This window comes from Amblyraja radiata, chromosome 17, assembly GCF_010909765.2.
Source record: "Amblyraja radiata isolate CabotCenter1 chromosome 17, sAmbRad1.1.pri, whole genome shotgun sequence".
Taxonomy (NCBI): domain Eukaryota; kingdom Metazoa; phylum Chordata; class Chondrichthyes; order Rajiformes; family Rajidae; genus Amblyraja; species Amblyraja radiata.
Window position 1 is genome coordinate 34,241,490 of NC_045972.1, and position 116,190 is coordinate 34,357,679.

General features: G+C 42.0%; 3 protein-coding genes across 9 annotated transcripts; 2 read left to right on the top strand and 1 right to left on the bottom strand.

Moving 5' to 3' along the window:
- The first annotated feature begins 12,812 nt into the window (after positions 1-12,812).
- On the top strand, positions 12,813-26,348 carry LOC116982713 (olfactomedin-4-like). 2 transcript variants are annotated; one of them, XM_033036092.1, is made up of 5 exons: positions 12,813-12,926; positions 16,144-16,308; positions 21,427-21,645; positions 24,166-24,298; positions 24,899-26,348. In XM_033036092.1, the coding sequence occupies exons 1-5, from the start codon at positions 12,864-12,866 to the stop codon at positions 25,711-25,713; spliced, it is 1,395 nt and encodes a 464-aa protein (XP_032891983.1). In that variant the 5' UTR covers positions 12,813-12,863; the 3' UTR covers positions 25,714-26,348. The 2 variants fall into 2 exon arrangements, with proteins under 2 accessions (XP_032891983.1, XP_032891984.1); XM_033036093.1 differs by lacking the exon at positions 21,427-21,645 and having other exon boundaries at positions 24,899-25,855.
- A 5,558-nt stretch (positions 26,349-31,906) lies between these two features.
- Positions 31,907-71,509, top strand: katnb1 (katanin regulatory subunit B1). 3 transcript variants are annotated; one of them, XM_033036100.1, is made up of 19 exons: positions 31,907-32,390; positions 41,142-41,272; positions 43,335-43,452; positions 44,259-44,359; positions 45,031-45,072; positions 46,663-46,746; positions 48,832-48,947; positions 50,142-50,213; positions 52,594-52,744; positions 54,097-54,284; positions 55,566-55,699; positions 56,234-56,284; positions 57,023-57,099; positions 59,679-59,798; positions 61,160-61,300; positions 65,636-65,712; positions 67,719-67,793; positions 68,877-68,993; positions 69,865-71,509. In XM_033036100.1, the coding sequence occupies exons 1-19, from the start codon at positions 32,351-32,353 to the stop codon at positions 69,995-69,997; spliced, it is 1,968 nt and encodes a 655-aa protein (XP_032891991.1). In that variant the 5' UTR covers positions 31,907-32,350; the 3' UTR covers positions 69,998-71,509. The 3 variants fall into 3 exon arrangements, with proteins under 3 accessions (XP_032891991.1, XP_032891992.1, XP_032891993.1); XM_033036101.1 differs by lacking the exon at positions 31,907-32,390 and having other exon boundaries at positions 41,161-41,272; positions 43,405-43,452; XM_033036102.1 differs by lacking the exons at positions 31,907-32,390; positions 43,335-43,452 and having other exon boundaries at positions 41,168-41,272.
- Positions 71,510-71,636: 127 nt separating this feature from the next.
- kifc3 (kinesin family member C3) lies at positions 71,637-115,232 on the bottom strand. 4 transcript variants are annotated; one of them, XM_033036094.1, is made up of 19 exons: positions 115,133-115,232; positions 103,173-103,488; positions 95,689-95,852; positions 94,857-94,997; positions 92,907-93,098; positions 89,501-89,674; positions 89,019-89,166; positions 88,589-88,719; positions 88,305-88,416; positions 87,919-88,100; positions 85,537-85,641; positions 84,561-84,691; positions 84,405-84,452; positions 80,918-81,041; positions 79,906-80,035; positions 78,804-79,033; positions 77,427-77,561; positions 74,653-74,755; positions 71,637-73,294 (listed from the first exon to the last, which is right to left on the bottom strand). In XM_033036094.1, exons 3-19 carry the CDS (start codon positions 95,785-95,787, stop codon positions 73,278-73,280), a joined length of 2,202 nt encoding a protein of 733 aa, XP_032891985.1. In that variant the 5' UTR covers positions 95,788-95,852; positions 103,173-103,488; positions 115,133-115,232; the 3' UTR covers positions 71,637-73,277. The 4 variants fall into 4 exon arrangements, with proteins under 4 accessions (XP_032891985.1, XP_032891986.1, XP_032891989.1 ...); XM_033036095.1 differs by having other exon boundaries at positions 103,159-103,488; XM_033036098.1 differs by lacking the exon at positions 84,405-84,452.
- Positions 115,233-116,190: the final 958 nt, after the last annotated feature.

A 116,190-nucleotide genomic window follows, 5' to 3' on the forward strand; every position in this document is an offset into this window, starting at 1 on the left:
TAAAATCTTCCTGAAATTATTGAGTATCGTTAACAAGTTTTTCTCTATCCAAGAATCCCCCTTAAGTAATTTTGCAGGTAATAAAATTATATAACTGTGGATTTAAAATTAAGAAACTAGTATTTGGAAACTGAGGTTATAGCTGACGTGCACAAAGCAAAACATTGCAGAATCGAAGGTTATTAAAAAAACTTAACATTTTGGGGAAATAAAATTTGCAAGTCAATAGTTTGTGTTTCCTGTGGAATGCAAAAATGTATTTTTAGTCTTTGTTCCTTTTATGGTGGTATATCTGGTCTTTGTCTGAGCAACAAGATGTCCACTCTGATATTTGTCATTGCATGGCATTTGCAGGATAATTAGGTTGATGTTAGATATCAAAAGTTATTTCCCTGAATATATTGAATCCTGAACACCCTGTATTTGGTGGAGTTATAAATTGCATCGGTTCAACATTCCCAAATTACAATTACCCATGTTATAAATAGGCTTTTGGACTTTGTTCCAGCAACATCGCTAAAGTAAAACTCAACAGGGAACCCCATTCTACAGAGTGAAGTAACAAGGAACTGCAGATACTGGTTTACCAAATATAAACACAAAATGCTGGAGTAACTGAATAGGTCAGGCCCATTCTGGAGAACATGGATAGGTAAAGTTTTGGGTCGGGACCCAGAAGAACACATACCAACAGTACATTTGGCTTTGTTGGGTGTAATTGCCAGATTAATGCTGAATGGTGGGTATCTCACGTGTGGTGCAATATTGCAGCTGTGCAGAAAAAAAATATTGTTCTAACTTACTATAAACTGAAGAAAAGAAGAAAATATTGATGAGGGGCAGATTTAACACAATCAATCAATTAGTTGGGCAAATAATAAGATAGAAAGCACAAATCTTTATGTGTATGATCATACTAAAAGCAGTAGAAGATCTAAATTGACTGTGGTGGGAAATGTTGGGATGATTATGAGCAATTATTGCTTTCCCATTTTAAAACATAGAAAATAGGTGCCGGAGGAGGCCATTCGGCCCTTCAAGCCAGCACCGCCATTCATTGTGATCATGGCTGATCGTCCCCAATCAATAACCCGTGCCTGCCTTCTCCCCATATCCCTTATTTCCACTTGCCCCTAGAGCTCTATCTAACTCTCTCTTAAATCCATCCAGCGATTTGGCCTTCACTGCCCTCTGTGAAAGAGAATTGCATAAATTCACAACTCTCGGGGTGAAAAGGTTTTTTCTCAACTCAGTCTTAAATGGCCTCCCCTTTATTCTAAGACTGTGACCCCTGGTTCTGGACTCGCCCAACATTGGGAACATTTTTCCTGCATCTAGCTTGTCCAGTCCTTTTATAATTTTATATATTTCTATAAGATCCCCCTCATCCTTCTAAACTCCAGTGAATACAAGCCTAGTCTTTTCAATCTTTCCTCATATGACAGTCCCGCCATCCCAGGGATCAATCTCGTGAACCTACACTGCACTGCCTCCATCACAAGGATGTCCTTCATCAAATTAGGAGACCAAAACTGTACACAATACTCCAGATGTGGTCTTACCAGAGCCCTATACAACTGCCGAAGAACCTCTTTACTCCTATACTGAAATCCTCTTGTTATGAAGGCCAACATTCCATTAGCTTTCTTCACTGCCTGCTGTACCTGCACGCCAACTTTCAGTGACTGGTGTACAAGGACACCCAGGTCTCGCTGCACCTTCCCCTTACCTAACCTAACCCCATTGAGATAATAACCTGCCCCCTTATTTTTGCCGCCAAAGTGGATAACCTCACATTTATCTCTATTATACTGCATCTGCCATGCATTTGCCCACTCACCCAACCTGTCCAGGTCACCCTGCAACCTCCTTACATCCTCTTCACAGTTCACACTGCCACCCAGCTTTGTGTCATCCGCAAACTTGCTAGTGTTGCTCCTAATTCCCTCTTCCAAATCATTAATATATATGCGTCCACTATTTCTAGAGCCACCTCCCTGAGGACCCTGGGGTGCAGACCATCAGGTCCAGGGGATTTATCATCCTTCAGTCCCATTATCCGACCCAATACTATTTCTCGCCTAATGAAAATTTCTTTCAGTTCCTCTACCCCCTTAGATCCTCTGTCCTCCAGTGCTTCTGGGAGATTGTTTGTGTCTTCCTTAGTGAAGACAGATCCGAAGTACCTGTTCAACTCTTCAGCCATTTCCTTGTTCCCCATAATAATTTCACCCGTGTCTGCCTTCAAGGGACCCACATTTGACTTAGAAACATAGAAAATAGGTGCAGGAGGAGGCCATTCGGACCTTCGAGCCAGCACCGCCATTCATGCCATCCAGTCATGCCATCCACCGCCATCCAGGACTTTGCTATTCTTTTCCCCTTAACATATCTAAATAAGCTTTTACTGTCCTTCTTTATATTCCTGGCCAGCTTCCCCTCGTACTTCATCTTTTTAGCCCGTATTGCCCGTTTTGTTTCCTTCTGTTGTCCTATGAAAGTTTCCCAATCCTCTGGCTTCCGGCTACTCTTTGCTGTGTTATACATATTTTCTTTTAGTTTTATTCTATCCCTAACTTCTCTTGTCAGCCACAGTTGCCTCCCACTCCCCTTAGAATCTTTCTTCCTTTTTGGAATGAAATGATCCTGCGTCTTCCTGATTATGCCCAGAAATTCCTGCCATTGCTGTTCTACCGTCATTCCTGCTAGGATCTCTTTCCAGCCTCCCTCATGCCTTCATAGTCCCCTTTGTTCAACTGCATCACTGACACTTCCGAATTAATCTTCTCCTTCACAAATTGCAGAATAAAACTAATCATATTATGATCACTACCTCCAAGCAGTTCCTTTACCTCTAGTTCTCTTATCAAATCTGGTTCATTGGACAACACTAAATCCAGAATTGCCTTTTCTCTGGTCGGCTCCATTACAAGCTGCTCTAAGAATCCATCTCAGAGGCACTCTACAAACTCTCTTTCTTGGGGTCCTGAACCAACCTGATTTTCCCAGTCTACCCGCATATTGAAATCCCCCATCACCAGAGTGGCATTACCTTTGTTACATGCCAGTTTTAACATTTGATATGGTTAGGAGTTCAAAATTCATGCTCCTGCCACAATATCACAAATATCTACCTAGGCCTTGGAACTAAAGGGGTTCTAACATGAGGGATGTTAGCAGTAAACAGAACATGATAATCTTGGTTTCTTGGTCCTCCAAAATATTCCAAGTGGAATTTAAACTGGAGATGGTGAAGGGAGGGATTAAGCCAGAAAGGGTTAATGCCAGGTTATTCTTCAGACTGGAGGGATGTGCAAATTGGAGTCATATTTTGGAGAAAGAAATTTGAAGACTTTGGGGAGGTACAAACAACAATTACCAAGCCTGAGTTTGTTTTGGAAAAGATAAGATCTTCCAGAGATATTTACAATCGTGAAAGATACCCAGAGCGTAGAAGGAGAGCAAGGTTTCTCATTGGAGACATAGAATGAAAATATGGCAAAAGGACCATAAAGAATACGTGGGTAATTTTCCACACCGAGAGTGGTTAGAGTCTGGAATATTTTGCCAGAGGTACAGGCATGAGCATCATAGAATCATACAGCACTGAAACTTGCCCTTCACCCCACTGGGTCCATGCCAACTACCAAGCACCCATTACATAGTAGCAGAAGTAAATTCAAATGTAGCATTCAAAGGTGAACTGGAGAAGTATGTGAAAGGAAAGCATTTGCAGTGTTATGGGTAGGGTTGTAGGACAAGCTGGATTGAACTTTCTAGTATAGACAACAGGCCAGATGGCCCCATTCTGTGGTGCATCCATTCTGTGATTCCACATTGTCTATTGCAAGGTAGCTGATTACACCATATCTCTTCAATCTGAATTCCTCCAACCTCTTCGACTTCTACAATAATGACCTCATGTGCATGGTCAAAGTCATTACATACGTCCTTGGTACCCACCTTTTAAAATGGTGTTCTAAAAGCATCATGAAATATTTCAAATATCATAAATACATTTTGTCATCATGCAACAAGCATTATCAATCACAGTACTGCATCATATTACCCTCCAGGGGATAACCAGGGTTGCTGAGGTGTTCCCATGGCATGCCAATGGTTTTATGGAACATAGTCAATCTGTCAACACTCAGATTTCAGCAAGATACTACTGTCACCTGCTGAAGCTTTTATTATTGCCACTTGGCCAATTAACTCATTTTGCTGCTACTATCAAGATGGTGTGGTGTGAAGCCAAAACCAGAGGTCTTCAGTTATCCTCCAGAACATAATAGAAGCAGTGTAAGCCATTTCACTCCCTCACCCCCATCTCCCCTCCCGCATCTAGACCACCACATGGTTTATCTTTAGTTTCAGTGCCACTTTTGCAATTTTCTGGGTGACGAAATATCTTTCCAGAATGACCAATCCTTTATTCTAAGACTGATCCTTGGTTTTAGATCATCCCTTATTCCGCCTTATTCTTATCCCTTATTCTATCCTGTCAAACTCCACTAAAATTAACGTGGAATCATAGGGCACCTCCCGTTCTTCTAAAATCCAGAGGGTAGAAGGCCAGTTTGATTAATTTCTCCTCACAAGTCAAGACCACATCCCCGGTATAAATCTCGACCCAGCATTATACTCCCTCCTTGTCAAGTGTATTCTTCCTTATGTAAGGAGACTAGACCTGTATATAATATTCCAGGTGAGTCTCACCAAAGGCCCTTAAATATTACAGTGATATGTCTTTATTTCTGTACTCATACCCTCTTGTTATTAAGGGGCAGAGGATAGTTTTCAACCAGCTGGTCAGCAGCCACTGAAGGAATAGTGCATGGATGGGCAAAAGGCAACAACTGTGGATTAGCATACGGTGATTAATTCAGAGTTTTATGCCTTTGGTCTTGGTTGAATGTTTAAATATTATATGAAATAATGATTTGTTAATCCACTGTGGTCAAGTGCTTGATGAGGGGATCAGATAAAAGGAGTGTCAGGAAAAAGGCAAAGGAGGAAGTGCGGTCGAAAAATGATTTTTAAATGATCAATAGACTTTGGGTGTGGCTGGATGGTCAACATTTGGTTATCATCCATACTTATTTTACTTAGTTCCTCCCACACTGTTGAGTGCATTGGGCAGCAAGCTTTCACCATTCGACATCTTCCACCCTCGATAGGTTAGCGTCCCGTGCTTCCAAATCCTTCTGGAATGTTTGCCTCCATGTGAGTTTTGGTCGGCCTCTTTTCCTTCTTCCGTTGCCATGTCATTGCTATCTGAGGTGCACGTTCTGGTGACATTATGAGTTTATGTCCTGCAAATTTGATCCTGCGTACCTCTATGTCCTGGCTGAGAGGCTTTGTTGCAGTTTCCCGGTGGATCATCTCGTTTGTGATGTGGTTTCTGTAGCTAGTCTTCAGGATCTTCCTCAAGCAGCGTTGTTAGAATGCATCCAATTTATTTTTCATCTTCACATTGATTTTCCATGTCTCACTGGCATAGAGCGCTGTAGGGAGGACTACGGACCGGAAGAGCTTGACTTTTAGCATCTTGGATATTTCGCCACTAGACCATATTGGCTGCATTCTTCTGAAGACTGATGCAGCTTGACCAATTCGGGAGTTGATGTCGACCTCTACATCTACATCTGCTGTGAACATGCTGCCAAGATAGGTAAATCTTATGACGTTTTCCACAGGTTCCCCATTGTTATCAGCTGGTCTATTGGCTGCTGGTCTCTAGTCTACATGGTCTTAATCTTCTGGCAGCTGATCTTTAATCCAATCTCCAGAGCGGTTGTCATCTCTTGAAGGGTGTGTCTCAACTCTGCAAGTAGTGCAATGTCATTGGCAAAATCTAGGTCTGTGAGGCGTCTTCCTGTTTTCCACGGTATTCAGAAGTCATGTTTGTTCATTGTCTTCCGCATGATATAGTCGATCATGACAATAAACAATAAGGGGGCTAGAAGGCAACCTTGTCTTACCCCTGTGACAATGTCAAAGTATTCTGTGTTTCCTGAATCAACCTTGACCCAACAACTGGATCCGTCGTAAAGGTTCTTGAAGATGTTGACGAAATCCTCTGGGATGCCATATACTATCATCCATCAGCACCCTGGAAAAGCCGGAGGAAATTTTCTTGAAACATTCCTCTGCCGGGTAAAGCTATTGCCACAAACATATTACTTCCATAATTTTGAGTGTCAGAGAAAGAATATTGTAGATTTATTTGCAGGTCAGAATAGAGTGTGATTTGGAACCAAATGTTAGTTTCTGGGGGTTCCCATGCAAATTTTCCCTCTGTTCTTCCAAGTTTGAAAATTAATGATTTTGCCAGCAACATTTTGAAGAAACGGTAGCACCTTGTAGCAGTGCAATGTGTGGGTGGCCCTCAGTACAGTTTTTGTGTGTCAATAATAGGAGAAAAAGTCCAGGAAGTTAATAACAGCCATAATTGTGGTTGACCACAGCAGTTTTGTATTTCCCTGGATAATGTAAAACAGCTTTCAGGCTGTTTCCAGGTAGGTGAAGAATATTTCACCACACACTTGAAATGTCTTGCAGGTGATGGAAGGCTATGGGAAGGCAAAAGACAACGCCACTCACAAACTGGAGGAATAACACCTTATATTTTGCTTGCATAGCTCACAACAGTATGAAGATTGTATTGTTCAATATTCAGGTTTATCTGTTTTTATTTCCACAGATGATCCTTGCACTCTTAATATATCCTGATTCTATTTGCTTGAGCACATTATAATATAGGTTGCTAAATCACTATTGTCTGCTTTAATGCTATTGCTTAATACTAATTTTGTCATGTGTGTCTGATTTATTTAACTATACCTCTAAATTCAAAATGTTCTAAAGTTCTAAAACCATTGAGACTGCATTCATTGAATATTTAAGCACATTGCACATGCAATATGCAAACATGCACTTAAAATATAAGACAAACAATGCGTTTTCATGGAATTTATGTCATTTGTTTTTTCAAATTACATTTATTGACACATGCCCAGATGATGTAGCTTTGTGTTATGGAAAATCATGATACAAACTTTGTCTAGGAACGCAACCCCCCTTTCCTCCCCGTAACACGAGTGTTGCCTGTACAGATCTGCTGTCTATGTGATTCCAGACTCAGTACAATGTGGAAAAATCTTAACTGCACACTGAAAAGGATGAGTAAGTCACTCAGTTGTATCAAACTGCTAACAGCTTTATGTATGAATAAAACAATAAGGACCAGGAGACATTCCATTTTGACTCCAGTTGTATTCCACTCGATCATCTAAAGTGCCAATGTGGTGAAGTTGTAATATGTGTGTGCTAAACCGAGGGAACATCATTCTGCAGTTGGAATCAAGAAATGCGGTCTCGACATATCCTGCTATGATCAGTTGTACAATTAAGCTACCAAAGTGAGTAGAATCACATTTTATTCTTCAATGAATGCAAAATGCAATATGTGAGTACACAATAGAAAGCCTTCAGAGTTAGCTGCAGCCAAAATGATCCAATCTAGGTCTCCACCATCACTGATGCCAGTACAAATCTGATGTGACTCATCTGACATAATGTTCCTAAATGCTTGAGCAGAACATTCGAGCTAAGACTGGGAGGTTTGGGAACATAATGCAGAAGGTTAGTGTTCCAATGCGGGCTGTTCCTTTAGCCAAGCTGCTCTAGTACAGCCTCACAAAGTAGAATATTTCTTAGGTACATATTGACCACAAAGAGCAACCAAGTCAACCCAGCCAAACACTGCTCTGTCAACCTATTGTCAATGATCAGCAAAGAGGTGCAATTCTTGTTGCTGGTACTTTGAAATTGCATGTACTTGCTAATTTATGCCCTGTCTCTTTTCTAGCAAGGTCATTTACTTTTGAAGCATATCAACTGGGACAAAAGAGTGAAATTCCACCAGTGAAGTGTTAGTGGCTACAGCTGGTCTGCAAATGGCTTCTCAGTAAATGGGTCGAGGGGAAGGAGAAGCCAACACATTCCCAGTCTTCCCAGTTAAGTGAACTCACATCTGCAAAATCAATGTATAGACCAGCAGAACCAGACGACCGCTGAATGACATAGCTGGCAAGTTGGGCGAGATGCCGCATGGGAACAAATCTTGCTTTCACCTTTAGGTAGACAGCCAAACCTTTCAACCCCAACCTAATTAAGGCTTTGATTTTTCATCATGTATAGCATTTAGGCCTAGTAAATTTATTGTAAATTCTGAATAAATGGAAAATTCTCACAGGCTGGAGTTATACCTAAAGCAAGTATAGATAGAAGCCTGCATTTCAACCCAAGCAGGTGTTCCATAGTGCAATGACCTTCGCATAGAATCGGTCACTAAATCTTGAAATGAGGATGTTTGCTGATAACAGCACAACGCTCAGTTCCGTTTTCAATTCCTCACAAAATTTTGCAATCTGAGTCGGTAAACAGCAGTTCAGTTTTTGAATGATAAGTGACAAGGAACAGTTGCACAACATGTGCCAGACAAATGGCTACATCTTACAAGAGAATGTCTTACCATTACCTATTGCAACAGTGCTATGTTTCTCAACATCATGGCTCCAGTATATTCCTCCCTATGGTTGTATACCTGCAGTTCATTTGCTTTGTCATTTATAAACCTTAGCCTTTACTGTAGAAGATTAAGGCAATAAGTGCATCACAAAACCATACTATCCATGAAGATGTTTGCTGATAACAGCACAATGCTCAGTTCCGTTTTCAATTCCTCACAAAATCCTGCATCCTGATTTAAAAATGTATGACCAGTTCTTTGTCAGCAATGATTCTAAATGTTGTATCCACTGCTTAATATAAGGACTAGAGCTGTTCAAGGGGACAGTTCAATATTATTTCCTCAAAGCAGAAATGGACAGAAACGGTGTGGTATGTCCTTTAGGACTTGGCAGGACCAGACTTTAGACAATGATTGAAGTGGCATGACATGACATGTTTCAACAACTTGATTTTACAAAGCAGTTTTAGTTAAAAATGTCCAAAGCCATTTCAGGAGAGTATTTATGAACAAACATCGACACAAGTTCAGGTAAGAAGATGCAAAGGCAAATGAACAAAATGGTGGGAATTAAGGTGCACTTACAGTGAGGAAAGCAGCATTAAGTGAGAAATTTGGGGAGGAAATTCCAGAGTTTATGGTCCTGCTGAAAATATATATATTGTTACTCTTTTTGCATATCTTTCATACATTTGTTCTATATCTCTCTACATCAGTCTATATCTCTCACTTTCCTTTTCCCCTGACTCTGTCTCCACCCAGAAACATCAACTATTATTTTTCTCCAAAGATGCTGTCTGACCTGCTGAATTACTCCAGCTTTTTGTGCCTATCTATGGTTTAAACCCGCATCTGCAGTTCCTTCCTACACATTGGCATCAATCATATGTGATTAAAAATCAGTGATGCTCAATGAACTTTATTACGAGATGTGTGAATACAGGGAAGGTCATAGAGTTGAAGCAGATTACAATGATAGAAGGGAGCAAAAGTCATGGATTAAAAAATAAAAATTCAAGCCATTGCTTAACTAGGAGTAAACATAAGTCAAAGAGCACAGGAGTAATGGGTGAACAATAGCAGAATGTGGCTTGACATTAAGACTTCTACTTTCTTACTTAACAAACAAGGACAAAATGCTTACAATATAGACAAAATTAAATTGCACTCCTTGAGTCAGTCTGATAAATCTCATCTGAAGGAATACAAACCTTTGTATACGGCAAATCCATAGGTATCTGCGCTTCTCATCTATTTGATGGTCCAAATAAAGAGAAAAATCCAATTAGCATTCACCAGTACATAGCAGTAGAAATAACTTTATAAACTAAATGTTATAAGCTAAGGCATATCCATGATGGCTTTATTAAACTCCAATCCAGAGAAAACCATGTTCTTTGAAAACTCACATGGAATAAATGAACTCCTGTTGAGATTGCAGAATTATCCTTTGCAGACGTGACATCTGACCACATGACCACATTAAGACACAACAGAGGAACATTTCAGCATTAAAAAGACTTGGAATTTAGAAATCAGGAGCCGCCCAAGAGTTTTACAGCTGATAAAAGTACATTTGAGATTTACTCACTCATATCTCACCCAGTGAGATAATGTTAGTGATATATTAAAGGCAACGCCTGTGCAAATAGTTGTGATTGTGATTACCCGCATTTTCTGAAATTTGATTTCTTCTCCATCAACTCCCTTCTATACCTCTTCATCTATTGTAAAATTTTCATCTTTTGATGTTACATACCACTCCTTGTCTTGAACAATTCTTCCCATGGAGCTTCTACTGATTCTGCTTCCTCTCCCACTTCTTCCCTCTTTTAACCTGCATTCCTTATATTAATTTATCTATGACATTTCTCACCATCTTAATCTTTCTTCTGTATCTTTTGTATGCCTTTGCCAAAAAATCTTCGTTAATTTCTCATCAATATATTGGTCTCGTACATTTTCTCACCATTAACAGTGTTTTTGTTTTTTTTTGCCTTAATCTTAATAAACCTAAACTTTTCAGCTTATCTTATGCTTATATTGACATGGAGGAAGCTATTTGGACCATTGGATCCACACCAGGTCCTGGGAACAGTCCCATTTTGCCCCTCTTTTCCCTCCCCTCTTGCAAATAATTCTCTCTCATGTCCAGCAATTCCTCTTTTATCATTTTGCCATTTATCTGCACAATATGGCCAATTAACCCACCAGCAAAGCTGGAGAAAACTCAATGATCACGCGAATGTGCAAACTCTGCACTGGTAGTACTCAAGGTGAGGAACAAATCCAGGTTCTTGGTCCTCCATTTGAAACAGTAATACTGACTGCTGGGCCAGTGTCACTGGCCACTCATTTTCAGTAAGTGATGAAGATAAGTAGATTTGAAAAAGCTCATGAAGACATGAGGCATATAAAGATTTGCAAAAAGACAATGGGCAATAGGTGTAGGAGTAGGTCATTTGGCCCTTCGAGCCAGCACCGCCATTCAATGCGATCATGGCTGATCATCCACAATCAGCACCCGGTTCCTGCCTTCTCCCCATATCCCTTGACTCCGCTACCTTTAAGAGCTCTATCTAACTCTCTCTTGAAAGCATCCAGGGAACCGGTCTCCACCGCCCTCTGAGGCAAAGAATTCCGTAGACTCACAACTTTCTGTGTGAAAATATTTTCTCATCTCCGTTCTAAATGGCTTGCCCCTTATTCTTAAACTGTGGCCCCTGGTTGTCGACTCCCCCAACATCGGGAACATGTTTCCTGCCTTTAGCATGTCCAAATCCTTAATAATCTTATATGTTTCAATAAGATACCCGCTCATCCTTCTAAACTCCAGAGTATTTGTCCAACCGCTCCATTCTCTCAGCATATGGCAGTCCCGCTTTCTTCACTGCCTGCTGTACCTGCATGCTTACTTTCAGTGACTGATGAACAAGGACCCACAGATCCTTTTGTACTTCCCCTTTTCCCAACTTGACACCATTTAGATAATAATCTGCCTTCCTGTTTTTGCCACCAAAGTGGATAACCTCTCATTTATCCACATTAAACTGCATCTGCCATGCATCTGCCCACTCACTCAATCTGTCCAAGTCACCCTGCATCCTCAAAGCATCCTCCTCACAGTTCACACTGCTGCCCAGCTTTGTGTCATCTGCAAATGTGCTAATGTTACTTTTAATCCCTTCATCTAAATCATTAATATATATTGTAAATAGCTGCGGTCCCAGCACTGAGCTTTGCGGTATCCCACTAGTCACTGCCTGCCATTCTGAAAGGGACCCATTAATCCCTACTCTTTGTAAGAGTAATCTATGCATTACTCTTTGTAAGATTGAAATGCAAAGGCAATATGACTGCTATTCCTGGTGGAAATGAATGAATGAATGAAGCAAGGAATGAATGGGACTGAGCATGCAATAAATCAGAATTAGAAGAGAATGTGAGATGGTAAACATGGCAGAAAGATTATTGTAGGGGTGTGTGAAATCAGAATGCATCTTTAATTGAAGGTGACATGTTACATTAGGAAATTAGAGTGAATTGCACTGCAGGAAATGAATGGAAAATATGAATGAATACCCATTCAAAATGGATTAGAGGCTATAGAAGCATTGGAATTGTCAAGCATGGGTCTGAAGGAGATGCAAATGCCATTTGATGTTTCCAGCAACAGTGTGGGTGCTCATTAGGTTGGTGGTAAATGGGCTTGTGAATGTGTCATGTGCAAGTTTAAAGCTGACCTCAAGATCAAATGGAATAATAATGCTGGATATTGTCAGCGTTACACTGAGATGTTGGGAAAACTCTATTGCTCGTCATCTCATCTATTTCCTGCAATTTTCTTCACACATCCTTACTCCCCAACATTGTTTTAGATCTTCCTGTATCCTCACTGAATGTTTCGTCGTCCTCTTCCCTTCCAACTCCACCACACTTCCCTGTCCCTTTTACGATTATCCTCATCGCCCCTCCGGATTTCTTCATGCTACAGCTTCTATACTTATTTTCCACTCTGCCATCCTATGGTTTAGTCGCCTCCTCTGGTGCCCCTCCCCTATCTCTGCCACCTTACACCTCCCTTTATTCCACATGCACGTTGTAACCATGTCTCCTCCGAAATACCATATCTCTAAAGTTACCCAAGTATTTTCGGTTCGAATGCTCCTGTTTATATGGAATTGCTTATCTCTTCCTCGTCACAATTTCCTTTCTATCTCTCCGCGCTATAGTTCCTCCCTTATTCATCTCCCCTCCCCTTTGTCCACACCCCTTTGACACTTTGTATAAAGGAATATTTCCCGTGCAGGCTGCGTAAAGTTTCAGAATGACTGTCATTTATCTGGTGATTGCGGCGCTCCTTGTGCCTATCATGGCCTCGTCTTCTGCTGTGAGTATCAGTCCGTAAGTACATACCCTGATGTACTCTTCTTAAAACCGCAATAACAAACGATGATAGACACCAAAAGCTGGAGTAACTCAGCGGGACAGGCAGCATCTCTGGAGAGAAGGAATGGGTGATGTTTCGGGGCACCCATTCCTTCTCTCCAGAGATGCTGCCTGTCCTACTGAGTTATTCCAGCTTTTTGGGTCTATCTTCGGTTTAAACCAGCATCTGCTGTTCCTTCTAACACATAACAAACCATGATAGACACAAAAAGCTGGAGTAACTCAGCGGGAAGGGCAGCATCTCTGGAGAGAAGGAATGGGTGACGTTTCGGGTCGAGACCCTTCTTCGAACTGGTTTTACCTTTTCGACCCATTTTCAGTCTGCTTTTCACATCCATTCTTCATTCTCATCTCCTCCACCCTCACCTCCTCAGGCATCCTTCTGTTGTCTTCTCGCAATTCCACTCCTTCCCTCCCCTCGCATCATCCCCTCTCCCATTTACCAACTGTTGCGCCGTTTGCTTTGGTTCGCGTCCCCTGCCTTGAGCGGGGGAAACCCACATCAAATATGTTATGTGGAATGTAAAGATCCCGTTCCAGAGCCACCAAGACTTCACGGATGGGGCTTGGGAAGAGGCGATGGATGTCCTACCACTGGAGACATGATAAACAGTGCGATCCGGACAGCGTGTCTGACCCAGGGTCGGCCCCACACATGTAACATGTTGAGGGGTGGGTTCCACATTTTAAAAAAATGCACTTCGACAGCAGAATTTGTAAAGAACTTTTGTCAAAACGGAAAGATATTTTACCTCGTTATGAGTGTCATTTGGTGAATATGGGGATTTCCTCTCATGGTTGCACCAACCGAATATTTGGCGGGGTCATTTATGAAAGTTCAGTTTCCCATTTTCTAAATGTTCAGAGGGAGACTCCTTCCTTCTGCTTGTTAAGACGCGAGGCGAGAGAATGGCCGCCAGGAAATTGCACACAAGAGTGGATTCCCGCGGGCTTGGTCACACCGGCGACCATTTCCAATGTATCGAGGAATGGGGTCTAGTCGAGCGCCATTGCGGGGGGTGTTCCCTCAGCACCGTGAACCCCAGCCCGGCGCCAGCGGCTTCATCACCCGCACGGCTGTCGTTTCCCACCAGCAACCTGAGCGGGAGAATGAAGGTGCGTCCGTGACCTTCCTTTATTCGGCACACAAAGAAACAAGATCGACCGTGCAGCAGATTGGCAGAATAATGGATTCATCGATATAAAATAAGTAGAAGCAGGAATAGGGAGGTTTCACGGCAGTCGGGTCACGACCCATGACCCGTACGCTACTCCAAATGGATTACACGCGATGAACTGCAGGTAGGCACTTACCATTGTTTCCAGCGTAGCGGGCCCGTTAAACCCCGCTGAAATTGTCAATTTTTGCGCTGTAAATAATTATGGAAATCGGGATAAGCGTGTGAGACATTTAGCTTACTTCACAATTCCAAAAGTGAGGAGAAATGACGGTAGAAAAAAACGAGAGCTGAAGGGACAACAACAGCCAGAGTGCTTGGCGAACATTGACCGTTTTCTCACTGCATTTCATCAACAGTAAGGCATTATTTGTGTTTTTTCTTGATTCCTTTGGCATCTAAAAAGTTTCAGAAGTGATAAATCTGGTTGTAATTTTTTTAAATCGCCCATGGTTCTCGTGGGTTTTTACATACAAAATGAAAACGCATCTGAAGAAAAATTTACAGCCAGATTTATCACTTCTGAGAATTTTTAGATACCAAAGGAATCAAGAAAAAACACAAATAATGCCTTACTGTTGATGAAATGCAGTGAGCAAACGCGATAATTCTCAATATTTTCAATGTTTACCAAGCACTTTAGCGGCTGTAGTCCCTTCAGTTCTCGCTTCTCTATACCTTCATTTCGCTTCACGTTTGGAATTCTAAAGTTGGGTACATGTCTCTCACACTTACCCCGACTCCCACAATTTTTTTCAGCGCAAAAATTCAACATTTTGGCGGTTTTTAACAGGTAGGAAAGTACGTGTTTCTAGCATTAATAACATATACCGGAAGTGACGGATGTCTTCCAGTTGGATTTTGCGGCTCCGTGCGTCGAGCTCTATGACCCAGTGACCTTTCGTGCAACCTCCCTATAGGCCATTTAACCCCTGGAACCGCATTGATAGTTTACGATTATTTAAATGGTAAATGGAGCTTCAGAAGCGTTTTCATTTTGCATGTTAAAACCCACCTGAGAACCATGAGCGATTTTGCAATTTTACTGACGGATTTTTCACTTTTAATACTTTTCATATAACAAATTAATAAAGATAAAAAGTCAATATTGCCTTATTGATGAAATGCAGCGAGCAAACGCGATAATTCCCGATATTTTCGATCTTTAAATCTCCGCGGCAAATGTCCGCTAAGCAATTCCGCTGTTTTTGCACCTTCAGCTCCCTCTTGAATTTACCGTAGTTTCTATCTTTTTTTTGGACTGTAAATTTAGGTAGCTGTGCCTCACGGTCACCCCGACTGGCACAGTTAATTGCAGCTCAAAAACGGGCCGTTTTTGATGTTTTTAACGGGTGTGAAAGTGCGTGTTTTCCCATTCACTAACATGTACTCCATGACGCATGTACTCCAGTTAAATTTTGCGGTCACGTGGGTGCGGATCTACGCTCCAGTGACCTTTAGTGAAATCACCCTATTCCCTTAATGTCCAAAAATTCACGAGTCTCTTTTTTAACTTGTTGACTGGACATTCACAGTTCTCTGGGGTGGAGAATTCTAAAGATTTGACATCCTCTAAAGGTGGTGAGATGAAGGTTTACCTCGCAACCTGACCCAAGCTCATTTTCAATGGTTCTTTCAATGATTAGGCAACGTTTGTGCCTAATCATTGAGTATCATGCCCATTTCCTCCAAAGTCCGGCTAATTCCCAAGGATATCCAGGGAGAATTTAGTTTACAAATATTTTAAATGTTCCATTTGTTAGCAATACAATTATATTATTTCATTAAATTGTTACCTAAAGAATGGGTGGTTAGTCCAAGGGAATTGATAATGATCTTTAATCTTTAGTTTATGAATTTGCCCCTTTGGTTTTCATGAGTGTTGGGACGAAATTAGTTTCTGGGTGATAATATCACTTTAGGGGTGTACTGCCATACAGTGGGAGGCAATATTAAGAGACTAGATATATTGTTTTACAGGAGACAGAACACCAAAAGCGGCGCTTTCATGGAGTGCAGAAGAATGGGAATCAATGTGCCTGCACAGTGCGTTTTGCTGAATGGGAGTTTCCAGTTGAAAGATTTAAAGAGGTGCAAGATCTGTCACAGAACTGTTCGAGTTCACTGAATGAAAGATTATCAGAGGTGAGCAAGTAACATGTACATTTTTGCATACTCCAACAGGACCTTTATTTTGGGAGTGGTTACCATTCGTTGAATCTATCACCTACTATACTGCTTAAAACCAGACATCACTTCTCAAAGGAAGTGGGGTTTATGAATTGGGGACATAAGAGACCGTAGATGCTAAAATCTTGAACAAAATAATTTGCTGGAGGAACTCAGTGGGTCATATAACCATATAACAATTACAGCACGGAAACAGGCCATCTCGACCCTTCTAGTCCGTGCCGATCACATATTCTCCCCTAGTCCCATATACCTGCGCTCAGACCATAACCCTCCATTCCTTTCCCGTCCATATAACTATCCAATTTATTTTTAAATGATAAAAACGAACCTGCCTCCACCACCTTCACTGGAAGCTCATTCCACACAGCCACCACTCTCTGAGTAAAGAAGTTCCCCCTCATGTTACCCCTAAACTTCTGTCCCTTAATTCTCAAGTCATGTCCCTTTGTTTGAATCTTCCCTACTCTCAGTGGGAAAAGCTTATCCACGTCAACCCTGTCTATCCCTCTCATCATTTTAAAGACCTCTATCAAGTCCCCCCTTAACCTTCTGCGCTCCAAAGAATAAAGCCGTAACTTGTTCAACCTTTCTCTGTAACTTAGTTGCTGAAACCCAGGCAACATTCTAGTAAATCTCCTCTGTACTCTCTCTATTTTGTTGACATCCTTCCTATAATTAGGCGACCAAAATTGTACCCCATACTCCAGAATTGTCCTCACCAATGCCTTGTACAATTTTAACATTACATCCCAACTTCTATACTCAATGCTCTGATTTATAAAGGCCAGCACACCAAAAGCTTTCTTTACCACCCTATCTACATGAGATTCCACTTTCAGGGAACTGTGCACAGTTATTCCCAGATCCCTCTGTTCACCTGCATTCTTCAATTCCCTACCATTTACCATGTACGTCCTATTTTGATTTGTCCTGCCAAGATGTAGCACCTCACACTTATCAGCATTAAACTCCATCTGCCATCTTTCAGTCCACTCTTCCAACTGGCATAAATCTCTCTGTAGACTTTGAAAATCTACTTCATTATCCACAACCCCACCTATCTTAGTATCATCTGCATACTTACTAATCCAATTTACCACACCATCATCCAGATCATTGATGTACATGACAAACAACAGTGGACCCAACACAGATCCCTGTGGCACCCCACTAGCCACTGGCCTCCAACCTGACAAACAACCATCCACCATTACTCTCTGGCATCTCCCATTCAGCCACTGTTGAATCCATCTTGCTACTCCACCATTAATACCCAACCATTGAACCTCCTTAACCAACCTTCCATGAGGAACCTTGTCAAAGGCCTTACTGAAGTCCATATATACAACATCCACTGCTTTGCCCTCATCAATTTCCCGAGTAACCTCTTCAAAAAATTCAAGAAGATTAGTCAAACATGACCTTCCAGGCACAAATCCATGTTGACTGTTCCTAATCAGACCCTGTTTATCCAGATGCTTATATATATTATCTCTAAGTATCCTTTCCATTAATTTGCCCACCACTGACGTCAAACTAACAGGTCTATAATTGCTAGGTTTACTCTTAGACCCCTTTTTAAACAATGGAACAACATGCGCAGTACGCCAATCCTCCGGCACTATTCCCGTTTCTAATGACATTTGAAATATTTCTGTCATAGCCCCTGCTATTTCTACACTAACTTCCCTCAATGTCCTAGGGAATATCCTGTCCAGACCTGGAGACTTATCCACTTTTATATTTCTCAAAAGTGTCAGTACTTCCTCTTCTTTGAATCTCATAGTTTCCATACCTACTCTACTTGTTTCCCTTACCTCATATAATTCAATATCCTTCTCCTTGGTGAATACCGAAGAAAAGAAATTGTTCAATATCTCCCCCATCTCTTTTGGCTCTGCATATAGCTGTCCACTCTGACTCTCTAATGGACCAATTTTATCCCTCGTTATCCTTTTGCTATTAATATAGCTGTAGAAACCCTTTGGGTTTACTTTCACCTTACTTGCCAAAGCAACCTCATATCTTCTTTTAGCTTTTCTAATTTATTTCTTAAGATTCTTTTTACATTCTTTATACTCCTCAAGCACCTCATTTACTCCATGCTGCCTATAATTATTGTAGATCTCCCTCTTTTTCCAAACCAAGTGTCCAATTTCCCTTGAAAACCATCGCTCTTTCCGATTTTTACTTTCCTTTCAACCGAACAGGGACATAAAGATTCTGTATTCTTAAAATTTCACCTTTAAATGTACTCCATTTCTCTTCCACATCTTTCCCATAAAACAAAATGTCCCAATTTACTCCTTTTAAATCCTTTCGCATCTCCTCAAAGTTAGCCTTTCTCCAATCAAAAATCTCAACCCTAGGTCCAGTTCTGACCCTCTCCATAATTATATTGAAACTAATGGTATTGTGATCACTGGTCCCGAACTGTTCCCCAACGCATACCTCTGCCACCTGACCCGTCTCATTTCCTAACAGGAGGTCCAGCACCGCCCCTTCTCTAGTAGGTACTTCTATGTATTGCTGCAAAAAACTATCCTGCACACATTTTACAAACTCCAACCCATCCAGCCCATTTACAGAATGTGTTTCCCAGTCTATGTGTGGAAAATTGAAATCTCCCACAATCACTACCTTGTGCTTACTACTAATATCTGCAGATGACTGTCCATTTTATCCCACAGATGCTGCCTGACCCGCTGACTTCCTCCAGCAGGTTGATGATTGTGGTTTATGAATTTTTGAGTCAGTACAGTGGTGCATGTAACTTATTCAAGCATGTATGGCTCAACATGGGCAACTCTACGCTCTTCCTATTTTCCATTGTTGCCATTAATTGAGGCGCTGGTAAAGAGTTGTCCATGACTGAGAGACTGCCGTCTGTTAGCAGCCTTCCACCCGTCAGGGAGAGGGAAGGAATGGAAGAGCAGGGGCAGGCAAAGGAAGACAGGCATTCAAGAAATACACCAGGATAGTTGGGTGAAAATTGTATGATTCGCTTTGATATGTCAAATAGTCATGGTTTGTAATGTTTATTATGTGGTGGCTTTAACTCTTGCACTGGTGTCAAAAGGTATTGTGATAGCTAGTAACAGAATGAAGGGAACAGAAAGCAGGAACATGGGAATGTTGCCAATGAAGATTTATCGATTATGCTCATTGTAAGCACAATTGGATATTAGGTCACACAGCCCATACGGTGAGCATCTGTCACAACTCTTCCTCTTCTGCATCTGCTCACTGATTAGTTGGTATCAGTTGTGATCTCATTAACGTAAGAGGCACACCATAGAATTTTTCTCAATCCCCTGAGCTTACGACTGCAGAGTTCCTCCACAGAGGTCCAGGCAGCAGAAGCTCTGAGCAGAGCCATTGTCTATATGTTGACATTTCTGTACGCAGTGTCATTTTGTGGCCACGTATGCATTGGTTGTACACAGGAAGCAGATCAAGATAATGGCCCAGGTATGAAGTGGTCTCTCCAGTTTCACATTGGAAATCAGGTGTCACTGTCATGGTGGATTCCACAGGAACGGTGCATGGACATTCAGAGACAGGAAACCCTTTCAACTATTTCTTTGAGGTGATGTGCAGCATTTTCAAACTACCTGTGGAGCAACACTGGCATCGTTCGTCACCCTGGTGAAGCCATGTTCAGTCATAAGGTTGTCCAGCACAGAAAAGGGCCTTTTAGCCCATTGAGAGAATGCTGACCACGAAGCATCCTTTTACACTAATCCCATATTCTCACCAAGTTCTCATCAACTCCTCCCAGATTCTACTATTCACCTACATACCAGGGGAAATTCACTATGGCCAGTATCAATGTACTAACCTGCATGGCTTTGTGATGCTGGAGGAAACCAGGGCACCTGGGGGAAATCCATGCAGTGACAGGAAGAATGGGCAAAGTTCACAATAGCACCAGAGGTCAGGGTCGCACCCTGGTCACCATAGTTGTGAGGCAGCTGCACTGCTAGCTGTGCTGTTGTGCTCATTCTATCTGCTCACACATCCTGACACTGAGATATTAAGACCTATCGCTCATTTACCAGGAAAACAAGAATCAGGAATGAAGATCCCCTCATCCAGTCAGAAAGACACCAAATCTAGTTGTCTGGAATGTGCTATTCAAACTGCAAAGTTCATTTGTCCATTTACCAGGAAAATCAATAAAACTGCAGAAGATGGAAATCTGAAATAAAAATGGGAAATGTAGGAAACACTCAGCAGGTCAAGCAACATCATGGGAATAGAGATACAGTTCACATTTCAACTAAAAGGTAGTTCATTAGAATAGAACAAAACATAAGCACCGTTACTCAATCATCCAATATGCAAGATGCAAACACAAACAACTGAAAATTTGAGTCAGGCCTATGGCTTAAAATACAGAAAGAACTTGCTAGGCAGGGATGAGGTAAAATAGCTGGTTTTGTGTTCTCCCTTGATTCCATGTAGGAAATGAGTGAGAATAAGAGTACAAGTAGTTGGTTTAGATGAAAAAGTAAACCAGGGTGTTGGAAAGGGATTTGATGTCACTAGCTTTTTTGAAAAGTGGGACAGAGCTCACTCACAATGAAATTCCTGGAGCAAAGAGCTCTATGAGGCACTGGGAAGAAGGCAACGGGGCACCAACTTAAAGTAACCCTAGGACAGGGCAACGAGGTTCCATATCAGTGAGACCCCAGAAAGAGGTTCAGGAGGCTCTGTAAGCAAGAGGAATAAAGTCCCCCTTGCAATGATGTCTGACTGGCTTTTTGGATGGCTTATCAGTCATTACATAGATATACTAAATATATCTGATGTAACACTATTTATTATTCAATTGGTGTTTTTTATCAACTTACTTAACCTCTTCAGCTACGTCTAAACTAAACGGTTGAACCCTGGCATATTATCTAAATGAACTCTGTGTCAGAACATTTTTCTCTTGACAAGACAATGACAAGAGACATTGTATTTTCAATCCATCTCTCTTCACATGCGTTCCCTATAACCTGGCGACTGGGGTCTTCCTTGTGCCTTCTGCTACTTTCTTTAAACTGTGTTGTCAATTTCAAGATAACAGCGATTAACTTCAAGATCCAAGTGTTCCTTGAAGAAATGCAGAATGAGACTGCTCGACTTAAACAGTTTGAGGCAATGCAGAAACAGAAGCTGTACCATCCACTTAACTTCTGGCCGCTTCGTTGGGACCTGAAACGACTACAGTCAGAGATTGCAAAGGTGCAGAATGTTTCCTTGCCAAATACTAAGGCACTTCAAACGATCTCCTCTGAGGTGAGATTAATTAGATTTATTTATATACTTAAAATTGCCACATTTTCTGCCTGTGATCAAGCCGCGTAGATGCAAGAAGTAAGGCGAAACAAGAGACTGCAGATTTAGTTTTTAATTTTAGAGATACAGCACAGAAACAGGCCCTTCGGCCCACTGAGTCGGTGCCGATCCCCGTACACTAACACTATCTTACACCCACTAGCAACAATTTACAATTTTATCAAGCCAATTAGCCTACAAACCTGTATGTCTTAGGAGTGTGGGAGGAAACCAGTGTTCCTGGACATAACCCACGTAGGTTATGGGGAGAATGTACAAACGCCATACAGAACCTCTGGTCAGGATCAAATCAGTATTTAAGTATCAGAGTGGGTTCCAGACCACACCTTGTTCGTTCAACTATTCGCACTTTGAACACGTCACATTTCATTGGTAAGCCTGGGAAATCAGATGAACCGTTACCTCTAATTTAAAAAAACAGGCTATTCTTTAATCCATGAAACAAAAAGGTGAACTATCAGCTTTCCTAATAAACAGAACAGTTAATATCCTTAATAATGGAACATGCTTATTGTCATAAATAATACAGCAGCTTAAAATAATAATTCCAATAGCCAAATAATAAACAAGCTGCTTATTATCCCAAATACCTTACACATCATCTCTAATCACAAATAAACTGTCCATTAACCCCAAGAAAATATGAACAATTTATCTATCTATATGCTTATAAAACTCTGATCTTGGATATGTATGTGTGTGTATAATCATATTGCTCGAAAACACGACGCACTAACGGTGACATTTTTACATATTCCAACAGAGATTTACACTGTGAAGTCAAAAATCGCCTTATCTGAACATTTCATGCATTATTTATCAAGTTATTTATGAAAATTTTCACAAATTTCAAATAACTTAGAAATTGAAAACTGCTGATGACGTGATGATGTCACAATGGCTGCATGTTGTGTTTATGCGCTGCGAGTGGCGTCACTGGACTGTGCAAGACCTTTGATAAAACACCCGCTGTATTCTTACTCGCGCTGCGAGTCATTTGGTCACCGTCCGCCCCGCTCGCCGAGTTCAAGTCTGCCCTCTCCCTCTTTCTCCCGCCCTCTCCTCTCTCTCCCCCTCTCTCTCTCTCTCTCCTGCCTGCCGCTCGCAAGCCCGGTTGCTGCCGACCACTCCCCCGTATTCAGGTCCCGGAGCTTGAAGCCACCAGCGGAAGCGTTCGGGAACCAGCCCTCTTCTGTGACGATCCCCCCCCCCTCCCGCTTTGGATTGAAGGCGCTGAACACGCAGTCCAATGGTTGACACGTGCCCGCTGCCCCCCTTCCCCCCTCCCTGTCACTGCCCTCTCTCTCTTTCTGCCTCTGCCCTCTCTCTCTCTCACCCTCCCTCTGCCCCCTCTCTCCGTCCCTGCCCCCCCTCTCTCTCCGTCTCTGCCACCTCTCTGTCTCTGCCCTCTCTCACCCTGCCTCTGCCCCCTCTCTCTCTCCCCCTGCCTCTGCCTCCCCTCTCTCTCACCCTGCCTCTGCCCCCTCTCTCTCTCCCCCCTCTCTCTCCCTGTCTCTGCCCTCTCTCCCTGTCTCTGCCCCCTCTCTTTCCTTGTCTCTGCCCCCTCTCTTTCCCTGTCTCTGCCCGCTCTCTTTCCCTGTCTCTGCCCTCTCTCTCTCCCTCTCTGACCTCTCTCTCCCTGTGTCTGCCCTCCCTCTCTACCTCCACCCCCCCTCTCTAGCCATGCCTGCGCAGTTGGGATTATGCGTGAGTGAATAGGGAGGGTGATGGGGTAAAAGGAGCGAGTGAATAATATTAATATAATATCAAGAGAGGAGGGGGGTAGCGTGTGTGTGTGTGTGTGTGTGTGTGTGTGGGTTTAGTGTGTGTGACACCGCAGGCAACAGCGCGTTGATGGGACGGGACCCAACGGGTCCCACCTGGTCTAGTTATTGCTAATAATAAACAGGCAGACAACATCCAGTACATCACACATAATTGGACATGCACTTCATTAATAATAAATCTGTTTATTGCACATTAATAAAACAGACAATTCGCTATCCAAAAAATTAACAGCCCACCCATCATCACTAATAATGAATTACCTGCATTAAGGAATAAGGAGACTGTTTACTACTTCTAATAATGGTGTTAATAATAACTACATTCACCATCCCTCAAGTAATCATACAATTCATTAACCCTAATAATACTTTGTTCATCACACTAAAATCGGCGTGGGCAAGTTGGGCCGAAGGGTCTGTTTCCACACTGTATGACTATCACATATAAATAGTTAATTCATTAATACTAATAATAAATGGACAGGTTAATAACTCTGATAATAAGCAGTTTATCACACTAAATAGAACTACTCATAATCCCTAATAATAAATTAACAATACATTATGAACAGTGAATGCATCAACAGTAAGTCCATTACTGGTATTACTAATGCAAACTACTTTTACCCTTTATAATGAATTCACAGTCTAATTAATATAATTTTTCATCTAGCTGGACAATTCCTATGTCAGTGTGCTAAACTTGCAGCTGTATGATAAACATAACTTACTGAACATGAAAAACCGCTTGAAGAAAATAAAGAACCGACTGGAAAGCTTTTCTGTCTATGGCAATGTGAAGATTGGTGAGATTTCATTTATCAAATTCACTTACTACCACACCTTTTTGTTACTCAAGGTGTTTTATTTCTGAACCTGGTAATCTGAAATGCATAGAGCTGCTAGCACATGGTTAATTCAGCTGCTCTGTGCTGTGTGCATGTATGCACACATTACATATGTGTCTACGTTCCATTTAAACCAGCATCTGCAGTTCTTTCCTGCACTCTTAAATATATGTCATACGTTTACATATACGGCAACAGAAATAGATGGTACTGAATCTAATAAAAATGAAACGGACCACGAGTTGCTTCTGATAGGAAGGGGAAGGAATCACTTGTGAGTGATAAGGGAGATGAAGTGGGTTTGAATCTGGAGAAATACTATGATTGCAAGGTAAGTCTAATGACTGCAAGTAAGTGTAATTAAAAGTTCATGGGCAGTGATTAATAAGAATAATGTAAGGTATATTTAGGTTAAGGACATCAATTGGTTTAATTGTATTGATAGGGTGAGATCAGTAGGTCAAGAAGACGAGCTTATTTTCTTTGTTGACCGATTAAAGAAAACATTTTCAAAATAATTTTGAGAAAATGAAGTATGAATAATTATCTTTCTTACAGGAAATTGTTCTGGAGGAATGCTACGTAACGTCACTAGGCCTTTAATAGCACAACTCAACCCCTATGGTTCATCATACGCTTACGGAGCCTGGGGCATGGATTCAATGCCCGGAAGCCCGGAATTGTACTGGGTTATGGCACTAATGTCTTCTAACATCTATGGAAATTCAATACGAACTTACTCCTCTTACAAAACCTTTCTCATGTCAAACACTCACGTAGATTTTATAGTGAGATCATCGTACACCACGCCCAATGCGATCCAGGGTCCTGGTGTTGTGCTTTATAATGGTTCTTTGTATTATAACTGTTATAAGTCTGGAGAAATGTGCAAATTTAATTTAAACACAAAGAATATTATTCATGTGAACCTACCCAATGCTGGCCATTCAAACAAATTCCCTTACTGTTACTATGATTGTTATGGTTACACAGATATAGATTTCTCAGTGGACGAAAATGGAATCTGGGTTATTTATGCCACTGAAGAGAATTACGGTAATATTGTACTGAGTAAAATAAACAGCAATAATTTGGCTGTATTACAGACCTGGAAAACAAAGCTCTTTAAGAAAGCAACATCCAATGCTTTTATGGTTTGTGGGGTGCTTTATGCCACTCGATTTGTTAGCAAAAATGAGGAGGAGATATTTTATATGTTTGACACCGTCACTAATCAAGAGGCTAAAAATCTTAATATCCGCCTCATCAAATTCTCTCCAAATGTGGCAAGCCTTCATTACAACCCAGTCGATAGGAAGCTCTATCTTTTTAATGGTGGCTACATGTTATCCTATGGTGTCTTGTTTTCCTAAGAAATGCAGGCTAATAATTTTTTACAGCATATTTACTAAAACAATGATTTTATGCAATTAAAATATATTTAGTTGAAATTCACCTAACAATCTAAGAATGCCCAAGGTCAAATGAAAATTCAAATAATGGTTTGTTACGGTCCAAGAGATGATAGACAATAGATGGAGGAGTAGGCCATTCGGTCCTTCGAGCCAGCACCGCCATTCAATGTGATCATGTCTGATCATCCCCAAATCAGTACCCCATTCCTGCCTTCTCCCCATATCACAGTTCACACTGCCACCCAGCTTTGTGTCATCTGCAAATTTGCTAATTTTGCAGATAGCCAGAACCTTGTGGAAAAAAGCATTTAAAACATAAATTGTTGTCAGTAATCAGCATGTCAAGCAGCAACTCTAGAGAGAAAATTTGAACTGGCTTTTCAGGTCAATCATCTTTCATCAATCAGTTAACTCTGCTTCTGTCTGCTTTGATGCTGCCTGACCTCCTGAGTATTCATCGCATTTTCTGATTTGGTTTAGAGTTATCACATCTACTGCTTTATTTGTTTTTCATTACTGTAATGACCATTTTCTCTGTATAAGGTACACAACTGTTGTAAAAGGGAGAGAAGAAAATAAATCAGGGCTTTTAAATTGAAGTCTGAAGAAGGGTCTCGACCTAAATCACATTAATTCCTTCTCTCCAGAGATGTTGCCTGTCCTGCTGAATTACTCCAGCTTTTTGTGTCTATCTTCGGTTTAAACCAGCATCTGCAGTTCCTTCCTACACTGTTAAATTGATTACCTCACATTTGGATCTAACATATTTTACAGTTAATGAATTCTGAAATTCTTTGCACCTAAACCAATCAGTGCCTCAAGACAAAAAGAGCATTTTATAGCTAACTAGACCAAGTGGGACCCGTCCCTTCAATGCACAGCTGTGGGGGGAGGGGGCGGCTTGCGGCGTCACACACACACTAACCAACCCCACACACACACTAACCACCCCCATTGATATTATATTAATATTATTCATTCACTTCTTTTACCCCAGCCCCCGCCCTATCCACTCATGCATAGGCCCCAACTCGCAGGCATGGCTAGAGAGGGAGGGGGTAGAGGGAGAGGGTATTTTGCAAATAATTTTGGAAAGTAGCCATTGTTGCAATTAAACAGATAAAGCAGTATTCCTTTACTTTGAAACTCAGGTGTTAAAAGTACTCAAGCAGACACTCAGAAATATTTTAAACTGGAATCTCTGCAGTGGGAATGAATCCATGATGTTCAGTGGTAAGAACACTACTATTCAGCTTTAACACATTGGATATGCAGGAGACCCTGGACTGGATATTTGAGAGAAAAGATTTGAATAGCTGACAGTAGGGCAGGCAAGAGCAAGGACGAAGCATAATAATATAGTTCTACAGAATGTTTCCCTTGGCCTCAATTTAGCTAATATCTGTATAAAATAAAGAATATAATAGTTTGGCCTATAGATTCGCACACATGATGTGATTTGATGTTGTGTCAGCAATGTGAATGAATAAGTTTATTGGCCAAGTATTCACATACAAGGAATTTGCCTTGGTGCATTCCGCAAATTCGTCATGCACGTAAGTGACAACGCAAGTGACAACATGACAAACAGTGACAGTTAAGAATGATACATAACACATTAAATATTAATAAAACATTATTGATTTACACCACATAAATCAGAAACTTTCAAGCTGCAGCATGTTCCAAAAAAATACCTGGCTCAATCTTGCACATCTGTATCTAGAACAAAGACTTTTGAAGCTTGCATGCATGTATAGATGGTAATGAGGTGATTCACATGGTGCATCAGAATGTCTGTACTGTTTCATGTGAATTGGGCTGCGGATATTTGAATAACTTGCTTTTTAATGTCTAAATAAAATCTTTTGTTATATCCAATTGTATCTGCCAAATTCATTTAAGTAAAATAGAGATCCAACCTTAAAGTAAATGCAAGTAATGAGAAAGAATAAAGGAGATGCAGGTAAAGAATAAAGAATAAAGCAAGTAATGAGAACGAATAAAGGACATGTAGCTCTTGGAGCAACATAATTCAGCAGCATATTTCCATACAATAAGATCCCTTAAAATAATGCAGTGCTGTTGGTGCAGGATGAATACCATCAAGGACAACTCCTATGCTCTTTGAAATGATTATAGATTCATACAAGTCCTACTGAGTGGGGTTTCATTTGAAAAGCAAAGCAAGTAATTTACCTTGATTTTAAACTTATGTTTCTGACATGGGGCTAAAAACCATAACCTTTTGATGCAAGATGTAGAGGTGCTATAACTAAGAGTAGAATAATTTCTTGGAAAGTATTATGTATTGGCTCAATTAACTTCCTGCAAACTTAGGGGGAAATTGTCTGTAGGACGATAGTCTGAAATTCCTTCCTCTTATATTCTTCCTCCTATATTTTTTCATCTAGCCTCACATTTCTCACCACTTCTATCCTTATCTCACACATTTTGTCTTTTCACCTCTGTCCTATGTCAAACGATTTACCAATCAAAACCCTCACCCATCACTTGTAGGCTTTGTTCCCCCTCCCCACTGTAATAGGTCTGAAGGTTCCCAATCCAAAAAAACTAGTTTTTCCAGGGATGCTGCCTGACCCTGCATTTTTTATGATGAGTTTAATTTGATCTTAACCAAGTGATAGCAGAGTATTCAGCCCATTGAATCCATGCTAGCCCCTTGCAAAGCTATGGCATTAATCCTATTCCACTTCTTATTTGCATGTAACCTTGCAGTAAATTGCGTCTGAACAAAGTAGCTATTAGAGATGAGAGCCTATATAGGCACTGAAAGCTAAAGTCCTGGTGGCAAAATAATTTGGAAGTGAAGTGAATGTGTAATTGACACTGCTATCAAGCAGCGTCTAATTTAACAGGACTACGCTGTCAGATGTTGCCGCAGCTTTGGTCTACACTCGGAACAAACAGCTGAATTCCAAAGACGAGGTAAGAATGACTGCCTTTGACAATAAGATTGGTCAAATTTGGTACCAAAGGATCCCGGTAAAACTGAAAGCAACAGGCAAAATGAAAACACTTTATTGTCTTGGATTACACTTTGCACAAAGGGAATACGTGTTTGTTGGTGATCAATCATTCCAGATATCAGAGATTAATGCAGTAGTTATGCTGGGTAGTACCTTTAGCACAATGCCTTCAGCTGCAGCATGAATGATTCCCTCTATCACAAAAATATCAGAGGATAGGGTGAGCACTGCTAATTTGACAACATACAATTACATTTGACAACATACAATGAACTTTAAAGTAACCCCGGCATTTCCTCTTTCTCTATCCTTCACCCACCCAAATCGCACTAGCTTCTCGTTTTCACCCAACAGCTAACAATGGACTGTTTTCTTTATCATCGTTACTTTTTTGCATTTCTTTCATTCATTGTTCTTTATCTCTCTACATCATAGTCTATATCACTCATTTCCCTTATCCCTAATCAGTCTGAAGAAGGGTCTTGACCCGAAAAGTCAACCATTCCTTCTCTCCAGAGATGCTGCCTGTCCCGCTGTTACTCCAGCTTTTTGTGTCTATCTTCAGTTTAAACCAGCATCTGCAGTTCCTTCCTACACAATAACATTCATAGTTCCTTAGCAAATGAATTACTGCAGGCTGCAAGCCGTATCACAGTAGTGCCAGACCATCAGCATCGCCAGAGACACAAAGAAATGCAGATGCTGACATTTTTAAGTAACAAAACAAAGTTGTAGAAAAATAAGTGAGTTCGGTATTCTGACTGCTTAGGCCCAGGTCAAATGGTCATTATGCATAAACAGCCCTGGAAAGCAAAGATCTTAGAGCATAAGATCTTTGCTGGAAAGCAGTGGACCTTCATTTCTTCCATTTTTTCCAGCTTTGATTCTTCTAGGTAAGAAAATATTGCTTTCAAACTATGAAATAGTTGTATTTATTGTTCCTTTGTTAAAAGCTAAGATTATTTTGTCATTTTTTATTGCTTTATTATACTTTGGTGATTGAGCAAGATCGTCCGTGTTCGGTGTTGGGCCTGGGTCTGTTGTGTTACTGCATGTCCGGCCCCGTCCCCTCCTGGGTGTCTCGTCCCTGTCCGTGGGCGGCAGGTGTTGCGCTGGGCTCGCAGCCGGTGCAGGCAGGAGGCCGAGTTGCTGCAGCACTTTGTGTGTATAGGGTGATTGCACGAAAGGTCACTGGGTCATAGGGCTCGACGCACGGAGCCGCTAAATCCAACTGGAAGATATCCGTCACTTCCGGTATATGTTATTAATGCTATAAACGCGTACTTTCCTACCTGTTAAAAACCGCCAACATGTTGAATTTCTGCGCTGAAAAAAATTGTGGGAGTCGGGGTAAGTGTGAGAGACATGTACCCAACTTCAGAATTCCAAACGTGAAGCGAAATGAAGGTATAGAGAAGCGAGAACTGAAGGGACTACAGCAGCTAAAGTGCTTGGTAAACATTGAAAAGATTGGGAATTATCGCGTTTGCTCACTGCATTTCATCAAGTAAGGCATTATTTGTGTTGATTCCTTTGGTATCTAAAAATTCTCAGAAGTGATCAATCTGGCTGTAAATTTTTCTTCAGATGCGTTTTCATTTTGTATGTAAAAACCCACTGGAGAACCATGGGCGATTTAAAAAAATTACAGCCAGATTTATCACTTCTGAAACTTTTTAGATGCCAAAGGAATCAAGAAAAAACACAAATAATGCCTTAGTTGATGAAATACAGTGAGCAAACGGCCAATGTTCGCCAAGCACTCTGGCTGTTGTTGTCCCTTCAGCTCTTGTTTCTATCTACTGTAATTTCTCCTCACTTTTGGAATTCTGAAGTAGGCTAAATGTCTCACACGCTTATCCCGATTTCCATAATTATTTACAGCGCAAAAATTGACAATTTCAGCGGGTTTTAACGGGCCCGCTACGCTGGAAACAATGGTAAGTGCCTACCTGCAGTTCATCGCGTGTAATCCATTTGGAGTAGCGTAGCAACAGTACGGGTCATGGGTCGTGACCCGACTGCCGTGAAACCTCCCTATGGCTGGTTCTCGGATTTCGGCTGCGCCGGGAGGGTTGGTTGCTGGCGGTCCCCGGCCTGTCGGGAAGCGGGGCTGGGCGGGAGTTGGTGCTTCTTCTCCGCGCTGGCTGTGACCGACGACACCAGCGGCTCCAGGCCCACAGCCATCAACGGGGATACACACAAAGCGCTGCAGCAACTCGGCCTCCTTGCCACGCCGGCTGCAAGCCGGGCCCAACATCTCCAGCCGCCCCCGGACAGGACTAGACACCTGGGAGGTGACGGGGATGGCCCTGCAGTAACTCAGCAGACCCGGGTCCGACACCGACCAACACGATCACGCTCACTCACCAAAGCATAATAAAGTTATAAAAATGACAAAATAATCTTAGCATTTAACAAAGGAACAATAAATACAACAATTTCATAGTTTGAAAGCAGTATTTTCTTACTTAGAAGAGTCAGCTGAAAGAAATGAAGATCCACTGCTTTCCGGGCTGTTTATGCATTGTGACCTTTGACCTGGGCGTGCGCAGTCGGAATATCGAACTCGCTTATTCAGCTTGTCAGACTGCATCTGCCCTTGTAGATAATAATAATAATGGATGGGATTTATATAGCGCTTTTCTAATACTCAAGGCACTTTACATCGCATTATTCATTCACTCCTCAGTCACACTCGGTGGTGGTAAGCTACTTCTGTAGCCACAGCTGCCCTGGGGCAGACTGACGGAAGCGTGGCTGCCAATCTGCGCCTACGCCCCTCCGACCACCACCAATCACTCACACATTCACACCCAGATTCCGAGGAAAATTAGCTAATGCAATTAAAAATTATTTTGTAAGGGGTAATGTTTGCAGTGGAGCTCAGTGGTTTAAAACTCCACGGACGCGCCAACCGTCGACACCAAAGATCATGACGTATGACGGCTTTTTAGCCGAGTGGAGCATCTTGCTCCGCTCTGTGGTAGACAAAAATGTTGGAGAAACTCAGCGGGTGAGACAGCAACTAAGGAGCGACAAAAATGTTGGAGAAACTCAGCTCCGCTCTATGATCTTTGGTCGACACCTCCCCGCGCCAGAGTGCCAACCAGCAGCGCGCATGCGCAACGCTCCCGCCCACGCATCCAGGGCCTTTGAACTTTCCGTGACGTAGATTCTGATTGGTTGCCTTGTTACCCTGAGAACGTCAACTGTGCAAAGAAACTCTTTACTTCATCCTTGCGATGCAGCAAATTACTTTCATTCCTAATTATGATCAGTACAGAACATAAATGAAACCGATCCAGTGTTACAGTAGCAGAGGGACGTTTTGAGCTGGTGTTTATATGACAGTTTAGTGGCACGAGGCATCGTCACTGTCCAATCAACGGAAGGTTAACGGAAGAGGTTCGCCGCTCTCCGCCGGGGATGCGCGTGCGCGATGGCTGCTGGGCGTCCTGGCTCTGCGTGCACATGCGCAGTGCGAGCTGCGAGCGCAGCAGCCGCTAGGCTTGTGAGGATTTCGGGCCTGGCGCTGTAACCCGGGCAACTGTCTCGCCGTGAACTGGACGCCTGACCCCTGCACACACTTCCCGCTTCAGAGGATGGCGGCTTCGGGCCCAACCAAAATCGCATGGAAGCTACGTGAGTAGAAAAGACAGCGGGAGCGAACAAGCCAAATATATAGAGGGGGAGTGGGGTGAAGAAAACAGTCCGCTGGGGGAGAGAGATTGGGGCACGCCAATAATGGGAGCAAAAATAAAATATGGGGAATTGTAGTCAGCCCCGAGAATGAATGTAATAGATTTCGAGAGTATATTAAAAACTACCAGAAAACTCAGTGGATCAGGCAGCATCGTAGGAGGGGTGAAGGCTGGTGAAAAGATGATCGACGTTTCAGGTCGGGGCTTTATATCAGGATTGAATCCGCTGAGTTCTTCCATTGGGTTTTTTATTGGCTCTAGATTCTAGCATTTGCAGTCTCTTGTGTTTCGAGAGGTTGAATCGGCAGTGAATTGGGGCTGCCTCAACAGCGGTGCAAAGCACGTTGTTTTCATAATAAAAAACCTTTAACTTCCATCCTGCCCTTATTCATTTGGATTATATCTGACCCCTCTTTCTTCTTGATCTCTCTCTGTCTCCATCACAGGGGAGACAATTGTAAGATTACTGCAAATCCACTGACTCTCACAGCTACTCTTACTACACCTCCACCCTGCCTCCTGCAAGTATACCACCCATATTCAAAATTTTACTGTCTCTGCCACATCTCCTAAGGTCAGGCTTTCCAATCTATGACATCTTGGATATCCTCTTCAGTAAATGTGGTTTCCCCTCTACTGATGTGGATGGAGTCCTTACTTTTGTCTCGTAGTACAACTCTCAACCTTTTTTCCCCTAGCCTCCATTGACAGAGTGACTCCACATACAAAATGGTAGAACAACACATTGTAATCTGCCGGGATGGTGCACAACCCAACTGTACGAACATTGAATTCTCTCAAATAATATCTCCTCCTACCACCTTTCTCTTACCCCTGCACCACAGTGGTGCACGCATGTATTCAAAAACACAGAATTTCACTGTACCTAGGGTACATGTGATAATAAAGTATCATTGGATATCTCCCACCTCAGTCATCTCCAATCCCTGTCCCATATTTCGCTATTCACGACTCCCTCTTCTGACTCTACCAATCTTTGCCGATTGCCCCCCTCTCCTCGACTGCATCCACTTATCATGTGCCAGGCGTTGGCCCACTTCCATCTCCCTTTTCCAGTCCCCCACCCCCCCCCCCCCTCCATAACTCCATCTTTGAAATAGGGTCCTGACTGGAAACATTGTCTGACCATTCCTTCCACATTTGCTGCCTCTAGCACATTATTTTTTGGTTGAATAGGTAGATAGGTTGCAGGTAAAATGTAATACTTATAAACATTAAATATGTTGCTTTATTTTTGGAGGAATGATGAGGTAAAATAAACTAAAGGGCACAATTCTTAAAGGGGTACATGAACTTGGAGAATACATGTACAGTTCATTAAGTAAGGCAGGGCAGATTGGAAAAAATGGTTTAAGCCATAAGATCTGCATTATAAATGAAGACAAAGTGAATAAAAGTAAAAAAGTCTACAGGAGTTGGAAATCTGAAAAAATAAGGTGTTGCAAATATTCAATAAATTGGGCAGAATCTGTGGAAAAGAAAACAAAGTTTTAGGTTTGCAAACTCTTGTCGAAACAGCAAAAAGAGATACAAGTAGATTTTCATTGGGGAGATGAGTAGGTGCGGGAGGGTTGATCCCACGTTATGAGACTTTATAAAACAATGTTTAGTTATAACTGAGGGTTTCTCTTTGGGTATGATGTGAAGGATTTTCTTGGTGGCACAGAAGAGATTGTGAAATTGATTTCCAGGTTGAGTAATTGTGGTTATATGGATAGACTGGGGAAGCTGGAGTTGTTCTCATTGGAATAGATGAAGCCACAAGGAATCTGATTGATGGAGTTATGTAAAATTGTGACAGGTAAAGAATGAAGTTGAGTGTCTGCAATGCACTGCCAAGGATGGCTGGAAGTACCATCAATGTGTTCAAAGACAATCTGAGTAAATTTCTAAGGAAATTAATTGCAGAACTGTAGGGCGAGGATAGAGGTATAGACAATGTTGAACTACACTGGTCCCGATACTGACTCTACAGTATGCCACTTTCTGGTATCTTCTAGTCTAAAATAAATCGTTGTTTACCTCTACTATGTTCCTTTGTGGTTGCTACCAATACGTGAGTTATTAAGGTCATTTTTCGGAGGTGCCATTAAAGGTTGTGCCAGTTCCTGCAGTACATGTTGTAGATGATATACATAGCAGTGACTGTGCAGTAGTGAGATATGAAATAAATGCCTAGATAATGAGGATGGTGACTGGGTAACCGATTATAACCTGAATACTATAGGGTGATTTCACGAAAGGTCACTGGAGCGTAGATCCGCACCCACGTGACCGAAAATTTTAACTGGGGGACAAGCGTCACTTAGTGTTAGTGAATGGGAAAACACGCACTTTCACACCCGTTAAAAACATCGAAAACGGCCAGGTTTTGAGCTGCAATTTACTGAGCCAGTCGGGGTGACCGTGAGGCACAGCTACCTAAATTTACAGTAAAAAAAAAGATAGAAACTAAGGTAAATACAAGAGGGGGCTGAAGGGGCAAAAAAAGCGGAAGTTGTTAGCGGACATTTTTCGTGGAGATTTAAAGATCCAAAATATCGGGAATTATCGCGTTTGCTCGCTGCATTTCATCAAAAGTAAGGCATTATTGGCTTTGTTATCTTTATTCATTTGTTAGATGAAAAGTATTAAAAAGTTAGAAATCCTTCAGTAAAATTGCAAAATCGCCCATGGTTCTCGGGTAGGTTTTAACATGCAGAATGAAAACGCTTCTGAAGCTCCATTTACCATTTAAATTATCTGTGCCTCTGCCCCCCCATGCTGCAGATAAAAATGAGATAGCACCACATGGTGTAATACCTATCAAGAATTTGATGGTGTTATGGTGCTTATAGTTAGACCAAGTCTGTGCGCGCGCCTCTAAACTCGTAGTTCTATCACAAAATAATTCAAAGCAATGTATGATCACTGCCACACGCTTTCCAAATGTCCGCCGAAATTGCATGGGCATGGTTTTCCACAGAACATCTCTTTCAGGCCAAATAATTAACTTGGATATGCCGTAAAGGGCATCAATCCCACTAGTGAATACACGCGATACTGTGGCATTACTAACGAGGAATCGATATGCAAGATCTTCATGAGGCACTGCAAGTCGCAGCTTCATCAAGACGATCAGCAACTGCTGAAAATGTGTTAGTGATTGTCTTTTGGTGAGCTCGTCCTTAACATAATAGAAGACTAGCATCAAAACTGCAAATGTTGGTAAACGTGTGTAGAACCTAACCTTTTTGTCATCCTTGGAAAGGCTTTCTTGTGTTAACTTAATTTGGGCTGCTTCTTGTCTAGCTTTAGTGAGCTCTTTATTTTTATTGTCTAGTTGTGCTTCCAGTACTGTAATGTCTACTCCACACATGTCTGTTTGTGTTGATGTGTCCATTGTCTCTTTGACTGGTGTTTGTGTTTGCATGTCAAGTTGACGGTGTACTTCCAGCACCGGTTCAAAGTTCTCATGATCATCAACCTGCTCAGCATCAACTTGCAGAGCTACAGATGCTTGAGCTGCGACAAAATCTGCTTTAATACTCTCTTCTTGTTGCACGTGCGTGGCATTCTTGTGCACGTTGTTTATCCTGCTCATTGTCATCGCCGCGTCCCATATTCACAGTGGGTGCCCAATCAGGATTGTTGACATCATTCCATGCTGCAGGCTTGTCTGTTATTAGATGATAAATAAATAAGTGGTTTGGGTGATTGTGCAGGCTTTAAACAAGAAACATTGAGAAATATTTTTTGGCTAATAATAAAATGTCCTGATTTTGTCAAATCAACAGCTGACAATTATAGAAACATAGAAACATAGAAATTAGGTGCAGGAGTAGGCCATTCGGCCCTTCGAGCCTGCACCGCCATTCAATATGATCATCCAACTCAGTATCCCGTACCTGCCTTCTCTCCATACCCTCTGATCCCCTTAGCCACAAGGGCCACATCTAACTCCCTCTTAAATATAGCCAATGAACTGGCCTCGACTACCCTCTGTGGCAGAATTCCTTATACCATTCCTTAGCTTGCATCTGAGTAAAATTTATTTCAAGACGCATTTATGATTCACGGATATTTAAATGGTGAATGTAGCGTCAGAAGCGTGTTCATTTTGCATGTTAAAACCCACCCGAGAACCATGGGCGATTTTGCAATTTTACTGAAGGATTTCTAACTTTTAATACTTTTCATCTAACAAATGAATAAAGATAACAAAGCCAATAATGCCTTACTTTTGATGAAATGCAGCGAGCAAACGCGATAATTCCCGATATTTTGGATCTTTAAATCTCCACGAAAAATGTCCGCTAACAACTTCCGCTTTTTTTGCCCCTTCAGCTCCCTCTTGTATTTACCTTAGTTTCTATCTTTTTTTTTGACTGTAAATTTAGGTAGCTGTGCCTCACGGTCACCCCGACTGGCTCAGTAAATTGCAGCTCAAAACCAGGCCGTTTTCGATGTTTTTAACGGGTGTGAAAGTGCGTGTTTTCCCATTCACTAACATGTACCGGAAGTGACGCTTGTCCCCCAGTTAAAATTTTCGGTCACGTGGGTGCGGATCTACGCTCCAGTGACCTTTCGTGAAATCACCCTATAGTGCTGCTTGTGATCATAGTTGTGCAGCACAGAAATGGGCCCTTTGATCAATCTATGCTAATCCCACTTACCTGCATTAGGTTCATATCCCCTTGTTCCTTTCCTATCCAAGTGCCTGTCTAAATGCCTTTTAAGTGCAGTGATTGTATCTGCCTCTACCACTTCCTCCAGAAGCTTGGTCCATATAACCATCATTCTCTGTTGAGGGGAAAAACTGTTTGTAAGATTGACTTTTAAATTTCTCTCCTCTTGCCTTATAGGAAACCATTGTAAGAGTAGTAAAAGTGGTTTAAATGGACATTAGCAAGGCATTTTCACATAGTCCCATACAGTTGACTTGTCCTGAAGGCTCACTACTTTTAAACACTCACCCCTTGAAAAAAAAAACTATGACTACCTGTCCTATCTATGCCTCTCAATTTTATAAATCTCAAAATGTTCATACCGTGACCTTTTGCAAAAATAAACCCGATCTTTCCAGACAAGTAAAGCCCTCCATTCCAGGCAACATGCTGGTTAATCTGTTCCGCAATCTTTTTATTGTTACCACATCCTGTACTGTGGCGACCAAAACTGTACGCAATACTCTGTGTGGCCTGACCAATGTTTTATATAGTTGTAACATGTCATCCTAGCATTTATACGCAAGGCCTTCGTCTATGAAGGCAAGAATGCGGAATGCCATCTTTACTGCCCTATTCACTTGGACGCTGCTTTCAGGGAACTATGCACTTTCACTTCAATGTCCTTCTATCTGATAGCACTCATAGAAAATGAAACGTAAAAACATTGAAAGTAGATGAAGGAGGAGGCCATTTGCCCCTTCGAGCCAACACCTCCATTCATTATGATCATGGCTGATCATCCACAATCTAACTCGTACCTGCCTTCTCCCCATATCTCTTGATTCCGCTAACCCCTAGAGCTCTATCTAACTCTCTTTTAAATTCATCCAGTGAATTGGTCGCTACTGCCTTCTGTGGCAGAGAATTCCACAAATTCTCAATTCTCTGAGTGAAAAAGTTTTTTCTCATCTCAGTTTTGAATGATCTCCCCTTTATTCTTAGACTGTGGCCCCTGGTTCGGTACTCCCCCAACATTGGGAACATCTTTCCTGCTTCTAGCTTGTCCAGTCCTTTTATAATTTTATACATTTCTATAAGATTCCCTCTCATCCTTTGAAATTCCAGTGAATACAAGCCCAGCCACTCCAATTTTTCCTCATATGACAGTCCCACCATCCCGGGGATTAACCTCATGAACCTACGCCACACTGCCTCAATAGCAAGGATGTCCTTCCTCAAATTAGGAGACCAAAACTGCACACAATACTCCAGATGTGATCTCACCAGGGCCCTATACAACTGTAGAAGGACCTATACTCAAATCCTCTCATTATGAAGGCCAACATGCCATTAGCTTTCTTCACTGCCTGATGTACCTGCATGTTTACTTTCAGTGACTGGTGTACAAGGACACCCAGATCTCGTAGCACTTCCCTTTTTCATAATCTGACACCATTGAGATAATCTGCCTCCTTGTTCTTGCCGCCAAAGTGGATAACCTTACATTTATCTACATCAGGGGCCGGCAACCTATGGCTCCTGGGCCGTATACGGGGTTCAGGGGTTCAGATCAGGGGTTCCCAACCTTTTTTGTCCCGTTTACCCCTGGCAACTTCAATAGCACATAACAATGTAATTTCACTTATTTATGAACAACTAATGATCAACAGAACCAAACACAATCAGTCAATAAGAAAAAATATCTACAAATTCAGAATCAATAAATTTATCCCCTGGGTAAATTTACCCCAGGTTGGGAACCCTTGCCCTAGATCGTCTGTCCTCTAATACATCTGGGAGATTGTTTGTGTCTTCCTTAGTGAAGACAGAACCAAAGTACCTGTTCAACTCTTCTGCCATTTTGTTCCTCATAATAATTTCACCTTTTTCTGCCTAAAAGAGACCCTCATTGTCTTTACTAATCTTTTTCTCTTAACATACCTAAAGAAGCGTCTACTATCCTTCTTTATATTCTTGGTCAGCTTACCCTCGTACTTCATCTTTTCACCCAGTATTGCCCTTTTTGCTACCTTCTGTGGTCCTTTGAAAGTTTTCAATCTTTGGGCATCCCGCTGCTCTTTGCTATGTTATACACCTTTTCTATTTATTCCAACCCTAACTTCCCTTGTCAGCCCCTTAGAATCTTTCTTCCTCTTTGGAATGAAATGATCCTGCATCTTCTGGATTATGCCCAGAAATTCCTGCCATTGCTGTTCCACCGGCATTCCTGCTAGGATCCTTTTCCAATCGACCTTGGCCAGCACCTCTCTCATGCCTTCACAGTCCCCTTTGTTCACTGCAACACTGACACTTCTGATTTAACCTTCTCCCTCTCAAATTGCAAATTAAAACTTATCATATTATGGTCATTACCTCCTAACGGTTTCTTTACCTCCCTTAATCCTGAGGTCCCTGTATTGATTGTATATATCCTGTAAGTATTTAATGTCACAAAATGGATTGCCTCACATTCACAATAAATTTCGCCCGCCATTGTTTGGTCTTACTTTATAACTGTTGTATATCCCCAACTGTCTTCACTATCTTTTATTCCACCATTAAAAAAAACAAACTTAATAATTGATTCACCAAGATTCCCATCCAAATAAATTACATATGTCAATATGCCAGCTCTGGTCCCTGTGGTATGTTACTGGTTATAAATTTTCAGGATCAAAAATCCCCATCACTACTGCCCTCTGCCTCCTATCATCAGGCCAATTTTGAATCCAGTTTGCCGACGCACCTTAAACCCTGTGTCCCCAAGCCTTCAGGACAAGTCAACTGTTTGGGACTATGTAAAAATGCCTCGCTAATGTCCATTTAAACCACTTTTACTATTCTTACATTGGTTTTCTTAATTAACCCTACAAAAAAACTCATCAGATTTATGAGATTGGATTTCCCCTGCACAAAACCATGCTAACTCATAATCAGTCCCTACCTTTCCAAGTGAATATAGATCCTGTACCTTAGAATGTAAGCTCTCCAGTCTGTAGTTTCCTGGATTATCCCTATTGTTAGTGAATAGAGGAACCGCTTGAGCTATCTTCCGGTCGTCTTGGTACCTTGCATGTGTCTACTGAAGATGCAAAAATCCCTGCTAGAGCCCCAGCGATCTCCTTACTTGCTTCTCATGGTATCCTATGTATTGGTGGGGCTATACTCCATTACATCTGGCTGTGGATAGTGGTCAGTAATGTTTGCTAGAATATTTATGTTTGTCAGTTGGCATTTTCCTTTGAACGACAAGGGGAGGTAATTAGGCATTTGTCTGAGATGATTATTGTTTGACATGTGTGAATACATTCATACCACTGTCAAAATTACCCTAATAATAATCATAAGGTCATAAAGGATTGGAGCAGAATTAGGCCATTCGACCCATCAAGTCTACTCCACCATTCAATCATGGCTGATCTATCTCTCCCTCCTAACCCCATTCTCCTGCCTTCTTCTCGTAATCTCTGACACCCTAATCAAGAAGATTAGAAACATAATATTTCTGTTGAAACAGAATTTTTGCATTAAGTGGCTTTGTTTATATGTTATTTTGATTGCATTAGCAAAACCTGGGACCAAAGCCTTGTGGAGGGGAACAAAGGGACGAGTGAGCAAGGAAATAAAATGTGAGAAAGATAGAAAAGAGAAATAGCATTTTCAGGAAAGCGATAATGAGTGAATTTACAGGAAGATATATTTGTCAAAAATTAGAGATTTTATTGCTTTTATGTTTCGATGTATGGAGTAGCTTAGTAATGGATGTTTTAGGATTTGTAACGCCTGATGTTCGTAATAGAGAACATCTGTGGTTGATCTGTTTATGAATTAAAGATTATAATATTGAATATGTGAATTAAATGTTCAGGAAATGCATACCTTTTTGCATCTTAACTTTGGCTTGGTTTTGTTTTTCTTTCTGCCTTAAGCTTTTTGAATTTTATTTTTCCGGTCATATTAAAGTGATTAGATAACCAAGTTGTCAAATTGATCACTGAAATTCTTTTGCATCCTGCGTATAGAAGAGTTTGTTGCTCATGCTGGAAATGTAACATGCCTGGTGCTGGGGAAGAATTCAGGCAGACTGTTGGCCACAGGTGGTGAAGACTGTCGGGTCAACTTATGGTCAGTCAGCAAACCTAACTGTGTTATGGTAAGTTAATAGATGTTCAAATAGTAGTAACATTTATCCCTCCTTTAAGGTTTATGTGAAATTGTGCGGTTTTGCCTCACAAGGTCAGCACACGACTTTGCCCTCAAATTAGAATTACACATTCTCACAAACTTTACAAATAGCTGGCTAAGATTTATAAATATTTCTTCTGGAGAATAGAGAATGCTCCTGACTTTGTAGCTATGGTGTGCTACTGTTTAAAAATCAGGTTGTACTTTCATCTAACCTATTCCAAGTGACCCATCGTATATTTTCTTGATTGATTTAAAGGCCCCATTTTGAAAAAAAAAACAGATCATGTATATTTTTCTACTTTTTGTGGTATTGTACAGGATCTGGTAAAACTGTGTTTATCTGTATTTTTCATTCCTTTTATTGGCAAAACCATTTAACAATTCTCACTCAATGTTGATTTTTTGAGAGTTAAAACCATGCCAACGTTACAGGCAGATTGATTTTACACCACTTTATCAGCAAAGATTGGATGACCAAGGTAAATTCATTAATTTTTTTCAATAGCATTTGTATTCCAGCCATATTTTTTCCTCAAATCTGGCCTTGAGTTCTAGGGAGTCCATGGGTGAGCCCAGGTAGCTTATATTACTGAATGTATTATTTACTGAACTGCTGTCTTGCTTGTGTGCTGCAGAGAACCCTTTGCAGAATCTATCAGGTGCTCTCTGTGCTGCTGTGCAAGGTGCACGTGTGGTCCATACCCCACTCTACAGTAACGGACATCCAAGCCATCTTTTGTTTCATCTCTGGATTCAAGATGGGGTGTGCACAAGGAGTTGCAATGCCCAGATCTTTGGAAAACAGAGTGGGGAACGAGTGGGGGAGAAGAAAGAGTATCCAGCATTGACCCCATTCTGATCACCACCAATCAGGCTGTGCATTGAACCAAAGTACACGAGCAATAAATGTCACATTGTGCTAAAGTTGTATCTGTTCACAGGGTTGTAAAATATTGGTCCTCTTTGCTGAGGGCACTCTGCTGTGTTACTTGTCCTCTGTGGAAAAATTATTTCAGGAAAATGTCCTTTAACCATGTCTTATCAGACAGTGCCCAGTGCAGAACAAACAGTAGGAAAAAGAATCTGTGGATTGGTTCCCCAACCAAATCCTCAAAACTATTTGGCAGAATTTCTAATTACCGGAACATGCCAACAAGCACCAACACCTTACTTGGCTGGCAGTGAGCAGGGCCCTCTCTGTCAGATCCTTCTTGCAAAGACAACATCTTGCCCTCAGTGCACAATGTCCTCCAGACAGCTATGATGAGTATAAGGCAATTGTCCACCTCTTCATGGACTGTGCGTTTGCAAAGAAGATCTGGAAAAGAATGCAAAGGTCTTGGTCAGGATTCAGCCCAAGCAACTGTATAACAGAGGACCGCCGGACTGATTTACAGGCTGTACCCGGATGCACCGAGACAAACATGAGTTGCTGTTTGGAAGTTCGTCTACTCTGTGTAAAATGCACTTTGGTCTGCATGTCGGTCTCCCAGTGCTACAAGATGTCTCTAAGTGAATGCACTTAATGAAGCACGGAAGCTTGGTACAGTGGGGAAGAACTGGAATCTGAGGTCTTGTTGCCACTGGATACTGCGGGTATGAGTCCCGTATACTAGTCTCTCAAACTTGTCAAGGAGGCCATGTGATAGGCATTGTTTTGTACCTGGTAGGTATAAATTCAATTAGACTATCATTATCATTTTGTATTTTGTGTATATTTTATGAATGAAGTTTATTTTTGAAACAAAAAAAATGTCACTGAACTCTTGGCATGTAGTTGCACTATTACAAGATGAAGTAGATATTGTTGTGAAATCTTGTGGAATATTTGTTGACTGAAGTCGGTTAAACTAATTACATGAGTTTAAATGCTCATGACATCTGGAATTTAAAAGCGCTTCCCTCAAATTTGGAACACTGTGCTTTTATCCAAATGCTTCAAATGTTGTACACCCATTTGTATGCATGTATCACCTTATTTTCAACAGCACAACAAAGCATAATTTAAAACAGAAATTTCACTATAGAGTCTTACAGGTCACAACACACCAGTCGAATGTATTCAATTTAAAGACTCTGAGGAGTTGGTTGTTGCAGGCTCACGGTCTGGATCACTAAGAATATGGGATTTGGAAGCTGCTAAGAGTAAGTACCAATTTTTCTTTTATCAATCAGTTCCTTCCTACACAGACCTATATGTTTTTTTTTTTAAGTCTGCCACCACTTTTAGATTGAACAATGACAAAGGTCAGTTTCTCTTCTGATTTAGTCTAGTTTAGTTTCATTGGTTTCTCCTGATAAATGCTGATGAAGAGTGTAAACACCATTGATCGCAGATTCTTGTACCGAACTGAAGACTGTGCATGTCCTTGATTAGCTACCTAAACAGATTACAAAGGAATTACTTCGTAGATGAAAGAGACGTTTTCCAATTATTTATGTTATGAAAATCCTAGTAATTCATTATGGGTATATTTTTAAGAAATACAGCAGTTCAAGTCAAATAGTTTGTGAAAAAATGCAACACCTTAATATTAACTCTGGTGAATAAAATAATGTGGATATTTATTTTGGCATGTATAATATCACTTCTTTGCTTGTTCCTCATTTTGAAAAACAATTTTTCAAAGAAAATATTTGTAGTTGTGGTAATTAAACATGGTGATGGATCAGGTAGAGACATGAGAACATTTCAGCATTCAAAAAGCTATCAATAGAAGTGATGTATTTGTTAAAAGCCATGTGCACAGCTGAAACGTTAGCTAAACAAAACTGTATGGAATTGTGATTTTGCAACCTGATTAAGAAAAGTTTAATGCTGAATTCATGAAAACAAGCTGCTGTTTCAACCTGAATGCCATGTTGTAATTGTTAACTTCTCTTTGGGTAATTCATAAACCAGTAATGTGTATGATAATGTATAAACATTGTTGTTTTTCTTTTCTTTCAAGTCCTTCGGACGCTGTCTGGTCACAAAGCCAACATCTGCAGTTTAGACTTTCATCCTTTTGGAGAGTTTGTGGCTTCTGGCTCTATGGACACCAATGTAAAGGTACTATATAGTAAAGAACAAATTGTGGTTAAGTGCAACTTTAAAATAACACTTTAGGAATAAGAAAAGACAAATTTTCTCCAGCATGACTGTCAGTCTGACGGAAGCTAGCAACAGCGGCTCCTAATTGATCCTCTTTCTCCAGAATTCCATGTGACTGCCTCATGACTTTTTTTTTCCTCCTGATACCCTTGCCTAATAAAATATTTTCAAGACTCTCATTCCTTAAAAACATAAGATTTAATTGTGCGGTAGTTGTACAGTATGGAAACGAGCCATTTGGCCTGCCATATCCACGCTGACCAGTGGTTCACTCAGCCATATTAATTCTATCTTCCAGCTCTTTTGTGCCAATATTTAACTTTTAGTCATGTCTAATGATAGTTATCTGGTCTTGATCATGCTTCTGTTTATGGGAGGTTGAGGTGCAAATTTGCTTTTGTCTCCTACAATACAATGGACATGGAAAGTCATATGACAGGTCCTGAAGTTACTTTTTTTTCAATAATTCTTCATCTTGAAGACTTAAGGTGGGTGTTGCAGCAAAGTTGTAGTCACTCCTGCCACGGCAGTTGTCCTTACTATCTATTGCCAACACACAGTTGTTAATATTTATTAGATCAAATTTTGCTGGTAATTTGCAAACTTATCTGCTGTGTTTCTATTTCTAGTTGTGGGACATTCGGAGGAAAGGTTGTGTAATGACATACAAGGTGAGTGCAATAACAAGTTTTGTACACATTTTTTTCTTCGGCTGATGGCAAAATGGTTACCTGTCAATTAACCTTGCAGCAATTTTTGACTGTAATGGGAATCTATTTTGGACATCAAGAAATCGTGCTGAATGGCAACAGTTTAGTGCTATCTTAGTGTGGTGTTCTATTTGTATGATATTTGTGTTGAGAATTGGTGCCATCAAGATATACAGCAATAGGTGTTGGTTATATTCTTGAGAGCATAAAGGGACCAATTGTCTCTGCTCTTTAATTTCTTGCTGGACTCCACTCTTTCCTTACACTTTCTGACTTGACTCATTTTGGGAAACCTCTGACCTTTCTGGTTCTTTTCGCTGGTCCCTTTTTGTAAGCACATCTTTTTGAAATACCAATAAATAATTCTAAATTCTCTCGTCAATCAATCCACTTTGATAATCACTAATGTGAATAACATTTGTACCTGAATGGGATTCATGCCTATCTACACCTTCTGCTGTGACTATAAAGTCGAGATTGAAACCCTAATTCAAATGCTTCATATATTTATGCTGGGATCTCCGGTGCTGTGCTGTGCTATATTGAAGCTTTAAAATCAAAATGTTACGCAAACCGTCCAGACCAGATCACAGCTTTCCTCATCTGCATTTGCCTGAGTATTCAGATGGTCAGTGACAACCCTCAAATCGCTTTTTCTTTGTCAGTTTCAACGTTTGTTACAGTCTTGACACAAATCCTTGTTGGATGCTGCTTGCTTATTTGTATTGTGTAACACATAGAACAACAGGACAGGAACAGGCTTTACGGCCTACAGTATCTTCTGCCTGCCTGCACATGAACTCCGGAAGGTAGACAAAATTGCTGGAGAAACTCAGTGGGTGCGGCAGCATCTATGGAGCGAAGGAAAGAGGCACCATTTCGGGCCGAAACCCTTCTTCAGACTGACAGATGAACTCTGCCTGCACGTGATCCATATCCATTCCCTGCAGATCCATATGCCTATCTAAAAGTCTGACAAAACACCTCTATTATATCTGCTTCTCCCAGCTTCCCTAGCAGAACATTCTAGGCACCCACCACTCTGTTTTAAAAAAAAAAGTCTACATTGCACATCTCTTTTTAAACTTCCCTCTCTGACTGTAAAGCTATGCCATTGACATTTGTCTTTGACATATCAACCCAGGGAAAAAGCTTTTGCTTGTTTCTAGTTTCTAATGCTCTCAATTCCAGGCAGCATTCTGCTAAACCTCTTCTGCCGCCTCCCCAAAACCTCTCCCTGCAAAGGGGTGACCAGAGCTCCATATAACACTTCAAATGTATCCTAACTAACGTTTTATAAATTTCCAACATGACTTCCAGACTCCTGTGCACAATGCACAACCAATGAATACCATACACCTTCTTTATCACTCCATCTACTTGTGTTGCAACTTACAGTGGGCTATGGACTTGTTTGATCCATCCACACGTCAATGCCGCTAAGGGTCTTGCCGATAACTGTAAATTCCCCCCTTGCATTTGACCTCATGAAGTGCAAGGTAGTTGATATAGTTAGTGCTACACCATAAACTGTCACTGGTGCCTTTGCAGGGACACACAAATGCCGTGCGGTGTTTAAGGTTCAGTCCTGATGGGCGATGGATTGCTGCTGCTGGAGATGATAGCACCGTGAAGGTATTTACTTAGAGCTTTGCAGAATAAGAATGCGACAAATACAAACAATTAATTTATTGAATTTGGCTGAAATACTTTCTTAACCTCTGGAAAATCCGTGTACAAGAAAAGCTCCCAACGCTTTTACTGAGTTACAATCGGTAATACCTTGTTTATAACAACTATTTTGTTTAAAATAAAGTTAATTTCTCTTGATGGGTATTTAAGTATGGATTACAGTCTGCATGCTGAATGCCAAAACATATTATGTTGAGTGATGAACGTGAGAAGATCAAAGTGGAGCATGGAAAATCTTGATAATATATTGCTGTATTTACTTCTTGTGTTCCACTTTCAATTGAGAAGGAAAGTCAGAGGTCCTTATTTGGGATGGTATTGCAATGATTGTGAATAGCATGAAATGGCACAATACAAAATTCACAAAGTTTAATATTTCAAATTATTAGTGAAATAATACTTTTGGTTTTACTAGTAGGGTCATCCCTAATTTCCTCTAGGTAAGCAGTAAATGATGTCCTTGCCAGTGATGGCCTCATCAAATGAATAAATGAATGAAAAACATCTCATACAACATTAGAGTATGCGGTTTGGCATCCACTTGTGTGCCAAGAAGCTTTCAAGTTATTACACTTGAGTGAGGTCTTGAAACGGTAGGGAGATGTCAGAAATGGTCCAGGTGTATTTGAGTGCCGGAATGAAGTTAGTGGTGAAATGGATGAAGTCAATGAGTTCTGTACGGGTGCAGGAGGTAGCACCAATGCAGTCATCGATGTAGCAGAGGTAAAGTTTGGGGATAGGGCCACGGTACACCTCAAACAAAGATTGTTCGACGTCCCCTACAAAGAGTAAGGACCAGCTCCGCTAGGCAGAGGAGAGTATCAGTAGACGGGGATTGGTTGGTTCTGCGGTTAAGGAAGAAACGGAGGGTTTTAAGACCCCCCTGGTGGGGGGATGGAGGTGTAGAGTGACTGGACATCCATGCTGAAGATGAGGGAATGGGGTCCTGGAAAACCGAAGTCATGGAGGAGACGACGAGCGTGTGAGGTGTCTTGAACATAGGTAGGGAGGGATTTAACTAGGGTGGATAGGATGGAGTCGAGGTATGTGGAAATAAGTTCGGTGGGACACAAACCGGCAGAAACAATGGGTCTGCCAGGGCAGTTAGTTTTATGGATTTTGGGGATCAGGTAAAATCGGACCGTGCGGGGCTGAGGAACGATGGCATCTAAGATAGCTCTGTTTTCTGGTTATGCTGATAAAACATGTTGTTTCAGACTTTCTTTGATAATCCAACGGGCCCAAACACTGATAAAAGTGACCCATGTGTCTACAAGGATAATGACTGCATTATTGTAGGTCAAATTATTGTAGTATTCCTGTTGAATACTGCTTCTTGAGCTTCACCACCACTTTACCTTTTTGTGCAAGAAAGGATGGATGATAAATGTGGTCTTTGCATTATATTTGCTTCCCCAGCATTATCATGCAATCTGCTGTTTGTGAACACTTAATTGACATCCACAGCAGTAGGTGTCAAATTTGCTTTGGGTCTTTTAGTAAATTGCTCGAACGTTGACTTGGACAATGGATTTTTGGTAATCCAAATTAATTCAGGACTCAAGCTGCCCTATTAACGTTTGTCTAACTAGGTTAATTGATCCTCAGTCTAAATATCCATTGTGTTATGGATTCATTTATTTTGAAAAGTATGAAACTTTTGATTAAACAGAAAATGTATTCCCTTTATCTTTCTTTTCCCTTTTTGAGCTATTTTGCCTGGCACAACATAAGGAGACTGTTCAGTACTCACTTAATGTGATGTGAAAATGCATCCTGTCAAGATTGGATACAAAGATGGAAAAAGAGCCAATTTAGTATCTAACATTTTTGCCATTTCTTGTGTGCATTTTTTAAGAAGTAATTGCCTGTAGGAAGGTGCCTTCAACTGAGTAATACCATCACAATTAAAGTTGGCAAATGTGCTTTGAGCATCTTTCCTTGATCTACTACCTGTCCACTATCTAAATTATTGAATGTAGAAAGAGTTATCTTTAGAAGCCTTTTTTTTTTCTGTCTTTTTTTCAGCTGTGGGATTTATCAGCTGCAAAAATTCTAACGGAATTTACAGATCACACTGGACCTGTAAATATTGTGGAGTTCCACCCGAATGAGTATCTCTTGGCTTCCGGCAGCTCAGACAGGTCAGGACAGATGTTGTTTTGAAATTAGTATTGCCCACAATTTCATCTGGTAATCCAAATTATTTTTTTAATACTTATACCTTTTGCTTTGTTTTAATGTACTTTCTATGGTGATATTCAATGATTTTGAACAGCTGGTGCACCCTTTATGTATATAAATTATGCTTGTAGGAGCCCAAGATCTAAATTAACTTTAATTATGCTATAGTTATGCCCATGTTGAATGTGAAAACACTTCTCAGTTTAACATGCTTTGAAGGTAGAAGATACAAAGCACTAATATTGGCAATGACTAAATTCAGTGTTTTCACTATCCACTTTTTATTGTTTTTATTCAATTGTTCATAAATGATATACACTCCAAATGATGTGAGCTATGACTGATTCATTGGCACTCCGTATTTTGGATTATGTGGCTTAATTCTCACAACAGCACAGTCATTAGCAGTATTGAGGTAGTATTGCACTGTTTGTATGAGATATTAACCCGAGGCTCTGAATGCTCTCTTGAGTAAATGGCACAATATCCTATCGGTCTACTTTTAAGTCGTCATTCTGGAGTCATGGCCAACATTTATCCCATAAAACATTATTGAAATAGATGACTGGTCAAAAACTTGTTATTTTTGTTACTTTAAATTCAAATTGGCTGCCTGGGTTACAGGGGAATACATATTTTAGTTGTATTTTAATGACTGAAAGGGTGTTTGACATGCCCTGGCCATCAATAACTATGTAACCAGAAATCTTGCACTTTTAACATTGCCTTAACATTGATAATCAGAAACCTTTGCTGTGACATAGACTCCACAGATCAGAAAAGAGATATTTAATTGTGTCCTGACCCTTCTTAATAATAGATAGCAAAGGACTTGGATGCTGAACCTATATTGACTGTATTTTGCATCTCCATTGTCCCTCGAGCTGTTAAATGCACATTGTGACTATTGACTCGCCTAAATTATATGCAAGAGTGGATTTATTTAGGAAGCAAACGGATACATTTAACCCCTTCTACTTGCAATGTGCTAGATGGAACTTATTTTTTTCTTTCCATTGTGATGAAACCTCAAATTTTAGCAAACTTTGTTTGTCTATCCAATGGAAAGGCTATTTGTGTGCGGGTCTAATAACAATTGGAAATGTGGTTTTACTTTGATGTTCCACAGGTAAACACTATATTCTCTCTTTCAGAACGATAAAGTTTTGGGATCTAGAAAAGTTTAAGATGGTGAGCTGCACAGAAGTAGAGAGCACCCCTGTCAGGTACATGGAGCCATGCTGTGTGTTTTTAAAAGCTGTATTGAAACTTGTGTTTTTTAACGTGGATCAAATGTGCGTACATTGGATGAGTTCAAGGAATAGGTACAAAGAATACTCACCTTGTATGTTTTTTGAAAGGCAACTGCAAAAGAGCTATAGAATCAGTATCATGTGCACTGCAGTGTGCTGCTTTTTGAGTGCTGTAGGATTTCTTATTTAGTTGGCTAAGAGGTTTGTGTTTCCAAAAAATACTTGTATATTCTTGTTTACCATTTTTTTGTTCCCTATTTTTCCCCTCTTCTAAAGGGGTTGATTCATGCTTTAACATCTTCCATGCATCTTAGCCACTTGCCAATATTTTTTTTTGAGGTGCTTGAGTGTAGACTGCATAATATTTTGCAACTTTTTTAGGGACTTCCTTTAAAGTTGAGGTTCATCAACCCTCACCTTTGTCTATGTGCATGAACTTTCAGCTATGGCTTATGTGCTCAAGAGTAGGAATTTTTGTTAATTTCCACCACTGCTCGTCCTCGCCCCAGAGCTAATGATGATAACCATTGTCTTGTCATTGCAGCAGATGAGAACATAAATTGGTCCAGACCAGCATTCAGCTTGGCACCTCGGCTGAGGAGTTGGTGCGGGGGGCAGGGATTTAGATTTCTAGATCACTGGGATCTCTTCTGGGGCAGGGGTGACCTGTACAAAAGGGATGGGTTGCACGTTAATTGGAGGGGGAGCGACATTCTGACAGACAGATTTGCTAGTGCTACATGGGTGGGTTTAAACTAAACAGTGGGGGGGGGGGGGGGGGTGGAGTCAACAACGTGGAAGCGTCTGCGTGCAATTAACGGAAAGAGAATGTAGGAAAGGTCAAGTTTAAACTAACAGGGCAGGGGGATGGGAACCAATGCAAGGAGACAGAGGGCCATAAAAGGAGGACAGAAGCAAACGGTAGAAGGGAGATAAGAAAAACAAACCTGAAAGCTTTTACGTCTTAATGTGAGGAGCATAAGGTGGATGAATTGAATGTGCAGTTAGTAGTTAAGGAATAAGATATAGTTGGAATTACGGAGATATGGCTCCAGGGTGATCAAGGCTGGGAGCTAAACATGCAGGGATATTTGATATTCAGGAAGGATAGACAGAAAGGAAGAGGAAGTGGGGTGGCATTGCTGATTAAAGAGGAGATTAATGCAATAGCAAGGAGAGACATTAGCTTGGATGCTATGCAATCGGTATGGGGTTAATAAAGGGGTTAATTAAGGGGGGGGAAGAGTATGAAAGAAAGCTTGCAGGGAATATAAAAACAGACTCTTAACAGCTTCTTTAGATAAGTAAAAAGATTAGTGAAGACAATTGTAGGTTCCTTACAATCATTGACAGGTGAATTTATAAAGAGAAACAAAGAAATGGCAGAACTGTTAAATGAGTATTTTGGTTTTGTCTTCACTCACTGAAGACTCAAACAATCTCCCAGAAATAATAGGGGACCGAGGATCTAGTGGTATGGAGGAACTGAAGGGAATCCACATTAGTCAGTTAGTTAGGTAAACTGTTGGGACTGAAGGCAGATAAATCCCCAGAGGCTGATGGTCTGCATCCCAGAGTACTCAAGGAGGTGGCCCTAGAAATTGTGGATGCATTGGTGATCATTTTTCAATGTTCTTTCGATCCTGGATCAGTTCATGTGGACTGAAGGGTAGCAAATGTAACACCACTTTATAAGAAGGGAGGGAGAGAGAAAACTGAGAATTATAGACCAGTTAGCCTTACATTGGTAGTGGGGAAGATGCTTGAGTCGATTGCTAAAGATGTTATAACAGCACATTTGGAAAGCAGTGACAGGATCGGTCAAAGTCAGCATGGATTTGGCTTGACTAATCTGTAATTTGTTGAGGATGTAACAAGTAGAATGTATAAGGGAGAGGCAGTGGATGTGGTGTATCTGGACTTTCAAAAAGCCTTTGACAAGGTCCCACACGAGATTAGTGTGCATAATTAGACCACATGGTATTGGAGGTAGGGTATTGACATGGATAGAGAACTGGTTGGCAGACAGGAAGCATAGAGTAGGAATTAACGGGTCCATGATCATATTGAATGACGATGCTGGCTCGAAGAGCCAAATAGCCTCTTCCTGCACCAATTTCTCGGTTTCTATGTTGGCACCTTCTTGATCCTTGAAACCCAGCATCATGTTCTCTTCTTAGAGAGAGTATGTTTTAATGTAGGTGCCTTTTTAATTTTTGATGATTAGGAATAAATTCGGAATGGAGTACTTAATTATTTGGTGAGCGGAATAATTTGATCCAACAGTCTGATAGGTATGACATGAGTTTCTCAATGATAAAACTGCTCAGTTAATATTCTCCATTTGTTTTAGGAGTATTTTGTTCAATCCAGACGGTTGTTGTCTATACAGTGGATCTCAGGATTCATTGCATGTTTACGGCTGGGAGCCTCCACGTTGCTTTGATGTACTTCCTGTTAACTGGGGTAGAGCAGCAGACCTTTGCATCTGTTCCAATCAATTGGTATGTCCTGTATAGTTATGGATATTAAAGTACAAAATGGGCACTTAAGACAACTAGTCAAGTAATGGAATGTCATACACCTTCATGTTATAAGGAATTAAGATCCCAAGAGGAAATTACACTGCTTTGCAAAAATATATTGACACAATTGATGAAAGGTATATGTATTAATGTTGAGGTATGCTATTTATTATCAGTAAAATACTGTGGATCCTGCAAATGTGAAATAAAAACAAAATCTTGGAGGCATCATCAATGGAGAGAAGTCTTACATTTCAAGTTGACAAACTTTGATCAAATTCTAATGGGTGAATATTGTTTTGAAAATCTAACTATTTATCTTTTCTCTAATGCCTGACCTAATTATTTCCAGCATTTTCTATTTCAAAAATGTTTGGCAGACCATGGTGTGCTTTTCTATTTTTCTTTTGGTGAAATTCTCTGATGTCCTGTCCAAGATTCTTTCCTTCGCAAACATCACCTAAAAAATTTCACAATTATTTTACACCTAAATCTTGGTGCTCTGAAATTTGGATTGGCAAATGTTAAGACAACTAGTCAAGACAACTAGTTAAGACAAATAGTCAAGTAATGGAATGTCATACACCTTCATGTTATAAGGAATTAAGATCCCAAGAGGAAATTACACTACTATGCAAAAATACATTGACACAATTGAGATTGTGTTCAGATGTGTTCAGCTGAACTTATTCATCTGAATAATTCATTTTGTATCCACTGGGCCACTTGAAATTAATAATGTGTATGTTTATAGTAAATTTAATTTTTCTGATCACTGCGCTTATAAAAAGAGGTATGGCTGGTATGGCAAAGGGTTCAAGGATGATTTGGATTTCAATTTAATAAATCAAGTGAATAGAAATTAATCAGAGAATGGTTTGGTCTCCATTTATAAAGTTTCTGGAACAAATTGGTACCAAAGATCAAAGTGCACTCTTGTATTTTTGCAATTGAATCGTCAGAACTAGAGTTAAATCTGGACTTGCTCTCTGGGTCTGTCCCTTGTATTTTCAATTGGTGCAGAATTTTGTATGGGTGAGGCACGTTCTGCTTTAACCTCTGAATTATAGATTGAACTGAGAACTGACTTGATATAATGATTGATCATGTTTTTGGTAAACATAGTTTAGAGCTTATGTTGAAATAAATGGTTATCAGCAGATTTTTTTTTTTAAATGGTGCTGGTGGTTTTAATATATGGATCCCATAATGCAAGATTAGTGCCTAAAATTACTCTGTGCATGTGCACTTGCCTTAAACATTGAAGATAATCATTCTTTACAGTTTCCTCAAGTGCTGTTTAATTTCATTGTGCTTTGTTTTCATAATAGATTGGAGCTTCATTCAGTCAGATGACAGTCTCCACATTTGTGGTGGATTTGAATCGAGTGAAGAAGACTGGTTCAATTGTGCAGGGCACAGTTGAAGATGAAAAGCTCTTCAATTTACCAGTGATGAAAGTAGCTGCACTCAGACGCAATTATGAGCGGCCTCTAACCACATGCAACAGACCTCAGAGGTAAAGTCATCCTGCTTTTAACTTCTTCCATAGCTTTGCCACTCCTTTTATCTAATATCTTCCAGCACAGAAGCTCCTTTTGAGTTGTCTCTGCTACTGCGGATCTAGTCCCTTGATCATAACTAAATTAATTCTCAAACTGGAGGAACAGCACCTCGTATTCAGTTTGGGTAGGTTAAAACTGGAAAAGTTAAAACTGGAAAAACAGCACTTTGGGTAGCTTAAACTGATGGAGAAGCTCCTCGTATTCTGCTTGAGTAATTTAAAACTGGAGGAATGGCACTTCAATATTTATACCATTGGGTTGTAAGAAACCAAAACGGAATATAAATATTCCATTTCATGGCCGTCTGAAGGGAGGGTGCGATGGGTCGGTCGCACCCCCCTTTTAACCCCAGAGTTAAAAAAATCCGGAAGGGAAAAAATGCACCAGAGAGCATCTAAAGCCCAGAGCTTCCAGGCCCCTTAATCAGGCTCTGGACCCAGGGACTTCGCGCTTGTGATGTGCGCTGCACGCACATTATTTCACATACATTTTTTGTAATCCTATTATGCCACCCCCCCCCCCCCCCCCCCTTTTTGAAAAGCTTCGTACGGGTCTGTATTTTTAGGTAACTGACCTACAATACCAGCCTCCCCCTGACCCTCCCCACCTTCCCCCCTCTTTCTGTCCCACTTGGGTGTGTACCCATTTCTTCCACGATCGCTCCCGTCCCCTTCCACCTATATCCTTCCTCTGGCTTCACAATTTGCGGATCTCCTTTCATTATCTGATATGCTTGAGTCATCTTTCTATATTTTGTCTTTGTCCACCCATCTGTCCATCAAACCCCCCTCACCTATATCCACATATCACTTGCCTAGCATTGTCCTACACCAACCTCTCCAGCTTTCTCCTCCCCTACTACAATCTGTCTGAAGAAGGGCCCTAGCCCGAAACGTCAACAATCCATGTTCTCCAGAGATGCTGCCTGCCTGCTGAATTATTCAGGCAATTTTTTTTATAAACCATCATCTGCAGTTCCTTGTATTGATGTCTTAATTCTCTCCATTCTTGATGGCTGTGATGTCTGCCAAACCCTAAACTAAATTTCAAACCATTTCTTTGATGAAGCTTTCGGCAGTCTTCTGTATTTATTTCATTGGCTTGACATTAGATTTATTTTTTTCCGTTGCTCCTGGGAGCTACTTTGAAAGGTTTTAATTCACCATATGTTACAAGGATCTACTGGAGCTATTCTACTTTACCCTTTCCCAATACAAATTGTCTTGTCTTGATAGCAAAGTGAAAGAAGAGCTGGAGAATGAAGGGAAAAACCAGAGTGCAGAAGAGGAGAAGGATGACAAGGAGTCGACTGCAGAAATCAGGAATCCAGAGGAATACAAGGAGATTTTTCAGCCACAAAATGCCATTGGTCTGTAAATTATTTTCTAGTATTTCTACATTTGTTGATCATTTTTAAATAAACAACAGATTTCATGGAGTTAGTTAAAACATTTTGGTGAATAACAATTTCAAGTTATGAGTATGTTTAGATTGTTTTCTTCAACATGGGACGTTTCAGCAACTCTTTCCAAAATTTCATGGTTTAATCAGTTTTCATTATAATGCAGGCAAAAGCAAATTATATCTGATACGTAAATATTTTTTATTAATCTCCAGCTGTCTTTGGAATTGGAATGCTGGAATTGCATGTGTTAGTCTCTTGAAAATGTATCTCTGTTGAAAATAGCAAGAACACTATATAACTAAAGTGTACTGCAGTTGAAATTGATGATAAAGACCACAATTCATATTAAAACTAGCTTAAACTTATCAAGAATTCTGAATTGTGCTTGCATTACTAAATTTAGTGCATCCTGCCGGCATCTAATCTTATCAAGTTGGAAACAAAGTATTTGGAAGAATATTGTGAAATGTTGTTGCCTAATTGGTGCTTTTCTGACAGCTCGAACTCCACCTCGGCGGACTGATCCCTTCCCTGCTCCACCAGAAGATGGTAAGCCCCTTTTAGAGTATCTTTACATGGGTATCTTCTCTATCCTTTTTTAAACATAACAATAAGTGTGCTAATGTCTTTAAATGTGTTAAACATGTTTGCACACTAGGTGGCAGTTTAGTACAAAATTTATATTAACTGCACTGTTTTGTTTCCATTCGGGTTGCCCTTGCCTTTTGTTCTTTTGTCATTGATATTTAACCATTTGAAGCTGATCCTGAATTATTATTTTTTAAAGCACCATTTTCTCCCACCCTCCTAACGAAAAGAATCAAATTCCTGTACCTCTTATTTTATTTATTTTAAACTGTACTTTTCAAAAGAAAAATTTATGCCAAGAAGACACTAAATAGCCAAAAATCTACAAATTTCTTTTTTGTGATTACATGTATGCAGATTCATAGAATTCTTTCATATTTGGTCAGTGATTTTATGCCAGTATTCTTCAGCACTCGAATGTACACAAAAAAGCTGGAGAAACTCAGCGGGTGCAGCAGCATCTATGGAGCGAAGGAAATAGGCAACGTTTCGGGCCGAAACCCTTCTTCAGTCTGAAGAAGGGTTTTGGCCCGAAACGTTGCCTATTTCCTTCGCTCCATAGATGCTGCTGCACCCGCTGAGTTTCTCCAGCTTTTTTGTGTACATTCGATTTTCCCTCATCTGCAGTTCCTTCTTAAATTCTTCAGTACTCGTCTTGGTATGTGTTTTGTTAATGCTGAGTGATTGAATTTTATGCAGATACTACTTCTGTGAAAGAATCTGAAAAAGTGACTCCTCCAACAGAGGTGCCCTCTCCTGCCATAAAAAGATTACAGGTCAGTAATGCAGTTTGAAAGACGTTTATCTTAAATCATTAAACCACTTCTACTAAGCTACACATGGAACAATTCCAGAATCTGGTACATGTACAAAATATTTAAATTCAGCAATTAAATCTTTTTGGATTTTGGATACTGGATTTTTGGATCTGCTATTGTTTGGGCTAGCACCGCAGTCTGACACATTTATCCACTGAATTGGTGAGGGTACATGGAATTGCAATCGTCTTCTGTTCTGCCCAATATATTAGTAAAATCGGCTCACGATCGAATGATTCCCTTTCTCTTTTATAATCCTAGCACTTTCCAGTTATCTCGTTTGTCTGGTTGCTGCTGGATACCATGAAACAATAACGTGATTTCCATTGACTTGGTCAGTTGAACTGTAATTTTATGATCTTGGGGGTCTGAGGTCTATTTGTAATTCTATCTGTGCCAGAGAACTTTGCATCAAAAACATTTCTGCCATAAGAAAATTAGGTGTATGCCGTACAGATTCTTCAGCATACTTTATCTTTGAGTAAGATCATGGCTGATCCTCGAGTTCAAATCCACTTTTCTGCCAGACCCTTGTATGCTTTTTTGATCTAGAGTCCCAAACTTTATTGATCTCGGCTATAAATATACTGATCAACCGAGGGGCCACAGAGAAGTCCTAAGGGTCATTGACCTCTGGCAAAAAAACATTTTCTCTATCTGTTAAGACTTTATCCACTAATTACATAATTGAATAGATATTTGCTCAAGACTGGTATTTTTGGATCTTGGGGGACATTGGAAGGTATAGGGTTAAGTGGGTAGCTACTTAATGGCAGATTGTCATCTTCAGGTGCCATCTGCCCTGCTCCTGGTCTTTTTCTTGTGTTCTTTGTGTATTTAATTTACTGTGATGTGGGTTGTAATTTTCAGGGCAACCGTTTTGATAGCAGTGTGTAGGAAGGTACTGCAGATGCTGGTTTAATGCTGGAGTTACTCAGCGGGACAGGCCGCATCTCTGGAGAGAAGGAATGGGCGACATTTCAGGTCGACCCGAAAAGTCACCCATTCCTTCTCTCCAGAGATGCTGCCAGTCCCGCTGAGTTACTGGTTTAAACCAAAGTTAGTCACACAGTGCTGGAGTAACTCAGCGGGACCGACAGCATCTCTGGAGAGAAGGAATGGGTGACTTTTCGGGTTGACCCGAAATGTCGCCCATTCCTTCTCTCCAGAGATGCGGCCTGGTCCGCTGAGTTATTCCAGCATTTTGTGTTTATCCTTTTAATAGCAGCCTTTGTTCAGGATGTAGTAACTGTACTTTGAATAGACTAGCCCATGACGCTGTATTGCTACAGCTTTAAGTATGTTGTGGCAATCAAGGAGTTCATGTTGTGTATTCCAAAAGTTGAGACACTATTGTAGAAAGCTGTCAGTAACATTAGATGAGCAAGTTGTTTTGGGGATTTCTCAAAAGTGAGTTTTCCCAATTTCTGACATATTCTTGCTTCATTCATTGGGAGGATCAATTATCACAAGACTTTATTGTGAAATACATTGTGGAGGTTTTTTATTGGGGGAAAAAAAAAGTTATAAATCTCCTAAGAGCCAGCTGTCCAATACTTTCTGAACAGAGAGGATTTTGCTATTTTAATTGCTCAATCCACGAAGTATTCATGAAAGGAAGAACAAACTATATGAATTGAGGGGTAATCTTGAGTTGTTTGGATTAGCCTTAAGGGGCTGTCCCACTGCAGCAACCTAATCTGCGAGTTTAGAAGAGTGTCTTCGACCTTCAAACTCGCAGCATGGTCGACACGTGGTCCTAGGAGGTCCTATGAGATCGCTGGAACTCTCCTTCATGCTCGAGGGAAGTTCCTGAATACTCGTGGCCTCAGCTAGGTCGCGGAGTATAATAAAGTTTAGCGGGCATTTAACCTACCGGTCGGTTTTCCCTGGTCCTGAAAACTCCAATGAGCCAATCAAAATGCCTGGTCAGCGAAGGAGATTGCCTACGGCTGCCCTCAACTGCCTGTAACTAAATAGCGACCCCACTCCACTGCACTATGAGTTAAGCCGACCCAATTTTACTCTCGGAAATTTTTTCAACATGCTGAAAATTTTTCCGAGACCTAGCTGAGGCCGCGAGTATGCGGAAACTTCCCTCGAGCATGAAGGAGAGTTCCAGTGACCTAATTGGACCTCCTAGGACCTCGTGTTGACCATGCTGCGAGTTTGAATCGAGGGCAAACTCGTCTAAACTCGCAGATTAGTCGCAGTGGGACAGCCCCTTAATTGAGAAACCGAGCTAATCAAAATTTGCGTTGATTTTGTGGTCTGACATGCTATAATCATGGTGAGAATATCACTAGGTTAATCAACCTCTGAGCTTATTTTTGACCTTTTTATTTTTTTCTTTATATATACAGCTTGGTATTGTGAAAGGTTTTGGGATTTCTTGAATTATTTTCATCTCTTCAGTATTTTGTTGGATATGTCAACATTGTGGCTGCTATGGGTGCTGATCAACCTGTGACATTTCCTGTAATAGCTAGTGTGTGATATGGAGTGGTCTATAGTCTGTTGAACATGTTATTTTTCAGGCAGATCAGCTGAGCTTTCATCCATCAGCAGCTTCCACCCCCAACAACCGTCCTGAAGCACCGATAATTCCAATCGCCAAAAATGAGCCAATTGGGTTGAAGGCAGCGGATTTTCTCCCAGTAAGTGGAATATTTGTCCACAAACATGGCACCTGATGTGATGAAGTATTTGATTTCTCAATTTGTACTGCTGTTCCGTGTAAATTACTTTCAAATGGGCAGGTAGGTTAGCTTTGGGATGGAAACTGGATGTGTTGGATCTTATTGCAAATGATCATGGCTGGTCTGTGTAGTTGGGGCATCATTGCTCTTAATAAAATAATTGTGGATTTCTACCTGGATGTATTTCCTTATTTTTATTGTGAAATCCTTCCTCTAGTTTTACACTGTCCTGATCCCATCCACCTGTTATGGACACAGTTTCTTTCCTTGTCTTATTAGTCGCCTTAATATCTTGATATTTTAAATCCAGCCAGGACTTAATTTTCTAAATTTGAAGGAATACAAACCTTGTTTGTGTTCTTCCTCCTCATAATTTAGTTATGTTGATATAGGTGGCCTCCTGGTACATTTCCTTTTTACTGAGTCAACATTTTGTATTGGTCACCCTAATCACAATCAATCCCTATATCCTTCTAGCCAGGACTTCATATAATTGTGCCAAAACCTTTTCACCAATGTGTATTCTAGTCCATGAGATAGTCCATGAGACCATCATTCCATTAAGTTTTTAATTGCATTCTGCATCCTTTTGTGATGTTTTACTGATCTACAAATATGGGCATTCACATCTTTGAACCTCCTGGCCTTTCATGATAAGGAAGTGATTATTTCCCTTTTCCCTTTTCTTTAAGCAAAGACCCATGTTGAAATCCATTTGTCAAAAGTTTTGCTTATTAGCCTAATATCTCTTTTAACTATGTTTGCAGTGCCACCTTTCTTTATGCCTTCAGCAAACCTGGAAATGAGTTTTTACCATATATTCATCAGGGCCAATTAATAAATACTGTGAAAGATTGCCAATAAAGTTCAATTATCCTGACTTTTGCTATTCTGTTTTATTGTTGGTTCATTGCATTCAGTCCTTGGAGCTTTAGCTGAATGTCTTTTATGTGGGACTCAACAGGTGGACTTCCTGAAGGCAATGAATAATGACCTATATTAATCTTCTAGTCAATCTGTTTGGGGGGAAAAAATTCAAGCTGTTGGGCACTATATACTTGCTGTATTGAAACACCACATGCAGTAATTGAAGCTAAATGACTCATGTGTGTAAGTAGCAATAAGTATCAGTACATGCTATTTTGGGGAGCAAGGTGACTGACATCCAAGTTTTGAGGTTTCTCCCCAGCAGTTCTCTTTCCTATCCAATGTTATATAATGTTTATTTCCAGCAGCCTTAATAAATGAGGAATAATGGCATTTGTAATGGCTTTTGTTTGCTATATTTTGATTTACACTGTATATTTATTTTTTTCCAGAATAATAAATTGGCAGATTTGAGTGATGAAGATGCTATGAGTCAAATCCAGAAAGGACATGATACCATGTGTGTAGTTTTAAAAAGTCGATTCAAGAATTTAGACACTGTGAGAGCTGTATGGACCACTGGCGATATAAAGGTCAGTGTAATGAGTCTTGATGGGAATTATTGCCTCCATGTGTTTGAGTAACTCTTATCTCTTTCTCATCTTGATTACACTTAACCTGTCAAGGGAAATACAGGCCAATGCACCACAAGTCAATGATATGGAAGCTATTGGAGAGGTTCCTTTGGGATAGGATTTACCACGATAGAAAAAGAATGGGTAAATTAGGGAGAGTCAGCATAGCATCGTATGCAATGGGTCATGTCTTACGAACTTGATTGCATTTTTTTGAGGGGGTGATGAAGATGGATTGATGAGGGTAGGGTGGTAGATGTTATTCTAGAGGGCATAGCTTTAAGGTGAGAGGGGCAGAGTTTAAAAGGGATGTGTGGCAAATTTTTTTCTACACAGGGTGGTGAGTGCATGGAAAGCTTTGCAGGGTGAAGGCGGGTAAAATAATAGTATTTAAAGACTTTTGGTTATGTGCATGGATATGCAAGGAACGGAGGGATATATGTTCAGAGATGTCACATTGAAACAGGCCCCTTGGCCCATTCAGGTCACACCGAGCATTGATCACCTGTTTGGGGGGGGGGGCGGGGAACGCGCAATTTAGAGGTCATGTAAGCCACAAAACTGCATATCTCTGTGATGTTGGAGCAGACCATAGCACCCAGAGGAAACCCACATGGTCAAAGCAAGAACATGCATACTCCACACAGGCAGCACCCAGCGTCAGGATCAAACCTGGAACTTTGGCGCTGTGATGCATCAGCCCTACCAGCTATAAACTGTGCCGCCAAATTATGTGCAGGCTATTAAAGGTTGGTGTAGGAAAGAACTGCAGAAGTCCACTATCATTTAAAAGTCAGATTTAACCAGCAAGTTTTTTTTTTTTGGATTAGGTAGAAGGGGACCACAATGCCACGTTTTATTTGACGGAGAATCTAAATGGCCTGTCCCACTGTACGAGGTAATTCAAGAATTCTCCCGAGTCTCCCCTAATTCGAACTCGGAGAATTACGGTAAAAGCCGCTCGTAGGTACTCGGGGCTCTCGTGGACATTTTTCAACATGCTGAAAAAACTTCACAAGCTTGCCCCGTGTTTCCCGAGTACCTGCCGTTAGCGTTACGAGCCGCCAAGAGAAGTCCCGAGCTCCGAAGTACCCGCTACGTACATTCTATGTACTTATCACGAGTTTGATTTTTTTTTTAAACTCTGGAGAGCTCTTGGGTAAACTCGTATAGTGGGACAGCCCTTTAGTTGGCCAGCCATTCATTTTTGCATAATTATTAAAGACAATGGAATTATAAATACTTCACAAATAGTGAGAGACAATGTCTGGAATCTTTGGCTTGAATACGGCCTTTTCAATACAGTCACAGGAATAACAAATTATGATTATCAGAAAAAAATCTATTTCCACACACAAGTGCAGCATATAAGTGCTTTACAAATATTTGCCTCCAAGTCCCTGACTTGGGAAGAAATCAGTATTCCTCCTTCATTCATGTGGTGTAAATAGGGGATACCCTATCTAGCAGCACTAAAGGACCTCAGCCTAAAATCTTCATAATTTGATCTTGTCTTCAGTCAAGTGAAGTCAAGTTTTATTCATTACATGAACATAAAGTGCACTGAAATGAATTTGCCAGCAGCGGTACAATAAAAAAAGAACACACAATCTATATTACTAAAAGTCTGTTCTTGACCGGTTTTGGCGATCTGTGCTGCGATTTCCGAGAGAACGCCACCACCTACGGCCGTCATGTTTGGCCACCTCGCTCAGAGCCCCCGTCCGCCGCATGTGTGCCGAGGATTCTTCCAGTCGATGAAAAATGACAGAGATATTAATGATTTTACAAAATTCTCCATTCTCTCGGCTGCCCCCGCTGGCGGCAGGGGGGATGGACTATAAAACCAGGAAGTGGTGTGCCTCAATTAGTCTGCAAGCTGGAGGAAGGCAGAGGGTCACGTTTCACTGAGCTGTGAATAACACTGAACACAACTGTGAGTAAGTACCCTTAATGTGGTTTGAAAATGAAAATATGGTTAAAGTAAAAAAGCACTGCCTGCAAATGGTTTAGGGGGTTTGGGTTGAAATAAAAAGGCACTCTCTATCCCCCCCCCTCTCCTCCCTCCCTCTCCTCTCCCCCCCCCCCCCCCCCACCTCTCCCCCCCCCCTCTCCTCTCTCCCCCCCCTCTCCTCTCTCCCCCCCCTCTCCTCTCTCCCCCCCTCCTCTCTCCCCCCCTCTCCTCTCTCCCCCCCTCTCCTCTCTCCCCCCCCTCTCCTCTCTCCCCCCCTCTCCTCTCTCCCCCCCCTCTCCTCTCTCCCCCCCCTCTCCTCTCTCCCCCCCCCCCTCTCCTCTCTCCCCCCTCTCCTCTCCCCCCCTCTCCTCTCTCCCCCCCTCTCCTCTCTCCCCCCCCTCTCCTCTCTCCCCCCCCTCTCCTCTCTCCCCTCCCTCTCCTTTCTCCCCTCCCTCTCCTTTCTCCCCTCCCTCTCCTTTCTCCCCCCCCTCTCCTCTCTCCCCCCCCTCTCCTCTCCTGCCCCCCCCATCTCCTCTCTCTCCCCCCGCCTCTCCTCTCTCCCCCCCGCTCCTCTCTCCCCCCCTCTCCTCTCTCCTCCCCCTCTCTCCCTCCCCCCCCCTCCTCTCATCTCCCCCCCTCCCTCTCTCCCCCCTCTCCTCTCTCCTCCCCCCCTCTCCTCTCTCCCCCTCTCCTCTCTTCCCCCCCTCTCCTCTCTCCCCCCTCTCCTCTCTCCCCCCTCTCCTCTCCATCCCCCCTCTCCTCTCTCCCCCCCTCTCCTCTCCCCCCCTCCTCCTCTCCCCCCCCCTCCTCTCCCCCCCCTCTCCTCTCCCCCCCTCCTCTCTCCCCCCCCTCTCCTCTCTCCCCCCCGCCTCGCTCGCTCCCCCCCCTCCTCTCTCCCCCCCCTCCTCTCTCCCCCCCCTCCTCATCTCCCCCCCCCTCCTCCTCTCCCCCCCTCTCCTCTCTCTCCTCTCCCCCCCTCTCCTCCCCCTCCCTCTTCTCTCCCCCTCCTTCCCTCTCCTCTCCCCTCCCCCCTCCCCCTCCTTCCCTCCCCTAACCCCCCTCCCCTCCACACACCCCCTCACTCCTCCCCTCCCTCCCCTCCCCCCTCCCCTCACCCTCACCCCTCTCCTCACACTCCCCTCACTCTCCTCACCCCCCCCTTCTCCTCCTCCCTCTCCTCTCCCCTCATCCTCTCCTCTCCCTCTCCTCTCCCCCCCATCCTCCACCAACCTCTCCTCTCCCCACCCTCTCCTCTCCCCACCCTCTCCTCTCTCCACCCGTCATCCTCTCCCCACCCCATCTCTCTCCCCACCCTCTCCTCTCCCCCGCTCTCTCTTTCTCCCTCTTTTCCTCCACTCTCCTCCCCTCCAACACACTTTCCCTCCACCCTCCCTGCTCCTTCCCCTCTACCCCTCCCATCACCTCTCCACCCCATCTCCTCCCCTCAATATCTCCCCCTCTCATCCTCCCCTCCACCCCCACCTTTCCCCTCTCACCCACCCTCCCTCTTCTCCTCCTCTCCCCCCTCCCCCTCTCCCTCTTGCCCCTCTCTCTGTGTCTCTGCCCCTTCTCTCTCTGCCCTCACTCTCTACCCCCCCTCCCCCCTCTCTAGATGTGACTGCAAGTTGAGGGCTATGCGTCAGTAGATAGGGTGGTTATGGGGTAAAAGGAGCAAATTAATAATATTAATATAATATCAAGGGGGGTAATTAGCGTGAGTGCGGGGGGGGGGGGATAGTTAATTTGTGTGACGCTGCATGCCGCCTCCCCCCACAGCCGCACGTTGGGGGAACAGACCCAACGGGTCTGCACTTGGTCTAGTACACAATAAAAATTTAACACAAACATCCACCACGGCATTCATCACTGTGGTGGAAGACACAAAATTTGGTCAGTCCTCCTCCATTTTCCCCCGTGGTCGGGACCACAACCCTCCGCAGTCACCGCTGCGGGCGTCCAGATGTGCAGACAAGGTAAGTGCTGTGCTTTGTGTTAACCTGCACTTGAATAATTATACACAGCAAATGAGAATGCTGAGATTGAGTTCATTATTTACAGTCTGTGGAAATAGATCTTTCTGTGAATCATCAATATTTGTATTAATGGCACAAATTAAAAGTTCAGCTCCACCCTATTTAAACAATGTAGGCTGGTTTATGATTTGCAATGGATTGGCGTTGTAGATTGCCTCAGGCTTTTTTTAATTTCAGCAGAAATTAGGCTGTTTCTGTCATAACCTTGTGATGAAAAGACTGATCTTGTAAGCATGAGTTTTCTGAGGACATGTGTTCTGACCTGGATTCCACAACACATTCTAACATTGATCTCTTTTATTGCAGACATCCATAGACTCGGCAGTGACCATGAATGACTTGGCAATCATTGTAGACATTTTGAATATTATTAACCTTAAACCGTATGTACCTACTTAAAAAGCTATCTGCTGCTTTGTACTTTTTCTCAATAATATCACAGAGCAAATCTTTCAAGGTATAATGTTACACCATCATGGTATATTTGTTAAAATGATTCAATGCCAAGCTTTTTTTTTTAATGGTGCAAATTAATGAAATTGAGATTTTTTTTTTAAACTTTCATTAATGGAAATCTGAATTCTAGTCTCAACTTGTGAATGCTGGAACAATTAATTTTAAAAACTGAGACTGGTATGCTGCTGGGTAAGACATTTAGGATGATGGATGTTTGGAGAAAGGGGACAGTGGTAATGGCATACAGACAAGTGGGAATTAGTTACTGATCAGTCAAGGTCAAATTGAATGGCTAAACACTCTGATCAAAATGATGTGATCCTGTCGCTATTCCAGAAATAATAGATTATCATTTAATTGTACTTTTTGATTAATATCTACCTATCTCTAACTTCTCATGAATCACCCAATACACACAACTCTGTAGATTTCATATGTTCTGTTTGGCTGGGGTGATAATCTAACCTTCCCATGTCTCATCTTCCTGGGTTTTATCACCCTTTTTGATTTGTGATCCTCAAAAATTAAACATAGTCTCTTCTTGCTCAAATCCTGAAAATCTTCCTTGTGTAACCTGTCCCATGCCATCTTAGCCCAATGTTTTTTTTACTCCAATCTTGTATGCTTACAGATGTTTAAATCTTTCTACTGTTCATTGGCTGTTGATCTTCTTCTGCCCCTAAATCTACTTGTTTCATCTACCATCCTTATTTGTACACTTCTCGTTGATTCAATTAAATCTTTTGGTTTGAGAACCGTACATTATTTTCACATTCATGTTTTATGTCTAGTTATTTGTTTGTTTCAAATTTCACACTTTCCGCTCTTTTCTACCGGGAGATATGACCGTCAGTATTTACAGGCTTCAAACATTCTTTGTAGTTAGAATCATTTAAAATGTATTTTATCATTATTTCATTAATGTTAAGTTAATAGATATTAGTAATTTTAACAATGTTTATAACAATAACAATATTAAAAGACAAAACATATCAGAAAACATGACAGAATTTAAGCACATTTTATATTCCCTGACTGAATGCTTTTCATTTTTCTTTCCTCTCTGGCACCAGTTGTTCTGTAGACTAAAAGGATTCATTCTGGCTTGATGCCACTTTGTTGTTCTTTCGGGCACTTGGCTCTTTTTCGCTAAGTAAATGTCAGAACATTCATATCACTTCACTTTGAATGAGAAGCACAGAAAGCCACTGAAGAACAAGGGCTGGGAAATGCATGGGGACATCAGAACCTGCCCCTTTATTTTCTGATTTGATTGGAAAGCATGCAAACCTTTTCGCTGTACCTCAGTACACATAACAGTAATGGACCCGTCGGCACTTTTGTGACTTGGAAATAGATCTCCGGCCCTTCATCATAGTTGGGTCTGAATCTAGGAACCCCCTTCCCATGAAGGTAATAGATGTTGAACTTGTTAGCAGCACTCAAATCCTGAAAATGAATTAAAAGTACATGCTGCCAACACATCTCAGAATTTACGCAAAGTTGCTGGAGCTATGATCTTGTGTTGTACAAAGTTCTGCAATTCTTGGGGCAGATCTAATTAAGAAACCTAAATCTTTCATATCAAAGAGCAAAAACTTGAACCTGATATGATAAGAAACACGATTTACCTACTCGCTGAAATCAAAAATCCAATATTTGTCACCACCCAAGATGTAGTATTGACTCTGATGGTTGACTATGCTATGAGCCTATGTTTTTCTGTACCTGGTCCTATATTTTTTTCAAAGATCCTTTCCACTACCTTTCTAATAAATGTACTGAGGGAAGCAGACCAGTTGTGTTCACTAGTCTTACGATAAAACTACGAATAGTCATGTTTAAGAGGAGTATTTTGAAAGAAATGAAATTGTTCTCTTTAAGAGAATGATCCATCTTCCCCCGGTAACTACTGACTACATTTTTATTTCAGCGCCTTATGGAAACTGGACCTTTGCCCTTCGATCATTCCTCCGATTGACAAGTTGTTGAAGAGCAAGTATGAAAGGTCAGCAGTTATCCTTTCTTTAGAGGTGGGGCATTGTTATGCAGGTGTAGTATTCCATGTGTGCTTAGTTTGGTGTTAATGGACATCTGCAGTTTGCTCTGATTTTTAAAGTACAAAATATTACTGCACATTTGGTGAGTTGTTGCAGCAATCTTTCAGAGCACTGACTCTCACTTGTTACATTCATGTAATTGTAAATGTGCTACCCGTGTTTCATGTAGCCACTTGTATACCAGTGATCTTGGAAGTTTTTATTGCCTTCTCTCCATTCGGAGTTTGATCTGGTTTATTTATTGCTGTTCTAAGCAAAATGGAAAATATCTTCAAATCATGGTGATATTAGAAACTCCATCTTTGCTTAATGTTTTTAATTTATTAAATAGTTATAAATGTGTAGAGCAGATTGGATGTTTAAACCCAGTCAGCAGATCACTTGCTGTAGAACAACTGAGCAGAAATCATTGTCAATTAGAAAGAATATATAATTTGTCTCCTACCTGGGAGTGATAAATGGGAAACAACAACATTTTTAGCCAGTGAAGCTAATAAATTCAATATTCAAACCTGTATTAAAACTTTTACTCTGGTTCTGAGTTGTCATTCCTGGTTCTCGGCTTTAGTAAATTAATTCCAAAACAAGTGGCAAAACATCATGCGCACTGTATAAATTGTATCCCATGGACTTTCCACAGCTCCAGCATAGTGATTTAAATTGAGAATTGCCCCCCTTCAATTATTTTTTAAGACAAGTTTGGATAATCCCATTCCTCTGTCTGTGTATACTGGCAAATCATGTTTGCTTTTCTAAGGGGACTGAATGAATGTCACTGTGGTGCATTAGAGTTGCTCATCGAAGATTGGGTGTGAGGCATGTTAGTAGAAGCAGAGTGGATTTCACTTGATTCTGGTCTGAGCGCTCTGCAGTAGTGGGGTGCTGATACTATGTGTGTTTAAGTTTAACATTAAATATACTATTTTATTTTTTTTCTATTTTGGATAAAGCAGCCAAGTATTCCCCAAGGGAAAAAAAAGAATTGTCTTTCCATTGCTTCATGTATATATGTGATCACTTCTGTTCCACAGTTATGTCCAGACTGGCTGTACTTCTCTGAAGCTAATCCTCCAGCGATTTGGACTCTTAATAGCGGACAATCTGGTTACACTACCATCAATTGGGGTGGATATAACACGAGAAGAAAGGTCAGTGACTGCTATACAAAGTTTGGATGATGCATGATCTCTTCAACAAGGAAATACAGTATTATTAGAGTAGTTGCATTCTCACCATTTTGTATGACAAATTATAGATTTGCATTTTGAGGAAAAACTTTCAGGAAAAGATGGGCAGGTCCTTTGCGTTAACCTACTGGTCCAGGCCAGATGCTAAACTGTTGTTTTACATTGGCTAGTTCCCTCGGCTCCCTGCTGTTTTGACAGCTATCAATTCTCTGCATTTCCCCCAATCCAGTAATACATTCACAAGTAATATTTTATCTTTTAAACATAATTTGAATTTTAAAAATGCTGAATATACGGATCTGGCAGCATCTATGGAGTGGGAAGGGGGACATTTCTGCACATATAATGACTGGCCTGCTGTTTGCAGTATTTTATATTTAATTCTACAATTATGCAAATATCAAATGAGAACATTTATTGAATTAAAAAGCTGGTAGAACACGTTGCTCTTAAGGGAGGAAATCAAGCAAAGTCCTATAGAGAATATCAAATAATTTTGTATTTGATCTCCCTGGGACGTTGACTTTGATTTCTCCCCCTCTAAAGTAGCTTTCACCCTCTTTAATTAAAAAAAAACCTTAGCGTGTAAATGTTCTCATTCGATATTTGTAATATGTAGAATGTTGTAGTCCAGGAATAGACCTATTGGTCTATTTCTGCATGAACTACCTAATCTAATTTCATAAACTTGTAATTACTTCCTAATTCGGGTATTCAAATCCTGCGGTTTCAGGCAAAAATAAAAGGTGAATATTACTGAAATTGTAGCGTGAATGTGTTTTTTTAAAAAACGTTAAGATGCCTCTGACTCTTCCTCTCCTTTGTTTCTCAGGCACCAGAAATGTAAACTTTGTTATAAGCAGTTAAAGAACTTGCTCCCAATCCTTCAGAGTAAAGCAGGAATGCCTGGTCGGCAAGGTAGTGCCTTTCGTGAACTACAGCTTCTGATGGCAGCATTTGAATGAGAATGGACTCGTTATTGAAGTCCCCTCCAGAGACTTCCTTGAGGTTCTCCTCTGGTGTATTGGATATCATTTTGCAGAGACTGCTGGCAAATGATTCAAAGACCAAATTGTTTCAAGTAAAATTGTTTTTAAAGTTTACAAAAATTTAGGTGGTTATGCAAAACTGGGCCTCAAATGTTATTTTGTTAAATACCACTGCAAACAACAATTCACCTTCTGGTATTTACAATGACTGAAGACCTGGGGGAAAATGATTCTTAAAACTTTTGCCTTGTGTTGATTTAGCATCTATGCCAATTGGCCAACAATGCCAGGGGGAGAGATGTTCTTGAACATGTTGACTTGTTTTAAATTCTTTTATCTTCTATTTATACATTGAGATTAAAATTAATTCCAATCTCCAAACCTAGAAAATTAACTTTTCATTGCATCAAACACACTGAAGCCATTTCATGGCACTAGAGGTGGCCTTATCCATCCTGGTGATGGTTAGTGTCCCTAGACCACAAGGGTAGTTATGGGCTGTAGTTTGTGACATAAGCTACTAGTGTGTAGCAGTAAACAGCCTGTTGGGCTTATTTGGCAATGTTAACTATTTTTTAATCAGCAGAGCCTATGTTTATTTACAGAACTGAGCAAGAACTAAGATCTATACCTTTACTGTAACAAGATTTGGATTTTTTTAAACAGTGAAACATACAATTCATTACTTAACCCTAGATCCAAGCATTCCATTTAGGTTTTTTGTTGGAAAGTGCAGAATTGCTCTAAGAAATCAAATATGTGCCTTTCTTGAATTCTACACGGAAGGCTGCCCCTCTCCTCCCTTCCCAAAGCAAAACATGGGCTCTAGTATATTGTTCCAGATAAATTGGACTTCACAATATCCATTTTCATTTTACATCTTTACCTGAATGTTTAAAATCATTGGACGCCATGCCTACACAATTATTTATTTTGCCTCTTAACATCAAATCAACTCGGTTCAAAGCCAATTAATGTTATTCTTTCCTTCCCATGCCACAAGAGTAATGCAGATCAAATTTGTGAACTGCTTTACATTTGCAAACAGGTCACACTGTAATGTGAGGCTTAAATAGTCATAATCCTTGGGGTTGATTGGCTCAGATCCCTATTGGACTGACACACCTATAGCCTAGGAGTAGGCTTCCTTGGAATCCAATGAACTGTAGTCACTGTATTAAATTTAGCCTAGCTTATATGCAACATGCCTTTTTTTTTCATCAGTAATTTGCAAATCAACACTGAACTTTATTTAAGATGCATCTTGCTATTTTGTAATGCCACTGGTCCATTCTGTATAATGTTGATTTGTAGCCCATGTACCACCCAGCAACAGGTACTGTAGAACCATGCTCCACATTGCAGGTCTGGTCATTGAACAGAAACCTGTATCAATTTGAACATTTTAATTTGGTGTCCCTCTGCTCTTGGACAGTGTAATTTATGTAAATATGAATGTTTTCATAATAAACAATTTTTTGAATGTGTTGTTGAAGTTCCTGCTAACCACCACCCCAACCTTAAATAAAGCAAACCCTAAAATGTTCAACTTATAACTGTTCAATACCTTCAATAAGTCCCTAATAGCTGTGACAAAGAGACAAGTAAAACTGGCTTTAAAGTTGAATAAATACTGGGTTTTATTTGAACAGGCTTAGACAGTAACTTTACAGATAAACTACATTTTCATTGAGAATATGACCACACAATCAGAATGCAGCTTTTCAACAACAGATGGATCAGTGTGAACATGCATTACTGAAACAGACACATTCTCCTGAGTAATTCTTGCTGGAAGCTTTTAGTCTTGATTCTGACCTCCAAACACAGGGCATTGCAGGGGGCTTCAGGGGAGAAATATTACTGCCATTCCAACAGCAAATGTAGAAGTTGTTTGAATTTTTCAGCATAACATGAACAACCAAAATGCTGCCCATATTACTTATCTCCTCCTCCCCCCCCCCCCCCATATTTCAGCACAGAGGCCTTTCATCAGAAAGCCCTGTTTAAGAAATAAAAAGGCCAGGACCAGCAAAAATGACCGTTGTAGCATTTGGGCTATGCGATATTTCTGCTTCCAGCATGCATTTAAGTTACAGAAGCCAATGAGGTCTAAAAAGGAAAGATGGATTTGGTTAGAGTCCCCTGGGCTGACATGCTGAAGAATGAGATCCCAGCTCAACAAGAGGGATGCCACACATTAGCCACAGCCACACAAGGAACAGTAAAAAATAGCATCAATTCAAACAAATCAAAGTTCATTTTGGTTCAATATCCTTTTATCTGTTTTTACTTGAATTGCGTATTAATTAATTCAGCAAGTGAGCAACACACTTATCTCAGCAGAAATGCAAATATTGACCAATTCCACTATTTACAACAGCTATCATACATGGGGAACAAAGCTGACTGCTCCAGCAGTTCAAAATGGGAATATTTTCTTCACCATTACCACTTTTCCCACAACCCCCTGAACTAGTTTCCAACTTGTCCTGGGGATGGTAACTCTTTGCTGGCATCACTATTACTGGCACAAGTGGTCATCTTCCACTCACCAAGTAGTGGCAGATGTTTGATCTCAGGTTAAATTGAAAGTAAAAGTATTTAAAACTTCAATTGTAATCCTAAATCAGTGACACCATCTGTAGCAACTGAACAAAGTCCAGAAGTTTCAAATTGAAGTTCCAGTCAATGAGGCTTAATACCATAATTTGTACACATTTACTTGAACTAGAATTCCATCAAAAAAGGAGAACATGGCAAGATCTTTAAATAGCAAAAGTCAGTCCCTTGGTGGCATTTTACATAAATAGCAGGCCAGTCTTAATGACTATTTTAGATAACCATTGTGTGCTGATCCCATCTCACCTAATGCATTATTTGGCACTTTGCCCAAAACCTAAAGTGACTTCAAGTAGCCCAATGTTTGCAGAACAAAGTAAAACTAGTATATAGATGAAAACATAAAGGACAATGTATTTGTATAGGACCCACATTCAAAGACTTTGGATATCAAATGATAGGTTTAAAATAAAAAGTAGATAATATAAAATATTTTAATATTTATATGTAAAAAAAATAAGTAATGAACTCTACTCCATGCATTAATTTTTTTAAATCTGGCTGCATGTATGGAGTTGAAGTATATAAATATACAGTCATTGGCCTGCGATCCATTACAGGAATGCTCAACTTTACATACTGGGACAAATACCACACTAATTTTCCATTGCTCCAGGCAGCACCGCTGACCTCGTTAATTGGTTACTTCACCTGCAAGAAAAACGTGCATTGATCAGGTGACTAACAATAAACAGGTCAATCAAAACCTGACATTTCAAAGATTACTAAAATTAAAAGGCAGTCTTAAAAATAATCCACATGCCAGCAAAGTGTCATTCAGGTGATTGAAAATAAAAATTTCAATGAAATTTGAACTTGGTTTGGGAAGAAAATGAAGGAAACACAGTTGAAACTTATGGTGAATATATCAGAGCTGCCAACATTGGTTGAGAGAGAAATTGTGAGGGAGCTTAGCGGCCGAGGGGGGGTGCCCCCCTGATATGGTAGGGAGCTGTTGCATTTTTCAGCTTGAAATTGAGCAATTTGGTGCATACTGTAGCGAGTCTTTTAACTTACACTTGAATGCAACATTTATGCTTTAAATTGGATTAGGTATGAATAAGGTTAGGCTAAATTACATTCCACAATAAAGCCAGGCTCTGATCAACAGATGCAGCACATGAATGACAATATTCATGTATAGAAATCAGATTATATTCATGCTGTAATGCATATGTATAGAGCAAAAACAGGCAAGAGTAGGACTTCCATCACTGTTCTGCACAAATAAATAAATCAACCTTACCCTTTGACTATAGAAACAAGACGAAAATAATGTCACATTCAATCATATATGGTTCAATTAAATTAAGATGCATGTAAAAAATATATGGAAACAGGCCCTTCAGCCCACCAAGTCCATACCGACCAGCAATCATACACCAGTTCCATCCATCATGCCAGGGACAATTTACAGAAGCCAATTAACCTACAAACCTGCACTTCTTTCGGATGTGGGAGAAACCGGAATATTCAGAGAAAACCCATGTGGTAGATGAACACATGATTCTGATTTCTGCCCTTAGTTGGATAACACACATCTCCAGTTATTGTGTTTTATGGCTGGTTTTCAACTTCTTCAGTCTGAAGCTCTTGACCCGAAACATCAGCCATTCTTTCTCTCCAGAGATGCTGCCTGTCCTGCTGAGTTTTTCTTGTTTTTAGTGTCTACTTCAGTTTAAACCAGCATCTGCAATTCCTTCCTACACTATTTGTTAAGCAAAACAGGTCATATTCTTATAATATTATTCACCTCAACTAAGTTTTTTCTTCACCTCCGTTGCTGCGGAGAATACAATCCCAGTTATCAAATCTTTCTTCAGAACGAAAAAAAAAATTCCAGCCCTGCCAACATCTTCATAAATCTCTCCTGGATCCTCTCCAGAGCCATTGCACCCTTTCTACAATGTGTCATAGTCTTACAGCGGGAGAATTCTGTCAGCATTAGAGCGTGACAACCACAACCACAACCTCCACCTCCCCCCAGATATTGTGTACGATTTCCATACTTGATGTCACCAGCCTTCTTTTCCCTGCTGTGCTCTTCCCCACATTGTTTCCTCCTGGATAGTTATGTCGTCCCTGTTGGGTAGCTGAATGTGGAGACTCTAACTGTAAAAGGAAATATACATCAGCCACGGTGAGCCAGCCAGTCTCCATATGATTGTGGACATTGAAGTCTGATACTTAAAGCACCACTCACATTAGCAAACACAAACCCGCCCAACCCCCAGCAGTGCACTGCAAATCTTAGTGGGCTACACAGCATGTTCTGCAATGTTCCACAATGCACTAAACAAAAGCCATCAGTCATAGGGATCCTCATAAACTGACAATGACAATTGTTAATAATAATGAGGAAGGCAGCCATTGTGAAGTTGCAGTTTAGGGTGTAGAAGTCGCTACAACACAATGAGATAAGAAAAAACACTTAATTTATATAGATGTTAACAACGAAACAACCCAAAAGGTTTCATATTTGCAATATAAAATATATTTGGATGCTTAGTCACAGGGAAATAATACCCTTAGCTGAACAAAGAATTGGCCACAACTTACAAATTTTAAGGACTATTGCAAAGTAGAGTGATAGGTGGAGAAATTCAGTGAGAGAGAGGCACAGAAGAGGGACAAGGAGCTAAACTCACCACCAACTCCCAGATAAATAAACTTCAGAGTAATCTAGAGGTCAGAACTGGAGAGGGGTGGCTTTCATCAGTCAGGAATTGAATATCGAAGTTCGAATGTTCTGTTCAGTTGTACAAGCTATTGGTGAAACCGCACTTGGAAGTCTAAAAATCTACATCTTTGATAAAGACCAAACCCTTGTCCTAACATTGTTGGGATGAACATATATTTCTGATTTCTGCTAATTACAGATTCAGAGGTGAATGAAAATAATCCAAATTGCAATGAGAAATAAAATATACTGGCCTCACATTGGAAGGAAAATGGTGACGTGTTTATCCCAAACACTTTGCTGAAATATCATGGATATCAACAGAAAAATGAATCTTAGTTGACCTCCAAATCTGTAATTAGCATAAATGAGAAGTAATTCTTGCCCTGAAAATAAATCATAAAGTGCATATCTTTCATGGATTGTTTCTGTGCCCTTGAACTATTTCAGGCACTTTAAGCTCTGGGTATTCCAGCTAAACAGAAGTCATCTGAAGGCTGAACCAGACAGACAGACATAATAATCGAGTTCGGTATTCCAAAATACACAAGGATTTATGGGATTTGTCAAAGGTCACTCGCAATAAACATTCCCAGCAACTGTGCTGCTGCATGTATACAGACATGCGTTTCATCCCTAGTCAGGATCGAACCTGGGTCTTTGGCGCTGCAAGCGCTGTTGAATTGCTACCGGACCGTCCCCTACGGAGTGTCCCATCCCTGTCCGGGGGCGGCCGGAGATGTCCGGGGTGACCCTGGACTGACGGGACACTGGCCCGGAGCAGTGGAGTTAGCGCTTCTTCTCCGCACTGGCTGTAAGCCGTGGCCGCCACTGCTCCGGGCCGGTGTCCCGTCAGTCCAGGGCTGTCTGTTAACCCAGTGGGACAGGCAGAGTTGAGCTGGAGACCCTGGTTCGATCCTGACTACGGATGAAATGCGGGTCTGTATACATGCAGCAGCACAGTTGCCTAGAATGCTTATTGCGAGGGATCTATGACCTGGGCATGCGCAGTCGGACTACCGAACTCGCTTATTAGAGTCCAACTACAGAGTGGCTCAGCCCAAAATGGATTTACAGACGAATTTAAAAAACAGTGTTGGAAGAACTCAGCAGGTCAGGTCACATCTGTGGCGGAAATATGCTTCTGGTTGCGACCCTTTTTCAAATTGTAGGGGGAAGCTGGAAAAAAAGTAGACAAGGGTGGCTGATTGGCAGATGGATGGAGAGTGACGAAGGAGACAAAAGACAATTTTAACTCAAGATTCCAGCATCTGTATTATGTTTCCAGAGGAATAATGCCAGTTCAGCAAATACTATGGCCCCATAGCAGAAGCATCCACGTCACGGGGCTGGAAACTGGAAGTATCCCGAGCTAATCCTGCTACCACCATCATCTATTGCGACAAGTGATGGCTTCCACTGATTGTTGCCGGACAGAAGCTTGCGTCCTTTTCAGGACGGATGATGACAGCGAGGTCAACATTTGTAACAAGATGGACACGAAAAGCAGCAAATACTATCCATCTGATTAATAAATTCCCTAGATCCAAGATATTCTCAGCATACAGGTTCTGCTTGTGTTGTGGCAGGGATCAACAGGCTAATAATAGTATTATGATAATACCTACTGTAGTGAGATTTTACATGTTATTGACGGTTTTAAAAAGGACACTGCAGCTGTCCATAAGCGCCTGTCTCTTAGATAAGATCCACAAAATAAACATCAACATGTTAAGAAGAATGTATTCTACTTAGCTTCAACGTGGCAACGTGCACAGAACAGTCACCTGCAGCCTAACAGCTATACTGATGGTTACCAAACACTGGCTTGTATGTACAGGTTGGGCATTTGTAAACCAGGGATAACCAGTGTTCCCTTTCCAGCTGTGATACTAATCCCATTAACCATTTTCTCCTGTTAATCAATGCGCTTGAAATGGAAATCCATAGGTCAGGCAACAGTTCTGGAGAAGAAACTGTTAACATTTTTAGTGAAAGACCTATCAACTCTCCACAAATGCTGAGTGATCAGCTGAGCACTTCCAGTGCCCATTGGTTTCCAGATCCAATCTCCACATCCATCATTCGGGGAAACATTCATACCTCACACTCCTGGCGGCTGGAACAAAGCTGGCTCTCGGCTCTCCGCCCGGCGGCTCCAAGCTCCACTGACCGTACCCGCTGGGCAAATTTTAGAGAGCAAATAGTTTCATTGACATTCTTCCCCATTGGAGACACCTGTGAAAATCCAGAGGTTAGATAGGAATATCCTGCAGTAACAGTCCAACTCGCATAATGACATCACTCATTCTTAGCCCAGGTTGGTCAATCGTAGCTCTACTCAGTTGTGGGCCACTCAAGGACAAGGGGTCAAGCAAAGTGTTTACTGCGCATCCTACATAAAAGGCAATTACTCAACACAATTCCACGTGAAGTTCCTAGATATCCTGACAGACCTGGAAACCCATGTCTCCCTCTCCTACTCCAACACCACTGCTCATTAATCATTCACTCTGGAACATGGGGATCATGGCAAGGCCAGTATTTGTTGCCCATTCCCAATTATCTTCCAGTAAGTGATGGCAAGTCATCTTCTCCAGCAGCCACTGTAAAACCCTTGTGAAACAAACTGCAACATTTTGCGAAGGGAGTTTTCAATACAGACCCAGTGATTTTTCTAAGTCACAACAGTGAGTGACATGGGAAGTGAACCCACAGGTGGTGGTGTTGCCATGTACCTGCTGCTTGTCCTTCTTGATAGTGGAGTTAGCAACATGCTGTCATATAGCTGAGGGGAGGATTGTTCTATAGCCAGTCATTTGCATTCATCAGCTGAGAGAGAATGGGAGATGATGGTCCTTGCCCACATTTTACCTGATGAGACGAGACCTGAGATGAAACCTGATGTGGGCTGGATTCAGTGTTGAGGACTCCCAGTGCTGCTCCTTCCCACATGTACAATAATAATCACCCATCTGGTGGGTCAGCCTCAAGTGGAACTGTAGAGGAGTAGTTTCACACAACGCATGGTGCGATTCTGTGAGTTTGGCTACGTCAGGCCAATACTCATCTCCCCTGCAGAACAGACCAACCCCATTTCAACCCCAGCGATGATGTCCATGAGGAGGACAGTTGGGGTCAAGGGCAAGGTCAGTTGGGCTATGAGCAATTTTGCTATGTCTGAATTGGGTGGCTAGATCGACACAAGGTGTGGAAACAATGCTGGTGTTGCATGCCTTAAAATTCAAGCTTATGTTTTTGTAATATATATGTCTTACTTGCGAACTGTCTTCATTACTCTAGAGCAGTCCTGCATTCCTCTTTCTATTTACTCAATTTTCAACCCCCATCCTTCCAAAATCCATCTAAATCCTGGTGCTTAGATCAGCTGCTGATCTCAACTTTCCCCAGTTCTCTAGGTTACACTATGGAAGTGGTTCATGGAAGTGGTTCGCTAAAGTGGGCAGGAGGATTTCTCACCTGGACCATCATGAGGGTTTTGCTGTCACCACTGAGGGAGTCCTGCAGCAGGTAGGTCAGCTTGGAATTACGGAAAGGAATGTACGGCTGCTTGGAGCGTAGGGCACAGATGACATCTCCCAGGGCCAATAAGGACTTATTGATGTTCTGGGCCTCTCTCAACCGGGGCCCCTCTGCCCCCGACTTTCCGACACGCTCCGAACCTGCCAAGTCCACCAGGTTTAATTTACCTGTAAAAAAGCAAGACAGTAATTGGAACGCAATGGAAAGCCCCACGTAAATCACATCTCCAAGCAGGAAGAGGATACGAGTTATCAGCCAAGTTAGAAGCTCCATGGAACTACACCATGAATCACTTTCTACAAGTCACAATGCACCACAGCCAGAACATAGACCACGTTCTTCACCCCAATATCACTGACTCATTGGCCAGAAGGATTAGAAACCCCCATCCATCTCCACCACTCTTGTCCGAGATGTCACATCCCACAATCTTCCACCTGCTTTGTGGAGAATCATGGCAATCCTGGGCCCTGAGTGCAGAATTGGGGCACTTCACAAACACATTAAAACCAGGCACCAAGGGAAAGCTCAACCAGGTCACATTGTAAATGGAGAAATCCCCATCCGCACTGGAGCACTCCACCACATATCTAAAAGCCAATACATTCAAACACAAATTAGAAATCTCCAGCATAAACTACTTCAGTCTGTGGCATGGGTGTAGGGACATCATGAGATGACTACAGCATGTATGGGAGGGATATTTAGCTTAGCGCTGAGGCACCCATGAGCTTTTACTGTCTGGAGATTGAAAGCCCTCTTTGACAGAGTTTAATAATCTTGTAATTGGTGACTTCCTGAACAGTGCAAATCAGGAGAATCTTTGACTATTTTAATCATCCATTAATTCCTGCATATTCAATAAGACCCATCATTTTGAAAATTATTTTAAAATGACCTAATTTCGATACACAGGAGATTGCCACCAGATGTTTGCTCTTTAATATAATTGGATGACTGTAAATCTTCCTTTTAATGCAGTGGAGACATCCAAGCTATTAATTTACCAAGCCTCATCCTTGTTGCACTCAGATCGTACCTACTGTGCGAACTCCAGAGGTGAGGTTGATCCCTGTCACAGAGACGATCAGCAGAGCGTGGGACCGGGAGCTGTGCTCATTCACATTTGTGAAATCCGTTGCCCGATTCACGCGCCCGAGTTCGAAAACCTGTGGGAACAGCAGTCTCTCAAAGAATGGTATTTCTCAAGGTCAAATTTCAGGATGAGGGTTATCAGAAATGTGCCTACTGTGTTACTCTAATTTTAGAAGACACATGGCTTTCACCATTAGAATAATAACAAGTTCATGACGCAGCTGTCAGCTCAAACTGGCAGAATTACCCACTCTATTAAGGCCAAGGTACATGGAGCAGTTCCCAGGTGTTGGGATACAGACCACAGCCTCATCTTCTTGCTCAGATAGATCACACAAAGCACACTGCATTGCTTTGAAGGGCGTTCCACTTAGAGTCTTAGTTGGCAGTTATACATCAAACAAGGCAACTAAAAGTGGATGATCTGGTTATTTTCTCAATGCTGCCGAGAACCACCTCCTTTAATCCTACTTTTTATTCTCTCAATATTCTCAGGAATTTACCCCAGCCAGATTCTACCACTCAGCAACACAACAGGGACTATTTGCAGTGGTCCAAACTGCACATTTGGGATGGGGGAAGGAAAGCTGGAGAACTCAGGGGTAGCAGTGAAGGTAGGGGGGGGGGGGGGGGGGAAGTGTTTCCCGGGGGAATTCAAATCATCATGAGAACATGCAAACTCACATAGTCACAGAACTGAAAGTGGTCTTTGATGGTGTGAGACATTGGCTCTACTTGCAATCCCACGGCATTGACTTGTTTGTCAAATTTCAATGCTGAGTCAAATATAACGCCAAGGTTTTTGACGTGAGGTTTGAGTAATGGGGTAAGGCTTCCAAAGCTGCCTGCTATCGTTTTGATTCACTATCCTCATTCCACTTTAACACTGCAAGCCTGTCCTGTCTCTATTTTCCCTCCATCACATCACAAAGCAAACAACGAGAGGCGGCTCTCACCTTGTTGATGTCGTCCACACTCTGTACTCTGATCTGAATCAGACCCGGGACATAGAGCTGCCCACTGCCATCAGGACTCAGTTTGATTTCAAGCTTCTCGCTGGGATCTTTGGCCAACAAGTTCCTGCAAATAAATAAGTTGATTCTAGTGGCCTCAACAAAAGCTTAGCAGTCACCAATGCCCATAGAGGGGTTGCCTCACCATCAGACATCAGACAGACAACCACAATGAGGAAAAGACCACACCAGACACAGAGCAGCAGGAAGCAATGGACAAGGGGCAGCGAGGGGCCTGGGTACATTATGTGCTCATAGAAGTGGAACAGTAAACAGAAAATTTGCAATTGTTCCCAACAATACACCCAATCCTCATACTTGAGGGATAGGGGTATGGATTTCCCATGGATAATAAAATATGGACACTGCTAAAGGAGTCTATTTAAAAATAAACATAGATATATCCTATAACACTTAAGGCATTAATGCACCATTAATAAACATAATAAAATATATAAATGCTGAAAAGTAAATATTAGCTAACAAGCTACATCTAAGATATGTTTGAGATTTACAAGCTTTGAAATCACTGTGTAAAAAACAAAGGACGCTCTCTATTAGCAACTGAGAACAGTGGGGAGACTCTTGGCACAAGTGACCTGGAAACTGATCACCAGAGATAATGAGTGGCTGCCCAATGCGTACATTCATGCAGATGTACTTGGTCAAACAAAAAGAGGTGGAGTTTGGGGTCGACCTTGTAAGTGTGTGGATCTGTGGACAGCAGATTAGAAAGTAATGAGAAACAAGTATAAACTTATTTAGACGAAAAAAGACCAGGAATGTAAGGCAGGTGGATATGGGGTGAGATTTTCAATGTTGTGGCTTTAACTTTTGCAACTGTAGTTTGAAGATTCTAATGCAAGCAATTTTGGTATTGATATGGGAAGGGAAGAATCACAGGGAAAGGCCAATCATCAAATCAATGACCTGCCCATGAATTGCCCCGGAACTTAGGGCTAATAGAGATCAAGGACATGGCATCACAAAAACATCAGCAATTTCGACAGTACTCCAGTACTAACTTCAGTGAGGTTATATTCTCGAAGACATCATTCAATTTTCTTCTCAAACGTCAGGCAACATTAATCAATCATTTTGGCTTTAGCTGCTCCACACTCTGCACAAAGATTCCTCTGAGATAATTGTTTTGTACTAAAATCAAAATTACAACTCCTTAAGAAATTGTGGTACAGCCCAATTCTGATGAACCCATTTGATTTACTCTCTTTGGCAATAACAATTGAGCTCATTACGACAACACATTCTCCTTGATTGTCAATCATGCTTAAATAGAACCCAGAATATCAGCCCATCCCTATTACGGCAGAAACAGTCTAGCACTTCATGTCGATGCTTGTTGAACAGTTTAGATGAAATAATGAAGTGTTTAATTCTGCACCTGCCCTGCATTGTATCTGGAGGCGTTTATTTTACTGACGCAATTTGTTGGCTGCCCAATTATTGATATCAAAGACTTTTGTCATTTAGGCATTCACATGTTCTACCCATTCCAGTAAGAACATATTCTTAATGATATTGACTCACAAGGTCACCCAATGAGGTTGATATTGAAATAGGTGGAATCAACTAGTTCTGTGTGGCAGAACATTTTTTTCCATGTGTAATGGATGCGTGAGCAGCAAGGGAATTGGATAAACCCAGATCCAGACAAGACCCATGACAAAGCCCCACAACTGATCCGCTCTCATGATTAATCATCCTCAAGTACCAGTGAATACATCAGCTGAAACACAAAGATTAAAATAACACAACAGCAGGAACCGGCACCAGAGGTTAAGTGTAAAGTGTAAAGAGTAAGCGGAAAAATAGGGCGTTTGCACAGCTCGAGGTAGGGCCCCATTAGAGAGCAGAGTAAAGTTTGGACCGAGATTCCTTTGGAGGGGAATAGGGAAGATGCAAAGCCAAAGGTGTCAGGGAGTTCCAATTTTGGCTTGATCTTTCGGCGGTTTGTCCGACTTGGTTTCAGGGTGCTACGGCTGCCATGAAGCGCACCCTAGGCACCAACCACGCTGCTCCTCAAATATATATACGACTAGCCAATTGTCCCGTCCCCCACAACCACTACAACACCTGTTCTCCAATTCAGTAAAATTGTGGCTAATCCTTTACCTCCGTACAATTTCCTGTGCTAACTCACATGTAACATAGAAACATAGAAAATAGGTGCAGGAGTAGGCCATTCGGCCCTTCGAGCCTGCACCGCCATTCAATGTGATCATGGCTGATCATCCAACTCAGTATCCAACTCATTTGATTCCCTTAGTGTACTGAATGTACCCACCTTCAGGTCTTCACAGCTTCCATGGATAGAGAATTTCAAAAAAATCACTATAACCTTAAGACACATATATTTTTTTCTTCCTGTCCTTTACCTGAATAGTTTACTACATACTTTGAGACCTGGTTCTGTATACCTCGATCAAGGAATATGTCATCTCTGTAGGTACCCTGCCTAGTGCAAATACAAATTTCAATGAGATCAGCTCACATACATGTAAATTGAAGAGTAAAGGGCCAGTCTGCTTAATCTCTCATCACACAATCCTGCCATTCGTGGTATCAATCCAGAGAGTTTCAGCTGTACTCCATCTGTGGGAATTTTATTCTTCCTCCCGTAAGGAATTCAGTCCCATGGACAGTATTCCAGGGGTTGTCATACTAGCTCGCTATGTAATTGCAATGACATCAACATTCTCAAATTATCTTACAACAAAGGCCAACATACCACTTCCTTTCTAATTGTTTACTAAACCTGCACATTAATTTTCAGTGAATTGCATACAAAGACATCCAGGTCCCCCTGAGCACAAATAATTTGTATCACATAAAAACTCGCACCTTATAAAAATATTCTGCCCTACCATTTATTCTGTTGTTACCTACTGGAAAGGGATTCATGCATGGACTTCCCATGATGAAAGAATCTCACACCAATTTTCTTCCATCCCACAAGAAGAAATGTTGTTTAAACTCCCGCGGGAGGGGGTGGGGAGAAAAGAGAACAGAGGAGAATCTCTCTTCATGACTCTCAATGGCTTTGGTCAGGCTGGAATGCCCAAGATTCAACATCAGAATGACTAGTGATTACACTGTATCACATGTGACTGCATCTAATCTTTCACATGACTGGAAGGGATATGACCAGGTGAGAGGATACAGAAAGCCCATCATCCTGCCAAACAGGACTGAAGCAAGAGTGTGTGTCCTAATAACATCACGAATACAGAAGTTACAGTAAACCTCCCAAGGACTGCAAAGACTGATGCACAAAGCACTTGTAAATTCTGAATAGGCCACAGATTACTTTAAAAAAAAAATGAAAACAGAATTCAGCTCCACAGCCATGCCAAAGCATTGCACCAATCACCAATCATGCAGCTCCCATAAGAGTGCAAGTATTAGTAACCTCATAGTTAGATCCTCAGTCTTCTGGGGGTCAGACCCCAGCAGGTCTCTATAAAAAGAGAAAATACTATTAGCAACCACGTCCACAGATTATCCCCACCCGTAAACACGGCGACACGTGGAGCACAGCCCTCTGTTACTCGGGCCAGTCTCGTACCTGAGTGTTTCGTTGTAGATCTCAGCCATGCTGACGGTAATAGACAGGTCCCAGTCGGTTGAGCGCTCCGCCACTTCCCCAAACAGGTGCTGGAGAGCGCGCTGGTTTATCCCTGGGTCGTCCGGCAATCCCTGGAGGGAAAGGGACATGGGCCAATGTCAGTGACTTGGCTGAGAAAAATAAGGAGCGCTTTGCTCTCCAGAGACTGTGAGGCAATTACAGGCAAAACAGAAAAGTGGGAGAAAATACAGAAGGAAAAAAAAGCACTAGTTCAAAAGGTAAACCTGAATGTTATACATTATCTTGTGCACCGTAATAGATAACATTGAGGGGGGGGGGATCAAATGCTGAAAATCTGAAACAAAAACAGAAAATGCTAGAAACAGTCTGTGGACTGTAATATCTATAAAGAAACAGGGTCAATGTTACTGATCAGAGATCCTCCAGTTGAGCTTGGTCTAACGAGTTGTGTCTGGACTTCAACATTTCTACACTACGTAGACCATCACCCTGGTTTACCTCAGAGACATCCTGCAGCATAATGAGCTTCTTTTTTCTCCTTCCCAGTTTTAGTGAAGAGTCTCCAACCTGAAATGTTAACTGTGTTTCTGTTCCCATAGATACAGTCTGACCTGATGAGCATTTTCTGTTTTTATTTTATTTTTCCAGCACGTGTAGTTTTTTCCCCTAAATTTTCATAATTATTGGGATCCCATGCTGTTGAGACCATTTTCACATTGTGCTGGGGAGCAGCAAATTTGTTATGGATTAGTGGGATCGTTTTCCTTCTTACCCAAATTATTCAACATTTTAGAGTTAATATGAACTCAAAAGGTCAGGGCGGCTTGTGTGAACAGTTTATATAGTATTTGCCCCTTACATCCTACAAACTTGCAAAAGATCCAAAAAGATGCATTTATTGATAATGGCTAATTCTTATTTAAGAGATTTGTAAAGATCCCATGAAAATCCCTACCTCCATAGTATATGTCTTCCCAGAGCCTGTTTGTCCATAGGCAAAAATGCAGACATTGTAGCCATCAATACAGGATGTGATCAGAGCTTGAACCTCCCGGAATATCTGTGGTAAATAACAGGATAAATTATTTCAGAGATTGATGCTTTTGAGTTTTGACAAGACACACAACCTTCAATGTTTTATGCACATCTTCTCCATAGGAAAGCCCAGGTTGCCAGTCTGAGTGAAGGAATTGAAACCTCAGCCCCACAATCCCATCCATGTGCAGCAACCGTTCATCCCTTTGTTGACCAAGAATCTATCCACTGCTGGCCCGAGAACATTTACTCTGCTTCAATCGCCGTTCGAAGATAATCATGAAGACTCATGACCCTCAAAAAAAGGATTTAAACAGACAACTGTTTATTTTTAATGTACAACACCAAGCACTAGATTCTCTCGAGAGGTAATATCCTCCCCACATCTACCCGATCAAAATCTTATATTTCAATCAAGACCACTCTCTCTAAACTCCTATAGAGATGTAATCTATCTAACATTTCCTCATAAGACAACCCACCCATCCTAGGTATCATGTGTAGGAAGGAACTGCAGATGCTGGTTTAAATCGAAGATAGTCACAAAATGCTGTGGCAGCAGGACAGCTGAAGAAGGGTCTCGACCCAAAACGTCACCCATTCCTTCTCACAAGTGATGCAGCCTGTCCACTGAGTTACCCCAGCATCTTGTGACCATCCTAGGTATCAGTTTAGTAAACTTTGTTTGAATTGCTGCGAGTACCTTTACACCCTTCCTTAATGAAGACCAATATTGTATACGAACCACAAGAGTGGAGTTAAATATCAGCTCACCGGGAGAGGATGAGCTAGTCCTACATAAAACCATGCTGATTCACAAACTATCCATGAGAGGCCAGCAGAACTGGAGAAAAAAAGTTATTTTTGACTGGTGCCTCCAGCTGACAGAAATATCAGAAGGCCTTCAAATTGTGAATTACTTTGAAGTACAATCACCTTCATGTAAACAAATGAAACAGCTATTTTGCAAGATCCCACACACTGGCAGGAGATAAGTAGCTAACAAGTGTGGGACACTGCCCAGAAAATACACGCCAGTGGAGGAAGTATACTTGTATGGACAAAATAGGAATCCAAAAGAGACTCAAAGGAGTAGAGGAATGGAAACAGTCACAATGTGCAGGTTATCATAAAATGTGCCCCAGATTCTAATGCAATAGGGAACAGATGAATTCACATGTATACGGGATCCTAACAGAAGAACCTAATATATTGGGTGAGTTTTTTTTAACAGGGGTTTTCGTTGCAAAATTTCAGGGCCTTTTGGGTGAGAATACTCATGGGACAAGAGCACCACTGGCATGAGTTGCCATTCATCATCATCCCTGCTTTCCCTGTTTGAAGTGGTGGTGGTAGTGAGCTGCTGCCTTAAAACACTGCAGCTCTTGTAGTGATACACAGCAGAATGGGTGAGAAGTTGCAAGATACAGATCCTGTGACAGTAAGAGACACCATGTGACCCAGAGGGAGATTTACATGAGAAACATTCCCATGCGTACATCCCCTTGGATGCTTGGAGCATATTGTTTCAGGATGAGCTGTTGGGGAAGCTGCAACATTGCATTTTATGGTTGGTACTGAATGTAGCCAACTTGCTGTTGGACAGTGACAGTTAAGGCAATGGAGAAGGCACCAGTCAAGGTGGTTGCTTATTCTGGATGGTCATGCTCCAGTGTGGCTGAAAGATTAAAATGGAAAATGTGCCACCACATCCCCAATGCCTTCTTGGATAATAGAAATATATTAGGTGGTCAAGAAGTCAGTCACTACCATAGCATCTCCAGCAGTTGACCCACCATTGTAGTCATGCAATTCCATAGTTGGCATAGTTGGTTAAGTTTTTGACTAATGGTGACCAACTTCCCACCATTGATTAAGTGATCAATGGTGGAGGATTCATGCAGAACCTAATACAACTGAATGTCAAAGGTGAGAATAAGAGTCTTCCTTGACATTTGACACATAATTCAATAGTAGCCCGTTTCCTTGTCTTTGACCCCGTGCATGCACATTGTCCAGGTCTTACTGCACGTGGGCACACAATGCTCCATATCAGATACAACAGTGTAATCCCCATTCTATTGCTATTGTGGAGAGAAGAAACAGGAGATATTTGTAAGAGACTGATACAGTTGTCAACAGCTTCAGTACGGCACGCGTGTGATAGAAGGCAAACTGGATAGAGCCTGGTCTATGACTTCCCATATACCTGCCCAACATCTCTGATCTTTATCCAGCAACTGTGCTAACTGACTCGCACACATCCCAGTGATCATCTGGTTGTAACATTAAGTCCACTTACATCCACCTGCAGTGCACATGGTTGAAAAACCTTATCCATCTCAAACAAAGAGGTTTTTCCACGATGCGAGATGCACAAAACCGCATCATCATCCTGATCGAAGGAAACAACATTCCTGTTGTCGGGCCCTGCGCCATCATCCCTGGTTATAGGGCGAACTCTGCAGAAGACACGGATGTTCCCTGAAGAAATAATACCAAAGAGGCACTTGTGAAATGAACTCTAGAAAGCTTAGGCAATTTTTGCTTTATTTTTGCTTCAGCCATTAAATGATCAGCTGATAATCATCTGCTCTCAGGGGAGATGTTAAGCAGCTGATTTTGGATCAGGGGCACCTCCCTGCAGTGTAGGATCAAAACTCTCACCGCATACATTATCCCACTCACCTCGAAGTCGCACCAGCTCATTGTGGCACTTCTTGCGGAGCTGCATCTCCCTCTTGTACTTGCGCATAAGATCCTGGTTGATTCCTTTTGCCTCCTCCACTGCCTGGTAAATCTGGAAAGGAAGACATGCATGTGCTATACTGGATCCACTAAACATCAGCAGCGCTGCAGGCACAGCATAAAAATGGTCATGAGCACAGAGTATTGACTCAACTTCATGTGTCCTTGCATCGTGGGGCTCTAGTTATATACCCCATACTCCTTAACAACATGTTACTACTCACATCCTTCTTTGTCTGGCTGACAGCATCTTGTAGGAGACATGGAAAATCCCGAACGTGATTCTTCAGACAGTTGTAATCACTCGTAAGTGTCTTTAGGGCTGGTTGGATGGAGAGGAGATTCATTCGAACACCTGCAGGAAGAGGATTTAAAGGTCAGCACAGTGACAAGACCCTTGGCTTCCCAGAGGTTAGATGTGCTGCATGTCAGACTGTCCTCAATAGTCGTCGACTCTGCTTCTCCAACGTGCTGCGTCCACTCTCTTCATGTTCAATCACACCAGTTCCACCCACTTTGCCCCAAATTGTCACAAGGCAGCAAATGTCAGGTTAAGGTACATTATATGCATTACCATCTCCTCATTGCACAGATCCCTTTAAAATGCAAGTTCCTTAGTCCAAGGAAGTTCATTGCTTCTTCCTCATCACCTACCATTCAGGTTATCGTGTACAGACTTCATTTCAGAGCGGGCGTGCTGGAAGACCTCTTCAATGGTCTGGTTCTTCTCATCTTCCATTGCCTGAAGAGCCGCGATCATCTCCCCTCGTGCTTGCTCAAGTTCCGCCTCGTACATCATGATCTGCAGTTTACGGAGCAAGTGTTATTGCTGGTACACAAAAATGCTGGAGAAACTCAGCAGGTGCAGCAGCATCTATGGAGCGAAGGAGATAGGCAACGTTTTGGGCCAAAATCCTTCTTCAGACTAAGTGCTATTGCTGTCTGAGTTGGCCTGGAACTTCTCAGACAATATAAATCACAAGTGGTTCCCAAGTTAATAGATATAATGTAACCATGTTAATCTTCTTAAGATAGTAAATATTAACAATGTGGCATTGTACATTGTTTGGCTCCAAGTGGAGATTAATGACTCCTGCAATGTTATTAACATCAGAGAGAAGAGAACTTGGACTTACCTGAGCTTGAAGCTGGGCTGATGTATGCCAAGAGCCCTGAAGCTGTTGTTCCTGCTCTGTCAACAGTTGCCTCTGGATACCAATCTGCTCCTGAAGATAGTGATTCCTGGACTGGGCTTCTTCTAAATCCTGCTTCATCCTCAATGACTCAACTTCCATTTTCTTGCTTATGAACTATGAATGGTTTAACAACAAGGTGCATTCATCAAACCTATAATCAGGAGCAGTTCCAAAACAATTATAGTATGTCTCCCCGCCCTGCCCACCCAACCCAAATCCATACATCAATGTCAAGAGAACAAAAGTACCAAGGTATGGATGACTGCTTAGAGATGTGAGCCACAAATAAACTCACATGCCATTGAAATTAAGACATTTAAAATAGCATAATCCAACAACCCTTCTTACTTGGCAAAAAGAGAAAATTGTTGGGATTAATGAAGAGCAAAATTATGGAAGAAGTATTTTTTTATAGAAATGTATCCTTGATTTACTCAGAGCTTGGCTTGTGTACACTGACCAAATTGCTCCATACTACACTGACCCAGTTGAATAAACCCAACAACCACTTTCAAAAGGTTACACAAATGAAATTGGGGATGGATAGTAGAAGAGAATATGGGTGCTGTCTGTATGGAGTTTGCTCCTTTTCCCTTTGATCGCATGGGTTTTCTCCGGGTGCTCTTGTTTCCTTCCACATTCCAAAGGTGTGCAGGATCCTATTTCAGACCCAACCCAAAATGTAATATTTTCCTTTTGTCCAGAGATTCTGATTGACCTGTTGAGTTACTCCAGATTTTTGTGTCAATCTTCAGTTTAAACCAGCATCCGCAGTTCCTTCCTACACACACGATACTATACGATAGAACTTTATTCATCCCAGGAGGGAAAGTGTGTGTGTGTGTGTGTGTGTGTGTGTGTGTGTGTGTGTGGGGGTGTGTGTGTGTGTGTGTGTGTGTGTGTGTGTGTGTGTGTGTGTGTATATTACACACACTCACACATATATATTTATATATTAAAATATTCATATATAAATATACACCATTTTGTTTTCTCTTTTATAACATTGTTTACAGAGTACTATGTTTACATATTCTGTTGTGCTGCTGCAAGTAAGGATTTCATTGTTCTAACTGGGACAAAAGAGAATAAAACACTCTTGACCCTTGACTTGCATCGCTAATGTGTGGGATAGAACTAGTATTACGTTTTGGGTTGGGTCTGAAATAGGTTCCTGCACACCTTTAGAATGTGGAAGGAAACAAGAGCACCCGGAGAAAACCCATGCGATCAAAGGGAAAAGGAGCAAACTCAATACAGACAGCACCCATATTCAGGATCAATTCCGGGTCTCTGACACTTTTAGGCAGCAACTTTATGGCCAATGTACTGCCCCATAGTCTTGAACTGAATTAAAACATACAGTAGAGGGACATAGCTTCACTTGGAGATTTGAGACTAAAAATTGATATTTTCATTTTATTAGTAACCAAAGTTATCAATGTATGTTTTTGTGTGTGTTGGCACAGCTGGTAGACTTGCTGCCTCACATGCCAGAGATCTGTGTTCGATCCTGTCCTCTGACGCCGTCTGTGTTGAATTTGCACATTCTCCCTGCAAACGTGTGGGTTTCCTCCCACATCCCAAAGACACATTGGCTTTGTAGGTTAACTTGTATCTGTAAAATTGCCCCTTATGTGTAGGGAGGGGGTGAGGAAAGTGGGATACAGAACTTGTGTGAATGGGTAGACAAAAATGCTGGAGAAACTCAGTGGGTGAGGCAGCATCTATGGAGCGAAGGAAATAGGCAACGTTTGGTGTCGATACCCTTCTTCAGACTGATGTGAGGGTGGGGGGGACGGGAAGAAGAAAGGAAGAGGCAGAGACAGTGGGCTGAGGGAGAGCTGGGAAGGGGAGGAGAAAGCAGGGATTACCTGAAATTGGAGAAGTCAATGTTCATGCCGCTGGGGTGTAAACTGCCCAAGCGAAATATGAGGTGCTGCTCCTCCAATTTACGGTGGGCCTCACTCTGGCCATGGAAGAGGCCCAGGACAGAGAGGTCTGATTCGGAATGGAAGGGGGAGTTGAAGTTTTGAGCTACCGGGAGATCAGGTTGGTTATTGCGAACTGAGTGGAAGTGTTGTGCGAAGCGATCGCCAAGCCTGCGCTTGGTCTCACTGAGGTTGATCATACGCTGAATAATCCAACCACATTTTTGTTTGGAAGTGGAAAGAAATAATAGAAATTGCATTAATTGCAATGTGTAAAAAGAGTTGAGATACTGTATTATAATTTTGCTGCATGTCATTGTGGTATATATCATGTCTTGATTGGTGAATATGTTTAGTTTGTGACTTTATTTGAAGCAGAAATAATATGTGAATGCTTCATTGAGCATAATTCCCACTGGTAACTACGCATTTTGTCCAAGCACATTATCGCACGCGTCATGCAAGCCGTCTTAACTGACCACTTAAACTGTCATTTGGCAACCTAAAAAGCTGCTAAGGTTGCCTGGCTGACAGAGAAAAAAAGTTAAGTGAGAGCCCTGCAAGGTGTATAATATTTTTGACTGTCATAGGCCTTTCTTACATATGCTGTCACAACGCAATGTAGTCTCTAAACAACCCTTCAGTAATTTTCCTTGCCCTCTATTTCAGAATAATAGTGTTTTAAGCTGATAACTCGACACTAGCACTGGCAATAAATAAATAAATAAAAAGCGCAGCTTTCCAGCCCCTTATCGCATTGGCCACACTTGGCTGCAAATCGGCGTCAATCTGGTGGACCATCTTCCTCTAGTCGTGGGGGATTGGGAGGGGCCTCACAAGTGGAACAGCCTAGGGCCTCTCTTCATCTAAATCCGGCCCTGCATAGGGATCTAGGAGTGCAAGGACATCATTCCCTGGAAGTGGCACCACAGGAAAATAGGGTGGTCAAGAAGGCTTTTGGTACATTGGCCAACATCAGTCAGACTATTGAGAACAGAAGTTGGGATGTTATGTCACAGTTGTAAAACACGTTGGCAAGGCCGAATTTGGCATAGGGGTTCAGTTTCGGTCACTGTGCTATAGGAAGGATGTCGTCTAGCTGGAATGAGAGCAGAAAAGATTTACGAGGATGTTAGCAGCACTCAAGGGCCTAAGCTAGAGGGAGAGGTTGGGTAGTCTAGGACTTTATTCCTTGGAGTGCAGGAAGCAAAGGGTGATCTTATCGAGTTGTATAAAATCACGAGAGGATACGCAGGGTGAATGCGAGTTGAGGCATACCTGTACATTGTTGTTTTCTTATAATAATCTACAATATATAACTTTAACCATTCTATATCCAGACGTGTGAAGTAAAGCCCATCCCACCCAATGTCTGTGCATCACTGATGTGCTGGTCAGAAATGCCACCCTTTTACCTTCATTCCAGGTGTGGGGTGTTTGGCCAGGGCGAGATGACAGTCCCTGATGCGTTTATTCAGCCTCTCTTCCCTCTCAGTTCTGTCCTGATGGACATCTTTGAGGTGCTGTTCCAGCTCCGATAGCAGTCTTGTCTTTTCCTCCAGCTCCAACTGCAAGACGGACGTTTGTTCTCGTAACCGAGAATTTTCCTGTGACAGGGAATGAGAACACATTTAAAACGCAGCACCACAGACAATTGGTAACCTGATTAACCTCTCTAATATGTAGGTTCGATTCCTAAACTCCTCGGGTTCTGATAAAAAATAGGACATATTCTGAGGGTGTGTATGTTTAAAACATCAGCCACACACACTGCACCTCCCCAATAGTCCCAATAGTTATTGACAACCAGAATGATTGGGGCAGAAGCAATAGCTTGTCCGGACTCAGCTCATTGAATGGATGAGCGTGGGAGAATATGCGGCATATTTTACCTGGGTGCGTGCCAAGTCTTGGATTAATGTTTTACTATTCTCTGCCCACATCCCACATTTTTATCTATGCTTTTGTAGAGTTATATTTAACTAATCATCATAAAGTTGATTAAGTCCGTTTACAAAAAAAGCCTTTACTCAAAGGGTTCAGGGCCTCTTTTGTTCATTTAAGGAGATTCTCGAGAAGGCTTGTTAGTAGATGATGAGGGTGTGTCCCTGATATTGGTGAGGGGTTACAGTAGCAGCAAGCCGTTTGAGAATGAGGCGAAGACGAATTTGTTCTTAATTTCTTGAATTAGCGGCCTCCGAGGGCTGTGGACTTGCAGTAGTTCAAGGTCACCACGGAATTTTGGATAAAAGGTAGCGGGGGAGGGGGGAGGTGGTAGAGCTGATACAGAGATTCAGCCACAACAATATCAACCTGCCATGCACCTCATCAGCTCCTGCCTTTCTCCAGCACTGATCAGAGACAGAGACCTTTCCAAGGAGGAGTGCCCCCTGACAACACACAACCCGGGCTCTTGTGCAACTCTCCCACCTCCTCTTCCTCCTCCCAGGACAAAGCCAACGTGCTTCTCCACGGTGGTGAAGCTGAGCCGTGGGCTGATACACTGAATGGATCCCCGAGCACGCAAGGTTTTTCCGGCTCCCTCGCCACACCCTGACAGCATCGAGGCAGACCCTGCATCATAGCCACAGAGCCGGACAAAGACATCTCACCTCCCTTACGTCTAGGACAAGCACAGAGCACCAACGAAAACACAAAGGGCTAGAATAACTCAACGGGTCAGGCAGCATCTCTGGAGAAAATGGAACCAACCCGAACATCACCTATGTATGTTCTCCGGAGATGCTGCTGGACATGTTGGACAAGGCACTTTGTGTTTTCTTTTGTAACCAGCATTCTTTATTTTCACTGAGCACCAATACTGGTCAGGCCAGCACCCAGGATAAATGACAACAGATAATCCCGTTATATACAGTAGCTCCACTTACACACTTCAGCTACAAACATAGTTTCTGCACCGGACACTGTAAGCTAAACCTAAAGAGAAAGCCAGCACTTTCCCTGACTCCCAATTCATTAGCTGTGGCTTAGTAAATGGCACCTGCATGTTGAGTTCAGTGGTTATGTGTTTAAGCACCATTCCAGGCACTAACTACCACGGGAGTGCTGTGCTCTCCAAGGTTGTCTTTCAGTCCCACCTTCTTCTCTCAGCTCGGTGAAAACCACCTCATACAATTAATGAGGGGATCTAGAGTTTTCTCTCCCAGCGTCCTGGCCAAGAATTCTCCCTGAACCAACATATTAAAGCTGACATTCTTCAGGTCGATATCGGTGTGGTTCTGGGTCCTCTGTGTGTGCAAACTTGCTGCCAAATTCCCCGTTACACCACTGGCCTCGTGCTCCATGGCTGGGAGGTGCTGTGTGACGTGACATGCCCTGCTGTAATGATCCAGATCTGCTCTTACCTTGCTGTGCTCACAGTCTGTGCAGGTGGGGACGGAGGCCCGGAGCTGCTGGAACCGGAGCTGGCTGCAGTTCAGTTCCTGCTTCAGTCGATCATTCTCCAGGACCAGGATCGCTAAGTGTTTCTCCAGGTCCGTGGTGCCCTGTCGAACACAGACAGGAACAGAGTAGGGACAGTTACTACGAGCACCAAAACAGCACAAGATTCAAGCACGTCTCCACTTGGTTAATCAGATGGAATTCTTTTCAATTTTGAGCAACTTCTTCCATTCCTGCAAGTGGTGAGTCTGCTTCAATTCTGCTCCCCCGAGCTGCAGAGATGAGCCCAGGAATTATCCGTGCACCCCATCTCAGCCTTTCACCCATTGCCTCTTCCTTACAAGAAGCAAGACAAGCAAGTTAGTAGAGTCTGGTGGCTGGGATTCAAGGCAGCAAGCAGAGGCACAGGACCTCCCAGCATCATCACCTGGCACCGGGACAAGTGCAGTGCAATGGGAACACTGTCCAAAGCTGAAAGCTGATCTGTCCGAAGTGCAAGGGCCACGTGAAAGTCCACGTGCCACTATCCCCACAGAAGGGACAATAAAACAGCATAGTTGATTAATGATGCTGGTTTGACCAGGCCTGACAAGACTAGCAAATCTACCACCATTATCTCCAGGGGACTCTACCCAAGAGCACCATTGGGGTACATTGAGATGCCTCCCTGAAAGGTCCAGGGAGGCATCTCAACTACATTCAAAGGCAATTAAGGATGAGTACTAAACCCTGTTTCCATGCCCATAAAATAATTCAAGTCCTTTCAATGTTTACATGCAGTGCCAGATTGATTACCAGAGATGGTGGAGTGCTGCCCAGGCACTGTTGTTTAGACTCAGCCGTGTTCAGTTCCTCCTGCAGCTTCACTTTGTCCTCCTGCAGACAGCTGATCATCTTGATGAGTTTGAGTGCCTTGATGGGATTCCTCCAACAGACTAGAAAAGCTGGGAGCCCCCAACCTGGTGAGAGACAGATGGCAGGTTTGTTTGGAGTGAGGTGGTCAAGTCCAAATGTTGAGACTAAATATGGCCTTGGATTTCCAAGATCCCCCTTAAGTTAGAGAATCCTGTAGACAGTGACTTCTAAGCAATAATGAATAAATTGAAAGTACATACAGCCATCACACACACACAAAACAGTAAACCAAAATTGGTGAGGCTGCAATCAGAAATTTTGTTAGCATTTGCACTTGCAGAGATTTGTGCATCCAAAGCCCTTGGGCTCTCAGCGTATCCACACCCTTTTTGCATGCTATTACCTCAAACTTAATCCACATTAAATCACGTTGTATTATTTTCTTAACATCTTTTGCAGAACTTCCCACGGTGTGCTGAATCATCTACTTTGAGCTGTCAGCAAACTCAGGTGTTTCGTACTTGCACATCACGGGAAGAGGTTGGGTGGGGAAAAACTAGTACTGAAAGCTCATCAATTCCTCGCCAAAAATGATACCCATTTACCAGTTTTTTCTCCCATGTCTTTCAACAACTTGCACTACAAGAATTTCCTCTGAACATGTTTGAACACATGCGATGAAAACATCTTAGTGAACATCTCTTCATAATCAACAACTGCCAACCCCACCTCCGAACCATCCATCTCACCTGCTAAACCATTTGTTTCTTCAAAATAAATACTCAGTTCAATTTGTCAATCCACAAATAAGCGCACAAAATTATTTTACATCTTTAAAAAAAAGAAAACTTGATTTAAAATGTTACTTCGTTAATTTTTGTTTTGCACATGCCTCTCAACTACATTTACATCTGGCCTAATTTTATATGATATGAGTCCTGTTGAAATATCAATTTGCATTTTAATCTTTAATTTAATTTAATAATTAATTTTATCCTTTGATATTTTGCCTCATCGGAAAATGATCATCTAACATACCATCCTTCATACCATCATGCCAATTGCTGGCCTCTTGATCTGCTTGTTCAATGTTTAATGGTGTCGGAGCCCTACTCACTTTGTCAATCATGGCTCATCCCACCATTCCCACTTATAACATTAGGGTTTTCTAGTGTAGCCTGAAGTTAAATTACAATCACCATCTCCCAACCGTTCTCACAGTTAGTTGCTCCGCTACATTTCCCAGAACTAAACTATGCAAAGTTTCTTCAAGGGTCAAGAAAGAATGATCTGGGCAGTTAAGGATGCATTTTAGAAAAAGGTGCTCTACTTTAAACAAATGTACTAACTTTATTCCTATCTATAGTAAAAAAATCACCTAATATTTCTACCCCTCAAAATGCTTCCACAACCCCCAACTCTTTTTTCCTCTCCCACATTTAATTAGCCTCTGTAAAATGCCCCCAATGTGTAGGAAGTGGATGAGAAAGTGGGATAACATGGAACTAGTATAAACAGGTAATCGACAGATGGCATGGACTCGGTGGGCCAAAGGACCATTTTCCATGCTGTATCTAAACTAAAACCTCACCAGTGTCATTGGCTGTAATGCAACTGAGAATTGCAACACTTTTTCCCTAAATATTAGCATTCCACTTGCCAAATGTACCCCATGGGCAAAGATCAGGATTGTGCAGTGATGCTGTCAGTGATACATTGGTGGGAACTGGCCCACCTATATTATTGCTCAAGCGTAACTCCTTGCAGGAGTTCCCAGTGCCGCCCTTTGCACCTTTCACAAATCTTTGCCCGAAGAATCTTTGAATTTGTTGCTGCACCTGCCAAACTCTTAGTAGGTTTAAAGCATGTAGTGTGAGCAAAGTAGATATATGAAACTTGCTCCTGACCCATTATAAATACTGTGCAGTATTGAGCATAACATCTGGGTGGAACATTGCTTCAGAACAATGGTGCATGTTTCCCAACTTCAGGTCTCCTAATTCCATTGTTCATCTGTATGCTTATGGTGCACCAGCCACAGTCTGCAATTACCTCCATTTATAATTCTCATCCTTGCATCCAAACACTTGCATGGTCTCATCCTTCCCCATACCTGCATTCTCTTCCAACCCTACAGAGTTCAAGAACTCTCCATCCTTCCAATTTTCACTTCACACACATCGTGCTGCATGTCAAGTTGTCTATGCCACAGGCAGAGGTTCTCTAAATCTACTTCCATCTAACCCTACAAATGCTGCTTTAAAATTGCCAGGATTGACCATGTATTTGGTCCTCTGACGGAATACTACTAATGCGGCTAGGTTCCAAATCTGACTGATAACATTCCCATGGGAAGCAAAAGTACATGTAATTCATGTAAATAGGATTTGTCAAGGACAAAAACATAACCCTCTTTGGGCTGTCAGTTCAATAATTTGCAATCAAAGGAAACAGAAGCACTTCCTTGTGCCTGCTTCGATATTCAATAAACTTTAGACTTTAGATATGGTCCACTGAGTCATGTTGCAGCTTTATAGGACTTTGGTTAGATCACATTCGGAGTGTTATGTGCAGTTCTAATTGCACGATTACAAGGAGGTTTTGGAGAGGGCGAGGCTCAAAATAACACTGCCTGGATTAGAGAGATGTAGCTATAAGGAAAGGTTGGACAAACCTGGATTGTCTTCTCTGGAGTGTCAGTGGTTGAGGGAGACCTGAAAGTAGTATATACAATTATGAGAGACATAGATACGGTAGATAGTCAGAACCTTTGTCCCAGAGTGGAAATATCATGAGGGCATAGCTTTAAAGTTAGAGGGGAAAATTTAAAGATGTAGTTTTAAAGGGGCAACTTTTTGTTTACACAGACAGTGGTGGGTGCTTGGAACACCAGGGATGGTGGTGGACGTAGATACAACAGAGGCATTTATGCGGCTTTTAGATAGGTACATGGATATGCAGTGAATGTAGAGATATGGATTACATGGAGGTAAATGAGATTAGTTTAACTTGGCATAGACATTGTGAGTCAAAGGGCCTGGTCCTGTGCTGTACTGTTCTACATTCACCACTCTTCCACTTTTAGGGAATGAATAGGTGTGACCGAAGTTAGCAGAACACAAAAGCCTGGACCCCTCAGCACCCTATTAAATTAGAAGGGTACTGATCAATAGAGTTGCCTTTGAGGAGGACGAATAGAGAAGGTTAAAAATCGTAAAGATTCTTACCAAATCTTCATTTGGTAAAAAGGATGTATTTGGAAGATCCTATGCAACAAAGTAGTAATTCAGCAGAACAGCAAAATGCTTGAAGAGTTTCTGCTAATTTTCAGCTGTGTCTTATTATATTTTAAGCACAAAGATAGGAAGATTTCATCTTAACAATTGGATTTGACTATGTTCTCCTTTGCGTGCTCCAATGCACTACCCTCCGTTTTATTTCACTCATCCATTCCTATCATTATTTCATCATTGCTCATTTTGCCTGCTCATTTTTGCTCTTCTTTATCGTTGCCCTGATCAATTTTGAACCCTCTCCTCCATTTCCCCACCTCTTCCTGGTGCTGATAATGGAACAAATCCAGGTATAAACATGTAACAACCATCTCTGGCTGCTTCTAATAGCAATGCTGGTTCAATAGAGACCAAGTGCATTGCTTCCACGGCCACATTTTAATGAAAACACATCACTGATAACCTTTCCTTTTGCAGAATACAACTGGTTACAAGTATCCCGTGCAATCACTACATTGCACTGGAGGGTGGCTCCACAAACCAAATAACGGAATTATCCTCTGCCACTGACATTCTGTGAGGTGAAGGCATCTTAACAACATAGAATGAGACTGGTGCCTGGAAGGGGGGGGCTGGATTCGATTTTTAGCAGGCATGCACGAGGCAAGTTAATTTTATTTTAGCAACAACCATCCTTTCCAACAGGATCCCACAACAAACCAAATTATATTCAATACTGGGATCACACATGTGATTTACTGGTGATCCTTCCATCACAGTCATTGACATAATGGAAATTCGCCTTTACCGCATTCACAAAACACTAAACAGAAATTTGACCTTCAGAATAAATTCTCTGTCGTGGAATATACGTGGAAAAAGTAAATAAATAAAATATGTACTTTTTCAAACTTGTGCTTCTCTATGCCTGCACAGATGATGAAGCTTTGTGTTATGGAAAACTGTGATACGGGTCCATTTCTAGGAACACAACTACCCCATAATGTGGGTTTGAATGCACGATAAAATGGATGGAGTTTGGCCTGTGGTGCCACCTTCTGTCCACCAAAAGTCACATGAGCATCCGGATTTTGCACCATGTAGTTCTACTGTCTGTAAAGCAATGACAACCATTGGATATCAATTGCCAATATTAAACTGATTGTAAATTCATTCCTGCAGTCAGGTCTGACCTGGACAGGTGCAATCAGTCATTCAGGAAGGAGCAATGACATCACACAGAGCAACCTGTGTACTCCATCAATAGATATACACCTACTGTCAAAGGTTCATGGAGAGGTCTTGGAGAATATATCATCCACGGAGGTAGACACAAAATGCTGGAGTAACTCACCGCCCATTCCTTCTCTCCACAGATGCTGCCTCACCCACTGAGTTACTCCAGCATTTTGTGTCTACCTTCGAACTAAACCAGCATCTGGTTTAGTTCTTCCTTACACATATCGTCCACAGAGTTCTCAGTTGACAAGCATAAACTGTCAGTGCAACCTGACCTTTATTGTTCAGTTATAACTGTGCTACAGGCTGTTTTAAACAACTGGAGGCACTATTTGACATCTGTGTCAGACCCGCTTCAGAGTTCCCAAGCCACATTGAATGGAAGTGTTACCACATGAGGTAACATTGTTTCTCATACATGTAGCAACAGGAATTACAATCCCCAAAGTCACTGAAGGAAACCCATTTCTTAAAGGCCTGTTCCACTTAAGCGACTCTTTAGGCGACTGCCAGGGACTAGTTTTAACTCACCTACTACAAAAATTGTCGCCACCGTCACTGAAAATGATTCAACATGTTGAAAATTTTGCAGCAGTTGCCCAAAAAATCGCCTAAGTGAGACAGGCCCATTAAGCTTCACACCAGTCCCTCTGACTCACCCAAAGTCTCCAAACTGAAACCAGACAGTTCTCAACCTGCCAGTGCTTTAGCCTATGCCACCCGTGCCCTGGTCACCTGCTGCTGGATGTTAACCTCTTGTAAACAGCGAGTTGTGGCAAGAACTTTGCATTCACCAGAAATAGAATAGGCATCAAACTTAAAGCCATGGCTAGTTGCACGCAACGTATAGTAGCATACGTCACACCCTGGGACCATTAGCAGATCACTAACAAGGCAACTAGTTCCCTCAGATTCAAACTAGTAGCATAATGAACTGCCTCTCCCTGCAACTGGAGTCTGGCCAGTAACCCGATCGATCTTTATGCTGTTTCCAAATATTCCAATCGAGAGGAACAAGAGGAGGGCTGTCAACCATCACCTGTGGCACTGTGAAAGAACGATGAGATCAGCTACATTCCTCTAGTCTTTCTCGTTATTTTTCTTTACGTCACATAACCTGCCGCATAATAAAAATCACAGCACTACTTCTTGTTTTCTAAACCCATGCCCCTGACCTTTCTGCCTTATAATTTCTCCCCTACCAAAATCATACATGATTTTGAACCCTTCTATCAAATGATAAATCAAATATTAAATCTGCTCCAAAAGAGAAAGCCCAGTTTATTCAGGCAGCTGAAATCCCTCCCTTGTCAAATACTGCTGAACCCTTTCCAAAACCTCGATATTCTGCTTTCAGGTGGTGTCCAGAATGATTTAACACTTTAGCTGTGCTTTAACAAGTGTTATGAAGATATGGCAGAATTTCCTAACTTTTGTTTATATTCTTCTGTTAAAAAAAACAAGGACGTTGTGGCCCATTCAACCCCAAAACACACTTCTAAACCTGTCCCACCACCCTCTAAAATTTGCCAACATATACCCACAGGTTCCAGCCCTTCAATCTCTAAAATTGCAACATTTCCCTCTTCTTCCTGTCAATACCTTAGAGTTCTTCTGCATTAAATTTCAGCACCCATGCACTATACCCCACTGCACATCCTCCTCCTGCGACTGTCCTCCTCAACCTCAGAAGAAAGGTTTCAACCTAAAACATCACCCATTCCTTTTCTCCAGAGATGCTGCTTGACCCGCTGCGTTACTCCAGTATTTTGTGTATTATCTACTCAACCTTTACCCCATTCAGGTTTTGCATCAATAGTAAACTTTGATCGAGCAATCAGTACAGTGCTCCAGGTCATTAATACGCATCAAAAAGAAAAGTGATTCAAAACCACAGTTGAGGACACCAGTTTTTCCCCCTACATTTAAAAAACAACTATTCATTATTATCTGCGTTCTTCACTTGAGCATTTTTATTTCAAGCTCCCTTTTATCTCATGGCTTTAATTTTGCTAACAAATCTGTTACGTTACTTCCTCTAACATCTATTGAAAGTTCAAATTTATAATGTTAAAGAACTCAATGCAATAACTATAGATTGATTTGCCATTGGCCAGTCTAAACCAGCTACCATTTCCGAGTAACCTGACAGCCCCTTATCACTTCTCCAAATGATCTAAAGGTCCTGCTTACCACACTTTTCATTGTACCTCAGTACTCGTGACAATAAACTAAACTGTGGTGGGAGTCTGATGATGGATAAAAGGTGAGGCCAGGTCATACTATAGTCCAACCCTTATCCTGGACAAGAACCTTATTCCGAGCACTGACTTGCAGTCAGGACTGTTCCTTCAAAGCGTTGCACCAGCTTAATAATTAAGGACTTGCAATTGTATAATTTGACATTTAAGTAACAATCTTTCCTTGTGCTTCTTATCTTCCTACAGGGACTAGTGATCCAAAATACTCAGATCTCTCACGGACTGGTACAACTCGTATCAAAAAGAGTTATTGTTTAACTAGTATAGAGACTCGCCTTTCCCACACCTTGTTCTGTCTATAGTGAGAGAAATACAAATTCTGCAAAACCAGGATCGGACCGAAGCAGAGTAGTGAGTTCTGCCATCCATTTAAATCTCCTTGCCGAGTGCAAACATGGGTTCTGAGAGGAGGGATTAAAAACAAATCAAACATTTGTGGTAAATTCACAATGGCCTTTGTTACATATCAGGAGATAGCAAACCACAAGGTGATAATGTAACTGCCCCGGGAACATTTAACCACCGAACATAATTTCTATCCCGAAGTATTTTTCATGCACATTCTAACCCATGGCTCAATTCAATACAAAATCCCTGATCCCATGAGAGGTGTAGGCAGATTACAAAATAGGAAGGAGCGTAAAATAAACATACTGTACCCTCAAATAAGGTCAAACCTCAAGGATTTTACCTCTCAATCTCTCCGTTCCTTTTTAAGCATTGATAGATCCAAATGTATCAGCCAGCATCTCCAAATGCAGCACTTCCACACCACGCTCTGATCAACTGGCGAAACAATAACTCTCCCTCACTCAAAATGAAGTCTCCTCGACACGCCCAATAGAGTAAACCATCTCAAAAATGCAGCTCCACCAGTTTCTTCCACTTATCTGGATGCTCGTTTTCTAATGAATGCCCTTGCTTTCCCAATGCCTGAAGGGATGAGGTGGAGCTTTGATTCCTGCTTTGGCAAGAAACGATCGCCAGCCAGAGCTTCAGCCTGTGCCCTGAAATTGAAAGGAAAGACGAGGTTTAGTAGTTATGGGTCAGTCACCACTTCTCCTGTGCCAATTCACAAACTACCCATGACTTCACCTGGGCCCACATTGTACATTAGGAGTTGTTTGGGAATTTTGGGAGAGGGGCTGGGTGGAATCCCAGCTAGGACACCATTGGAACAGTCAAGACTAATGGTGAGTAACAAATGAAGGGATGAGGGATTCAACAGCAGATTAAGTCAGGACAGGAGGTGGCAGATCATATCTCACAGGTGGCGGTTTTGACGACAAGAGACTCAGCACAGGATCAATGGGGGTAGCTATCTTGCAAGTGGTCTGGTTCAGGTCAGGGCGATGGTCCAGGAGAAGGATAGAGTAGGCAGTGAGAGAATGTAATTTGTGATAAGAACAACAAAGGTTTGTTCTTCCCAATGTTTACATGAAGGAAACTTTTCATCGTCCTGTACAGGACGTTAGTTTGACAAAGCTGAGGTGAGATGGAGCTGAGGTGAGATGTTGGCAAACATGGAGTTAGTGATGAACCATTTAGATAAAGCCCTCATTGCAGTTCACTGCTCCCACACCTACAGCTCCTACCTATACAGTAATTTGCAACAGACAGCTTTGTCTCCCCATCCATTGCACATCATTTCCCCCTACTGTTATTCACAAAGAAATCCAAGCCCACCCCAAGCCAGTCATTTGCCATCTTCCCAAGTCACTTTACTTTTTAAATAATCAGACACAAGACGTTGGCACAGCTGTATTTATTGGTCACTCCAATAGACTGGAGGTGGTGGTTAGGGTGGTCTATGTCAAGGGCCATTAGAATGCTCCAGAAGTTTGAACCACTGTTGATCAAGGACAAGTATCTACTTACAAAGTAGGACCGTGGAGGGGAACATTTCGAAGCTAGACACAAAATGCTGGAGTAACTCAGCAGAACAGGCAGCATCTCTAGAGAGAAGGAATGGGTGACATTTTGGGTCGAGACCCTTCTTCAGACCCTACTGCAGCTCCTTCCCTCACAGAACATTTCAAATTCAGGCAGCCACTGACCACCAACAGATCTCAACTATATTCACACAACCCAGGTCACAACATTGAACCGGTGGAACACCCAGAGCCACCTCTTTCCTCTGCAGTTGCATCAAATCACACCCCCCCCCCCCCTCCCTCCCACCACCAGACCAGACACTGCTGCAAGGTTCCCTTCCATCTTGTGCCAAGTCCATTAAAGGCATCACCCCATCCCTCCATCCTTGTACCCTACATTTGCTCCAGTTGCAATCAGTGGCCATTGCCTTAAAGCTACAAGAACACTCAAGGGACCACAGATTAAGGATGAATCAGATGAAGGGGGACAACCCAGGAAAGCCTAAAACAAAATAAAACAGCAGAATTTATATATTTTTAAAATAAGCTTGTCTAACTGCATCACTTTGGTATAGTACGCATGCAATACCTGGAAGTCAAAGAATAGCAGTTTATTTGTAGAATGTTTTTAATACTGCAATGTCCCAGCCAGTTCAGAGGAGTGTTTTTCAACAAAAGTTTGGCATCGAGCCATCAAAGGGATTAAGGCAGATAATTAAAGCTTGGTCAAAGGTGGATGCTCTGAAGACGGTTCCTGAGAAATGAAAGAGATAGAGGTCGGTCCCTCTATCGAAAGCAATACAAGCGATAGAGGTGGTCGAGAAGATGAGAGTTCTGATACACCAACAGGTGGGCATTTGGAATGACCAAAGTGCCAGAAATGTAGAAGTGCAGAAAATACAAAGGGTCAAAGAGATTGAGATGAGAGGCATGCAGTGGTGAGAAACAGTGATGAAAATATTTCTACAATCATTTTTAAAAGATGAGGTTATAAAGATCAGTACTTACAAGGGTAGTAGTGAGGGGCATGGTACGTTAGTGAACAAACAGCAGAGATTTGGATAATCTCACGTTTATGGAGTGAGAAGAATGGAGGAGGTCAGCCAGGAGTGTATTTAAAAAGTCAAATTTATTGAGAAAAGTTGTCAGGAATTCTAAGAAGGGGTGGTGAGAGCCAAGAACTTTCCAGTGGTTTGGGGCGGCATGGTGGCGCAGCAGTAGAGTTGCTGCATTATAGCGCCAGAGGCCCGGGTTCGATCCTGACTATGTGTGCTGTCTGTACAGAGTTTGTACATTCTCCCAGTGACTGTGTGGGTTTTCCCTGGGTGTTCCAGTTTCCTCCCACACTCCAAAGATGTCGAGGTCTGTAGGTTAATTGGCTTCGGAAAGACTGTAAATTGCCCCTAGCGTAGGATAGTGCTAGTGTACGGAGATCACTAGTCGGCACGGACTCGGTGGGTCATTGGGCCTGTTTTCACGCTGTATTGCTAAAGTAAACTAAAACTAAAGTGGCACTGCACCTTGTGCTCCGTAACATCTCCATGCTGGGGATTGGGGTGGATTCCATGGCCCAAGAATGATCATCTCAGAGACGGTGGCTACAGTTTTCCTAATGTTTAGGGAAGCATCTGATCATTCAGTATGGAAGTTGATCAAGCAGTCTGACAATATGCAGATAAGTGGTGGGGTGAGGCAGGTGCCTAATATTCATGAGAAGAGCAGAAACCAAAAAATTGCTGTATTCATCACACTGCAGAGCAGGCTGCCATGAGCTCTGGAGTTGAAACGAGTTGCAGATGCGGGTTTACAAAAAAAGAGACAAAGTGTTGGAGTAACTCCACAGATCAGACAGCATCCATGGAGAACATGGATAGGTGACGTTTCGGGTCAGGACTCTTCTTCAAGCTAAGTAGTTGTATCCTTCTTTCCCAAGAGGAGGGGACACAGATCTCCAGGTTTGCCAGGGTAATAAAAGCAGAGAAAGATCCCTACTCCATTGACCAGACATCCTCATCACCAGAACCTTCCCACCCCGTCACACCCATGAAGTGTCACAACCAACGGAAAGGCGATGGCAATACAGAGAATTGAGGACATTCAAGGGCTGGAGAACATTAGTTCTGAGGGGTGCCTCACCTAGGATTATTTTCTTTGGAGATTGAGGGGAGATTTAATCTGCCTGCACAAATGATGAGCTGAAGCAGGGTGAACAGAAAGGAGCAGTTTCCCTTTGCAGAGAAGTCAATAACTGGTGCATGTGTGTCACCAAAGACTAGGGCCAATTGATAGAACATTGGAGGAATGCTGGCTGCTCACACAAAGAGTGGAGCTATTCCAAGACTTGTTGAAAGGATAGTAGAAGTAGTAATGCAAGTTTTTTTTTAAAAAGCACTGAAATTAGCATTTGAAGTTTTGCCTTAAATTTCACAATCCAGAGATTCAAGATTTAGGATCAGCCCAATAAATTAATTTTAGCCAAAGTGGGGGCAATAGATTAAATGCCGTGCCTCTGTGCTGTAGATTTCGACACCTATGTGGTGAAATGTGCAGGCAGTGTTCACATGACTGTGAGCCTCTCCAGTGCTCTAAAAAAAATCCCCCTTTCAAATAACTTTCACTCATTTCTGTTTGCAGCACCAAATACAAATTGCAATGAACTGCGTGCCAAACCACAGAAGGGCAGAGGTCACCAAAGGATAAAACACAAAAGCAAAACTTTCCTTAAAAAATAAGATTAAACTGCTTACATCTCAAGGTCAACCGATGTGGTTCCAAGGAAAAGATAACAACAGGATGGACTGAATCATGAAGCGAGGTTTAAATATTAGCCAAGGAATTGTAAAATGCAATCTGGTAAGAATGCATAACAAAACTCCAGCTTTTAAAGGAAAATCGTTGGGGAAAAGGGGGCAGAAAGTTTGAAAATTCAAAATTAAAATGATTTGGCAGCTTTTGATCCCATTGAAAAGGAAAAGGTTTGTATTCAGCAGATTAAAAAGGTGAGGCTGGAACTGCGTGCCTCTGGCCTAGAATTTAAAGCCAGAGGAGAAAGCCTCGCGTATCTTGGGGGAATTAGAATGAAGCTAATTTCCAAGTGATTTACCTCTTCCACTGAAAACAGCGACCGGGAGCGGCTTCTTGCCACTGCTGCAGCAGTCGGTTTATATTGTTGCCATGCAGCTTGAAGCTACAGCCTTCAGGTGAATGTGTCAGCTACTAACCTGTAAGTCGATACTCAGATCATCCCAAAGATACTAGATCGCCACTCGTGGCGGAGACAACAGCACCCTCGCTTGACAAATCGTTTAACCTTTTGTTGTGCAATACCTTAACCTCTTCCATGCAGGTCTAACAGCTTTTTTACGTGATGCATCCAAAACTCACTGGAAAATTAGCCCACCGTCCTTCCAACTACAGCAGTCAGTTGGTAGCAAGGCATGAAGCCCAAGAGGTGTTGCACAATTCTGTATTATAAAAGTACCACCCCAGTGTCAGTCTTGACATTGGGTTTGTGGTAGCAGGGAAAGTCAGAATATCCAGAGGTCAATGTTCATTACCATCTGAGGGTTCACCTCATTGCTGTGCGAATGGCTGCCCTTTGTCAGACTGTTCTGTACTTCCCATCCAGGTGAAACACCAACAAATACCAAAATCCCTTCATATTCCACCAGATTTAAGACAGTTTCAACACAATTGCTTAACCTCACCTCTAAGTAAATTATCTCGTTTCAGGACTTAATCCAGTGACCCTTTGCTGCACCCTTTCTCTGGCCAGGAGGGAGACTAAACCTACACACAATATTCTAGGTACAGTCTCACCAGGGCTCTAATTGGAGAGAAAGATACCAGGGGCATGTGCTGTTGACACGGGGAAGGGGATGGTCGGCAGTTTTTTTGTGAAAATAGGGGGGTTACTCCCATATCAGCTGACTGAGATGGTGGGATGGATATTTATTCATAATCTATATTACTGACATGGATGAATGGATAAAGTTGACTGCAGCCAAATTTTCTGATGATTCAAAGTTTGGTGGGTTAGCAATTGCGAGGAATGCAGAGAGAGACTGTAAAATGGATATAGATTAGGTGAATGGGTAAGAATTTAACAGACCTATTGTGGGAAAATGTGAGGTTATCCAGTTTTGAAGCAAGAAAAATAAAATTACTGTAATGGAGTGAGATTACAAAATACTGTGGTAATAAGGAGCTGGGCATCCGAGGGTATGATACACAAAGGTACAGCAAATAGTTTGAAAGCCTTTACTGCAAGTGTTGCTTCCAATAACAGGTTGATCAAACATTGCTGATCAAACCCCTCGGTTCAAGAACCAATATTTTTCTTGAAACTTCAGATTAAATTAAATTAAATCACACAAAAACAAATGCTTAGCAACTGAAAGATCTATTGCTGGACAGTGGGATGAATATGGAAGGGAGCCCACTGGTCAGTGTGGATGAGTTGACCCAAATGGCCAGTTTCATGCTGTATAGTTCTATGATTCCATGAAATTTCTGGCAGGCTTCAATACAAGTCACAGAGCACCGTGCTTTCCGTATCCTCTTTCACCATCCATGCAAGCTGCACAATAGAAATGATAGAAAGGAAACAGACATTTCCTTCATTATCTGCTTAGGCAGCCGGGTGAACAACCTCGAGCCTCAGTGAAAGTGCCCAACATCACAACCACCAATAAACGTCTCTGTGGTGAACCCAGTGATAACTGACTAACCAAGCAAGTAGTCACCAAGCCAAGCCTGTATACCTTTCATCTTGGTGAACCAATAACTGTACCTCCCAGCTGCTAATACCACAGCACGGTGAATTATTAACGCATTGGCAAAAGCCCTTTATAAACTCAAGGGACTTCCAGGGCAGTTCCGCGTTTCAGTACCTTGAGGAGCAGCCTCACACAACACCAACCACATCTACCATTGCCTAGCATCTAACCCCTGCCAATCCAGCCACTAGTCCCCACCCCTGATAATCTAACCCATCCACTCTCAGCTCCAAATATCCAAACAATAACAGCAGTTATTTCACCCCACCACTATGAAACCCTATCTGTAAAAACAAACTCGATCAACTCGCTTTGAGTAACTGGATTCCCAGATGTGAGAAAAAGTTCAGAACACAAACTTGAAGCCACTTGATTCAAGGGTAAAGGGACTTCCTTACAATTAAAACATATTTTCCAAAGAATCTCACCTTCACAACATGCACAAAGGAAGAACAAACATTGACAATGGGCGTGCTCGCTGCGCTTAGCGTTGATTACAATTAAGTGACCTGGTATCTGCATCCAAACTGCAGAGAAGCGTCCCTTACCTCCACACTATGAGGCAGAACATATCCCTTCACCTTCCAACAGTTTGAAGCAAAACTCAGGGACCATAGCCAGGTATCCATAGAATTTATGCCTTCATTATCTTGTTCTCCCTCTTTCACTGCATGTACCAGCAGCCTTAATCATTAGCTCATTTAGATAATCTGACACTGGATTAGTGTCAGATGGTGCGCAGGGCACCTCCATTCTGTAACAGATGCTTCTCAGCCATTTTACATTAAAAGGATCTAACGGGAAGTAAAAGGAGAAAGGCAGGAGAAAAGCAAGAACAGGTAAATGTGCGGGCTGGTTATTATCAGAAATTCTCATTGTCTGTACATTTGGTTTCTAGACAATACAATTCATATGATTGATACCAGCCACTAAGGTTCACCAGGCAGCCTGCAATTGCCAGCACACACAGCAAGGGGTGTCTGGAGCAGATTTAGTAACTGACAGCAGAGGTTGTCAACTAGGACCCTGGGTACACAGCAGAAACGTCTGCTCCTGTTCCTCCTCACCCAGTTGTTAAGCAGCAACGACGCAGTCCGTCCAGTCACAGCTGTGATGTCTGCCTCCACATTTCTTCAGTCAGGTAGCAGGCTGCTGCTGCCCAGGCTGATCGCCGACTCTGTCAGTCATGCAACCACAACAATGCTGCTGCAGATCAAGAGTCAAGTCAAGAGTCAAAAGTGATTTAATGTCACATGTCCCGGATGGGACAATGAAATTCTTACTTGCTGCATCACAACAGAATATGTGAATATGTACCGCCGCATTCATCTCCAGCTCTCCCACGAATGCAGCACCAGGTGATGCCGGGATCATCCCGACAGCACAATCACTCTCTGCGCACCTCACCCATTGCAGCATTACACTGAAGGAAGGGTCGAGGAAACAAGGTCATCACATTTGTACGAGGATGACTGGTCGGCAGGAAGAAAAGTCAAAGGTTTAGGAATATCTAGCAAATGCATTACGAGCAGCAAGTTGTTTGAGTGTGTGGGATTATCTACCCAGGAGGAAATCAGATTTCACAAATAAACAAATTTGGACCATAAAATGTTGACTGTAATTGAAATTTCATTTTCTACAACAACCAAGATTCTTTCCCTCTACTGAACTTGGAACAATATTTCACATGATGGGATTCTTAGTTCAATCCAGTTATTTTGGTTTGGGAAGGCAAAGTTACATCATCGGGTGAATTACGTCATCGGGTGGCGCTGCGAGCGGTAGCCTCACCAGCAGTGGGTCTGTCATTTCGACTTTTTCTGTTTTTTTAGTAGGTCTAACTGTATGTGTTAATGTCTCTCGGTATGTTTTTATTTGGGGGGTGGCGGGAAATAGGGGGAAACCGTTTCCAGTCACCTACTTCGGCGGAGAATCGACTTTTCTCCTCGCCCTCCCTTGCGGCCTAACAACTTGGATTGGTGCGGCCTTTCCCGGAGACGGCCCAGAGCTTCAGCAGCAGGCACGGCGGGACTTTCATCGCAGAGCCAGAAGAAAGGCTCCGACCGCCGGCCTGCTGACTTTAACATCGTGAAGCTTCTAGCAGCAGCCGTGGAGCGGACTTTACCATCACGGAGCCAGGGATCCCTTGCCGGGGATCACCAGAGAAGAGCTCCGACCGCTGGCCTGCGGCCTATAACATCGAGAAGCCGTGGTCTCCTATTCGGGCACTCCAAGTGTGTTCCATCTGTCCCGACGTCAGAGTTTTGATCATCCCGACGAGAGGGCCTGTACATCGGGCCATCCGTAGGGTCAAAGCCCCAAACACGGGTGAACAAAAGGCGGAAGGCTGACTGAACTTTATTGCCTTCCATCACGGTGATCTCTGTGGTGGATGTTTATGTTAAGCTTTATTGTTCTTTTAATTGTGTTGTGTTCTTTTAATTGTATGGCTGCATGGTAACTCAAATATCACTGTACCTAATGGTGCACATGACAATAAATGTGAATCTGAATCTGAAAGTGAAGGAATCCCAACTTACTCCACAGACCATCCGAACATTCCCTGTACAGGCTCCGGGAATGACACAGAGCAAGTCAGACCTGTGGTGAGAAGGCGAAATGTTACCATCCACTGGTGTGCTTGGAGATCAGTGGTCCTATGAACCATGTGCACACAGGGTAAAGGAAGCCTCACCTGAAGCCCCTGTAAAAAGGACTGTGATAAAGCTCAGAGTGAAGATGTAGAGAGGAAGAATGATGAACAACAGCCAGGGAGGATTGAACAGGAAATTAGGACAACCAGCACCCATGGCAACATTGGGTTGAATCCATCCTCTATAAGAGACATCTTCTCTGAGAGCCTTTGACCGAGTGCACCATGTGGATCAACTAGTAGAGCCACTGCCTTGCAGTGCTATAAACCTTGATTCCATCCTGACCTCTAGTGCTGTCCGCATGGCGTTTACAGATTCCCCTTGAACATGTGGGTTTCCTCCTGCTGCTCCAGTTTCCCTCCCATAATCACAGATTTGTGGGTTGAGAGGTTAATTGGCCACGGTAAATGTCCCCGGTGTGTAGGTGTGTGGTAGAACCAGAGTGAATTTATGAGAATGTGGAAAGAATAAAAAATCAGATCAATGTAGGATTAGTACAAATGAGTAGTTGATCAATAAGGTAGGGACTAAATTGTCACCTTAATGTTCCAGGCTACGGGTGAGATAAGGTGAGGGTAAAAGAGGAAGGGAAGTTGTTTTATAGATTAAGGAGTACATCACGGTAGTAATTTGAGGTGACCTTACTGATGGTTTGTTCAGCGAAACCATTATGGATGGGAATGAGACATAAAAAGGGGACAGGGCAGGCCCACAAGTTAAAGTTCTAAATTGGGGCATGGCCAACTTAAGTGATATTAGGAACTCACAAATATTGATTTGAGTAGATTGTTTGTGGGAAAATTGACGTCTGGAAAGTCAGATGTTTTTAAAAGTGAGATAGTAAAAGTTTGAGGTACGCATGTTCCTGTTAAATGAAGAGCAAGGCAGGTAGGAGTATGGAACACTGGCTGGATGGCAAGATAAATTAAAGTTCTGGATGGGAAAAAGGAGATTTGGGTCAGATACAGGCAGCTGGGATCAAGGGCATCCCTGGAGGAGTATAAGGGATTGAAGACCATATTTAAGTATGAAAACAGGCGGGCAAAAAGGTGTCATGAGATAGCACTTGCAGATAAGATTAAGGAGAATCCAAAGAGATTTAATGTACACTAAGTGAAAAAGGGTAGCTATAGAGAAAATAGGGCCCCTCAAAAAACAAAGCGGTCATCTACTCTGGAGCCGCAGGAGATTGCTAAGGTACTCAGTGACTATTTCTCCTCTGTTTTTACCTCGGAGAACGATATGAAGACTAAGGAACTTGGGAAAGTTAATGGAGATATCAAGGGCATCCCATGTTAGTCAGGGAGCTGCTGGACATCTTAAGATGTTTGAGGATGGATAAATCTCCCAGGCCTGATCGGATATTTCCAAGAATACCGTGGGAAGCGACAAGAAAAATAGTGCAGGAGCCTTGGCTGATATATACGAATCATTGTTAGACACAGTGAGGTGCCGGATGACTGGAAGGTGGCTGATGATTGTTGTGCCTCTATTTAAGAAGGATTGCAACCTTCACGTGCAACCTGGCGTGCACAAATTAGTACGTTTTTAGTAAGGCATGTTTAGTAAGTTTGCAAATGACACCCAAATAAGTGGTAATGTGGACAGTGAAGATGGTTATTAAAAATTACAGCAAGATCGTGATCAGCTGGGTAAGAGGGCCATGGAATGGAAAAATAACTCTAACTTGGATAAATGTGAGGTGTGAATTTTGGGAAGTCAAACCAGTGAACCGTAGGCCCCTGGGGAGTGTTGTAGAGCAGAGGTGAAAGGAGAGATGGGTGCATATCCAGACGAGGCACAGGGAAGAGAGGAGGGGGCAGATGGGCGGGATGGGGGAAGAAGGGGGTGTTCATGGGTTAGATATATAAAATTTGAGAATTCAATATTTAGATGTTGGGAAGTTATGTTACAGCTGTACAGGATGTTGGTAAGCCCACACATGGAGCATTGTGTTCAGTTTTGGTCACCTTGTAAAGAAAAAGTGCGCAGAAATGATTTACAAAGATGTGGCCAGGACTCGAGGGGCTAAGCTATAAAATCATGACGAGAATAGATTGGGTGAATACACCGTCTTTTCTCAATTACATTTAAAAGACATTTGGACAGGTACATGAATAGGAAAAGTTGAGGGATATTGGCCAAACACAGGTAAACGGGACTAGCTGATACGGCATATTTGACATCGACAGGTTGGGCCGAAGGGCCTGGTTCTGTGCTGCAGGGCTCTGTGACAATCTGACAGTAACTGCTGCTGAACGGCTGGTTTGCAGACACAAAGGACTTTCTGCTTCAGCACAGGAGAGCATCTATCCCACACAGTCAGACACAATGACCCTGACAAACAAGACCACCAGTGGTAGAGGCCACTCCCATTCCCAATCCAACAGACTTCAAACCAGAAGTACACATTCACATTCCTCTCTCTACAGGGCAAGATATCCTTTTTCTGCAGCAGTTTATCACAAAGAAAAATGGGAACTCCAAGCATCAGTGATTACAACTGACCCGGAAACCCAGCACTCCAGTGTCAAGCTACCCATAGGCTTCTTACTTTTTGAAAGGGTCACATCGGGCAAGTGAGTGCACTGGTATTATACAGGTGTGTAGATTGACACCAGAGATGCTGTTGCCAGGGAAACGGCTGAACTGCAACATTGAAGTGTAACAAAAAGGCACGCATGTAGTCTGGAGAAAGGCTAAGCGAGCAGCTGTCGCACACCTTAAACACAAGAAACAGATCAAATACCGCCACTCAGCACCAGAGATGGAATGCCAGGTGGAAATGAATTTGCAAATAGGTTTCCCATGGATATGGCGGCATGTATTTTAAATATAATGCCGCAGTCTCCCGCAGGTTCACTATTGCCTTGTCTTGTAATTGTGCACACGAGTCTTCTCCCCACTTTCCCTGCCCCGTGTACGATCCCGACAGAAAATATTTCAAGTTAGGTAGACGGGATGTTGAAATGGGACAGTGACACATCCTCACACACCCTCCGACAAAAAATACGTGTGGAATCCTAGACTTTCAAAACCCCAGCTGAGGTGGAACCGATTTCGGCTTTCCTTCAACAATGTTCTCGCCGGTTTTACTGGCGCTTTGTCATTTTGGCACCTGGATACCACTGCAGGGCTACTACTGAACACACACATAAAAATTCTCCCGGCTCCTAAAGAGCCACACGGCGGTCTCGTGTTTCCAATGCCGACACTCAGCCTGTGAAGGCATCTGTGAGAGGCAAGGGGCAGGGCCCGGTGGGAGAGACGGGAGAAAGTGCAATAACCCCCGCCAGTATTTTCCAAGCCTCTCTACCTCCAGTCTCGGCATAAGCTCTTACTTACCGAGATCACAGCCACAGCCCGTCCACCCACTGCAGCGCTCACACACCCTCCCCGCACAGACCCGACCAACCCGCCGATTGACAGCCGCCCTCCACCATTCACATCCAGCAGCTCGCAGGGCACCCACCAACCGGCGTCGAGGGGGTGGGAGCAGGGCTTTGAGAACAAGAGGAAAAAGTTTCATGGGTCAGAAATTAAAACCACGACATATTTGGGAATGGAAGAGTAAATACAAGGGTAAAACACGGACGATAGGCAAACACTGGGTAAATGCAGGGGGAAACCACGAGTACGAGGGAAATACAGTGGTAAAGGACAGAAAGCAAGTATAAAAGGGTGAAATGTGAACGAAGGGAAAAAAGTGACAGTAACATCGAAAATAAGGCAACGGAGGGGTGTTTAACAAGTAGAAAGGCACAGGATAGACCTGTGGCCTAGCAAAGAAGTAATATCAATCCATCACGAGGTCTAAATCAAGATGTCACGATTTATGAACCGAAGTAGAAACAAATTAAATTCATATAGAAACATATAAAATTCTTAAAGGATTGGACAGGGTAGATGCAGGAAAAATGTTCCCGATGTTGGGCGTGTCCACAGTTTAAGAATAAGGGCCGGCCATTTACGACTGAGATGAGGAAAAATATTTTCACCCAGAGAGTTGTGAATCAGTGGAATTCTCTGCCACAGAAGGCAGTGGAGGCCAATTCATTGGTTGTTTTTAAGAGAGAGTTAGATTTAGCTCTTAGGGCTGTAGGGATCAAGGGATATGGGGAAAAAAGCAGGAACAGGATACTGATTTTAGATGATCAGCCATGATCATATTGAATGGTGGTGCTGGCTCGAAGGGCCGAATGGCCTACTCCTGCACCTATTTTTTTTAATGTTTCTATGAAGTAATCCATGTCCATAATGTGATGAGACATTGAAAAAAGAGAACCGTAAATTAGCGAATTCCCAACAACATTTAGCAAAGTCTATTTGATTTTAGAAGCTTGTATAATGGTTTGCAAATTGCACTGTTTCCATGTGGTACTGGGAAGAACGATGAAAAACAT

Bases quoted from the DNA above. Each gene is read 5' to 3' on its own strand.
- LOC116982713 (XM_033036092.1), top strand. From the start codon at position 12,864: ATGACTGTCATTTATCTGGTGATTGCGGCGCTCCTTGTGCCTATCATG. The intron at 12,927-16,143 runs GTGAGTATCAGT...ATTGTTTTACAG, and splicing joins TCATGGCCTCGTCTTCTGCT to GAGACAGAACACCAAAAGCG. The intron at 21,646-24,165 runs GTGAGATTAATT...TTTTTCATCTAG, and splicing joins TTCAAACGATCTCCTCTGAG to CTGGACAATTCCTATGTCAG.
- katnb1 (XM_033036100.1), top strand. From the start codon at position 32,351: ATGGCGGCTTCGGGCCCAACCAAAATCGCATGGAAGCTAC. The intron at 48,948-50,141 runs GTCAGGACAGAT...TCTCTCTTTCAG, and splicing joins GCTTCCGGCAGCTCAGACAG to AACGATAAAGTTTTGGGATC. The intron at 55,700-56,233 runs GTCTGTAAATTA...CTTTTCTGACAG, and splicing joins TCAGCCACAAAATGCCATTG to CTCGAACTCCACCTCGGCGG.
- kifc3 (XM_033036094.1), bottom strand. From the start codon at position 95,787: ATGATCAGCTGTCTGCAGGAGGACAAAGTGAAGCTGCAGGAGGAACTG. The intron at 85,642-87,918 runs GTAAGTGGACTT...TATTTACCACAG, and splicing joins CATGTGCACTGCAGGTGGAT to ATATTCCGGGAGGTTCAAGC. The intron at 81,042-84,404 runs GTTACTAATACT...ATTTATTTGCAG, and splicing joins ACTGAGGATCTAACTATGAG to GAACTTGTTGGCCAAAGATC.